Genomic DNA, 144,179 nt, shown 5'->3' with positions numbered 1-144,179 from the left:
ACAACAACTATATTCTATGACCCTGAAATTCCATCCCTCATTTCTCCTAAAGAAAGCTTTGCATTTGGGCATAAGAAGACACATTTGAGAATGTTTCTAACATCCCTGTTTGTAATAGCAAACGTTGGAAGGAACCCAAATATCCATCAATAGACAAATAGATAGCCCTGGCCTGTGTGGCTCAGTTGGCTGGGTATCATCCAGTGCACTGAAAGACGGCCAGTTTGATTCCCCGCCAGGGCACATGCTTGGGTTGCGGGCTCGATCGCTGGTAGGGACTCTGCAGGAAGCAGCTAATCGATGTTTTGCTCTCACATTGATGTTTCTCTTTCTTTCCTTCTCCCTTCCTCTTTTAAAAAAAATCAGTAAAATATAGACAAAATAGATCTATGAGTTGTAATATAGTCATGTAACACCATAAAGCATTAACAAGTGATTATAGCTACATGCATGAAAAAAAGTCATTCTGATTCCATTTATATAAATGTTATGATGCTCAAAGTCTGAATATCGTTATTGGAAGGGCGCCAAGGAGGACTTCCAGAGTGCTAACAATACTGTGTGTCTTGATCTAGGGCTGTGTTCACTCGGAGAAAATTCATCAAGCTAAAATAAACACATATGATAAATGCACTTTTGGGTATGTACAATGTAATTGATTGACAAACCGGTTTTAAAATCAAGTCATAAAAGAGTATGTATGAAGTACAATTTCGTTTATATTAAAAAAGCATGCAAAACTCAGTAGTGTATTGTGGAGGGATACAAGCATGTGTGGTAAAACCAAAAAGAAGCAAGGGACTGGTGGAGACTCGGTTCAGGAAGTTGGGTTCTTCTGAGAAAGGCAAAGATGAGATTGGAAAGTGGGGGCTCCTGGGGAATTGTGTGACAGTCCAGCTCTTAAGCCAGGTGGTAGATTCACAGAGATCTTAATAGTCTGTATGTCCTTCACATGTTAGATATATGATTTTAATATTTAACAGAAACAAATTTAAAAATTTTAAAGAATGCTCACTGACACCCCCCCCCCCCAAAACCTACACAGTAAAAAAAATCCACATATAACTTGATTCCCCACAAACTTAATTACAGTCATCCCTCCCTCACTGAAATCTTGAAACATGAATAGAAGCCCCCCAAAGCACAGGCCATTTACATCGTAAACAGTATTTGGTATAGCAAATATAGGATTAAAAAAAAAATTTTTTTTAAGCTCTCTGGGTCCATTTTCTTCTTTACTTGACCCAGCTACTTTCTGAGATTATTCTGGCAGGAAAGGTGTTTTAGTGTTCAAGATCTTCAGCTGCACCCACACGCACATCTCTGTCAACGTTCCACAGCTGTTTATTAGGGCAAGACCCTGAGAGGGCAGGAACGGGGGACTCTGGCTGAGGGACACCTGACTGTTTTCCACACCCTGAACCCTCTGAGCCTCTGGGACTGCCTTGACTCTACACCTTTCCTCATCCCACCAAGACCATTATCCAGTCCTTTATGGATGTGTTTATGTGGCCGACACAGTGAACTGACAAACCCTTCAGACAGGAGGCTGCTCGCCCATAAACAGTCACCAAAGGACTACGAATGTTTCCCCAGGGTCACGCTATCCTCCTCCACACTCACTCACCATCTTCTGTTCAGGTTTCTACCCACAGCTCATTCTCAGCTCTTCCCTAAGCCTCTCAAGTCTTTATGTCCAACCAACTGGTTCTAAAGCTCAGAACATCAGCCAAGGCCCTGGAGAGAGTCTGCTCAGGGAGGTCTCCGTGGCTGGCAGGCCCTGCAGTGACCCTCTACACCAGTGGTTCTCAACCTTCCTAATGCCGCGACCCTTTAATACGGTTCCTCATGTTGCGGTGACCCCCAACCATAAAATTATTTTCGTGGCTACTTCATAACTGTAATCTTGCTACTGTTATGAATCGTAATGTAAATATCTTGTGTTTTCCGATGGTCTTAGGTGACCCTGCTGCTGTAGAGCCTAATTCTATCGGAAAACACAGATATTTACATTACGATTCATAACAGTAGCAAAATTACAGTTATGAAGTAGCCACGAAAATAATTTTATGGTTGGGGGTCACCGCAACATGAGGAACCGTATTAAAGGGTCACGGCATTAGGAAGGTTGAGAACCACTGCTCTACACCCTTGCCTAACTGCATCTTAAAACACAACTCCCTATATCCACTATGGGGTCCCAGAAAAGGCAGAGACCTGGGGTTGGGAACACGAGGAAGTGAGGAAGGCTGAGGGTAGAGAAAGGGCACGTGCTAGATGCCCAATCCCGGTAGCTGCTTGCTTTATTCTTTGTAATAAATTATTCTTCCTCTTGCATGTCCAAGTTCTTCCAGTCCTGGCTATACTCTGCTATTCATGTCTCAGGTCAAACTGGGCAACAGGGTCCTTTTTAAAATTTAGGATGTCTGATTCTATATGTAGAAATTTCAGCTCTTGGACAGAGTCCCAACAGAGGCCTGGTTCACCATCCCCAGCCTCTGCCTATAATGATGGGCATGGTATATGGCCCCAGGGCCCCAGCTGAGGGAAGAGTCACACAAAGTCAGAGGGGTTGGATGGAGGTAAACAAGGGTCAGCTTCCCAAATTAGGGATAACTGCTAAACTTGCTTCCAGGCCCGACATACCACATTTTTTTTTTTTTTTTACCTTTCTCTGTTTATTTCATTGACCCAGATAGACTAGCTAGAACCTAGAGGTCAGCTGACTCAACCAAGGCCACACACACACTGAGCAATGACTGGAATTAATAGCTCTGGCTTTTGATCCACTATCACAGAGCTGGAAGAGACCTTGAGCCCATCCCAGTGGAAATTTCAAACCCACGAATACAGCGTTCAATGGGCCAACAGCATAGCATATATGTTCATTTTTAAAATGTTCCTTGTTAATTTCCAACTGAAATCATTTTTAGTTGTTAATTTATTTTTAAAAATATTTACCTGGCATCTACTGTAGGCAACACTGCAGGCCCATTAAGTTCTTTATGAGGACATTTATTTTTTTAATCTAATGACATTTCCTATTTGGAAATCAGGAGTGGGAAGCTCTGGGCAGGACATCCCAGCATTCACCAGTCTGTGTTAAACCTCCAGGCTGTCTGCCAGACATAGTCATGTGATTGGAATGAGTAGGAAATAGTGTGCAAGTGAATCAGGCAGAGGTCAGAGAGAAGAACAGCAGGAGACAGGACAGTCAATAGCACAATGGTAAGGTGAGTAGGAATAGGATCATTCTTCCCGTGAACACATGGAGCAGATATGAAAAGATGAAGGGGATGTAATGACCAGAGAGGAGGAGATATCTAGATCGAGGAGGACTGGGTGTGGGCATGAAGCACAGAAAGGAAGCAGGAAGCTTCTTTGTCAGGGTCCACCCAATAGCACTTGTATTAGTAAGAGTTCCAGAGTGTGGAAGCATACTACTGTGAGTGTTATGGAAGAAGGAATTGATTGTAAGAATTAGACCTTACACAATCGTGGGAGGCGCAGGAGGAGTATAGATCTGAGCATCCGAGAGGAGGAGCTGAGGGATCACAGAAGAGTCCCTAACCAACCCTGGTGCAGGTGCACGAAGGGGAGCTTGCAGAAAGCAAGGCAGCTCTGGCTTACATGGCATCTTTGAAGGATGCTGAGTCTGTAGCAAAGTGTCTGATGGTGGGCCTGGAGTCCCTCTTGGTTAAAAGGGCCAACAGTATGCGCAGGGAAGAGTGAGAACACACAGGAGCCTGCCTGCCTACATCTTTGTGTGTCCCCCCACCAGCTCCACCAGCAGTGGCCTTCAGAGCATGATGGCAGCCACTTCATTGCTGCCTCCCCCATCTCATGCAACTTCAGTTTTGGCCAACGCTAACCAAAGTCATACGGGGAAGGCAGTGCTGGGAAATATAGTCACCAAGGCGACCATCGAACAATCCAACACTCTGATCAAGGAAAGATGGGAAGACACTCAGTTCTTACACACACAGAGCCTCACATTTTTTTTAAATACATTTTATTGATTTTTTTACAGAGAGGAAGGGAGAGGGATAGAGAGTTAGAAACATTGATGAGAGAGAAACATCAATCAGCTGCCTCCTACACACCCCCTACTGGGGATGTGCCCACAACCAAGGTACATGCCCTTGACCGGAATCAAACCCAGGACCCTTCAGTCCGCAGGCCAATGCTGTATCCACTGAGCCAAACCAGTTAGGGCGAGCCTCACATTTTTGAAGTTTCAAAAACATATATGGGCCGAAACCGGTTTGGCTCAGTGGATAGAGCATAGGCCTGCGGACTGAAGGGTCCCAGGTTCGATTCCGGGCAAGGGCATGTACCTTGGTTGCGGGCACATCCCCAGTGGGAGGTGTGCAGGAGGCAGCTGATCGATGTTTCTCTCTCATCGATGTTTCTAGCTCTCTGTCTCTCTCCCTTCCTCTCTGTAAAATATCAATAAAATATATTTAAAAAAATACATATATGGGAGAGAGGAAAGCTTGTTAAGAGTGTTTCTGTTCATCAAGACCCTGGGTTGAAAGTGACAGAAATCCTAAAACAAACTGGCTGATGTAAAAAAGAAAAAGAAAAAAAAAAAGGCTTTTGAGAAAAATCTTAGGGTAGCCCAAGGAATCAAAAGAATAGCTGCCGGATAAGGCCAGGACAGTCCTTTGGAACGCGACACCATCAAACACACTCTTTCCATGTTGCCTTCTCTGCCTCTCATAGCCTCGTCTCAATGGTGGCCTCACCCTCCCAGGCTGCTCATGTGGCAGCTCCCTGTCACAGTTCTATAGCAACTTCACCAGAAAGGATAGTTTCCCCACCAGCTTTATTTAGAAAAAATCCTTGATTTCTTCTTTCTTTTCTTTTTTTTTTTATGAATCCCCAGACCAATTGCTATGCTAGGTGAGTTGGCTGTTATGGTTAAACCAGGGTCACATGTCCACCCCTGTGGCCCCAGAGGTATAAGGCCAGGGTAAGGAGCGCAGAACCATATGGAGAAAGGAAGAAAGGAGCAGTTCCTCCAAGGAAGGAAATTCTGTCCCCCAAAGAGGGGAAAGAGGTGCTGGGCCAGTGGTCGGCAAACCGCGGCTCGCGAGCCACATGCGGCTCTTTGGCCCCTTGAGTGTGGCTCTTCCACAAAATACCATGGCCCGGGCGAGTCTATTTTGAAGAAGTGGCATTAGAAGAAGTTTAAGTTTAAAAAATTTGGCTCTCAAAAGAAATTTCAATCGTTGTACTGTTGATATCTGGCTCTGTTGACTAATGAGTTTGCCGACCACTGTGCTGGGCAGACACAAGTAGCAGCTGTCTTACCTTGGTGTCTCAGGGTCTGAATGGAATATTCTTCAAATCCACTCTTCTCCTTCTTACGCATTTTCTTTAATGATATGGCCACTACAGCAAGTTTCAGATCACACTTAATTGATATTCCAAAGAGAACCGTTACATGGAAAAAAATACCATGTAAAAGGTGATCTGGTAATAAGCATCTCAGAGACACAGAGAGAGTGAGCAACTTGCTTAAGGCCACTCAATTATTTAAAAACAGAGGGCTAGAACTCTAACAGAATATCCCAGGGACTATATGGACAGTCTGGTTTATAGATGACCCTGTGGAGATTTGGGTTTGGGCTCTGAATCTATGTTCCAGGGCTTTATCAGCTTATTTTCCTGGACCTGTTTTTCTAAGGCCAGAGTGATGACTCAGAAGCCAAAGATTAACAGACATTACTTGGAATCTGACTTCAGCATGTAGGGAGGTGGAGATGATTCATGGGGTGTGTGTGTGTGTGTGTGTGTGTGTGTGTGTGTGTGTGTGTGTTTGTGCCGTGAGGTAAAAGAAATGTCACTGAAGTATTACAGATCTTTTCCAGGGGAAGGAAAGGGGCCTGAGATTAGGAGTTTGTGTGCTCTGAAAAAGCTAGGCGATTTCATTGCTCTTTACGTTTGACCCTTGGTTATCCACTCTAAACAGAGTTTAAAATGTGCACAGACTCTAAGGCTTCTTTTTCATTAACAGTGTAATGTATTTCTCCTCTCTTGTCTCATCAGTGGTTTTCACTGTGCATCAGGATCGCCTGTGGCGCTTTTAAAAAATTCCCAGACACCAGGTCCCACCCCCAAGCCTTCCTTCTCCCCTACACCTTATCTCCCCCAACCCCAATTTCAAGCTCCATGAACTATTTCAGTGCACCGGCAAGATGGAAAATAACTCCTCAGTCTGCCCAATGCTCTCCATTGTTCAGAGAGATTTTGCGTGCTCTAGCTTGCCTGATCCCCCCACAACTGTGGGAGGAAGGCCACTTGGAAGTGGTAAAACTGTGTGGACTGGAACCTGGTTCTTTGTTCCTGATCCATCAAAAAGGGAACCTAAGGCTTGCTTGGTCTTGCCCACTGTGGAGGAGTGGCAAGTAAAAGAGGCCTGACTAATAAGAATAGGTCATGGATCAAAGCAATACTCTCAGGTAGTACCCAGAAATGAGCACCTGCCATAGGCAGAACTCTTCCTAAAATGTACCATCCATGTACTCGGTCTTTGCCTGATGAAGGTGCCCACTTTTCCTGCCTTGGCAAACACTGCTGTGTGACCTTTGAAACACTGCTTGGCCTCATTGTTTTTTGGTTTGTCCTCTGTATCATGAGAAAGGTGGGCTTGGGTTCCATTTATTTTTTATCTTTAAATATTTTTTAAATTAATTTTTTTAGAGAGAGAGGAAGGGAGAGGGATAGAGAGATAGAGACGTTGATCAGAGGCCTCCTGCACGCCTCTTACTGGGGACTGAGCTTGCAACATGGGCATGTGCCCTGATGGGGAATTAAACCAGGGACCTGTTGGTTCATGGGTCGATGCTCAGCCACTGAGCTACACCAGGTGGGGTCCTTTTATTCTAATCCCAGATCAAGCATGTCAAACTCGTGGCCCACGGGCCGCATGCGGCCCACAACGAATATTTTTGCGGCCCAGCCAATATAATGGTATGTAACAATTGTTTTAATAAACATTTTGTAACTTAATTTTTACAGTATCGTGTTATACATAATTATTAATAACAAACTACAACGTTCGCTAATGACTGATTACTATAATTGTGTTGCATTCATTTCCCTTATGGGCCTTATGCACAGGCACACCATTTCTCTCCACTAATACTAGCAGTGAATATTTCAGCAGCCAATTGCCACGTCCTTAGTCTTGGACTGACTTGTTTGGTGTGTGCAACAGGAAATATTTCACTTTCGGAGAACAAGAAAAATAGGTTTATTTTCATTACGCTTATTAATTGGTGTAGTTATTCAGTGTCTGGTAAGTTAATGTTCAAGAAAAAATATTAATTTTTATGAAAATGTTCTATTATTTTATGTTAACGATTACTCATTTATTTCAACCCTTAGTATTCAGCATTGTTCTATCGAAATAAACCTACATTTCTATGACAGTCAAAGATTTTTTTTTTTTTGTGGCCCACATAAACTTAAACCTTGTTTATTTGGCCCTGTGTTAGCCTTTGAGTTTGACATGCTTGTGCTAGATTGTTGTGTGTTTCAATGAAGAGCCCTTGGCCATGATGTGATTGCAAAAGAGCTGAAAAAAGCGTTCTGTTTTCTCAATGTTTGTTGTTACCTTGTTCTTGTCCATTGGACAAAGCCTTTTCTGTTGTAATCTGTTATCAGAAAAAGCTTAAAATGTGATGATTCTTGGAAAAGTGCATTATGATTCAGACTCATTCAAGTAAGAATGAAAGTGATTGGCAGGAAGGGATGGGGAAGTGTGCAGAACAGAAAGCAGAGCGATCATGCAGAAGAGTGCCTGCAGGGGCTGGGGTTGATGAAAGAAAGGGGTGGCAGCAGCAAATGTGGTTGATTTATTCCGGTTTCGCCTGAGGTGGATAGGTCCTAGACAGATTATTGGATGAAAATTTGCACTCTGATCCCTTATTTCTGCCCTAGCCCTTCTGGAAGGCCTTATGATCCTTTCCTCCACATTTTTCACTACCCTGAGCCAAGTAACCATGAAATAGACACTAGAGTCCTGAGTGAATGAGACATTTATGTTGGTCCTTGCCGAGCCTGGCTACAAGAGCTGGAAGGAGGAGCCCAGAAGTGAATACAAAGAGAGACACAAACCCGTAAGAATAGTGTCAGGAAGGTTAAAGCTCCTACAAAGAGGGGCCTTTCCAACTATGACAAGGGCAATAAGAAGGCTCATTGGGTTACGTTCAGAGCAAGAAGATGGTTTAGTCCCACAGCCTCATCACAGTCTTAACAAATGATAAAGTGACAGAGGAGACATTCAGCTCCCAAGTGCTTGCTCTCTTTTCACAATTGAAGACATGGGCAAGTCTCTGAATCTCCAGGCTAAGCTCAAGGCCTGGCATGTAATTTGTTCAGAGAATGAAGAATGGATGGGAGGCGCATGAGGAGAATGTTTTTCAAGCTGTACAGAGAGCCCAGGATGGTTGAAAAGGTCCTAAAAAGAGAGTCTGTGCTATGGATTCAATTCATATCAGGAGCAAAAGGTAATAATTATAATCAGTTTGTTAGAAAAGAGACTGAGATGGAAATTGTGTGCAGGAAGTTTCCTGAGCAGTGCCCTTGGGATCTATACCTGTGGTCCAGTGAAGGGAGTAGAAGTGGGCAGAGGGATTCATTGAATTGTGATGCAGGTGCAATAGAGGTCTCAGGTCAATCCCATAGGATGGTTCTTCAGAGTTGGCTCACCTTAAGGCTAGAGGGCTGGGTCTTCATACTTCATCAACCAGTCACTGAGTTCTATCGCTGGTAGGGAGAGGCGGCCAATCAATGATTCTTTCTCATCATTGATGTTTCTATCTCTCTCCCTTCTTCTCTGAAAGCAATAAAAATATTAAAGAAAAAAAAAAAGAGAAGAGACTTAGAGAGGACATGATAGAGTGAACCGACCCTTACTCCATGTGTGAGGAAAGCTGACATGGGGAAGAGGCATTAGTTCTGGTCCTTCAGAATTAGGAGCATTTAATGGAAATGACACAGAAGCAGATTTGCGATTCTTTTTTATTTTTTTAATATATTTTTATTGATTTTGGAGAGGAAGGTAGAGGGAGAGAGAGATAGATACATCAATGATGAGAGAGAATCATTGGTTGGCTGCCTCCTGCACACCTCCAACTGGGGACCGAGCCCACAACTTGGGCATGTGCCCCGACCAGGAATTGAACTGTGACCTCCTGGTTCATAGGTCAGTGCTCAACCACTGAGCCACGTTGGCCTGGCCAGATTTATGATTCTTCATACAAAGAAGAATTCCCTAAACTGTAAAAGAAAAAAGCTGGAGTGAGCTTCCTAGGAAGACAGCAAGTTTCCTATTCAAGTGGAACTAGATGCCCATGTCTCAGGACAGAAATCCAGACCCGGGGGTGGGGAGTGGGGGTGGGGAGAGGGGGGAGGTGACTGATCTAGACGTCCTACCTGGATCCTTCCAAACCTCAGGGTGTATGACTATAGGCTGATGTTAGAGTGGAAATAAAACACACGGTCATTTATTTAGGAAGTTTAAACCTTATCATGTTTAAAGGCAGTAGCCCGAAATAAATGAGTTCTTGAGATTCCTTTTATGAGTCTATAAAAGGACATTGCCCTTGCTGTGGAAACATGATGAGTCAACAAATATTATCACGTGAACACTAGATAGATGGCAGTGTCCTGGATATTAAGATGCGGTCTTTCAGCCCACAGGTTTAAAGTTTAATAAAGAAGAAAGACGAATAATCACTGTGTAAACTTAACACTCCTAATATAGTCATGATAGATGAGTACCTGGGGGTGGCAAAGGCCCAAAGAGTAAATGATTGATTTGTAATAGCGAAGAAAGCCTGGGGGCATATGGAGTGGGAGCTTTAAGCTGTAATTAAGAGACGAGAGGTGAGAGGGAGAGGGGCTGAAGAGAAGGAAGAGAAAGAACCCTCGCCCCACATCTTTTTTTTTTTTAAATATATTTTATTGATATTTTACAGAGAGGAAGGGAGAGGGATAGAGAGCCAGAAACATCGATGAGAGAGAAACATCGATCAGCTGCCTCTTGCACACCTCCCACTGGGGATGTGCCCGCAACCAAGGTACATGCCCTTGACCGGAATCGAACCCGGGACCCTTCAGTCCGCAGGCCGACACTCTAGCCACTGAGCCAAACCGGTTTCGGCGCCCCACATCTTTATGTTGGAGGGAAGAAGGCTGCAGGCCAGTCTTCTGGATTGGGCTTTCTTAAAAATAGGTCGTATTTTATCTTTATTGAATAATATAATGAGTATAATCACTTCTATTTTCTAAGGACCTACTCTTTACCCAAATCTTTTCAATAAATGGGTAAAGCAATGACTATTGTCTTCAGGGATCAGGGATCAGAGATGTGAAGAACTATGGTTGACCACCTTTGGGATGCTTACCTGATTCACAAGAACTGTAGTAACTGCCCCTGGTCCACCCTACTCTCCTGTCCTCTGCTGATTCAGAACCTCCCCAGGCATCTGGAACTGTGTCCAAAGAGAGATGGGCTGGGAGCTCTAAGATGGAAACAAGGACCCCATGGGAAGCCACATGCTGCTAGGCTGAGACAGGGAGGGACGGGGAGACAGAGAAACAGAGAAAGCAGGTAGAGATAAGCAGAGACTTGGGGAACTTCCAGGTGGTTCCTGGTAAGTAGCCACCTACTTCCCTGGACTCTGGTCCTTCTTGGAACCTGGATGCCTTCTTGCCCTCCGGTCAAGAGCCAGCCCTATATCTTTATGTTAAATGGACCCTTTTCACTTATGTTAGCTTACGTGTCTATTACTTGCAACCTAGGTTCCACTCAGGTTTGTCTACCTCCAGAGTCCGTTCATGGGACCTCCTGGCTCCTTTCTGTCTGCTCCAGAGTGGCAAGTTAGGTTAACATTTCCTAAAAGAAGGGTTGGTGGGACCCTTGATCTTTGCTTCATCAGGGTGGTTCCTGTGCTGATTGGACGTCACCAGTCTGATAACTAGCTGCCCGGATGGGGAACCACAGGTCAGTGGTTCCCATAATCACATTCTCCCTAGAATGTACACCTTTCCTATAAAGGTGCTGCTTCCCAGGTTTTAAAAGCATGCCACAGAAGCAGTTGCTTTAGAGCTTGGGTTTCTAAGATTATACAGCCCCTCAGACGCTATGCTTGCTCTTTACACACTGCTGCTCCCTTGCTCATCCAAGCTGTCACCCTTGCCCTTCTTGAAAACCTCCTCTGGCCTCTCTGCCCACTCATTCTCACCTGGTTGGAATCTCCCTGAACCTTGTACTAATGTCCACAACAGCTCTGATGACATATTGGTGCTTTCATTTACCCAGCTGCCTGCCTCCCACTTCTAACTGTAATGGCAGCAGTTGTGTCCTACTTGTTTTTGGGTCTCTCGTCCCTTTCACAGTGGATGGCACATAGTTCTAGTGAGTGAATGAGTGAACGATAATTAAACAAACTAATTTCTTTCCCGGATTCATTTCGTTCACTGTCTCTTCACTCTGACAGACTATGCTATGTTTTACTTCATTAATAATGTTTCTTTTATGATGATTTTCTCTTCTCTGTTTCCTTTGTCTGCCTGAAGAACTGTAAAACAAAGCCCTTCCTCCTGCTAACCTTCTCACACCTGGCACAAGTCTTTACAAACAATATATGTCAGTGTGTGTGTGTGTGTGTGTGTGTGTGTGTTGTTTTACAGAGCTCAAAAATCATAATTCTATGCTTGTTCTTTCACAGGGAATTTCTCAGATGGCAATTTCTTTACTGTCTTGTCCTTTTTTCTCCTCTCCATGTGGCTGGCCATCTCTTGACAGTGGGCATAGAGCAACATAGGACTTTAGATTCAACATGAGTGGCCTTTGGCTTAGGCAACCCAGACAGGAATTTACTCAAACATCCAAAAATAGAGGCATCTGTTTAATTGATCTGATTGAACTTGGGAAAATCTGTCACCGCACATGCCTGAACAGAACAAACAAGAACCTGAGTGGCTACTGGGAGATTACCACTGTCCCTGCCAGTCAGGTGACAGAAGCACAGGGAGCAATGGGTGAATTCCCAGCCTCACCCCCACCCCCACCTGACCATGCACATCTTACCTTTGCCCCCAGCTGCTGCTGTTCTTACAGGCTGTTTCCTTTCCACTACCGGGCAGGGCTGGTGGCTCAACAGGATGGAATTGGACTAGACCAGTGGTCGGCAAACTCATTAGTCAACAGAGCTAAATATCAACAGTTCAACGATTGAAATTTCTTTTGAGAGCCAAATTTTTAAAACTTAAACTTCTTCTAATGCCACTTCTTCAAAATAGACTCACCCAGGCCGTGTTATTTTGTGGAAGAGCCACACTCAAGGGGCCAAAGAGCTGCATGTGGCTCGCGAGCTGCAGTTTGCCGACCACGGGACCAGACAGTCAATGAGGCTAGAGAGGAGAGGCCTTGATGAGCAGAGTGGCTCTCTGGGTGTTAAACTGGCCATCACTGCCTCATGGTGTTCAGGTTACCATTCCCCACTGGGCCACCTGGGATGCCACCTCGGGGCTGTTCTTTGAGTCTGGTCTCTCTGGGCAGCAACAGCTCCCTCTGCTCTCCTGGATCACATCACTTTCTTTTAGGTGAGCCAGGACAGCCCCAGAGAGGAGTAAATATGTTGAAAATGAGGCAAACTGATACTTAAGTGCCAACTTTATGCCAGGAACTATGCTAGATCTCCCCTCCCTTCTTTCCTTCCTTCCTTCCTTCCTTCCTTCCTTCCTTCCTTCCTTCCTTCCTTTTTTCTTATTTTCAATGAAAGAGCATATCTATGAAATTTTAGATATCTTAAATTAGAGCCCTGTATGGTTAATTTCCTTTTACTAGGTATAGCTCGTTAGAAATTGTTTAAAATCTCAATGCCCCGCTGTCTCAGCAAGATGCTGATGAAATTGCTTGGCTTTTTTTTTTTTTTTTTTTTTTTTTTACATATAATATACATGAGAAGAGGACTTGCTCTTGTATTTCTGGTCTCATATGGAGCTCTGACTTTCATGGCCAATATCCAGAGTCTCATTCTGTTCTAAGAGCTGCAAAGCAACTCGAAGACTCCAGATTGAAAAAATTTGGAGTCCCTTTGTTGCGGCGAATGACCCAGGAGAACAGCAGCCAGCACCCAGAGGAATCAGGAAAGTAAACCGTTACTACACAGTGCTGCTAGTCCAGGGAACTCTGACCCAAAGCCTGAACTGCCAGTGTGGGGAGGTTTTGATATATATATATATATATATATATATATATATATATATATATATATATATATATCTTTTTGTGGTGGGCCCCTGGGGGTGGGCTTTGCAGCTCTGCCCAAGTCATTTAGAATGGGGAAGTAAGATTACTGTTTAACTCGATACTGAACTAGGCTATAAGCCCCCAAAGTTGCCCCCCTCCCTATTTTCCTTCTCACTATAATAACTCTAATTGTCCACCAAAATTTGTTCTCTCTTATATTCTCGTCATATCTCTAGCCTTCCTTGAAGTTAGATATGGTCAAGTGGCTAAATTTCCACCAAAGGAATATGAGCAGAAGAGCTACATGCCACTTCCAGCCCTACACCTTAAGACATGGGTGTGTCTCCTCCCTCTTGCAACCCAATGGGGCCCAGACAAGGCAATGACTTAACCTTGATGATGCAGACACCATTGAGGCCTCGGGGATAGAGGAGCAACAAGGTGGAAAAACTTGGATCCCTGAATGCTATGGAGGGGCAGAACCAGCCACTGCCTGGAACACTCAGCCTGGACTGTTATCTGAGAAAGAACTAAACTTGTCTTTAAGGTGAGATTATTGATGGGTCTTTTTGTTAGAGCAACTTACTAATAAAGGAAATGGTGCCAAAATTTGGTATTGCCTTTACAAACATCCAGAATATGTGCCCTTGGCTTAGTAACTGGAAGATAAGTAAGTTGGTATTGTTTACTGGAAAGCCAGTGTCTTTGTTATGTTGAGGAAAAAACATTTGATGAGATTGTCATCTACCATGATTTGAAGGAGTGACTTACTTGCTCAAATGGTCCCTAACTCTAGATGAAGGACTTGTATAAAACCACATTGTTAGTGTCTACTAGCTTCTTCCTGCTTTTTAGCAAGTCATGACAACAGAATGCAGGCAAGAACTGGTCAGATTGCAGAGCACGCCTGGAAATTTGGATTTTTACAGAGAGTTAGAAAAATCAATTGCTTCTTTATCCCAAAGGAAAAAAACAACAACTATAGTTACTTAAAGCGTTTTTCAAAGTCCCATGAAAATGAAGCCAAACTAAAAGCCAGGCCTGGGGCTAAGATGTGCCTCGGGGTGTAAGGATTGCCTTTGAAACCTATTGTTTCAGATGGACTCAGGATAGCCACCACGAAAAGGAGAGAGAGCGAATCACTGGTTGATCGAGGAAGCAAAGACATAAAGCAGCTTTGGGAACTATTTTCAGAAAAGAACTTTAGAAGTGGTGATTGGCTTATGGAACTGACTGACATTTTCTCAGTTTATGAGACAATTACATTGTCAAAAAAATGATAAGCCTGGTTTAAAAAAAAAAAAAAAAGGATCTAAGACATAAGGCAATGCTTAGACACCAACATCTACACCAGCAAGAAGCCAGCTATGAAATTTGCACAGCTCTAAAGAGAGCTTAAACTTCAAATGTGTGAGAGAGGGAAATAGATGAAGGAGAACCTTTCAGAAGGTAAAGCCGTTAGCCATGAAGGTACATGGACATACCTCTTCCACACTCTTTCCTTCCTGCCAACTTGGATTAATCATGTTGTTGCATGTAGCCATAGGTCGTTCACTTTCATTATCCAAGAGTATCCCAATGTAAAAAGAATATACCAAAAGTATGTAGCCATTCTATCATCTACAGTCATTTAGGCTGTTTCTGTCTTTTTGATGTTATGTTATAAACATTCTTTCACGTATTTGTTGGTGCCCATGTGGACAGATTTCTCTGAGGTGCAACTGGTGGGCCATAAGGTATTCAATAATGCCAAACTCAAAATAATGTTATCAATTATACTCCCTCCTGTAATGTATTTCTGTTCCCTTTGTTTTATTATTATTATTATTATTATTATTATTATTATTATTATTGATTTATTACGGTGACATTGGTTCACAACACCATACAGGTTTCAAATGTACAACTCAACAAAACATCATCTGCACACTGCATCATGTGCCTACCACCCCAAGCAAAGTCTCTTTCCATCTCCGTTCTCCCTTCCCCCCCTTTCCCACCTCCACCTACCCCGTCCCCTGGCTATCAGCACACTGTTGTCTATGTCCATATATGTTTTTGTTGTTTTACCCCTTCACCTTCTTTCATCTAGCCTCGCAAATCCCCTCCCCTCTGATGTATCTATGCTTCTGTTTCTATTTTTTTTCATTCGATTCCACATGTAAGTGAGATCATAATGGTATGTGTCTTTCTCTGACTGGCTTATTTCACTTAGCATAATAATCTCCAGGTCCATCCATGCTGTCACAAAAGGTAAGGTTTTTCTTCTTTTTTACAGCCTAGTAGTAGTCCATTGTGCATATGTACCAGAGGTGTTTTTTTTTCCGACTCATCTACTATAACCTTGTTTACATTACTTATTTTCAGATATTTTAATTTTGCCAATCTGGTAGATGTATAAATGGTGTCTTGTTGGGGTTTTAATTAATATTTCCCAATTATTAATGAGGCTGAATATCTTTTCATATGGTTCATTGGCCATTTGGATCTTCCCTTTTGTGCCTATTCAAAAGTTTTGGTAGAGCTAATATGTCTCCTTCATATTAATTTTTAGTAATTCTTTTATGTAACTATTAATAATTTACAGAATGTTGCAGATATTTTCTCCCACATTGTAGGCTTATCTTTTTCCTCTCTAATTGGTCTTTTGATGAATAAAAATACCAAATTTTAATGTTTAGCTTAATTTTTTAAATTCTTCAATCTGTAATCCTCCCTCTCTATAATTCACATTCAAAATCTCTGAGAGATGATCCAGTTAGTATGACCTTCACAATCAGTACCAACTCTGGCCTTATATGCTGTCCCTAAGATAGGTGAGTGCCATTTAAAACAAATGATGGAGACAAGAGGAAATTAGACAAAGAATAATATATTCATTCAAGTCAGGAAGTATTACTCACTGACAATAAGCTCTTAATAATCCATATCCAGAAATGAAGAAAATAAACAGAAAACTTCTTAGAATATTTATCATTCTATAGTATGGGACTTTGTACCTTAAGTACTTGGTGATTAAGTATTTAATAACAGTCACCCAAAATGTGTTTTGTAGACAGATTTTTATTGATTAGATTATGTGGATTCCAAAGTTATCACCAGGAAATGATAAGCTTAAACTTTATGCCTGGCTGACACGGCTCAGTGGTTGAGTGTCAACCTATGAACCAGAAGGTCAAGATTCAATTCCCCGTCAAAGCACATACTCGGGTTTCGGGCTCCATCCCCCGTGTGGGGCATGAAGGAGGCAGTTGATCAATGATTCTCACTCATCATTGATGTTTCTATCTTTCTCTCCCTCTCCCTTCCTCTCTGAAATCAATAAAAATATAAATTCATGAAAGTGTGTTGGAATGTTAAGTACAATTGCGATCCAAAATATAGCAGTCCAAAGTCTAGAAAAAGGAGAGTCTGTGAGTTCAGATTTGCCAGTGTTCTTGAGAAATTCTGAGACGGTAAGACTGGATGGACATGAATGTTCCTGTCAATTCAGGAAGCTCTGTTTCAGTTTTAGAAATTAATCTATTCCTCTTAGAAGCTCAAATGAGGAGGGATGCTGGTGGGGACTCATGAGGAGAAAATAGCTCCAGAGAGCCAGGAGGGAACCATCCTAGAATCACGGGCTCATTCAATCCAACATGCAGTCATTGAACGCCTGCCATGTGACTGATACCGTGGAGACAACGTTGAAGATGGAGTCCCTGTAACCAGTTAGGACTCTTCATGTTGCAAGTTACAGAGAACAAGGCTCCCATTTAATAAGCTATTTTTTTTGGCTCATGTCACTGGAAGTTCAGACAGCATATAGGGCAGGCTTCGGGGTTGGATTAATTCAGTGGTTCCTGGGTCATCTCTTCTGTGTACTGGCCTCATCTTTGGGTTATCTTCCCAGACTGTGGTCAGTGGCATTTATAGACACTGGGGTTTATAAAAGAGAGGAAAGCTTTTATGGAGGTTCACTTTGAAAGACAAAGACAATTCTTTCCCAGAAGCACCTAGCAAAGTTCACCTCGTTTTTCATTGGTCCACCTGGGTCACATGCTCCTTTCAAAACCAATCCCCATGTGGAAAGAAATGTCATGCATTGACTGTTCAGAAACCCAGGCCTAAGACAATTGCCTTGGCAAACACATGGGAATACCATTAGGCAATAAAAACCCACTTCTTTATCTAGGGGGTGGGGTCATCTCTCCCCAAAGCTAATAGGCCAGAGAGTAAGTACCTGAGTGAAAATTAGGGTGCTGTCAGGAAATGGCAGACAGTATGCTGTGCTGTCTTCTATTACAGCCTCAATCTGCAAGGAGCATATAGTTGAGGAGGGAAAACAGGGTTGACAATTTAGGAGAGAAAACAGAGATACAAGTGCTATGGGAGACTAGAGGCGGAGGCTGTTTATGGCACCTTCCTCTGGACATCATTCTGATTGTGATGTGATCTGGTTTTCGCGTAGTGAATTACGCACTGAAGAGTTAATAGCAGAGAAGACAAAAAGCGGGAGGGCGGGGGGAAGGAGGGGTGCCTGTCAGTCTGTTGGCACCTCTCTGAACCCTGCCACTAATTGTAATGGGAGTTACTGTGCCCCAGCTCATAATTTTTCAAGCACTAAGATAATAGGCCTTATTAACGGCTTCTCATTGCTTGCTTCTTTTCTACTACAGCTTTCTTATTTCACTGTGAACCTCCCTTCTGTTCCAGACCAAGAGCATATTTTCTCCCCTGCTCCTGGAGGGAGTCAAACAGGAAGGGGTCCTTTCAGCCCCCTTTGCCTGCAGTTCCCAGAGAAGTCTCAGAAGTGACTTTGGATGTGGCTACGACAAGGATATTTAAGGAAGGAGGTGGGAGGCACCAAAAACAGAGGGACTGGGAGCTGCCAAAAGAAAGAAACAAGTGCTCAGTTTAATATCTGTTCTGGTACCAGCCACTGTCACCTTACCTATGGCATCTCATCGATTAGAGTGGACAGTTACTATTTTGTCTTCTCAAGTTCAGCTCTCCCCCACCCCGCATTTTTATTTTTTGTAACAGCATTTACAAATACCCACTTCTCACCTCTCCCTACTCTACCAGAAGATTGAGGTGGGACTGTCAATCACAAAACCCTTCTCCCCTCCCAAGGGTGAGCATGCAACCCAGATATGACCCATCAGAGACTTCCTTGGGCTTGTATATACTGACACGGAAAAAGAGAGGTCCTCTTTCCCTCTGGATTACTAAGCAGAAATGAAATAAAACTATTTACAACCATTGCCACCACATCTATGGAGGAAGCTCATTTAGAATAGGAGAAAATGAGAGTAATCACAGAAAGAAGCAGAATTGATTGTGTGTGTGTAGTGAGAGAGAAATTGAGATACATCTCTCTGTATCTCTATCTATCTATGTACCTATGTATCTACCTACCTACCAACCTTTCCATCCATCCCTCCATGAGAGGAAGACAGAAGGAGAAAGAGATCTGAAACTATTTTAGTCATAATGTAAACAAATAATACTTCTGTACACCCATCTTTTTCAATCCCTTTTTTTTTTTTTTTTTTTTTTTTTGGTGTAAGCTTGAGATCTGTTTTCAATACTTAGAACAAAGAGAGTTCTAATAGACTCCTTTCGTTGTCATATCAATCTTATGAAGTAGTCAGGGCTCAGAGAATTAACTTGTCCAGAAGTCATTTATTTAGTCAATCATTGCTGAACCAAGCAAGGTTCACTCCAGGTCTCTCTGATCCCCCAGCTCTGCTGCTGGCACTCTGTCAAGTTGCCTGCCTCCCAACAGTGGGCAAAACCTGGTCCTGCCTCCAAGAAACAAAGTCTGCGAGGAAATGAGACCTGTATAAACCGCTATAAAGCAAGACAGAACACAATACTATAACAGAGAAGCAAGTAAAATTCAGAGGGATGCACAGAGGAGGGATTTGAGACTACAATTGTGCCTCAAGTCAGACCCATCTTTGGGGGATTCCTGTATAGTACTTGGATACCCAAGGAAACCCCAAAGTGACCAGTCTCCCAAAGTTTGGGCTTTCCTGGGCACTGACTAAACCAGAACTGCTGGTTTACTGATGTGCACACCAGCAGTTCTCACAACCCTGAACAGAAACTGATTGCCAGGAGCTGTGGCCACTATTTGCAGAGCTTGGCATTGTTTGTGATAGCACTCATATTTACAGTTGCCTTGAAACCTTTGCTCCGCAGAGCCCCTCCCCACTCCCAGTCCTGATCACTGCTCGGCCTGATCCTTCCACTCCATTCCTTCCTGCTACAATCACAGTGAGCTTGCAGCTGAGTGGGGGTTGGAAAAAGGTAAGTGTGGATAATTATTTTCTAGGCATCTACCAAGGGAAATGACTTTGCACATGCCATTTACAAGCTATTTGCAAATTTGGCAGTACATTCAATGGTTTATTCAGCCGTCGTTTTCAACCTCTTCTTTTTCTTACTTGAGCCCCTTGTAAGCCAAGCAGAAGAGCCCACGGCCCATCAACGCCATCCTTTCTCCTGAGCCAATGGAAAAAGAACGCCGGGGTACTCTTAAGGGCCATTGTAAAGTATATTTTGGAGCATTAAGTGTACATGTGCTTTAGCAATTAGGGCATAAATGTTTCATATCCAAATTGCACTGCATAACTGTCTTTAGGTACAATTACTGAAAAATTCAAGGCCAAAAAATACAGTCACTTTAAGGTTAATCAAACAAATCACAACTCATTTGTTAATGATGAAAATAAGTTAACAGTAAATTATAATTAAAAACAAGCAGTTGAAAACCTTGACCCACATATGGCCACACTGATGGTAGACTAATGAGTGTTTTAGTCCAGAGAATGTCAATGTGTGGGCAAGGCTCCATCAGAACTTTCCCTGGAAGCTGGACTTCTTGGGGTGGAATATTAAACTAAAACTCGGTAGCTCACTGATTTTGGTTTATGAATTCCAAATTAGATTAACCTTTTTAAAAATACATAAAATTTGAAAAAGGTTAATCTAATTTAAGCGACTATTTGGGGTTATTCAGTGGTGACTGATCCTGGGATCAAAGGTTAATCTCCCTCCCTTTAAAAATATATATATAATTTTTAAAATGAAGAGAGAGATAGAAACATGAATGATGAGAATCATTGATTGGCTGCCTTCTACATGCCCACACTAGGGATCAAGCCCACAACCTGGACATACCTGACCAGGAATCAAAACATGACCTCCTGGTTCATATGTCAACGCTCAACCACTGAGCCACACCGACCAGGCAGATTAACCTTTAATAATTCACTTAGCAAGCTATTAGTAAGTTTTAGATGTACATAAACGTGGAAATGTATGGAGTTGTAAATAATTTGTCCCAAGAGACTGGAGGGAAGACTTGCTTTATTGGGTCAGTTTGAGACCTGTCAGGTGAGCCTTGGGTAGCTTTTGAGAATAAGCTACCCAAGGTGTAAGCTTGAGTTCGGTTCTCAAGCTATGGTGGGAAGGCTTTGGAACACAGCTGCATTGTTATCTGCAGGGGTCTTAGACCAAGGCAGGAGTGACAGATGAGAGCTGAGAGCCAGGGACACTTGTTCCAACTCTCTTGCTTTCTATCATGAGAGTTTGCCTGGACCTCAGGAGAAAGTGCAGCATTCCAACGGGGCACTCCCAGCTAGGTTAGCATGGAGGTCAGTGTGACTGGGACATTTTTCACACTCCCTAATTTAGAAAAGCAACCCCCTCAACGCAATGACAATGGATGCTGCTGACTCACAGAAGAATTATGAAACTTTATTTGTAGCTAGAAAACCCAGCAGTACCAGTTTCCAAAAGGTACAAGGCCTTCTACCTTTGGAAACAACACTTTACAATTGTGTAACACTTTTAACCTTTCAAAACACATTTGCATATGTTACGTGTATCTAGCCAGAAGGTGTAATTGCTGAGGTGACCAGAGGTAGTTTGCATTTCTCTGACCCCTTTTTTTTTCTCTTATTTCCTCAGTACTCTCCTTCCCTCTCCTTGGGTTCACATCCCTCCTAATTTATCCTTTCTCTCTTGTGCTTTCTATTCACTTTCTCAGTTATTGCTTTAATAGTTGGCCCAGGCCTTGATTATTCTTAAAATGAAACCACAGGACTATTTGGGGTTACTCAGAGGTGACTGATCCTGGGATCAAAGTCTAATTCAATCTAGATCTTCTGGGTTCTTTGGTATTTATTTTAATTTTTTATTTTAAAATATATTTTTATTGCTTTCAGAGAGGAAGGAAGAGGGAGAGAGAGGTAAAAATAGCAATGATGCTCTGGCTGGTTTGGCTCAGTGGATGAAGCGTTGGCCTGCGGACTGAGGGGTCCCAGGTTCGATTCCGGTCAAGGGCATGTACCTTGGATGCAGGCACATCCCTAGTGGGGGGGTGCAGGAGGCAGTTGATCAATGTTTCTCTCTCATCAATGTTTCTGACTCTCTATCCCTCTCCCTTCCTGTCTGTAAAAATCAATGAAATATATATATTTTTAAAAATAGCAATGATGACAGAGAATCATTGATTGGCTGCCTCCTGCATGCCCCAGGTATGTGCCCTGATCGACAATAAAATTGTGACTTCCAGGTCCATCGGTTGACACCCAATCACTGAGATACCATGGCTGGGCCTGGGTTATTTAAAAAACACACCAAGATTTGACTTTTCAGTGAGTCAGGCCTTCATGTAAAGCTCGTTCATTGCTGGATACATTATCCTAGGTAGGTTGGGTTTATTGATGAGGAAAATAAGACATTGGCGCGCGGGGGGTGGGGGGCAGGGGGGTGCTAGCAGCGTTCATTCCTGGATATATTATCCTAGGTAGATTCCTGGATACATTATCCTAGGTAGGTTGGGTTTATGAACTATGAGTGTTTCTAGCCCCACAGAGTCAGCCAGCACCAGCTACACATGTGTTTTGGTTATGCAACCTAAAATTCAGTGACTCGGGGAGTGTTATGGGTTGAACTGTGGCCCCCCACCTCCCCACCTGGCCCAGATCATAAGTGGAAGTCCTAACCCCCAGCACCTCAGAATGTGGCCTTATTTGGAGGTAGGGGCTTTAAAGAGGTAGTCAAGTTAAAATGAGGTCGTTAAGATGGGCCCTAATCCATATGACTGGTGTCATAAGAAGGGGAAATTTGGACACAGAGACAGACAAGTAGAGCAAAGACACTGGGTGGAGATGGCCACCTACAAGCGGAAGGAGGGAGGTTTGAAACAGACGCTTCCCTCACTGCCCTCAGGAGGAGTCAACCAACCCTCCGACAGCTTGATCCGGGCCTTCCAGCTTCCAGAACTAGGAGACAATACAATTCTTTTCTTTAAACCGCTAAGTAAGTGGTCTTTTTACTAGCAAACTAATAAATACAGAGAGCAAAGAGCCCAGGAGACTAATTTTTCCTACCTTCTCACGGGATAGTTTTAGGAATTAAATGAACTGATAGATGTAAAGCACTTTGCTAACAGTTAAAGCTACAGCGAAGATTGGTATTAATATTGTAGCAGTTCCTGGCTACCATATTTAAAAGGACTGTACTCTAAAAGCCACCCCCTCCCATACAGGCACATTGAATCACTTTCCTTGATTTGTTTTTCCCTACATAGCACTTACCACCTTCTAACACACTATACGTTTTACTTACTTATTTTGCTTATTGTCCGCTTCTTCCCACTGGAAGTAAAACTTCATGAGGGGGAACTTGGTTTTTTGTTCACTGCTGTCTCCCTAGCACCCAGAACTTTGCCTGGCACCTCACAAGTCCTCGATACACTTGTTGGATGAATCATAAATGCATATTTGTATCCTCTCATCTTCATCCGGCTATTGCCTACTAATCCTTCAAGACCCAACAAGCATCTGTCTCCCTCACTGTGGGTCCTCCAAGATGTTTGTGTCCTGTATCCCAAGGAGGTGGCTCTGAGCCTCATCCTTGGTGGGCACTCGGTTCTTGATTGCTGAGTGAGCCAGTAACTGGGGAGCAAGGGAAGGCTCAGGGAGAAGGTGGATCAGAAGTGGCTCACTAAAATAAGAGTGCTAGTGAGTCTGTGAAGAAAAGGAAACCCTTGTGCACTGTCGGTGGGAATGTAAACTGGTACAAACACTATGGAAACGGTATGGCAGTTCTTGAAAAAAATTGAAAATAGAACTATCTGGTCCAGCAATCTCACTTCTGGGTATATACCTGGAAAAGATGAAGTCACTATCTCAAAGAGATATCTGCATCACCATGTTTATTGCAGCATTATAATCACATTAGCCAAGATATGGAAACAACCTACGTGCCCCTCTAGGGATGAATGGATAAAAAGATGTGGTGTACATATACAATGAAGTATTATTCAGCCATTACAGAGAGGGAAATCCTCCCATTTGTGATATCCTGGATGAAACTTGTGAGCATTATGCTAAGTGAAATAAGTCCGAAAGAGAAAAGCAAATGATATATGTTCTCACTTATATGTGCAATCTAAAGAAGCCAAACTCATAGAAACAGAGAGTAAAATGGTAATTGCCAGGGCCTGGGTTGGGGAGGTGTGGGAAACAAGATGCTTCTTGTTTGCCAAGGATACAAACTTCCAGTTATGGGAAGAGTAAGTCTGGGAGTCTAATAGCATGGTGACTGTAGTTAATAACACTGTACTATGCAGCTGGAAGTTGCTAACAGTAACTTCTTCACTGTTACTTAAGACAAGTAAAACTTAAGTGTTCTTACCACAACAGTAACAAAATGATAATTATGTGAGGTGGTGGTGTGTTAACTAATCTTACTGAGGTAATAGTTTCACAATATTTACTGTATCAAATCATCACATTGTATACCTTATTTCTAGAATGTTACATGTCAATTACATCTCCATAAAGCTGGGAAAATAGTAAAATTTGGAAGAAAAAAAAGAAGTGGCTCACTAGGGGTCACTGACCCTGTAGCCTAGGCTATGTCCATGAACAGTCAACAAAACAGTATTGAGACTCAAAAGGAAGGCCATCCTCACATGCTGTTTTGGGGGTCCCATAGGAAAGAAGTGGACAGTGAGACAAACCATGAGGGCCTCATGGATTTGAAATAAAGGAAATAAAACTAAAAATCAACAAATCAGAACAGATGTATTCAAAGTGATTTTAAAAAAAAAAAAAAAAAAATGAAAGGCTCCTGGATATGCAAAACAGAAGTCTCACCCTAATTCACATATTAACATAATTAAATACAGAATGAGTCACCCTGGGGCTGGGTAAGGAGTGGGGGTTGTCAACCTAGAAATTTCAGTTAGAAAAGAGAGAACTGAGGGGCCTTTGTCAGCTGAGCCCGGCTGAGATGAAGATATCTGACGTTCCTAGGAGGTTTTTGATGGGCAATAAATGCCAGAGGTGGAGGCAGGGCCCACTTGGGAATGGGAGAGCCCTGTGTGACCAGGAAGTAGTGCCAAGGTGTAGCTCAAACATAATAGAGTGATTTAGGATAAGAATTCTCTGCCCCGGAAAGCATGGTGTTGCTGTTAGCATTTAAAGAGAAAAAGTGCAATAAAGAAAATCTATAAAGGGCATTGTTCTCCAAGTGAAGAATTAAGGATCTCAGGCTGATGCTTCTCATCTGCAAAGAATGAGGAAAGGCATCGGCTTGCCAGACTAACCCCCTTTGGGCTTTTACTTTCCCAGGGAGCAATAGTCATCCTTTGTTAATGTTCATGCATTCATTCACACATTTTTGAACCAGACCCTGTGCTATATCCTGAGGATACAAAAATAAATATTAGTCCAAAGAAGAACTTTAACCTCCTGGATCTGTGTACAGGCATACCTCATTTTATTGTGCTGTGCTTTATTGCACTTTGCAGATATTGCCTTTTTTTTTTTCTTTTTCTTTCTTTCTTTTTTTTTTTTTTTTTTACAAATTGAAGGTAAGAGCCTCCACTCCACCAGCAAAAAGATTATGACATGCCAAAGGCTCAGATTATAGTTAGCATTTTTAGCAGTAAAGTCTTTTTTAATTAAGGTATGTACTTTTTTTTTTTAGACATGATACTATTGCATACTTGATAGACTGCAATATAGGGTAAATATAACTTTTACATCTACTGGAAAACCAAAAAAATTCATGTGACTCACTTTATTGTGGTGATCTGGAACCAAATCCAAAATATCCCCGAGGTATGCCTGCAATCTATAATCCAGTTCAAACAAGTGGACTCTGGCTTCTTCCGGGGTTAGGAAGAGCGTGATGATGGGATCAGGAGGCTAATGAAGCAGAGCAGAAAGCCATTGGGGGAGTAAATGCCAGTCCACCTGGGGACCTGGGACCAAACCTTGCAGCCTCTTGCGGGGAACGTTTACTGGAAATCACTTAGCCAAAATTACCATTGAGCTAAACGAGGGAAGATTTTAGTTACGCAGATCTTTCTAGAATGCGCGCAGTCATTGGCATGAGTCACTGACTCGTCTTCAGCAGGGAACATTTTACCAGGTGCCTGAGACAAAACAGATGTATAGGATGCCCTCTGGACTCCCGTGATACCTCCTCACCTGAAGCAGAAAGATTAAAGTGATCAAAGTGTACTTCCTGTTTTAAAAATAAACATTCTCCAGGTCTTGAAAAACGAATTTCCCCAGGAAACACTTTACATAAGTAATTCCCTACACTGTGTATTTTGTATTCTCTGTAAATATTTTGCATATTAGAGACAAGAAGATATTCAGTGTTTACTCTGGAGGTGAAGGAAAAAGGAGAATAGATAGTTAGTCTTTGTCCAAGTCATCGTCTGTTTCCCAGCCATCAGAAATCTGTGAAGGTTTTCCTCTGTTCAGCACTGCGCTGAGTATGAGGGGAGTGAAGCAGGACAAAAGGGGTAAGTAGATACAACGAATGTGACAGCTAATCCTCAATAAGCTTCCAGTCTCATGCAGGTGTCGTAGGTCAGGTTCCCAGGGTCTGAGGTAGAGATATGGGAGCAAGCAGTTTATTGGGGAGTGTCCTCAAGAGCATCTGTATGGGACTGAGAAAACCAGGGCTGGGCAGAGGTGGGAGTTGAACTGTAATGCAGTAAAAGACTCAGCCAAGGTCCACAGCGAGCTCTGAGGCTGAGATGACCCTTCAGAGGTGTCCCCAACTGAGGCAAGGAAGATGTGCCATTGTATAAGCTATTGAATGTCACTGGATGCAGGCGTCCCCACTAGGAGGAAAAGGAAACTTGAACGAAAACAGCCACTTGCTGTGGAGGGAAATTCATGGGAGGGACTCAGCTATGAGCTTTCAGCAGGCAACTTACCCAAAAGTCGGGGGAATTTGTGCCTTGTCCCCGTAGGTGTGATTGGCACACCACCGCCTCCACTACAAGGGAGTACAACACGACAATACGAATCGTGATATGACATCATGGTGCCATAACAAAGGTGCAGATGTAGCCGAAGGAGCATTCAGAAGGTGGAGGGATCACATCTGCTAGGGAAAAAGGAAAACTTCCTGGGTGTGTGTAACCCTCCAACCCCTGCCCCAGGAGAAGAGCTAAAGTGATAAAATCACACACTCCCAGCTGATGGGAAGGAAAATGGGGCAGTGAGAGGATATATGTTCACTGATTGCCCTGGCTTTCCTGACTGAGCAATCCCTGTTTGGTCCTGGAACAAACCCACCCAAGGTGACCCCAAAATTCTGAGTCTAGATGGCACTTTGCTAAGAGAGTGCTTCTCATTCTCAAAATTTTTTGTTCCTAATATATATATATATATATATATATATATATATATATATATATATATATATATATATTTGTTCCCATCAAGCCCAGTTGTTCACCGTTTTTGAAGTGTGGGTGTCAGGGTGTCAGGACTGGTGAACCTGGAGCCACCTTTCTGGGATCAGAGGGGATGAGAAAGTGATGCTCCACCCTCTGGCAAGGCCAAGGGTACTAGCGTTTGCATCAGTTTTGCGATTTATCTTTCTGTTTGAGATGCCTCCAGGGTTTTCCATGGATTTACCCCCCAAATAGTAACATGTCCCTTTTCCCATTTTACAATTCTGTTCAGTCACTCCCCTTGAAATTCTCCATCTTCAGGCAAGGCAAAAAGCTGCTGTTCAGAAACTGAAAAGTGGTTTCCCTCCCAGTGCTTTGCATAAATTTGTATACTCCAACACAATTAAACAAATAAAGCAAAGCACGTTAGCCCTAATGCAGATAGGGCCTCGCTTTCCTGCCTGTGAAAATACAGAGATTGGTCTTACTCCATGATCTTCATTTGCTATGCCCTTCTATGCCAAGAGCCACTCAAGTATACTGACCTCACACAGCTGGTTGAGACCCATTGGGAGGTATAATAGTTATCTATTGTTGCTTAACAAATTACCACAACATGTAATGACTTAAAACAATGAACATGTATTATCTCCGGTGGGTTTGTTTGTTTTTTGTTTTGTGTTTTTTTTTTTGTCAGGAATTCTAGAGCAGCTGGTGCTGCTCAGAGTCCCTCATAAGATTGTGATTAGGGTAGGCTGCAGTCATTTTAAGGCTTCACTGGGGTTGGGAGATCCATTTCTAACATAGCTCAACTCACAGTCTCAGTTCCAGGCCTCCCAGACCTCTCATGACCTGGTACCTCGCTTCCCCAGAGAAGTGGATCCAAGAGAGAGTGACCAAGATGGGAGCCACAATGTCTTTAGTGACTCAGTCTGGGAAGTGACACACAATTACCTCTGCCATATTCTGTCCCTGAGAAGCAGTCTCTAAGTCCAGCCCAGAACCAAGGGGAGGAGACCCGAGCTCCCTTCACCACGGAGGCCAAAGAGTTAGTGGACATAATTCAAAACCACTTCAGAAGAGAGTGTTACACTGAGCGTCAGAGTGAGCCCTGAACAAAACTGTGCATTGGAGTCTCACTTTGTTGCAAGTGTCACCCCCAGTGCCCTCACACCCGCACGCCCATCGCCACTTCTTCGGCTCAGCATCTCAGAGTGTGTTCTCACCTCTCCTTATCACTCTATCCCAGCCCATTATTTGATCCTTCCCTACGGATATCTGCGCCCTTAAGGACATGGTCAGATAAGTTAATGTACTTACCCACTCCTGGCTAATGCTGGCATTTCATTATTGGAAACTACCTCTGTGGTGAAAGCAAAAGCTATCCTCTTGGAGAGAGTATGCATTTAGAGGGCAGTTCCCTGGAGGACACTGTGGGGTGACTGCCCTGAGTACTCACAAACATGGGGTGTCCTAGGGAGCTTGCATGCAGCAAAGGATCAAGAATAATGTCCAGCCGGCCGGCGTGGCTCAGTGGTTGAGCGTCGACCTACGAACCAGGAGGTCCCGGTTAGATTCCCGGTCAGGGCCCATGCCCGGGTTGCGGGCTCAATCCCCAGTGTGGGGCGTGCAGGAGGCAGCCAATCCATGATTCTCTCTCATCATTGATGTTTCTCTCTCTCTCTCTCTCCCTCTCCCTTCCTCTTTCTCTAAAACCAATAAAAAAAATGTATTTTTTTAAAAAAGAATAATGTCCAACATGCTACACACCCCCAAGCCTCCTCGGTCGCCTTCTGCCTCTGAGGTCGGATAAGCTTCAGGCCTGGTGATGGCTCCCTTCAGGGAGGTCCTTCCTATCAGCTTCTGCTTCTGGTCCTGCACTGGGACTCCAAGCCCTAGAGAGATGCTTCAGGTACTTACTGAACCAGCAGTTCTGCTGCCTGAGCCTCCCCTCCCCCCACCCTGCCCCCTCTCCCATGTTTCATCTACTGGTGTCACGCCTTATTGCAGTTTTGTTTTCTGCGGTTTCGGTAACCCACGGTCAACCATCATCCAAAAGTGTGAACTGGAAAATTCCAGAAATAAACAATTCATAGGTTTTAAAGTGTGCGCCGTTCTGAGTAGTGTGATGAAATCCCGTGCCATCCTGCTCTGTCCCTCCCGTGATGTGAATCATCCCTTTGTCTAGCAGCTCCACATTGATGTGCCACACCCCTATTAGTCACTTAGTAGCTATCAGATTGACATATCACAGTGCTTGTGTTCAAGGAACCCATATTTTACTTAATAATGCCTCATTTATATAACTTTTATTACAGTATATTACTATAATTGTTCTACTTTATTATTAGTTACTGTTGTTAACCTCTTATGGTGCCCAATTTATAAATTAATCTTTCTCATAGGTAGATATGTATAGGAAAAAACTAGTATAGAGTTTAGTACTAACCTTTGGGGGTCTTAGAACAATGACTGTATAAAGTTGAACCATCTCCCATCCTAGCGTGGACAGCAGACACAAGCCAGTTTCTCAGAGTCCTTCTGGATTGGGCCTCCAGGGCCACTGATAATAACTGTAATAACTGTGCTCTCTGGGGTCAACCAGCCAGGCCTGGATCCAGCAGGGACACAGGGAACTGGACCTATAGCTGCTCAGTAGCTCTCAGACTTGCCTTCATTGGTTGGTTCCAATCACCAGATGATGGAATAAGCTCTGCTGGTGTCTAAAGAGGGAACAGAGCCCACCTAACATCCAAACTGAGTGCTCGGGGCTAGATCTCCTCTTCCATTTCTTGCTTCGTCTCCTCTCCCTTACCATGGTCAGGTTCAGGCCCTAGTGACTTCTAACCAGACACCTGCAAGGGCCTCCCTGCTGTCCTCCTGGCTCTGCTTGGTGCACACAAACTACACAGTGCTTCTGGCTTGCTCATTGGCTATGCCCCTCAACAACTTTCAGTGAATTCATCTCCCAAGTGAAGGGTGCATTCTACTCCTTGGTTTCCAGCCACATTCCCCACCACTTGACTTCCTATGTGACTTCCTACGTGTGGCTATTCAGCCAAATTAAACTCTGGGTTGTTTCCCAAACCTGCTCTGACCTTTTCCCACCTCCACTTACGTTGTTCTCTCAACTGTAATGTCTTCCTTTCTCACCTTACTTCCATTTCTTTCTCCTTCAAATTTGTTCTCATGTTCACATCAAGCCATGTCCCTCATGAACATATAAAAACAATTCTGACCAAAATTTCAGCAAACCAAATCTAACACTATGTCAAAGGATAATACAACATGACTAAACAGGGTTTATCCCAGGAATGGAAGCTTGGTTTACTCGTAGCATTCCAAAACCAACCCGGGTAATTCTTTGTATTCACTTTCTATTGTTGTGTAAAAAATGATCACAAACTTAGCAGTTCAAAACAACGCAATTTTATTATCTCACAGTTTCTGTAAATCAGAAGTCCAGGTATGGCCAACTGGGTTCTCTGCTCAGGGTCTCACCAGGCTGAAACCAAGGAGTTGGCCATGGTTGTGGTTCTCATGTACTAGTAGGGCTTGAAGTTCTCTTCCGAGCTAGCAATAGCCCTTTACTGCGCCTCTTTCTGTGGCCTAGTTCACTGTAGAAATACTCATGTCTTTGTCTCATTCCCACTACATTCCCTGCCCCAAAGGCAGAAACTGGCCTCTTCATCTAGGTTTTGTGAATTTGTAACAAGAAGTGCAAATGTACTGCTACTTTCTGGAGCATTTTGTAGCAGTGAATAAAGAGTCATTTCAGGTTTTATATTTTTCCCATTTTGCCACAGAACTTGTTTACATTCCACTCATTTGGCAGTACTTTCCCCCAGTCTGGTTAGTCAGCATTTTTGACAGCTGCTTGGCATGGCTTTCAATCTCCCCTGGCTGGTGTGACTCAATGGCTGGGTGTTGTCCCATGCACTGAAGGATTGCAGGTTCAATTCTCGGTCAGGGCACATGCCCAGGTTGCAGGCTCAATCCCCAGTGGGGGACCTGCAGGAGGCAGCCCATAGATTTTCTCTCTCACATCGATGTTTCTTCTCTCCCTTCCTCTATCCTTCAAAATAAATTTTTAAAAAATGGCAGCCATCTGTCACACAGCCCATTCTCTGGAGATGGTGGTGATAGCAATAGTTACTATTACTTAGTTACAGTCAAATGGGCCAAAGCACTTTTATTTTAGAACTCATAACCAAACGTGGGCCCACCATTTCTGGATAAAACTTTCATTTTAAGAAATTACATCTAAGAAATTGAACCAGACATAGAGATATCTGAGAAACTGGAACAAATACCCATACCCCAAACTAGGGGGCTCTTCTTGGGTACACAGTTCAAGATGGTTCTATACTTCTCCCACATCTCAGCTGTACCTACTTGGAGTCCTTTTCTCACTTCCATTTCCATGTGATGGGAGCAGACAGAGTATTGTGACTATGGGAACCACCAAGGACTTTGCCTCCCTTCTTCCATAGAGATCTTTAGCTGGATGAAATAAGCCAGTCAGGGAGGTTCAGGTGTGCAATACTAGTTAACAGCTCAGGCTTTGGAGCCCAGCTGTCTAGGGTTGAATCCCAGGATATGTTTCTTAATATTTTGTACCTCAGTTTCCTCATCTGGAAAATGGGAACAATTAGAGTACTTATCTCATAAGCTTATTCCAAAGACTAAATGAGCGAATTCATTTAGAACAGAGACTGGCACACAGTAAACATTCAGTCACAAAAGTTAGCTGCTGTTATCTTTAGAACTGTTATTCTCAACCCTATGTGTGTATTCAAATTAATTGGGAAGATTTTGAAAAATGCTGATGCTTGTGAGTTCCCATCCTAGATCAGGATTTCTCATCTGTGACACTATTGATGTTTTTGACATAATTTTTTGTTGTTGAAGGTTGTTCTATGCATTGTAAGATATTTAGCAGCACCCCTGGCCTTTATCCATTAGATGCCAATAACATATCTCTTTCTCCACGCTCAGTTATAACCAAAGTTGTTTCCAGACATTGCTAAATATCCAGTAGGGGCAGAAATTGACCTCAGCTGAGATATACCAGTATATCAACATATGTGTAACTCCATCTATAGAAAAAAAATCCGCATTGTTAACTGGTACACCTGGTACTGCCCCAGATCAGTGAAATAATAGTTTCTGAAGTTGGGGCTTTGGGCATGGGTCTCCCCTGGGGCAGATCCAGGTTTTGTGGGGCATGAAGCTTATAAAATGTGGGGGTCTTTCTTTTAGAAAAGTAGTACATATTACAAAATTTGTTATGAAGTGAATGTTCCTTTAGAATGAGTAAAGAAAAATAACAAAGTATTGGTGACTTGGAGATTCATATTCCTTTCTTTTGAGATCACTATAGACAATTTCCCCAGCAAAACTTCTTTTTGATAACAGCCTAGCTTTCTCTTTCCACCTATAAGACCCTACACCTCCCAGCGTTCACAGGGGCCTTGAGCAAGCTTTCTGAGCAATCTACCTCTGTGCTGTTTGTTGCTGCAGCACAGTGCTTTGGATGAAGGCCCAGCTGGGCAGAGCAGGCATAAAGCCCACAAGGCTTAGTTCCGTTAATCAAGATTTCGGAAAACTTGGCAGGTGGGATGCAGATAGGGAGCACAGCAAGAGGAAATGGAAATTGTAGTCCAAACCTAAAGTCTGGAGAACCATGATTCTGATCATGACATAACTAGTTCAAACAGTGGTGCTGAGCTTTGGTTTTCAGCCTCAGCACTGAGATCCTGGGCAGGCTAACTGATCAAAATTCGGGACTAGGGGGGAGAGGGGAAGGGGCCAGGCAGAGGAGAGGTGTGCTTCACAGGTCAATACAATTACCCTCCATGAATTCCTCAGGAATACTGACCCCCAGGTCTGAGCAGAAACCAGGCAATGGGCAGGTCACATGGGCACACAGCAGCCATACCTAGGGAGCCAGACTCCAGGTCTTAGACAGTAAACTTACTTCTCAGTCCCATTAGATGAGGTTGTAAGGAGAGACAGCCTGTAAATACTGAACTCCGCTTACAGACTGAATATTTGTGTCCTTCTCAAATTCATATGTTGAAATCCTAGCCTCCAGTGTAATGGTATTAGGAGGTAGGACCTTTGGGAAGTGATTAGGTTATGAGTGGAGTCCTCATGACTGGTCTTAGTGCCTTTATGAAAGAGACCCCATAGAGCTCCCTTGCCCCTTCTATCACATGAGGACACAATCAAGATGGCAGTCTATGAAGCAGGCAGTGGGCTCTCACCAGACACTGAATCTGCCAGCAACTTGATCTTGGATTTCCCAGCCGCCAGAACTATGAGAAATAAATTTCTGCTGTTTATAAGCGACCTAGTCCAGTGGTCGGCAAACTGTGACTCGCGAGCCACATGCGGCTCTTTGGCCCCTTGACTGTGGCTCTTCCACAAAATACCACGGCCTGGGCGAGTCTATTTTGAAGAAGTGGAGTTAGAAGAAGTTTAAGTTTAAAAAATTTGGCTCTCCAAAGAAATTTCAATCGTTGTACTGTTGATATTTGGCTCTGTTGACTAAGGAGTTTGCCGACCAGTGACCTAGTCTATACTATCTGTTGTAACAGCCCGAATAAACGAAGACAAAATTCCTGCCTCCATTTGGACGGGCTCCAGAACTGGATGTGAGGGAGAGCAGCTAGGACTGGATATAGGCAGAAGCTGTGAACCCACCTGGGATGCACTGAAGCAGGAAATGAGGTCAGGACTGACAGGGTAAAAGCTACTAAACAGCTCTCTTGATTCTGGGTATGGAAAATGGGCTAGGTGGACTTTACAGCTCTTTATGACATCATCAAGGTTGCCTATGGAAGCATCATGGAACCAGCTAAGATAAGATGATGAACTCAGGGGTTTTCCAGACCCCTGAATTCAAAAGGATTGAACCTTGAAGTCACCTCTGCAATTTGGGTTGGCTGTGTAGTCAATTTATCAGAGCTGGGGATGAGGACTACTTGACTATGAACTGTGCTCCTAAAGGTTAGTTGGATATGCCAAGGATCACATAGACCATTTCCATGAATTGACACCTTTAGCACACTTAATAGAGAGTGTCTGTATGTTCAATATTATTACTGCTGTCATTTCAGTAACCAAGATTGCTGGCAAGTACTATGCCTTTAAGAGGCAGTGAAAAAGAACAGATTCCTTTTCATTCAGAATTGCCCCAGTGTAGAGTTTGGGTGAGGTTTTTGGGGACATTGATTACAGCATGTGTGATGGCATGAGGGATAAGGTGGAAGAGGGGTTTTTCAGTCTGACTCCCTGGTAACTGTGGTCCTCTCCTTATCCTACCTGTGTTCCAGTTACCCATGAGTATGGCTGTGTGTGCTCTAATCTTTGTATTATAAACCATCAGGGAACAGGCAATCTGTGTTTAAGTGATACTCTAGTCAAACTAATTGTCCTAATGAACCAAGGGAATCTCCATTCTGGCTCCAAGTATTCTTCGAACCATAGGTGTGTGAATCATTCAACTAACCTAGGAAACTAACTAGAACCAGTCATTTCATCCTTCTATTGGGACACAAGTCCATCTTCCTCTCCCTTTCCTTGCCTAGTCAGTAGTAATCCTGCAAATGGAAAATAAAGTAGTCCAAAGGAGGCAATGGTAAGAGGAAAAGCAACAAGTTTGGATAATTTTGAAATTAGAACTTCAAACAATCTCTTGAGCAATGAGCACAAGTTGCTTAATATTAGAAGGATGTCTCTCCTCCCCACCCCCCTCGAAATAACCAAAGTCTTTCATGCCATATTCCATAATTCTAGGAACTCATATTTTCTAAAGGAAATTGCTGTCTTATTCTTCTGGGTTTTTAGGTTTGTTATTTGCAAAGAACAATGTTCAGGTCTTTTTCTTAGAATTACATTAACTCTTTTTATGCTTTACCTTTTAACCTCTCTAATTCATGTTAGAGGCCTGAGATTTCACCACCCCCCCCCGCCCCCCCCACACACAAGCCGCCACATCCATAGCACACTAAAAGGAAGTTTACAAAGGAGTTAGAGCATCAGCTGTGTCTCTGAGAATATATTTTTAGTTGCTATTTTCCCAACTGTGTTGGGATCTGATTCCAAGTTTGTCAGAGTCAGGCCTGTCTGGCTTCAACATCAATACTCTATTCACTCTCCCCCGCTGTCCATTCTCCCAGGAGGAGGAGGAGGGAGAGAGGAAAGGGGGGCAGGAGAGGGATGGGGAGGAGAAGCAATAAAGATGCTAAAGGTGGTTTGCTTTTGAGGAAATTCAATATCAGCTTTTTATACTTTTGAATGTAACTCTCCATCAAGATATTGTTAATAATTAATAAGGTAATAGCCTATAAATATCTGTAATAGCTACTTCACAGGACTATTGTAAGGCTACTATTAATATTTAATAAGGTAATGTTACCTTATTAATACCTAAGTATTATTTAAATCTACCTCACAGGATTGTAGTGAGAAATACAGATAAGTATATAAAGTGCCTAGCACATCAATGGTAGTTATTAACTAGTAAATCTTACTGATCCTATGAATTTGGTAAAAACACATTCTCTAACTCTAGAGTCAGACAGACCTGAATTTGTATGACTTTCAACAAGTTATTTAAAGTCACAAAGCCTCAGTTTCCTCATTTATAAATGGGAGAAAATAGCTCCTAAGTCATAGAATTGTTGTGAAGATTAAATATGCGAATGCTATGATACTTAACATTATGCTTGTCTTGTAAAAAATGCTGAATGAACTTGGTTATTATATTAATGTTATTATGAGGGCCTTATTCTGTTTTTGTTTAGTCTGTCCTCGATGCCATCATATATACCATTTCCTTGTTAAAGACTCCACATGCCTTTCCCCCCACCCCTCCTTTTTTGGAATATCTATGCTTTTAAAATTCTTAAATCAACTAGAAAAGATTCCATTGGATTTCCTTTTTTCTAATCCTCGTTGAGTCTACTTTGATTACCTTTTTTCCTTAAATTTTCTGGGTCCTTTCTTTTTGCCATTATTATTTTAATTTAGAGCACTCACGGTGCACAATCCATTATTCAAACCTAGCACATCTTGTAATTTGGAAACACTTTTTGTTCAGTAACAGTCACCAGGCCCAGATGAGTTCAGTGGGGAATCTTACCAAACATTTAAATAAGAGATTATACCATACCCGTCTGGCTCAGTGAATAGAGCGTTGCCCTGCAGAACAAAGGGTTCCTAGGTTCAACCCCAATCAATAGAATGTACCTCAGTTGCAGGCTCCTCCCCGCCTGGGCCCTGGTGGGGGCTCATGCAGGAGGCAACCAATCCATGTGTTTCTCTCACATTGATGTTTCTCTCTGTCTTTCTCTCTCTCTTCCACTCTCCCTAAAAATCAATGGAAAAATATCCTTGGGTGAGGATTAACAACAACAACAAAAAAAGAAAAAAATTATACCAATTCAACTGGAACTGTCATTCATTGCTGGTGAGAATGTAAAATGAATGGTACAGCCACTTTAGAAGACAGTTTGGCAGTTTCTTAAAAAACAAAACACACTCTTACCATACAATTAAGCAATCATGCTCCTTGGCATTTATTCAGAGGAGCTGGGAACTTATTTCTACATCAAATGCTACACACAGATGTTTATAGCAACTTTATTCAGAATTACCAAAACTTGGAAGTAACGAAGATGTCCCTTAGTAGGCGAATCAATAAACTGTTGTACATCCTGACAATGGAATATATTCAGCACTAAAATTAAGCCATGAAAAGACATGGAGAGAACTTAAATGCAATTACTAAGTGAAAGCAGCCAATCTGAAAAGGCTACATACGATATGATTCCAACTGTGTTACATTCTGGAAAAGGCAGAACTACAGAAACAGTAAAAAGATCAGTGGTTGCCAGAGTTGGAAGAGGGAGGAATAAATAAGCAGAGGACAAAGGATTTTTAAGGCAATGAAACTATTCTGTATAAAGCTACAATGGTGGATTTTCAACGTTTTCTTTATACATTTGTCAAAACCCATAGAATGCACACCACCAAGCATGAACCCCAATGTAAACTATGAACATTGGGGGCTAATGATGTGTCAATTAGATTCATCGATTATAACAAATGTACCACTGATTCAGGATGTTGCTAGTGTGGGAGGCTGTGCATGTGTGAGGGGAAGGGTAGTAGAGGAACTTTCTGTACTTTTGCTCTGTTTTGGTGTGAACTTAAGCCTGCTCTGAAAAATAAAGTTTGTTAAATAAATACACAGAACATTAGTCTTTAATACCTTCCACTTGACATTTGTCTCTTTTTCCTAATACATAGGTATTGTTGAAATAAATAATGTCTAATTTTGCGACCTGTTTTGAGATCTTAAGATTTAATACAAAGGGTCTTCCTAACACCAAATGCCAGCTCCAGGCAACATTTTAAAAAAATATATTTTTATTGCTTTCAGAGAGGATGGAAGAGGAAGAGAAAGATAGAAACATCAATGATGAGAATCATTGATTGGCTGCCTCCTGCACGCCCCCTGCTGGGGATTTCGCCTGTAACCTGGGCATGTGCCCTTGACCAGAATCGAACCCTGGACCCGTCAGTCCATAGGTTGATGCTCTATTCACTGAGCCAAACAGGCTAGGGCAACTCTGGGCAACCTTTATCCTCTTTGGCTTTTGTGGCTTTATTTATAATGTACATCTCAAAGCTAAAGGCATTTCCCAATCAATCCTAGCTTTCCTAAGAATCCATTATAAGCCTAAATATTTTTCATTACAAGAATACATAATAAATAAACTGTGGAAATGTATATCACTTGGTATATTTATACTAAGTGGTCCTTAAAATAAATGTATTAGAAATGTATTTTACACAGTGTGCATTAGATAGAGTTTGTTAGAAATGCTAGATCTTGAAAACATGCTCAGTACTAGTACCAGGTTGCACATTATTACTTATAGCATACTATTTTTACATTTATTTGTCTTTATTTATATTGTTAATGACATTATTTCAGGAAAGTATAAAAACACAGTAATAGTAAACAATCGAAAAGGAAGAAGGAGGGTGGGTGGGATGGGGGAGAGAACACAGGGACTTCAACTTTATTTTCAAAGTTTTCAAAAGAACTTCTTGTGAAACTTCTGGTTTTCTCCTGAAGGGCCCTACAGGGTAAAGTTTTCTGGCCATTTTGTATTGCTTTTATTTGTTCCTATGTTTCACTTTCAGTTTTGAGAGGCATACCTATTTCAGCATTCTGAAATTTGTCAACTTTTTTTGTCACTCTATCTTTACCATTACAGTTTTACAGGCGGTATCCAAAAAGAGTCTATATAGAGGTAATTTGCCCTAGGATTAAATCCCAGTGCTATCATTTGTTAGTAGTTTGGTGTCAAGTTAAGTTATTTAATTCTATTTCTTTGTCTGTAAAATGGTGGTAACAAAAATATTCCTCTCTGGGTGTTATGACGTACTGTCTGTAATAGTGGCTGACACTAATAGTTGCTGGTACACAGTAAATGCTAGCTTCTTTAAGACTCAAATCCTATTCTTTCTTAGTCTTAGAACTATTTGTAGTTTGAATGAATAAATGAATGAATGCCAGGAGATTTATATAGCCAACAATGAAGTAGCTATACTGAGATAGCAGGCTAGAAATTTTATATAGAAATATTAAGTCATAAGGTAAAGCACCAGGTAACAGTTCATGAATAAGTGTGTTTTAGAGGTAAAGGAAGAGTAAGTGAGTACTTTATTTATTTTAAGTGAGTATTTTAAAGCATACCATTGAAAAGGAAGCTGATATACCATGGTAAAATGTGTGATGCAAGAAATTAATTAAGTTATTTCTACTAGCCTTAAGCTACCATCAAGAGCATGGATGGGTCTAGTTATGTCATATGATATATCACATAGATTACCTGTATTAACAACAAAATAAAAGTCATGATCCAGAGTTACTAAGAATGAAATGGAGGGTAGGGTGGAAAAATTTTAAAGTTAAACATGAAAGTGTGTTGTGGTTTTGAATGCAATAGCAGCTGTGATTAACATGTGATCTTCTAGACAATAGACAGGTAAGCCCCTTAACAAACCAGCATTCAGAAAATTCAGAATAGTAGAAGTCTTGTTTCCTTTTTTGACCTCTTGAGGTTCTGAGACACTCTTGGGAGAGAAAGTGCCTGTTCAAATATTTTTCAAAGTAGCCAAGTATTTCTCAAAGTGTGGTCTAGCGCACCCATAAGAAGTAAAATGGAAAGCATATGTCTCCAGAGGGAATATTCTGAAAAGGACACATCGATTATGTAGGATTTGAACCAAAATGCACAACCCAAATCTAATCACTAGAAAACATTCACTAAACTGACAATAAGGGATATTCTATAAAATAATGGATTTGTGTTCTTTAAAAAAATGACATTTTAAACAGCTCTCTGGGAGATTCTGATATACATTAAAGCCTGAAATTAAAAAGAACCCGAGATGATTCTTAGGATTAGGCATGTCTAAGAAACATTGAGGGTGGTTTCCTCCTGCGGGGTGAAACCCTCCGCAGAGAACTCAACTCCAGTGTCTTTTCTCCGGGCCTCTGAAGTTCAGAAAACATGTCTTGAAGATAGGACTCCAGGACCACCGTATTTTCCCAGAAGGTCGCTGTACCAAGTTGAATATGCTATGGAGGCAATTGCACATGCAGGCGCCTGTTTGGGAATTTTAGCAAATGATGGTGTTTTGCTTGCAGCAGAGCGACGTTAATATCCACAAGCTTCTTGATGAAGTCTCTCCCCGCGCCACGCCGAGAAATTTTATAAACTCAATGAGGACATGGCTTGCAGTGTGGCAAGCATAGCTTCTGATGCTAACGTTCTGACTAATGAACTGAGGCTCGTTGCTCAAAGGAATGTATTGCAGTATCAGGAGCCAGTGCCTTGTGGGCGGTTGGTTACAGCACTGTGTGATAAACAAGCTTATACAAGGTTTGGAGGAAAACATCCCTTTGGTGTTTCACTGCTGTACATTGGCTGGGATAAGCGTCATGGCTTTCAGCTCTATCAAAGCGACCCTAGCAGGAATTACGGGGGATGGAAAGCCACGTGCATTGGAAATAATAGCATCGCAGCTGTGTCAATGTTTAAACAAGACTACAAAGAAGGAGAAATGACTCTGAAGTCAGTGCTTGCTTCAGCTATCAAAGTCCTCAATAAGCCCTAACCGGTTGGCGCAGTGGATAGAGCATCGGCCTGCGGACTGAAAGGTCCCAGGTTTGATTCCAGTCAAGGGCATGTACCTTGGTTGCGGGCATATCCCCAGTGGGGGTGCCGGAGGCAGCTGATCGATGTTTCTCTCTCATCGATGTTTCTTTTTTTTTTAATTTTTTTAAAAAAATATATTTCTTTATTGATTTCAGAGAGGAAGGTAGAGGGATAGAGAGATAGAAACATCAATGATGAGAGAGAATCATTGATCAGCTGCCTCCTGCACGCCCCCTATTGGGGATCGAGCCCACAACCCGGGCATGTGCCCTTGGCCGGAATCGAACCTGGGACTCTTCAGTCTGCAGGCTGATACTCTATCCACCGAGCCAAACCGGTAGGGCTCTCATTGATGTTTCTAACTCTCTCTCCCTCTCCCTTCCTCTCTGTAAAAAAATCAATAAAATATATATTTAAAAAATAAATAAATAAAAGAACCTAACTACAATAAAAGGTTTTTTTTAAAGTCCTCAATAAGACCATGGATGTTACCAAACCCTCTGCCGGAAAAGTGGAAATTGGCCCACTAACAAGAGAGAATGGAAAGACATTCATCAGAGTTCTCAAACAGAAGGAAGTGGAACTGTTGGTCAAAAAACATGAGGAAGAAGAAGCTAAGGCCGAGCGTTAGAAGAAAGAAAAAGAACAAAGAGAAAAGGATAAAATAGAAGACAAAATTGGGGATTTTAGAAGTCTTTTTGGGCACCATTTCCGTGTGAAAGCTGTCCTCTTCCACACTGAGAAAGCACTGGCTTTTTTAAAAACTTGGATGGTGGGAAAGTAAGATGGCACCATCTGATCAGGCTCTCGATATTTCTGTCCAGTTGAATGATGATTGCTCTTCATGGACCTTTTCATTCTCCCTCCCCTCCCCCCCCTTTTTTGCGGGGGAATAAAACTAGGAAAGAATGGAAATGGTGAAGGAAAAAAAGAAACAGAAACAGAAACATTGAAATAGAGAAACCGTGAAATTTTTGGCAGAATGTCATTCAATTCAGCGTAACAGTTATGTAACTTTATCAAACTTTCATATAAGAACTTAAACTATATAATCAGTATAACTTGAATGGCTCTAGACTTTAAAAATCCCATACTCTAAGAGGCAGTATTTTAGCATCACTCTTTTGCCCATAGCTTTGTTTGATGCATAGTACTTAAAGCAGGAGTTTGTGTCCAGAAGACTATACAATAGGAAACCAAGGGATGAGGTGTTTTTAATGACAGTTCCCAATGTACAATCAGGTTATATTTTAAGAGAATGTTTGGAAGTTTGCATTTCCTTATAGAAATAATGTTCTGGGTGAGAAGGAGTAGAGAGGAAGCCTTGCCAGCCTTTGGAATGACAAAGGATGGGGCACTCACTCCAGGGCCTGCCTGTGGCTGTGCTGGGAAGGAGGAGCTGGTCCAGGACACCCGCCCCCCTTCCCCCCCAGCCCTACTCTGGGTTTTTCAAGATTGTGTGGTTGCCAGCAGCTGATTCCAAATAATTTAGACCTCCACTGCAGTTTATGCTTTGAAGCCAAAGTTTAAGAGAAACAAAGAATTTGAAAGCATATTTTATTAAATGTTTCTTGAAGATGTTTCAAGAGAAAACCACTTGTAAAGAAATTCTTTCTTTACTCCTCATACTTCTTTCAACTAATAGGTGCCTGTCTACCTCACGGGGTTACTGTAAGCATGCAGCATCCAATAATGTGTGTGTGTATGTGTGTGTGTGTGTGTGTGTGTGTGTGTGTGTGTGTGTGAGAGAGAGAGAGAGAGAGAGAGAGAGAGAGAGAGAGAGAGAGAGAGAGGAGATTTGTTGACTGCAAGGTGCAGAGGAAATGCAAGGTGGCATGATTTTCATTGCAACCGAGTCAGTCAGTCCCCAATATGACAGATTAACCTTAAAGACACAGTTGGAATAGGAGCAGAGTGAAAATTTTCTGCTCAAACCTCATATGATTTAAGCTGATGAGAGCCATGGAAAGAGCCAAGCTGCTTCGAGAAGGCTTGGATAAGAGGGAGAAATTTAACCCGGGTAAGCACAAGTAATATGCTGTGGAGGAAACAGTAAACACACTATCAGCCCTGAATGGCTTGTTAACTCTGGTGTATCAGGTGACCAGGAAGCAGGTGTAGCACAGGAAAGGTGTGGTGGGTAGAGAGGCTGGACCACTGTAAGCTGGCTAAGGGACTGCTTGGGGACCACATAGGGCCACTGACCATTGACAGGACTGAGGAGTTTCCTGGGATGTGGAACTTTGAATGCTAAAATGATAAAAGTCTTGGGCAGACCAGGAGGAGTTGTTCACACTGTAAGACCACAACGGCTCTATTTCTGACACAATCTGTGATGAACAAGCCACATAACTTCTCCACACCTATTTCCATTGTTCAGGTGTGCCTTTCCTAAGGGGGGATTCTTCTCCCTCATCAAACATCACTAAATTCCATACCTCAACACCAGAGCAAAGATATATTTTTATTGATTTTAGAGAAGAAGGGAGAGAGATATAGAAACCTCAATGATGAGAAAGAACCACCCTGGGATTCAGCGCACAACCTGGGCATGTTCCCTGACTGGGAATAAAACTGTGTTCTCCTGGTTCATAGGTCGACACTCAACCACTGAGCCATGCCAACTGGGCATCCAGTGTTGTGTGTGTGTGTGTTTTTTTTTTAATTTGAGGGAAAACCCAGAAATATAGGACACTTATGAGCTATAAGGTTCCATAATAAGTTAGGAGCTTGTTGTCAGTCAATGGCAGGACTTGGAGGTGTGAAAGAAAGCTGAAGTCATGAGATTCAGTGGGGTCTCCTGTGGGTGGAGGTGAGGGCAGAGGAAAGGGAGAAGAAGCTAGTTCAAAGCAGCTCATCTGGATACTATTTCCAGAAAGAAGTCCATGCTGGGAAAATCTGTGGACAGAATCCAAGAAAATTGCCAAGTTGGAATTCAAGTAACTGTGAGGAGAGCAGTTTCGTCCAGAAACTAAGGGAAACGCAGGACCTTAAAAAGACCTAGCTTTTCCAAGGGGCTAGAGAGGCTGAAGAAGGTGGAGCTGACTTTGAACTGGAGGCTGAGTTCGGAAGAACAGAGAAATGGAGAGGATGAAGCTACGGAAGGACCAGCAGGTAAAGAGGTGAGATGTAGGAGATGGAACTTGTTTGCATTCTGGGTGGAGTGCCATGAAACTGTGCCTCTGGAACTTCTCAAATCTGTTCAGTTTGTATGCTGAGATCTCCTTGAAGTGCAGCTTCCTAATTGGGCAATTAATTATGGCTAACCACTGCAACAAGCATGCAGAAGGAATCTGTGAAAGAGAAGAATGAAGTCTCATCTTAATTTGAGGCAGTATGGTGCTCTCTATAAATGCGGTCATTACTCAGAGAAGGGACTCAGAGTCTCGGATAAGCACACAGGCTTCCCCTGGCTGTTGAAAGACGGTCCAAAAGAAGGAAGGATGGCATGCCAGGTAAGGGAGACAGCCAAAACGAAGCTATGGGATATGCTTATTTAAAAAAAGTAGAGGAGGCTGGTTGAGAAGTCAATGAGAATTGAAGTAGAATTTGACAATGTTTCCCAGACTTTAACTTCATGGAACTTATTGAAAATGGTAATTATAGTGTGGGGTGAATGGAGGCAACCTAAAAGCATCAGGCTCTGCCACGTGAACTTAATTGAGACACGTCAGTGTACATGGCCCATTGGTTGATAAGCTCTAGAATAACAAGTGAGGAATCCAGTATTGAAGGCCCTGATTGAAGTAAATCAAATAGAGACATTCAGACTTGATTTGTTAGGACACGGAAAACCAATGTCAAAACTTGAACAGAAAAAACTCAAAATGTTCAAAATGGTACTTTAAGGAAAATACTATAACCACATCATCTGGGATGGATTAAAAAGTTAGGTGATAGCTTGAGAATGGAGGAAGGAAAATATTTTAATATTAAAAAGTGGAATAGTATTTTGTGCAATTAGTGATTCCGTTGAGGTACTTCTGATCACCGAATACTACTGAAACAATCATTTTTAAAAGATTGAAATACATTTTAAGATTTTAAAAAATGTATTTTTATTGAGTTCAGAGAAGAAGGGAGAGGGAGAGAGATAGAAACATCAATGATGAGAGAGAATCATTGATTGGCTGTCTCCTGCACACCCAGATAGAGCCCACAACCTGGGCATGTGCCCTGACTGGGAATTGAAATAGAATCCTGGTCAATGTTCAACCACTGAGCCACACTGGCCAGGCTGAAATACATTTAAAATAAAAAGTATAAGCAACATTTTCTTCTGGTTATAGTTTGGATGATGATGATTATGATGATAATGATGTCACCATTCAAAGTATTCTATTATCAACTGAAAAAAAAAGAAGAAATCATTTAGTCTGAGTAAGTGAAACATTGAATTTAAAACTGTTACCTACCACATAGAAGGCACTAAGCTAGACACTAGGAAAACAATAATGAAAAAGATAGGTGATGTGGGACCCCTAATCTTAGCAGACAACCTGAACTATAAAACATCCAGGCTTGTTCCAAAGTAGTAAGCAAGCACTGTGACAGAAGCATACATATGGAGGAAGACACAAAGAATTCTAAAGTGGGGTTAGGAGTGGGGGTGTGGATTTTTTTATCTCTTCCCTGGATGAGGGATGAATATGATCAAATAGACAGAGAAGGGAAAAGCATGGACAAATAAAGCGTGAGCTTATAGGTGTGAAGTTGCAGCACTGCATCCTTTCAAGAAGTGAGTACATTAGTGTGACTAGTGGAATAGCTGAGCAGGGAGGTGCATGGGGCGAGGGGCCAGGGGGAGTGATAGGAGATGAGAATGGAAAAGAGTAGCATCCTATCTCTCTGAGTGGAGCATAGCTTTTTTTTAAAATTTTATTTTATTGTTTAAAGTATTACAAATAGTAGTACATATAGGAGCATAGCTTTTCAACAGTCTCTCCTAGACAGGCAGTGTGTGTGGTCAGCATGGGCTCTGGAGCCTCAGAACTGGGAACCAAGTCCCCACCCTGCCACTTGCTAGCTGTGTAACCTAAGGCAGATTGTTTAATCTCTCCATCTGTAAACTATGGGTAACAATATGGTCCCTGTACGGTCTTTGTGATGACTGAATGAGTTGATGCATGTAAAGCACTGGGAAGAGGGCCTAGAAGTTGAAAGTCAGCTATTCTTATTAACATAATCAGGAATAACGTGATTATTTTAGTTATGTTAGGAAAATGCAGTTTTAAATGTGAATTTTTCTTATCCATAGGTGTATGTACTACATGACTTCACAGGGTCTGTGCGTGGAGAAACTGGCAGAGTTTAGAGATAGCCTTCTCTAAAATATCTTACAAGAATACTCATCCACTAGAGTACCTGCGAATCTACCACTAGCAGGTTCTTGATAAAATGTTCATATTCTAGGAAGAGGGAACATGGTTTTTTAGCTATGAGCATCTCAGCATGAATTAATTTACCACAGTAGGCAGGAAGGACAGGGCTGCGCCAAGGAATTGCAATGTTGGACACGGGAGAGAGAAGGTTCTAGCTTAGAATGTTGTCTGTTGGGAGAGTGGAGTCTTCGCTTTGGGAACTAGGGATCATTTTGGTATTAAGAAGGGGGGAGGGGAAATGAGGTGAAGAGGAGAGAGCAGCCCAGAGGAGAAGAGAGAGTTGTTTATTTAATACTGCTTAGGGCCAACCGTGTTAATGAAAAGTCGCTGAAATGGTTTAAATAAACCTGCAGTCTGCTCTGGCCATTGCGGCTCGGTGGTAGAGCGTCGGACCGTGCACCCAGAGTCTAGGGTTCGATCCAGTCAAGGGCACGTGCCTGGGTTGTGGGTTCAATCTCAGGGCATGTGTCGGAGACAACCAATCGATGTGTCTCTCTCTCATCGGTATTTATCTCTCTCTCTCCCCCTCCCTCCCTTCCACTCTCTCTAAAAATCAATGGGAAAAATACCCCCCCGTGAGGGTTAACAACAACAACAACAAATTAAATAAAACTGCAGTCAAGCCATAATTGTTTGACCCAATTTGTCTAAAAAATATTAAGGTTATAAGCCCTAATACATTTTATATAAAATGTTTACTGATACTAACATACAAGAAAAAACATTTCGATATATATAATGTTTATGTATATATTTCCCTTTTTGTTTGAAGTTAAAGCTGACAATGGAATTCATGACTTTCTTGGGGTGCTAATTTCTTTTTAAAATATATTTTATTGATTTTTTACAGAGAGAAAGGGAGAGGGATAGAGAGTTAGAAACATCGATGAGAGAGAAACATCAATAGCTGCCTCCTGCACACCCCCTGCTGGGGATGTGCCTGCAACCAAGGTATCCAACCTGGGACCCTTCAGTCCGCAGGCGGACGTTCTATCCACTGAGCCAAACCATTAGTGCTTGGGGTGCGAATTTCTAGGCGGCAACTGTTTATAAGATGTGGGGTGCCTGTGCCAAATCATTGCACATTTACAACCCTGCTGATGGGGTTTCCCCCTAGAGAGGACATAGTTCATTGGAGCTTTAGTGCAGACACCAGCACAGGCAGGTAAATGTTTTTATAATTGCCACTAGGAGGAAGAGAGGGCCCAGGGGTTCTTTTTCTGCCCAAGAGAGCTCCTCCCTTGTTACAATTTAATTTGTTGTGTGTATGTGGACCATATGGTTAGAATTAAACCTTCTAAGGTGTTGTGGTTAGATTGTTTTAAAATGTCTGGAGACTCCAGGAAATGTGAGAAGTCACATTTTTTTTTTTACAAAGGACCATCCTTTTGTGGTTCAGATGTGGGCTTTTGAAACTGAAACTATAACGCCTGTGGCTATAGGGTGGGGGTCTGTTTTCCTTTTCCTCCTATTGGGGTGTTGTATGAATTTCTTGACTTAATTAATGTTGGTGTTTTGGTAAATATGGCTCTAAGGTAGCAAGATAGGGGACTAAAAGCTACTTAGTCATTGAGGGGAAGTCCTTGCTTTCTACATATTGTGTACCCTGAAGAACTGGCCTCCCCAATCTTCCTGCTACAGTCCTTCAGAGCATTCATATATCTGCCTGCCTGAAGTGTTGTAGAAAAAAATCTCAGGAGGTGGCTTACGTGGGGCGAGGGCAAAAAAATATAAACTGAAGAAATGTAAGTTGTGTGTGATACTGTTTCCTGAAGAAGTTAACCCAAATGCAGTTTCTTTTCCATTGTAGGTACTGAATTATCTTGAAACTGAATGTGCCCCAGTGGTAAAGGAAGTTAAAAAGATAAGCCCCCTCATTCTCCCTGGGGAAAGAAAAAACATATCTACATTTGGAACACAATGTATTGCTCTTTTTTGCTTAGCTTTAAGAAAAGTCTAATGAGGTTGGAGCCAGTCAAGAAAATAGCTGAAATAATCAAAATTAGGGCTTCTATGTCCCTTCCATCAGGACCTACTTAAATGGCAAGTTCTGCAGCCTAAACAGTAGGATTATGTTATAGGTGAATTGTGTCCCCCTAAAATTTACATATTGAAGCCCTGACCCTCAGTAGCTCAGAATGTGACTACATTTGGAAATAGGGCCTTGACAAAGGCACGTAATTAAGTACTATGGGGTCATTAGAGTGGGCCCTTATCCAATGTGACTGGTGTTCTTATAAAAAGAGATTAGAACACAAAGAGAGAGACAGACACCAGGCACATGCACACACAGAGATGATCATGTGAATGACACAGGGAGAAGATGATCACCTACAAGCCAACGAGAGAGGCCTCAGAAGAAACCACCCTGCCAATACCTTGATCTCAGACTTCCAGCCTTCAGAACTGTGAGAAAACAAATTTCTGTTGTTGAAGTCACCCAGCCCATGCTATTTTATTATGGTAGCCCTAGAAAACTAAGATATGGACAGATGAGAACAGATATGGACAAATGATAAAGAATTATGAAGGGTCTAGAAAAGGATGTGATTATCTAAAGATACCCTCAGGTCAGGGTTTCTTAAAGCAGTGTCTGTATACTACCTGTATAAGAAACACCTACAATGCTTTTTAAAAGGCAGGTCCCCAGGCACCTCTGGACCTAGAGTTTTAAAATGAGGCCCAAGAATCTGTCTTTTCCATAAGACACCCCAAGTGATTTTTTTTTTTCACACTAAAGTGTGAGTGATACCCACTGTGTAAGGTCCTGCCCAACCTCAGGCTCTTCCCTGGGCCTACCTGGCCGGTACTAATTCCATCTCATCACGTGCTGGTGTATCTGGCACGCTGGCAGATGCTCTGTGCTCCAGGAACCAGGTGTATATTCCATTGTAGATTATATCTCTCCAGGTGTCAGCCAGTGTTTATCAGCCTGTGGAGAATGCTGGATAAGATGGACCAAATGAAATCTTTAGGAGAGTCTACTCTTGGTTCTTAGAAGAAATATGTGCCTCACCTATCTTTTTAAATAATAATCTACAGTACATATAATACTTCTATCATGAACTTTATTTAAAGATGATATTACCTCGGCACCTAAATTCTCAGAGGGAATACAGGCAATAGAAACAGCATATCTAACTTTTGCTACCCATCAGTAGAACTTACATGGAAATTTCTCTGACTAGGGCCTGGTGACTTTTTAAGCCCTGTATAGTAAATATAATATTAGTGAAATAGAGCGATAACATATACAAATAAATAATAATAAATGGAAAGGCATCTAGTAAATTACTGCAGCCAGGCTCTGTGCTTTCACGTATTTCTTCATTTCCAAAGGGAATGGGAATGGAAAGTATTTTTTCAGATAGCATAAGGTGAATTTTCTTTCCCTCATCTGTGAATCAAAGAGAACTGAAGCTACAGAAAGAGAGAAATAGTTGAGAATCCAAAGCAAACACAGTGACAAACGTTTTCAAAGTAGGCAGGATAGGTGACATTTTGATTTAAATATGACAGTTCCCTAGGAAATTGTAAAATCTGCCCCCTTCCTCCTTTACAAATGTGATTGCAGGCTACAACAAGCTTTTATAAGTTTGTTTGTTTGTTTATTTATTTATTTATTTATTTATTTATTTATAAAAATATTTTTTAATTGATTTCAGAGAGGAAGAGAGAGGGAGAGATAAACATCAATGATAAGAATCATTGATTGCTGCCTCTTGCACGCCCCCTGTTGGGGATGAGCCCCCAACTTGGGCAGGTGCCCTGAGCGGAAATTGAACCATGACTTCCTGGTTCATAGGTCAACGCTCAAGCACTGAGACACACTAGTCAGGGCCACAAGTTTATTTTTTTAAACTGGAATGTAGACAGGCCATTGGAGAATGTTCAGGCGGGCAGGTCTTTGGGCTAGTTCTCTGTGTTCCTTCTGGCGGGCCAGCCTGGAAATAGAAGGCGGCTGGTGCCCACCTGTCCAGGGGTACCTGTGGCCCACATTGTTTGATCGCTTAATGGCAGGCGCTGCCCGAGTGCTTTTCCCTCCCTGGCTAACTGCATGGTAGTGTCTCTGTGTAGCCTACTCATTCCCACTGGGCTTCTTTTTCTGAGCGGGTGGGGATGGGAGGATGAATGGCAAATTGCAGTTGTGTTTCGGGTGCTTTCCAGAAACAAGAATTCTGGCACTGGAAATACATTGATTTTAAACTCTAGACCTTAATAGTCCGGAGAGGTTCAGAAGAAAAGCCCTGAGAGCCACTGGGGCTTCCCTAGGCTAGAGGAGAGGACGCGTCCACTCTTCAAGGAGACAGCCTCCGGTTTGGCCGCAACTGCTGTCAGAGGAGCCCTAACAATGAGAGGCGGCGGTCTGGGCTGAAAGGGGCTCTCGACTTGGACCCACGCGCCCCTCGTGTGGCGTAAGGATGGGGCTCACCCCTAGCCTTTCCCGAGCGGCCCTTCTCCTCCGTCCCGGCCTCGGCAAGGTCTCGGCCTGAGGCCAGGCAGCCCCACGGGCCTTGACCCTGGGACCAGCGGGCTCGGGGGCGCGGCGGCGGCGGCGGGCCAAGCGGACCGGTGGCGGCGGCGCCTTCATTAGAGGGCGCTCTGGGGGCGGCGGCGCCGCAGTCCGGCTCCCGCCGCTTCCTCCCGCCTCCCTTCCCCACCAGCCGGCGAACGCGATCGGGCCGTGGGGATCGAGTCTCCGCGCCGCCAGGGACGGGCGCGGGCCGCGCCGCAGCCGGAGCGGGGCCGGGTCGCGCCGCCTCCTCCTTCCGCCGGCCGCGCCGCCGGCCATGCATTCTTCCGGCTCCTCCGGCTCCCGCAGCCCGGGTCGGGGCTCGGCCAGCCCGAGGTAACCCGGCTCGGCGGGTGCAGGCCCGGGGCTGCGGCGGCGCCGGGCCCGGGGAGGCGCTGGGGGGTGGAGAAGGGGTGTCGTGCGGCTGGGAGGCGGCGGCGGCGGCAGCACGAGGGACTTAGGGCGCGGTAGGCCCCGAGGAGGAGGCGGGAGCGCGGGGCGTCCGCACCGCCTCCCCGGGACCCGCCCCGGTGACAGGTCCGGCCTCTGAGTCCCCGCCGTCCCTCTGTCCGCAGGCAGCCGCGAGGGCACTAGGGCGCCCGCTCGCGCCGCGCCTGGGCCGCCGCCGTGTCCATGACCGCGACCCCTCGTCCGGGGACACACGCCGCCGCCGCCGCCGCGCACTCGCGCGCCCAGGGCCGCCGGTCCCCGGCCCCGCTCGCCCCCGCGCTCCAGCGCCCGCCGGCCGCGCACGCCGAGGTGAGCCGGGCGCGCGGGCCGAGACCGCCGCCCCGACCCCGTCCCCACCCGCGGAAACCGCTGCGAGCTCCACCCGCCAGCCGGGCGCAGTCGCCCCTGCCTCCCCGCTTCTTTCATCCTCCCCGGCTCCCGGCCCTCTCTGCTCGGAGGCTTCGTCCCCTTCATCCCTTTACCCTCGCCTTTGCCTCCTTCTGGCTTTTGCTCCCCTTCCCCTCCTCCTGTCCTTCCTCCCTTTCGCTTTATTAGCCCCCACTTTCTTTCTCTCACCTTTCTGCCCCTTTTCTAGGTCCCCCTCCTTTCTTAAAAAGGAAAACAAAAGCCCCCTTTGCGCAAATGAGCATTTTTAGCGGAACTCTTTTTGCTAACGTGAGAGACCTTTGGCAGGACTGAATCTGCATGAATGGTGTTGGAGAGGGTACCAGGTTCCCGGAATCTGGGAAATCTGATCGAGAGGTGTCAGCCTTCTCGCCACTCGTGTCCTCAGTTCGGAGATACTGAGGGTGTCTGAAGCAAGTGGGTCTGTTCGTCTTCATGTCTAACAGAACGCTGCAGTGAGGCGCGGTGCGGGGACGGCCCCTAGTTAGTGGGCATGGCATTCTCCTTTGCTAAATATATTATGACATACCCAGTGCCTCTGTGAACAGCTCCCTTGACCTTGTGCGGCTCCTCCTCCCTCGCTCTCTGTCCCCCTCTGGAATTTCCCGGGAGAGATCACCGAGGTACTTAGATTCCCTGATTTTCTTTTTATTTTTGGGCTGGAGACGATTTCTATGTTGGTTGACTATTTAGATGTGTTTAACCCATGTGCCTTTTAAAAATGCATTTTCCTTTCACCTCAGAAAGACAGGACGGACTCCAATGTGAGAATGGCTGTGACTTTGGAACAAGCTCCGTGGCTGGGCTGGATCTTGGTGAAAGCCCTGATGAGGTTTGCCTTCATGGTTGCCAACAACCTGGTTGCAATTTCATCCTACGTCTTCTATGTGATTGTACTTCAGCCCCTTCGCATGCTGGACAGTAAGAGCTTCTGGTATATTGAAGGAATGATGTACAAATGGCTTCTAGGCATGGTGGCTTCTTGGGGATGGTATGCTGGATATACAGGTAAGGGGGAGAGCACTTTTCTTTTACGTATGTCGTGTTTTGCTTAGTTCAGGAGCCATGATTAAATATATGTTATACTTCGGTTTGACGATGTTTTTGTGTTTTGACTATTGAAAAATAAATCGAAAACAATTATGAGTTTTTTCTTTAGAATCCCAATTAATAAGGATATTTTTAGAAGTATTTCATAACTATATGTTGATAAATTCCTTCAATAACATGTTATTTATGTGATTGACATTTAGTAAAACCGGTCCGCAAAAGCTCTCTTAGAGAAATAGGAGTGGGTTATATAGCATTTGAAGGCTTATAAAATGAAGAGGTAAGATATTTAGCTCATAAACAGTGGGCATTTAGAAAAAGGACTGAGCTATATTTGTGTTAAGATAGTTTAATATGTTTTTTTTCATTTAATGTAATATTGTACTGTTAATATTTTAAGCCAAACAAAAAATGACTCATTTCTGATATGTATGTTTCTTTTGCTTACTAGAATCTCTGTTTTATCTCATAAATCTGTATTAGAATAGTAAATGTAAAGGTGAAGTTTAACATATGTTAAGCTAATTTATCTTCTGAATGTCTTTAAGCACATTTTAATTTCTGCCTTTACCTTGCATTTTGGGAAGCAGGACCAGTGCTGTTCTGAAGTGGACTTTTAGAGAACTAGATGAGAAGTAGGCTTTGTTTTCTGTTTTGAGGCCTTATGTGCTTTGAGAACTTGTGCCTCACTGATGAAAATTCTGGATTGTGTAGTATGCTGATTGGACTTTTTCCCCCCTAAGAACTGGGATGATGAAAAAAAGCACTGAGGTTTCTTAGCACTTGTCTCAGACTATTGAGGCTTTTAGATTTTTATAACTGATGGGCTCCTGTAGATGGTGTGGGTCAGTGGAATCTGGAGCTTAGAAGAGTGAGGAAGGTACTCTCAGGCTACAACAGCACAGCAGTTCCCCATTTTAAATTCTGTCTCCCTCTTCCCTGCCCAGGCTGCACCTGCAGATTTTGTCCAGACACGTGAGAAAAGGACTGACAGCACCCAGCTTTTATGGAGTCTGACAGACTCCTGCTAGGTCAGAGTGCTCTCAGTTGCCCCAGATGAGGCCTTTTCTCCGCCTGGCAATGCCATTTATGATACTGGAAAGCCCAAAGTCCCTGGGTATTGTATGCATTGCTTCTTTGTCATGTGTTCTGTCGAGATCCTAATGCTTTTTGGATATAGCAGGTGAGCTTCTAGTCCTTTTATAGGACCTCGTGGTAGCAGTGGGGGGGGCCGACAAAAAATGAAGTTCTGCCGAAACCGGTTTGGCTCAGTGGCTAGAGCGTCGGCCTGCGGACTCAAGGGTCCCAGGTTCGATTCCGGTCAAGGGCATGTACCGTAGTTGCGGGCACATCCCCAGTGGGAGGTGTGCAGGAGGCAGCTGATCGATGTTTCTCTCTCATCAATGTTTCTAGCTCTCTATCCCTCTCCCTTCCTCTCTGTAAAATATCAATAAAATATATTAAAAAAAATTTAAAAAAAAATGAAGTTCTCATCTGTAGTGCTGAATATTTACCTGAACTGCACTGCTGTTTTAGAATTGCTTTGCTGTATAGAGTTTGTGCTTCCCCAGATATCCTATACGATACTAGTGGCTTTGTTCTTTGTATGGTATACGTAAGTTGCTTTTTTAAAATGAGTCGATTGTGTTTTTAGCTGTAAATTCTGGAAGTTCATTCTCCTTAAACACGATGAAATTACTGAAATGCTTGTGCTGTGTGTGCGGTATATTTGTGTGTAAGTGTTAGCATGATGAGAAACTGGAAAACATTACTTTGGCATTGACCTTGAGATTGTAAGGAGTGCAATTGTAATGCTGCTCGAAGTTTAAGTCAGTTATCCTGTGGCCACAGCAGAGCTGCAGTGTATTTTTAAGCATATTTTCTTGGGGTGTCTCTTCCTTGCTGTCTATGGAACTGCACAGTTTCTTTGGCCACCTGCTTGGTCTTGACATGATCTGCATATTTTAGTCTCTCTGAAGCATTTGCTCTCTTCAGGCTACTGCATTTTGATCATTTGGTCAGTTTGTCTCATTTAAGAGTAGAATATTTTCGTGTGCTTATTTTAAATGGTTTTTCTATAGGTAGAATACTTTTAGAGGGTCTGGTCATGGTTTGATCATAACAGAGCACAGTTCAGAGGTCAAACAAATGTAGGAATGACATTCGTTGAAAGCTGCAACTGGGTCTAAAGCAAACATAAGCAGGGATTGATGGGCAGATGTACCCATAAAAGCATCTAGGACAGCAGTTTTCAACCTTTGTCATCTCATGGCACACATAAACTAACTACTAAAATTCTGCAGCACACCAAAAAATGTTACTTTTTTTGCCAATCTGATAAAGAAAAGACATAATTTTGACTTATTCACATTGGACAGCTATTGTTGTCATTTTTTAAATTTGACAATATAAGGGAAAAGAAGTCAGTGTCCCTGACTAAATAGTCAGCTATTGCATGTTGTAAAAATTCTTGTGGCATACCAGTGAGCCTGCCCTCGCTCGCACACTGGTTGAAAATCACCAGTCTCGGAGGTCATAATAACCTTTGTATGAATTTATGTTTCATTTCTTCCTTTTGTATCAAGAGGAGGATGTTTTTGTTTTTTCCCTGCTTTCTGAAACTGCTGAGATTTCACAGATGGAAAATTGAACCCTGTTAAAGGAATTCTTCTCAGCAGGTCTAGTCTGTTCATGTTGTAGAATAAAAATTGCCAAACTTTGTTGAAAAACCACTTCCGAGGAAACCTTAAATATGAATTAATTAAATATTAATTAGGAAGCTGAAAAGTGAATATTGGTTTAGTGTATCATTTTTTTCAAAGTGTGGTATTCTGTCTAAGACAAGTCGATTACACGGCTAATGTTGCTTATCAACCCTACACTGCCCTGTATGGTAGCTTCAAGCCTCTGGCTACTTAAATTCAATTAATTAATAAAATTTAAAATTTAGTTTCTCAGTCACACCAACCACATTTCAAGTGCTCTGTACTAGGTGTCTAGTGGCTACTGTATTGGACGGTGCAGATGTATAACATTTGCATCATCACAGAAAGTTTTATTGGACAGAGCTAATGTATAGTCAGCATGGCTTTCTCCTTTTTCTTAGGAAAAAGGCATTTTATCTTTATAAAGAATACTTTTCTAAACATAGTTCTAAATAGGTTTCTTTTAGGCAAGGCCCGAAGATTTATTCAAGTTTTATAAAATTATCTTTTAATTTGAGGCAAATGTCACTAAACCATGTCCTTTAAACTCAGACATGCTTCCTGGATGGGGAATGAAGTTGAATGAACATTTTTGTATTTCATTTGAGTTCTCAGAGCTGGAGAAGACAAAGAAGACGGAAAGGGGTTTTCTGGCCTTTCTGCTGGTTTCTGACTTTATGTCTTGTTAGGGGAACACAGTTCTTTTTATTTACTTATTTACATTTATTTTTTATATGTTTTATTAAATTTTTAGAGGGAGAAGAAGAGAGAGAGAGAGAGAAACACCAGGGATGAGAGAGAATCAGGGATCGGCCACCCCCACCAGGGATGTAGCCTGCAACCCAGGCATGTGCCTCTACCAAGTGGGTATCACTCTAATCACCTGTGCTTTCAGGCCAGGGCATGAGGGGAACACCGTTCTTAAAAGATCTCTGAAGACATTGGGGTTTGTTTTGTTCATATCTAGCTTGAGACTAAGTGGTGATGCTTGTTGGTACTGCATTTCCTTTAGTGGGAAGGGCTGTAGAAATACCTCACGTTGAGGAAAACGTGTATACTGCTTTTGCTCTAATACTTCAAGGGCACACCAAAAGAGGTATTAGCTTAATGAATGATCCACTTCTTCATGCTTTATTCAGATCTGTGATAAATTAGTACACTTCTCTCCCCTCAACTTAAGTGAACATGGGCAAATTTCAGAGAGAATTTTAAAAAATAAAGTGTGTGTATTTAAAATAGTTTATTTTGCTTCTCATTCACTTATTTTAATAAATTCATTGTTCCCCATCCAAACACATTTAATTAAAGTCTCTTACACAAAATTGTTTAAAAAATATTCATTGTAACTGGACGCACCAGAATTTCTATATAGGATGAGTCTTTGGGGCCATAGTCTAGCTGAAAGGGGTTGGGGTTGTCAGGGCACTTGCCACCAAACTATTTTTGCTTAGCAAATGCTGTTTCTCTTAGAGTGGGTATTTACTTGGATGGTTTTAGGGAAAGCTGATGGAGATTAGGTTTAGCTTCCTCCTACTCCCCAAGTGACAGCTGTCATGGCTCTATGTTAGTCTTTGTGGGTTGATTATTTGATAGTGTTTTTTACTGGGATACAGATCCACCCTGTGAGAAAAAAAATATTTGGAATTATATCTGACCTTGAAATTCTAGAGAAATGTAAAAAAAATATATCTTCTAGAGCAGTATTTTTCCACTTTGATTGAGTCATCAACCAATTTAGTGTGTCAAGATGAACATTTTTAAAAAGTAAAATACGATGGAGTTAAATAGAAAAGATCAGAAATGTGTGTATCTGTACCAGGTAGTGCTACTGAATGTATTGTTTTTCTGTGAGCCCTGTCAGCATTTGAAAGGCATTGTTCAAGGGGAAAGAACACTGCAATTTTCACCTCTGGGAGTCAGATGTCTTGATCTGGCTTTGACTCACTGGTGGGGGTGAGACCCTTACCTGCTCTGTGCACACTGGAGACGTGGTCTTCTTTATAACCCTGGAGCCCAGTTTGGTGCCTGATGCTCACTGCGTGCTCCGTAGTGTCTACATATTTGTTGAACGATCCCTTCTTTCTTTCTTGGCCCCAGCTGAGGAGCTCTAGCTGCTTACCTTCCTGAAAGGTCTGATATCCAGGTATTGCAATCCTCAAATATAAATCCAAAACTGGGTCATGTTTTTCACACACATACATATAAATACATATCCTATAATAACACATTTGCTAACTTAACACACCTTCATTGAGCTTCTATTATGTCTGGGTTTCTGGAAGAAGTTAACATGTTGCTTCAACGGAAGTGTTTTTAGTGTACTGTAAGTGATAAAAATCCTACTTAAGTCTCTACTCTTACAGAGAACAACAGTCCAACTGGAATTTTAATTTTTGAGTGCTTGATGATAGACTCATTAGAGGGAGGAGTTATTGTATGATGTTAGGTTGGAAACTGATCTTGACATCAATTCAGCTGAGGAGTTTTCAGTACAGTGTTTTGATTTTTATATAGAAAATACACCATTAAAGGTAAATATTACTAAACTAGAGGCCCGGTGCATGAATTCGTGCATGGGTGGGGTCCCTCGGCCTGGCCGGCAATCGAGGCCTGTCTGGGGGCCAGCCGGCGGCGGTGGGGGGGGACAGCGGGAGGTTGGCCGGCCAGCCCCCCCCATCAGAGCCCATCAGGGGGGCCGGTCGGGCGTGGAGGTTGGCTGGCGGGGGGGAGGGGCCGCGTGGGAGGTTGGCCAGCCAGCCGGGGGAGGGGCCACAGCAGGTTGGCTGTGGGAGTGCACTGACCACCAGGGGGCAGCTCCTGCATTGAGCATCTGCCCCCTGGTGGTCAGTGCGCGTTATAGTGGCTGGTCAACCGGTTCTGGTCATTCCAGTTGTTCAGTCATAACGGTCGCTTAGGCTTTTATATATATAGATGCTTTAAACTCAGCAGCCTGGTGGTACTTCAAATTTGGTAAGTGGCTTTATTTCAAAGATGAAATGTAATTGAGTCATTTATTTTAGATAGCTTTTCTTTTGGAAATAAATATTCATTCATGCACACATACCTATGTGCAGTATTACAGAAGCTTATGAAGCAGTATTTGTAGTACGTAAGACTTCGGATTCTGGATTCAGATAAAGAGCTGGTGAAACAATTCCTCCTTTTTGTTTACATTTGCTTGGTATATCTTTGCCCATCCTTCGTTTTTGAACTTTTTAAATGACTGATTTAGATATGTCTCTAATAATCAGTATGGAATTAGGTTTTGTGTTATGAATCAATTTGAAAATCTCTTTTAATGAGTTGAATCCATTTACATTTATTGATATGTCAGATATGTTTTATCAGTGCTCTGTCATTGTATTTTATTTTATTTTCTGTTTTTATATATATAAATTTTAAGTCTTTCACTGTATAGTCTGTTTTTCTTTGCTTTTTTATTCTGATATTTAGTAAAGCTTGTATATTTGTCTTCTTAGTTACTTTATATGATAGTAACTCACGCTCTCCCTTCTTAGTTACTTTATATGATAGTAACTCACTCTCTCCCTTCTTCCAGTTTTTGTTACTTGCATTTATATTTTGTTATGGCCTATAATATTTATGTTTTATTTTATTACCCTTATCTCCTTCTGGTCTAGTCTTAATTATTCAGTTAAATATATATAGTGCTCACCCAAGCACTTTTGATGAAGATTCTCCCACTTGGCTAAAGTTCATCCTCTAGTAGTTTCTCAATAAGGAATCATGGGAACAACATAGGAATATTATTTTTACAACATTTTCAGAACTTGTTTTAATTGCTTTATACTCAAATGACATCTCAACAGACAATAAAATCCTTGGCTTACTTTTTCTTTCTTACAGGTATTGTAAAAATGTCTCTTGGCATTAAATGTTGTCATGGAGATGTGTGAAGCCAGCTTGAATTTTTCCTTATGATTTGATGTTTTTTGCCTATCTCCCCAAAGGAGATATAATTCACACACCTTAGAATTCACCATATTAAAATGTACAATTAAGTGGTCTTTATTATAATCGCAAGATTATACAACCATCCTCCCCACTCACTAATTCCAGAACATTTAATCACCCCCCCCCAAAAAAAAACCCAAACCCCTTACCCATTAGCAGTGACTCCCCATTTCTTCCTCTCTTTAACCCCTGGCAACCACTAATCTATGCTCTGTCTCTATGGATTTGCCTATTCTGGACATTTCATATAAATGGAATCGTACAATATATGGTCTTTTGAGTCTAGCTTCTTTCACTTAGCATAATGTTCTCAAGGTGTGTCTATATTGTAACATGTCAGTCTTTCATTCCTTTGTATGGCTGAATAATATTTCATTGTATGGATAGACCACACTTAGTTTATATATTCATCAATTGATGAAAATTTGGTTTGTTTCCACATTTTGGCTATTGTAAATAATGCTGTGAATATTAATGTATAAGTCTCTGTGTAAACATACGTTTTTCCTAGGTATCTTAGTTTTGTTGTTGCAATGGTAAATGGGATTGTTTTTTTAGATTCTCTTTCTGTGAGTTAATTATTGGTGTATAAAAAAAGCGATAGATTTCTGGGTGTTAATTTTGTATATGCTACATTGCCGAATTCATTTATTAAGTCTAGTAGTTTTTTGATGGAGTCTTTGGGGTTTTCTGTGTACAATATCATGTCACTGTGAATAATGACAGTTTTACTTCTTCTTTTCCATTTGGATGCCTTTTATTTCTTTTTGTCTGATCGCTATGGCTAGCACTTCCAGAACTATGTCGAACAGGAGTGGTGAGCGTGGGCATCACTGTCTTGTTCCTGTTCTTAGGGGAAATGGTTTTAGTTTTTGCCCATTGGCTGTAGGTTTGTCATATATGGCCTTTATCATGTTGAGATATGCTCCCTCTTTTCCCACTGTGCTGAGAGCTTTTATAAAAAATGGGTGTTGGATTTTGTTAGAATGCGTTTTCTGTGTCTATCGATATGATCATGTGATTTTTGTCTTTCAACTTGTTTATGTGATGTGTCACGTTTATTGATTTGCGAATATTGTACCACCCTTGCATCCCTGGAATAAATCCCACTTGATCATGTGTATAGTCTTTTTAATATATTATTGGGTGCGATTTACTAATATTTTGCTGAGGATTTTGGCATCTATGTTCATCAGGGATATTGGCCTGTAATTCTCTTTCTTTGTAGTGTCTTTATTTGGTTTAGGAATTAGGATAATGCTGGCCTCATAAAAAGAGTTTGGAAGTGTTCCTTTCTCTTGGGTGTTCTGAAAGAGTTTGAGGAGTATAGGTGTTAGTTCTTCTTTGAATGTTTGGTAAAACTCCCCTGTTTAGCCACCCGGGCCTGGGCTTTTGTTTGGTGGGAGTTTTTTGATTACTGCTTCTATTTCATCAATTGTTATTGGCCTATTCAGGTTTTTTTATTCTTCCTGATTTCGTTTTGGGAGTTTGTATTTTTCTAGGAATTTGTCTATTTCATTCATATTGTCCAGCTTGTTGGCATATAGTTGTTTGAGCATATGTTTTTAATTCTCTTGGACCTAGGAGTCAAATTGCTGGGTCATATGATAATTCTATGTTTAACTTTTTGAGGACTTGCCAAACTGTTTTCCATAGCAGCTGTCCCATTATACATTCCCAATTTAGAAGAGTTCCAATTTCTCTACATCCTCACTAATACTTATTTTCTGGGTTTTTGTAGTTTCAATTTGGCCATCCTATGGAAGTGAAGTGGTAGCTCATTGTGGTTTAGATTTGCATTTCCCTAATGACTAATGATGTTGAGCATCTTTTCATGTGCTTATTAGCCATTTGTACCTCTGGAGAAATGTCTATTAAATTGCGGACGGATCACGAGAATTCTCATGTTTTCATATTACAGTGTTTTACAAAGTATCATATTTTTAAAAGATAATAGCTTGTAAGAACATGTAATAACTTCAAAATGCAATGGGTATTTAATTTTAAGGAGTGCCTTTAACATTTATGTAAAACATTTTTTGTACTCGTTCAATAGAAACTTATCTGGCCACTGGGTAAAGCTAGCAATAAAACTACTGGTCTGCAATGTGTTAAAACCCTTTGCCCATTTTTAAATGAGGTTGCTTGTCTTTTTTAAAAATGTGATTTGAGAGAGAGAGAGAAAAAGGGAGAGAGAGAGAGAAACATCCATGAAAGAGAAACATCTATGGGTTGCCTCCCACACACCCCCTACTGGGGATTGAGCCTGCAAGCTGGGCATGTGCCCTGACCAGGAATCGAACTGGCGACCCCTAGGTGCATGGGACAATGTTCAACCAACTGAGCACACCAGCCAGGGTTGGTTGGTTGTCTTTTTATGCCGAACAACTGGAACGACTGGTCGCTATGACGCATACTGACCACCAGGGGGCAGATGCTCATTGCAGGAGCTGCCCCCTGGTGGTCAGTGTGCTCCTCCCACAGCGGGAGTGCCACTCAGCTGACAGACCCGTCCTGGCGGCCCACCAACCCAGGTGGCAGCCACTCACTCACTCGGTAGTCCTGCAGGTCCAATCTCCGGAGAATGGGCCAGGTACCGATGGATCAGCACTGGGCATGATCCTGACAGTGCTGCTGGCCTCCTGGAAGTTGGCCTCGGGCACCGTGGCTGCTTCCCCTCTCTAGACGCTCAGCAAGGAAGAAACAATATTAAAGCGGACGCCAGGTGTCTCCCGACAACCAGAATGAATGTCAGCAGGTTGGATCCAGATCCCGGGCCAGCAAGGGCACCCCACCGCCCACCTGGAGGGCCAATTGCATCCTCAGGACCCCACCTGTGCACGAATTGGTGCACTGGGCCTCTAGTTGAATTATAAGATTCTTTCTATCTTCAGTATCTATTTTTCCGTATCTATACCATATCTATTTTTCCTTGGGTTACTTGTGCTTTTGATGTCATATCTAGGAAACCGTTGCCTAATCCAACCAAGGTCATGAAGGTTTACACTTACGTTTTCTTTGAAGAGTTTAGCTTTTATATTTAAGTCTCTGATCCATTTTGAGTTAATTTTTCTCTCTGGCATATGGTAGAGGTCCAAACTCCCTTCTTTTACATGAGAATATCCAGTTGTCCTAGCATAGTTTGTTGAAAAAATGATTCTTTCCACATTGAGTGATCTTGGTACTCTTGTTAAAAATCAGTTGGCCGTATGGGTTTATTTCTGGACTCTCAATTCTATTTCTTTGATTGTATATTTCTCTCCTTTATGCCAGCAGCACACTATTTTTATTACTATAGTGTTGTAATAAGTTTTGAGTGTTAAGTATACTTTGTTGTATTTTAATTCTTTAAAAAGTCATGATCCTTTTTGTTATATATTATGACTTCAATAATAATTAGGTCATGAATCAGAAATCCTAATTTAACTTTATTTTGGATTTAAAAATGTTCACTGACAATAGTTTTTTTTAAACAATATTTATAATGGGTTAAATGACCCCTTCCTACTTCTATGTTGAAGAAATCTTACTAGTTATGTGTTTCACTAGGAGTTATTGTTAATAACACTATTTGCTTTCTCAAGAAAATAGAATATTAGTTGTAGGAGTATCTTGTGTGATTAATCAACCAAATGTTTATTGACTACCTACTGCCAGTTAGCGAAGTTATTAATTTGTAAAATACTGTGCTAGAGAATGTGATTTAGACTAATTTCTACCAAAAGGATTTTTGGCATAGATTTTATTTTGATGGATGGCTTGGGGAATAGTTAAGTTTACTATGAAATATGTTTCCAAAAGAGACCTGCAAAAAGTTTTCTAGAAAATGGAAAATCAATATGCACATTTTCCCCTAATGTGATGGTTCCATTTTTTAAAGTTAATTGAGGTCCTTCCAGAGATGAAAATTAACTGAAAGCTACATTTATTTTGTTGAATAAAGTATATATTACATGGATAAGGAACAAGGGTCATTTTTAATGAGTGGCAGGCTGTTTTTTGTGGGTGGGATAGAATTGCTTTTTGTACATGAGAGACTGAATTGGGCATTTATTTTAAAACTGAAATAATCATTTAAAACCATTTTAAGCCTGAAATACTTATATAAAGATGTTGTATTTTTAATGAAGAATAGATACTGCTCAATTAAATGTGATATTAGAGATAATATGATATATTTTTAAAAACTGACTATTGAGTTAATATGAGTTTGGGTCCTGCCACCACCACTTACTAGTTGTATAACTTTGAGCTAGTTAAGTAACTTCTCTGAGCCTCAGTTTCATCATGATGAAATACTTCAGAGCAATTTATGTTTAACTGTCTTCTAATTGATTCAGTCACCTATTCTAATAATATTTGAGTGCCTTCTCTGTCAAGCCCTGTGCTGGTGGTGGGAGAACAGTGACAAAACAGCACAGCTCCTGTGTTTCTGTAGTTGCCTGTTTTGTGTGGGAGACAACAGGAGTCACATGATAACCATGTAATCACAACTGTGAGAAGGGCTACAAAGAACAAGTATAGGGGCTATGCAATTAAGTAACAGAGGGCTTAATCTGGAAATGAGTGGTGTCAGGGAGGAATGCCTCCTTGAGAAAGTGGTATTGAGATAGAACTAAGGAATAAGTAGGAGTTGACCAGGTGATGCTGGGTAAGGGGCAGAGTATACAGAGGATGAAAGAGATTTGTCATGTTTGAGGAACAAAGGGAAGGCTAGATTGACTGCAGTATGGAGTGAATGAGGAGAGGAGTAGGGTGGTTGTGATGGGGAGTTGATAAGGCCAAATCCAGTGAGGCTTTTAAAGTGCATATTAAGGATTTTGAAATTTATACTAAGAGGAAACCATTCAATGATTTTAAGTAAGGGGATCGTGAGATCAAATTCATATTTGTAATTCTATACTCTGCGGACTTCGTGGAAATGGATCAGAGAGAATTGAGAGTGTGCAAGGGATACCCTCTGGAAAATGGTCACCTTAGACAGGTGAGGTGATAGTTGCTTGGTCTAGGTGATGGCAGTGGAGATGGAAATAAGTGAACTAATTGAAGAGTTTTGTAGGAGGAAAATTGTAGGAACTAGCTGAGGGACTGGACATAGAGCATGCAGTAGAAGTCTTACCAGACCCAAGTCAGTGTACCTGACACTTCGAAAGACCAAAACTCAAAATGTCAGAGTTTGGCATATGGAAAAGTTTATTGACCAAGAAGGCACCAACTGAGAAGATTGGAGACTTAGTGGTGCTTCAAATTCATCTTAAGAAAGTACAGTGTTTAGGCTTCTTTTATGTCAAGGAAAGGGTAAAGGGGAGGGGCAAGAGGTGCTTGCCATCTGCGAACAGTTGGGCGTCAGCAGGGGTCTGAGGAAGATTGTGAACCTTCTTTGTTCTTAGTCTGTTGACTCAAGTTGATGTGAGTCTGTTCATGAGTTTCCTGCAAGTCTTTGATACATAATCATTATTTTTGTGCATACTCCCTACATCTCCTCGGGAGAGGCACCTTGTGGTAAGGGGCTATTATTGTAAAACTCAAGCTGCAAGCAGAATTGCTCTAATGATTAGCATGTCTATATGCAAGAAGCTATTATCCTGAAGGCCATAGGAATAAATTAGGCTTGCATAAATGGAAACAGAGGCCCAGCATTTCATTCTGTTACAGAAGGGTAGGTGACAAGGATGACCATGAAGTTTCTGGTGTGAGCTGCTGGGTGGTTACGGAAGCCCAGAGGGGTGACATGGAGAGGAAAGATACAAATTTAGCATAGGATAGCTGAGAAGCATCTAAGTGGAGCTCTGAAGTAAACATATGGGTATGAAGTCTGGAACTCAGAAGAGTAACCTGAGTCAGAAAAGTAGACTGGGAAATTACCAATAGTATTTAAAGCCATGGAGATGGATGAGATCACCTAGGGAGATTGTAAGTGCTGAGTGATTAGAGGCCCAGGATCAAACTCAGAGGATTCCGACATTTGGAGGATGGGGGAGTCTAAGAAGGAACAGTGGAGAAGTAGAAGGAATGCCTGCCCGAGGAAGGTGATGTCAGAAGTCAGTTGTGTGTCAGGCCGTCTGATGAATGCTGCTGAGAGTTTGTTTTGTAGGATGAGAGCCGACTTACCCTTTGTTGCTTTTGGCAAGAGCAGCTTCATTGAGGTGGTAGAAGTGGAACTTAGATTGGAGTGGGTTGGAGATAAATGATGAATGGGAGAAGATAAAATGCAGACATGAACGTACGACTTTCCAGAAGTTTGGCTCTGAAGAAATAGAGGGTGATAGTTGCAGGAGAGAAATTAAGTCAAGAGATAGCTTTTTACATTTTTTTATTTTTAAGATGGAAAAGTCGAGATGTCGAACTACTTGGAGTTGTACCTGATGAAACTGGGGACACTTACATGACTAAAGTATTTAGGGAACTATTCTTAGTGATGATTTAATGAGATAACACTTATCAGGGCAAGAGTGCACTTACGTGTTGGCCCTGGTGGCGGAGGCAGGCAGCACCTGCATAATTTGCTCCTATTCTGAACTCTTACTTAGTAAGGCTGCTCCCCCTCAGCCCCTCTGCATTTTTTCTCTGATATTCTTCCTCTCCCTAAGATCTTTTCTTCAGTTTCTCTGAAAATTTCTGCCTACTTATCTAACCCTTTGATATCACTCTCCACTCCTTCAGTTTCTTCTCTTCCCTTCTTTCTGAACCTCTTTGGCATCTACTCTATAATTGTGGTTCCTAACCTTTGGGCTGTGATTTCTTTTTTTCTTTTCTTTTTTAAAATATATTTTTATTGATTTCAGAGAGGAAGGGAGAGAGAGAGAGAGCTAGAAACATCAATGATGAGAGGGAATCATTAATCGGCTGCCTTCTGCACGCCCCCTACTGGGGATTGAACCTGCAACCCAGCATGTGCCCTTGGCTAGAATCGAACCTGGGACCCTTCAGTCTGTAGGCCGACACTCTATCCACTGAGCCAAACCGGCTAGGGCTGGGCTGTGATTTCCTGTAGTGCTTCATAGTTCTCTCAGAGGGTCAGGAATCTATGTACATATGAAATGTCATCTGTGGATGAATAAATTATGTGTTGTAAATACATGTTAATATTTTTCAAATATAAGTAACTGCTTGTTTGATTAATAAGAAATCTCTTAAAAGCATTATAGACTTTATAGTTGCTTTTAGTTGTAGATATTTTCACTCAATGCTAAAAGAACTGCTATTATAGATGTCTGATACAGATTTGGACATTAAAAAGACTGTTCATAATTGAAATGATTAAGACTCATTGCTTTATGACATAAAACATTCATAAAAAAATTGCTTCCTGTTTTTCACTCTTTGTTTTACCTTTGCTGTTCCTGTCTCTTTAACTTGTCAATCACTTAAGGGCAGGAGTTGTTGTTCTTCCTTTTTTTTTTAAATACCTTTCTGCAGTAGTTGATAAGTTGTGGCCCTTGGGCCAAATCCCGCCCACTGCCTATTTGTTTTGTAAATCCTCTCTAGTTCTGGAGGTTTTTACAGATCACCATTTTTGAACCATTTGATGATAGGAAACACTAACTTTGAACCCCAGTTAACTGAAATGTTATCCCTCCCCAAAAGAATTCCATCTTCTCTATAGACCTGTACTGTAGAAAGCTGTGCGTACGTAGTCCACCCTTCTCCATGGTTTTGCTTTCACGGTTTCACTCTGCGGTTTCAATTACCCGCTGTCAACCACAGTCTAAAAATATTAAATGGAAGTTCCAGAAATAAACAATAAGTTTTAAATTGCACAATATTCTGAGTAGCATGATGGAATCTTGCATCTTCCCGATATAAATCATCTCTGTCCAGCGTATCCATGCTGTGTGTAACCCACTGCCAGTTAGTCACTTAGCAGCCGTCTCAGTTATCAGATTGACGGTTGTCCTATCACAGTGCTAATTTTCACGTCCCCCTTGTTTTACTTAATAATGGCTGCAAAGACATTCACATAACTTTTGTTGTGGTTGTTGTTAATCCTCACTAGAGGATTTTTTTCCCTTTGATTTTTTAGAGAGAGTGGAAGGGAGGGAAGAGGGAGAGAGAAACATGGATGTGAGAGAGATACATTGATTGGTTGCCTTCTGCACACACCCTGAGTGAGGCCAGGGATTGAACCTGCAACCCAGGTATGTGCTCTTGACCGGGAATTGAACCTGAGACCCTTTGGTGCACGGACCGATGCTCTACTCTAACCCACACCAGCCAGGGCTCACATAACTTTTATAACAGTAAGTTGTTACAGTTGTTCTATTTTATTATTAGTTATTGTTGTTAATCTCTCACTGTGCTTAATTTCTAAATCAAGCTTTATCATAACTATGTATGTATAGTAACAACAGTACATATAGGGTTTGGTACTATCCATGGTTTCAGGCATTCACCGTGGGTCTTGGAATGTATCCTCCATGGATTAGGGGGAGACTACTATATTCAATTATTTTTATATTTTGAATTTGGTCAATATGATTTTTGGAAATTTGTTGGAAAACAAATTTGTTATGTAAATACCTATCTAATATCCTCCATCTTGCCTCTTAACCTGCATGGCCTAAAATGTTTACAGTCTGACCCTTTATAGAAAAAGTTTACTGACCTCTGCTTTATAGTCATAGTGTCCACTTTGTCTGCACATCTGAATTACCAGAGAATCTTCAAGTCCTCTGCCCTAGAGATTCCGAATCAGTCCATCTGGATGGAATCTGGGAGCCTATATTTTAAACAAGCTTTTTAGATGTTTGGGAATCATTGCTTTTTAGTGCACTCATAGAGTTGAACTCCAGGAGGTAATGCAGTGAATTTTGGATTAGATGTCAAAGGATAGCTTATTAGTTTTTTATTTCAACATTTATGAACTATGGGATCTTATCTAAGTAACAACTTGTTCTGCAGGTTTTGAAAAAGTTTGCTAGTTCCTTTGTTGATAGACAGTTTTTCTTTATCCTTTACAATGGTAGTTTTACCTTTTGGGATTCATAAGAATCTCTTTAGAATCAGATGAAAGTTATGCCGCCTCCCCCCCCCCCCCCCCCGAAAAGTGCACCTGTATTGATTTCCTATGACTTCCATTAACACATTACTACAGAAGTGATTAAAACAACAGAAATTTATTCTCTCATATTTCTGGAGACCCAAAATTCACGTCAAGGTGTCAGCAATCCTGCCAGAGGCTCTCGGGGGAGATTCCTTGCCTCTTCCAGCTTCTCGTAGCTACAGCTTTCCTGGGCTTGTGGCTGCATCACTCCAGTCTATCTCTGGAGTCACATTACCCCTCCTCTATTTGTTGTGCCTCTTATAAGGACACTTGTCATTGATTTTGGACCCATCCACATAATCCATAATAAGCTCCTCCTCTCTAGATCCTTAACTTAATCACCTAATATATAAAGTAACATTCACAAGTTCCGGGGATTTGACATGGACATCTTGTGGGTAGAGGTGCCATATAGTTTTTGGTTTACCACAGCACCTTTGCACATGCTGACAACTTTACAATTTCAAGGGGCTTATAACTCTCTGAAGTTCATATATGGACCTCATGGACTCTGGGTTTGAACTCCATGCTCAGTGAGAACCTTACACCTATAGTATATTCTAAGTATCTGGTCTTTCTATTCCCTCCCCTGTGTCATGTTCTTACATTCATCATCCTATTAATACCAATCTTGAAATGATGTTTCTTGTTGTGACCTTAGATACCTCAGTTTATAGTTTGCTTTCTGAGTTAGTTTTTCTGATTCCTTTAGGAACTATTTATCTTCTGATAAAACTGTTAAAAGAAAAAAAAAAAAGCCTTTCCCACACCTTTCTACTTCATTCTGTAGCAAGGAGACTAAGTTCTGTGCAAACCATAGATAACTGATAATACCTCCAGTGAGAAGAGTACCTTAACTTACTTTGATCGAGTACGTGATGCACCAGGCCTTTTAGCAAGTGCTTTCACGTGGTTTCTTATTAAATACTGAAAACAGCCCTCAGAGGAAGGGACTATCCACCCCATTATTATATATAATGAAGACTGGTGGAAGTTAAATAATTTGGGTGATAGAGCTTTGGTGGGGGATAAAGCTAGTGAGAGACAGAGCTACCTTTGAACGAAGGTCTACGCTAAAGCCCGTGCTGTTTTCATCATGCCATGAAAACTTAGCACACTTCCCTTTTAGTTGAATGGTTGGTATTCTCCTTAGACAGGAGCTATCCAGGGGTCCTCAAACTTTTTAAACGGGGCCAGTTCACTGTCCCTCAGACCGTTGGAGGGCCGGACTATAGTTTAAAAAAACAACAACTATGAACAAATTCCTATGCGCACTGTGGGCCCAGGACGAGTTGGCTGCTAAGCAGGACAGGCAGCGGCACCCGGCGGGCCGGATAAATGTCCTCAGCGGGCCGCATGTGGCCCGCGGGCCGTAGTTTGAGGACCCCTGCTATGCTTTGGTTTCAGGGGTCAACAGACCAGGATTTCAATCAGATTTATAGTGCTTACTTACAGTATTACCTTGTACAATATTGTTTCTATCCTCAGCTCTAAGTAAGACTGATAGCTGGCATGCTATAGCAATTGAGAGAATATGAATGAAAGCTCTTCAAAATAGGAAAATGTACTGCTGTGTAATACAGTTAATTAGTTTCTCATTTGATTGTATTCTTAGTACTTTCTTCCTTTACTAGCCTAGATTTCAAAGTTTGGGAATATGGTCAAGCCTCAAAGCAGAGGCTATATTAGCTCCAACTATGAATTTATTTGCTTAAGACCTCTTGGGCATTTGGTTGGTGTGAATGCTTATGTCTGCTTTCTGCTCTTTCATTTTAAGGGACACCCCCAACTTTGTCTAGCTTAGTTCCACTTAGTATATATATGTTCATGATCATTTTCTGAACTCTTCTCTTTCCTAGGTCAGTTTTTAACTCCTTTCATTGCCCACTTTGCCTTGGATTTGGTTGGTGGCCTGGGACTGTGATCTGGAGACCCGCCCCCTTTTTTCTATTCCTTCCCCCAGTTTCTGTACCCTCATCCATCTATAGTTATCCAAAGCTAAGATCCCATCTCTCTTGCTTCACTTCACTAATTACTATCTCCTTTTATCTTTGCTCTTGACTTCCAGGGTATAAAGTTACTAAAGACATTCTTATCTTTTACAAAATACCCTCCTTTAATAAAAAACAACTCTCCCTCATCCCCACAGCCCAGCCCAACCCTCCATACCACATAATGTCAGTTCCTTCACCTGCTGGCTTTCTGTGGTTTATAAGATAACTAGAGTCTTGGTGCACGAATTTGTGCACGGGTGGGGCCCGGCCAGCCCGCCCCGATGCGGGGAGGGGCCGCAGGCAGTTGGCTGGCTAGCCCTGCCCACAATCGGGGTGTTGGGGGCCGATCAGGGGCTGGGCTGGCAGGGGATGGAGGGCCAATCAGGGCCCAGATCAGGCTGGTTGGCTGCCGCAGTGCGTGCCATAGCCACTGGTCATTACAGTTGTTATGGTTGTTCTGCCATTCCGGTTGCTGGGCTTTTATATATATAGATATGCAGAAATCTGGTGCCTAGTTGTAGGGTAATCTGATTGGAATATTTCGTATTTCACTGGAGAGCCCTAGATGTCAGTATTTTTAGATCTTTTCTCTAGAGTTGGTCAGATTTTCTAGAGAAGACTCTTCCAAACTCCTGGCTGCCATATCCTGGGGCTGAGTGGGTGAGGGGTGGGCATTTAGAGGGAAGGATCTGTTTCCAATAAGCACGTTTTTGCTTAGGCCTCATGTTGTCTGTACTATTCTCATTTGTTATTTAACTTCACTCTGATTTTACCACAGGCCTATATTGACTTAACTCATCTTGAACTCTCAAACTTAGTGGTTCTTAAATGGGATGGAGATGGGGGTGGGATGTTTGGAAATGTGTAGGGTTTTGGGTATTGTAACAGAAACTGTTGGCTGGGTGCTAAAAATTTTGTAGTTCTAATGATTGCAGGAGCAATTGCTTTTCTCAAAATATCAATAGCTCCCCTTTTGAAAACAGTGGAAGTTTATTTTATTTATTTACTTGTTTGTTTATTATATAAGATATTCAGGTCACAACATTATAATTCAATATCTGTATACACTACAAACTGATCACCCCCAAAAGTCTAGTTATTATCTATCAGCATATAATTTAATTGACCCCCTTTATCCTTTTTGTCCAGTACCCACCCACTTCCCCTCTGGTAACCACCAATCTGATCTCTGAGTTTGTTTTAATATGTTGGTTCTTTTTAAAAAACAAAACAGTTAGTTACTTACTAATTAGTACCTTTGACTTTGCTGCTCTTCTTTAATTCATGCATACCAGTGATGATTTTGATTTTATTAGTATTTTGAATTGGAAACTCTTTTCTGAAGCTTTCTTTTAAGCAGGTGGCTAGAGTGGAAGCAAGAAGACTAGTTAGGAGGTCACTGCAGAAGCACAACGAAGAGTTAGTGGTTGGTTGAGAGTACAAAAGGATAGAGGATGCAGGAGGTGTTTTGGAGGTAGAGACCACATGATTTAAAGATGGATCAAGTGCTCGCTTCGGCAGCACATATACTAAAATTGGAACGATACAGAGAAGATTAGCATGGCCCCTGCGCAAGGATGACACACAAATTTGTGAAGCGTTCCATATTTAAAAAATAAATAAATAAAGATGGATCGAGTGTGGAGAACTAAGGAAAAGGAGGAATCAAAGGTGGTCTTAGGTTTTGTCTTCAGTTGACTGGTGAATGATGGTGCCCTTTGTTGAGATGGAGAAGGCTAGGGTAAGGAGCTGATTCTGTATTGAGCATGTTAAATTCAAGATACCTGCATCCTGCGCCCAAAGAAAATGTTGATTTTTTTTTTCCCTTAGATACCCATTGCCTCTTTAGACCTGGTTATTATTCAACTGTTGTGCAAGAAACATTTAATTATTGGGCAGTATGCTTCAGTATCCCTCTTTATTGCTGCTGTCCACCGACCTTATTTGTTGAGGATTTTGGGACTTGGCTTGTCTATCTCACTTCCTGGCATAATCAAGGGCAGCTGCAGGGGCTCTGTGAGCAACTTATCCAAGTTACTGTCTTTATGGTTCTCTGACCTGTAGCAGGCCAGCAGTGACAGCACGATACAGTGGTTTTGAATCTTAGTTCCCCTACTTCCTATCTGCATCATTGAAAACACTGCTTACTCTTTTGTGTCTCATTTTCTTCGATTGTAAACTGGGTATAATGGTATCTGTACACTTGGAATTTTGTGAAGACTAAATAAGAAAATAATGTAAATTATTTTCTGTTAGTAATTATAAATGTCTGGCACGTAGTAAACATTGTATAAATGTTCTCTATTAAGATTATTAGTATTTAATTATAAATCTATGTAATAGTATGTGCTACTGTTATTCTTTTAGTTAAGCAACCCTTTCCAAAGCTACACCTTGAACCTTGTCTCCTCAAGTTAAACCTCTTAAATTTTAAGTGCCAAAAAAGAGGCACTGATCTTGATTTCCTAGTATGTTTCGTATACTTGCTTAAAAAAAAAAAAATAAAGCAAAGCTCATCCAATTCCAGTGGTTTTTATTTACAAGTACACATCACATTCACCCAGGGGGCTTTTTCAAAATGTCTGGGCCTTACTTCTGGGAGTTTGAATAGGATGGGTAAGGGTGGAAATAGGGGATAGCATCAAATACCTCTATTACAATAGTCCTCCCTTCGTTTTCTTTTAGTTAATAACCCCCTTGCTTGGCTCCTTTCCTCACCAGTCCCCCTTCATTAATTAGTATCTTAAGCTACTTTCTCATGGCCACCCTTAATTACGTTCTCATTCTCTTTTTATCTTGCCCCATTTGCTCTACTAACCTCCAACTTTGGATGAATCCAGTCCAATCTGCCTCCATGTAGGCTGCTGAAAGCCACAGTTTTTAAGCTATGTGAGATTCTTTCATGTGCTATTTTGTTCTTTAATCTTTACTATTCATATTAGAATACCTTACGGTATGTGACACAGTAGGCATATGATTCTTTTAATTAATAGTCATTTCAAAAGTGACTTCAACTCTCATGTAATCCAATTACCCAGGATCTCTCTCTTTTTTTTAATCTTTATTGTTCAGATTATTATAGTTGTTCCTCTTTTTTTCCCCCCCATAGCTCCCCTCCACCGGTTCCCACCCCACCCCACTCCATGCCCTTACCCCCTCCACTGTCCTCATCCATAGGTGTATGATTTTTGTCCAGTCTCTTCCTGTACCCCCACACCCCTTTTTCCCTGAGAATTGTCAGTCCACTCCCTTTCTATGCCCCTGATTCTATTATATTCACCAGATTATTCTGTTCATCAGATTTTTTATTCACTTCATTTTTAGATTCACTTGTTGATAGATAAGTATTTGTTGTTCATAATTTTTATCTTTACCTTTTTTTTTCTTCTTCCTCTTTTTAAAGAACACCTTTCAGCATTTCATATAATACTGGTTTGGCGGTGATGAACTCCTTTAGCTTTTTCTTATCTGTGAAGCTCTTTATCTGCCCTTCAATTCTGAATGATAGCTTTGCTGGGTAGAGTAATCTTGGTTGTAGGTTCTTGCAATTCATCACTTTGAATATTTATTGCCACTCCCGTCTGGCCTGCATAGTTTCTGTTGAGAAATCAGCTGACAGTCGTATGGGTGCTCCCTTGTAGGTAACTAACTGTTTTTCTCTTGCTGCTTTTAATATTCTCTCTTTGTCTTTTGCTCTTGGCATTTTAATTATGATGTGTCTTCATGTGGTCCTCCTTGGATTCCTTTTGTTTGGGGTTCTGTGCACTTCCTGGACTTGTAAGTCTATTTCTTTCACCAGGTGGGGGAAGTTTTCGGTCATTATTTCTTCAAATAGGTTTTCAGTATCTTGCTCTCTCTCTTCTTCTGGCACCCCAATAATTCTGATGTTGGTACGCTTGAAGTTGTCCCAGAGGCTCCTTAAACTATCTTCATATTTTTGGATTCTTTTTTCTTTTTGCTTTTCCAGTTGGGTGTTTTTTGCTTCTTTGTATTTCAAATCTTTGACTTGATTCTTGCGATCCTCTAGTCTGCTGTTGGATCTCTGTATATTATTTTTTATTTCAGTCAGTGTATGCTTAATTTCTAGTTGGTCCTTTTTCATATCCTCGAGGATCTCGCTAAATTTATTGGCCTTTTCTAGAAAATTCTTGAAAAACCTTATAACCGTGGTTTTCAACTCTGTATTCAGTCATTTGCTTTCCTCCACTTCTTTCATTTGTGACCTGTTTCTTTGTCTCCACATTTTGGCTGTTTCCCTGAGTTGAGAGAGTGGCTTTGTGTGCTAGGTGTCCTCTAGGGCACAGTGGCTCAGCCTCCCCAGTTACCTGAGGTGGCCACTCTTGGTGCATCCCTTTGTGGGCTGTGTGCACAGTCTTGCTGTAGTTAAGCCTTGGTTGTTGTTGGTATCACTGGGAGGAATTGACCTCCAGGCCAATTGGCTGTGAGGATCAGCTGTGTCTACAATGAGAGAACTTCTGTGCTGGAGACACCCTTATGAGGCAAGACTTGCTTCAGTGGGGCTTTGGTGCTCACTGAGTCTGCCCTCTGAGTGTGTCTCTTATGGATCTGAGGAGTTGTAATCTGGATGGTCCCACTCTGACCACTGGGTACACTGGCTCTTGCATCTCCAAGAAGGTGCTAATTTAGCCTCTGCCAGAGGCCACCTGGCAGAAGCTATGGAGAGATCTGCAGATTCCTCTTCTTTGTTTGGGTTTTGGAGGTGTGCAGATGAGGCCCCACTGTGAATCAGTGCAAACTGCTGTGGGGTCTTGGGTCTTCTTTTGGATGTTCTGGGTCTCTCTGACTCAGCTGCAGTTTGATAGGTAAGTTTAGATTTCAAAGGACCAGGCCATTCATATGCAAAAGCCTATGCGCACTGCTGGGGTGGGGCGGAGTTTCAGGGCAGAGCAAACAGCAATGGCTTCCCATCAGCGCTGCCCTAAGAGGCCCCTGGGTCTCAGTATCCTGTGGTAATTGCTGCAAGCACCTCTGAGAGAAAGCCGCCCTCGAGTTCCGCCCGCTGCTAGACAGTCCAGTTTCTTCCCGTATGAGTCTGGGTACCCAGAGTCTCGCCCGGAACTGGAGTTCAGAGCAGTTGGGAGCTTGTGTCTCCCTCCCGCTTGAAAAAGCCAGCCGCATACTCAGTTGCCAGCCCTCTCCGCGCGCCTCCATACCTCTGCCTTCTGCACCTCCTCTGAGTCTCAGTGTGCTTTCTCTTTCCTTCTAGTTGTAGAATTTCCACTCAGCCAGTCTTCCTGTGGTTATGGATGACGTCCCTTTTGTCTTTTAGTTGTAGTTTTGAAGTTGTTGTGCGAGGCGGCAAGTTCAGGTGTTTACCTATGCCGCCATCTTGGTTTCTCCTACTCAGGATCTCTTGATTCTATCAATTATGTCTGATTTATTTTCACAATGTTTTGAGTAGCATTAATGATTTTATTAATGTTTCATAAATGAGAAAACCGAGGTACAGGGTGGGAAAATAATTTGTGGCATCAACTTGCGGGCATATTTTTTTTTTTTAACTTTGAAAGATAAGTTATAATGGTCATGTATTAAGAAACCTTTCTTCTCCACATTAATTCTGTCTTGTGGGTCAGTATAATGGCTTTAGCCTCACTGTTTTTAAGGAATTTGTGATGAATTATTATTATTATTATTATTATTATTATTTTTTTTTTTTTTTTTTTGAGATGTAAAATGTCTTGATCAATTCTAGTTTATAAATTTGGGGAAGATTTAGTGTGTGTGTGTGTGTGTGTGTGTGTGTGTGTGTGTGTGTAGTAGTAGTAGTAGTAGTAGTAGTAGAGGTAGTAGGTGATCATCTTTGGCCTTGGTTTTTAACAAGAATTTTGAAAGTTCTGTTACAACCAGCAAACTTCTCTTCCAGTTTTTATTCAGTTTTCCTTTATTCCCTTTGGAACTAGTGGACATGACCCAATTATTTTTTGAGAATTCATTTCACAGAACAGTGTGTTAAAATATTTTTATTCTTCTAATCAAGTTCAATGTAAGAACTGGCAGGCATCCATAGCTTCAATTCTTTAACATGCAAATAATTCTATTCCTTGGTTAAGATATTGGCTCCATTATTATACTTAGTGGTTCTGGGATAGCAGGATATGCTTTGAGGAACATAGCTGCTTTATACATAAAATAAATGTTTTTTCTCTTTAAGCATTTTATCTTGATCTTGTTAGTCATATAACTCTCTAACAGTCATCTTTGAAGTATATAATAGTATGGTAAAAGTATAGTAGAAGAAGAATACCATATATATTGGATAGTAAGTTTATTGTTGAATATTATTTAAATTTTTACAAAATTAAACATGACTTTTTGCTACATCAGAATTTCTTAATAAAAAGTTGATCCAGTACCTTCACTTGTTTGATTTAGTATGCCATGTGAGTCTTAGTAAATTGACATTTATTTTGAACATACATTATGGCTAAGTTATGGCTGAGAGATAAAATATGTGTAGTGGATTAACTCGATGATTTTTACTTTGAAAGTATAGAGATGAACACTGAGAACCATTTATAATACATAATGTTAGATGTTTGTTAAAATGTTCTAGATCAGTGGTTCTCAACCTTTCTAATGCCACGACCCTTTAATACAGTTCCTCATAATGTAAATATCTGTGTTTACAGGCTCTACAGCAGCGGTTCTCACCCTGTGGGTCACAACCCACAGGGTGAGAACCACTAGCAGGGTCGCCTAAGACCATCAGAAAACACAGATATTTACATTACGATTCATAACAGTAGCAAAATTACAGTTATGAAGTAGCAACGAAAATAACTTTATCGTTGGGGGTCACCACAACATGAGGAACTGTATTAAAGGGTCGTGGCATTAGAAAGGTTGAGAACCACTGTTCTAGATGTTTAAAGTATAATACAGTTGTTCTTTTCCTATATTTGATTAAAAAAAAAACAACCCGGTAATTTGTGGGGGAATCGAATGGAAAGAAAAAGCATGAGTGGGGTTGAGATGGGTGGGGCATATTAGGTTCAGAGACCTGCCATAGCAGGGCACCACAGACTGAGTGGCTTAAAACCACAGAAATTTATTCTCTCATAGTTCTGGAGATTAGAAGTCTGAAATGAAGGTTTTGGTAGAGCCATGCTCTCTTTGAAGGCTCTCGAGGAAGATCCTTCCTTGCCTCTTGCTTCCTTCTGGTGGTTATCCGCAATCCTTGGCTTGTAGACACATTACTCTAATTTCTGCCTCCGTTGTTACATGTTATTCTTCTTCTGTATCTCTGTGTCTGAATTTCCCTCTTCTTTTAAGGACAACAGTCATATTGGACTTAGGGTTAGTAGGGCCCACCCTAATCCAGTAGGACCTCATCTTAACTTGATTACATCTGCAAAGATCCTGTTCTTAAATAAGGCCAGATTCTCAGATTTAAGACAGATGTAAATTATGGGGAGACACTATTCAACCCAGTACAGAGGGTTCTCAATTTAATTTATATTTTGAGATTTAAACCAACATACTTTATATAAAAGCAAACAGGTAAGATACAGTTTATGTAAAAAGCATTTTCATTTGCAGTTATATTTACATACACGATCCCCTAGGTAACTAGTATTTTCTTTCTTTTTTTTTTTAAAGCATTTTTTAATTTGATTTTAGAGAGAGAGGAAAGGGGAGAGAGAAAGAGAGAGAGAGAAACATCCATGGGAGAGACAAGCATCAACTGATTGCCTCCTGCATGCATCCTGATCAGAGACCGAACCCGCAACCGGGGTAAGTGCCCTGACGGAGCGGAACCTGAGACCTTTCAGTGCACGAGACAACGCTCCAACCAACCAAGCCACACTGGCCAGGGCTCTCGTGTTTCCCATTTATGTAGCAGAGACTGCATTAGAGAAATATTTGGTTATGAAATATCTATTTATATAGATGTGGGACCAGGAGACTTTCCACACAGCTCAGTATTTATAGAACCAGCTGGACTTTTCTTGAGCTCCTCTTGAAGTGAGTGGCAGTGAAGAGTGACTGAGGAGGGAGGGAGGCTGGAGGAGGTGAAGCAGGTGGGCTCCAGGTTTCCTCATCCCTATTGTACCCAGACTTTTCCTGAGCGTTGTAACTGCTATTAGAGTAATACTTTTGTTCTTATTTATTTTAAACCCATGACACTTAACATTGCCTGATGCTGATTTACTGAATGAAGAATGAATTAACAAAAGAATGGTGTGTGTACGTGTGTGTGTGTGTGTGTGTGTGGTGTGTGTGTGTGTTTCCATTGAGGGGTTGTCAATAGAGGCAGGATGTGGTGAGTTTTCATTTAGTAAATGAATTCTCCTCAGTCCTTTTTAAAAACTCAATTGATGGCATTCTTCACACACTATTCTATACTTTGCTTTTATTATAGTATGCTATTCTATATCAGTATACAAATGCTATAATTGCATAATATTCCATTGCACAGATATACTATAATTTACTTAACTAGTCTTCCTTTTTTATTTTTAATTGTGATAAATCCATATAACATAAAACGTACCATCTTAACCATTTTTAGGTGTATGGTTCAGTATTGTTAAATATATTCACATTATTATATAACCAAACTCCAGAAATTTTTAATATTGCAAAATCAAAATTCTATACTCATTAAACAACAACTTCCCATTTCTCCCTCCTGGAAACCACCATTCTTTCAATTTCCATACATTTTAGTTAGTCTTCCTTCCTAGTTGTTTTTATCTTTGCTCTTAAAAACAATGCTGCTATAGCCTTAGGTATGTGTCATTTTGCATGAGTAAGTATCTCTGTAAGATGAATCCCTAGAATGAAGTTGCTGGGTAAAAAAGATTTTCACATTTTTTAGTTTTGATATATTGCCAAAATTATTGCACCAATTTATATTCCCCCAGCAATGTGTGATGCAGTAGCTGTTTAAATATGTTTCAGTAAAGTTAGCATGTCAGCCAAACTGAATAGGGAACTTGGGAAAGGATGGGCACTGTGGGGGGAAGTTAGTGCTGCTGCGTTGTGCAGGAGCCTGGGCTCTCCCACTGTTCCACCTCTACTCTACCTCGTTCCTTGCGGATTACTGGACATCCCGTGATGCAGTGTCCATACCGCATTCATTTTAAAAATTGCCTAGCCAGTGAGCTAAGTGGTTAGAGCATCAGCCTGAGGACCAAAGGGTTGAGGATTCAATTCCCATTGCAGGTTCCCTAGACCCAGTAAGGGCTCCTGAGAGAGGCAACCAATCAATGTGTCTCTCTCACATTGATATTTCTCTCTCTCTCTTCCCACCCTTCTCCTCTTCCTCCTCCTCCTCCTCCTCCTCCCTCCCTTCCACTCTCTCTAGAAATCAATGACAAAAATATCCTCAAGTGAGGATTATAAATAAATAAATAATAAAAAGAAAAAATTTTCCCACACAGTGTAAGCTATTTGAGTATTAGTAATATATCTGATAGAGTGATTGGAATACCTCACTTTGCAAGTGGGAATCACAACTTAATATACGTGGTAGGGGCAAGAGTAGGTTTACAGATGTGGACATGTAAAACAAAGAGTTTATTCTTGTATTGTTATTTATTAATTATTGTATTATTTTCTTTACAAACAACTGTACACCTACTTTTCCCCACCCTGTCTGTTCAACCCAGCCGAAAATTTCCTTAATTAAAAATTTTAAGAGATCTGAAATGAATGGATGCCTTGCTTAAATAAAATATTTTTAGTAGAAAGAAAAAATTAGTAGAACCCCTTTCTAATGAGCTCTTCTGAAGGGCTCCACTCTATTATGAGGAGCTTAGCTGTATTGGAGGGACAGTGAAGCGTGAGTGGGGAGGGCGGGGGGCTGGAGGAGGTGCAGCAGCTGGGCTCCCGGTTTCCTCGTCCCTGTTTTATCCAGAACGATGACCTGCAGGTGGCTCGACTTCTTTCCTTACAGCAGTGAGTGAGATGAGCGAATACTAATGTATAATCAGCCTCTGGTAATCCATGTCACAAGTTTCTTTGTAGGATACTAATGTTTGAAACTGGTGTTCAATTTTATTTTCTTCTGTGAAGTAAATTTACTATAAAATGAGGTGTAACCTCATGGAGATACCACTGTTTTTCCTTAGAGTGTACACATAGGTTTTGGCTCAATGACTTTTTATCTGGAGATTTTTAATAAATGTAACATCTTTATTTTCTTATTTTAAAATGAAAATACTTAACATGTTTTTGTAATATTTGCATATATTATTCTAAAGCACAATTTGAAGGGCTCTGGGACTCACTTTCTAATAATGATCAGTATTAATAGTTTGGGATTCATTCCCTTAGGCTTTTTTCAATGTATTTATAACATATAAATGTTATTTCTTATTTAAAAATATGTAATCATACTATATACACTGTTTTATGATTTTTCTCTGTTTACTTGATAACAAGTCCTTATTGGGTTAGGGTATAGAAATACCCTCCATTCTTTTAATGGATTTATACTCTTCCATTATATCATAATTTTCCTAGTCATTCTTCTATTAGTGAACATATAAGTTGCCATAAACATCCTTTATGCATATCTCTTTGCCTATGTGGACAAATGTTTCTGTAGGATAAATTTTGAGAAGTAGAACTTCTAGGTCAAAGACTCTGACCATTTTATGTTTTAATGGATGTTTGGGGGCTCTGCAAAATGTTATATAAATATCCTGATTTTTATAGGAAATAAAGTTCTGAAGTTGCAGAAGTTTTAGCTAAGTGTTGTATCATTATTAATATATACCAGTTTTTCTAATATAAGGTTTCTAGTAATGTAAAAATCTTTAAAATGACAGCTTGTTTATTCTTACAGTGATGGAATGGGGGGACGATATTAAAGCAGTTATGGAAGATGAAGCAGTAATGCTGGTGAATCATCAGGCAACAGGAGATGTGTGTACTCTGATGATGTGCCTCCAGGACAAAGGGCTGGTAAGCCATCCTGATGGCAGAAGTAGACAGCAGAAAGGGGAGGTTAACAGAACCAATTCAAGTACCTTATGGTTTGGAACATAGACTTTAATATGTATATTTTTCCTGAAAATTTAGAAAAACTTAAAAGAAAAAATATGTAATTCTGAGTTACTCCAGAAGAGGAATTTAGAGACTTAAAATAACGGGGATAATGTGAATTATATCTCCATAAAGCTGTTTTGTTAACAAAGTTAGTATGGTTAAAATTGGGGCTGTCTGGAGGTGAAGTGGTAAATTGCCAGTTTGAGAAATACACACACAAAAAGCAGTATTGCTTAAGATAGAAGAATAAAGTTGGTTAGTGAATTTGGGGATCTGTAGCCAAAGGAAAATAAGGCAAATACTATTTTGGATTTCATTTGTAAAGCATATTGAAAGGAAAATATCAGACTCATTTTATTTAATGTTGCTAAGGCTCTGTGTGAACTATTGATTTACATTGCTTCTATTGATAACTAAAATAGATCTGTATACTGGATGGGTTTAAAATAAATTGTCTTTAGCATGAAAGGAATTACCACCTTAGGCGAAGTTAACGAGGTTCTATTCATAGAAAACGAAATAAATAGAAAGTATATAAAGTTAATAGAGCCAATATTTGGCCTAATAGTAAATAAACAAATTAGTAGGAAGTTATTGAGTATTTCATATTCATGGTCAGCGACTATAAATATAGAATACCATCCTATGAGACACTCTTCTACTCTTAAAGGAGCTAACAGGCCAGTGGTAGGTGGAGGGAGGGTATAGCAAGCAATACATAACCGCACAGTGAGAAATATTCAGTGGCAGGTGAGCTTACAATGTACTGGATGGATATAGAAAACTCTGTGGAGGGAAGAGGACATAAACTTGACCTTGAAGGAGAATTTAATAAGGCAAAGTAATGAAACAAGGGCCTTGTTCTTTAGGCAAAGTCTTGGCCAAATACCAAGGCATGAATAAGACTAAGGTGCTTAGATCCTAGAGATTTTGATTCAGTAGGTCAGGGGTCAAAAAATGAGGTGAGAGTCAAGGAAAATATGTTTGATTATTGCGGGGTCTGTTTTTCTTGTTTATCTGAAAAGCAGAGGTATTATCTTGCTGGAATATAGAATAAATTCAGTCCTTTCTTCATTTCAGAATCTTGAATTGTTAAAAAAATATCACTGTATAGGTATGTTTGTACTTCTAGTAATATTTATGGCCTGTCTCCTAAATTCATAATGTTAAAATTTTATAAAAATTAGTTTATTTGGCTTTGTATCAAAAAAATCCCTAATTACTATTTTTATTCTTACTGATATGATAATTACACTTATAGTGATTATTCAGTGTCCTTAATTAGTTTTGAATCTCAAAGAATGATTCAAATGGTCCGTATAAATATGCCTAACCTTATTACTCTAACTCCAGTTTGACATAGATGATAACTGTATTAACCAGACATAGTTAATCTGAAATTCACCAATAATGTGGACAACAAAAAGTTTTCTTTGTAAAAAGATTTCATTTAGTTTGTCTTTGGTTCCTTTTTCTGTTCAGAGTAATTTTGTTTTTGTTTTCTGATTAGTTATACTAAACATTTTTTACGATCTGATATTATTGAACAATTTGAAATCTTAAGCATTTTAAAATCTTCTTTCATAAAGGAGTATTTGAGAAATACAGAGCAGAAAGTATTATAATCTTTACTTATTGCCTAATAAGTTAGGGCAGTATTAATTTATATTTACAAGTAGGATTGTTTACTGGATTTATTTCATACTCCATGGTACATTCAAAAGAAAGTACTCTCAACACTTAGAGAGTTGTCTAGTCTATAGACAACATTTAATTATTTCTTGTTTTTAAATATTTTAGGTTGTTGCTCAAATGATGTGGTTGATGGATCATATTTTTAAGTACACAAACTTTGGAATTGTTTCTCTAATTCATGGAGACTTCTTTATAAGACAGGTAAGTGATGAGCTTTCCCCCCCACCCCAACAGTGATAGCCTGATCAAACTGATTCTTTATTATATAGAAAGGCATAACAAAACCAATTACAGCAGGTAAAGTCAGGGAGCGTTCCTCTGACCCTTTATTCCCTAAATTGTTTATTTCAATCTGAGCTTGAGTACGCATAAGCATTAAAGTGCTGATTCTGTAAATATTCTAATCTCTACCCTCCTTCTCCCATCTAAACAGTACAATGTTCAATAAATACCTATCAAGCACCTGCCATAGTCTCAGCTCCTCTACTTTGTAGTTATGTGAATTGGGCAAGTTATTTAAACTCTCAAAGTTTCCTCATTTTTCAAATGAGAGTAACAGGTACTCCGCTCATAGGGTTGTTGTGGGGATTAAACGAAGTACTACCTGTGAGGCACTCAGCACAGTGCCTGCTACCTTTGTCATCATATTTGTCATGATCACCACTATCATCATCTATGTTATCACTGTTATTTTTATTTACAGGTCACTGTTATATGATGTATGTAAATTAGCAGTAGAGAAATTATTAAATAAATAAGAGGAAATATTTTGAGAAAAGTGAGTACATCAAATTTCTGTGAATCCAGAAAAACTTTAGAGGAAAAGATATTTGGTATACATATCGAGAATGAGTATGGGTTTGATAAAAGAAGGTGGATTGGGATTGAGTCTCAAGCATTAGGAATAATTTAGTGTGTAGGAAAAAGTATCACAGACTCTTATCAAGTCAGCACTACATTATAGTATTTCCCTGCTATATGCTACTAGTTTCACACACTTTATTTTCTCAGAAATGGGCAACTGAAATATGCAAGCATTTTTATGTATGGTAATGCCACACTTAGCTGGTGTTTATATATTTGGCAAATTAAACCAGGATTGTGCAGTACCTTACACATAATAAGTACTTAATGAATAACTAGTGAATCTAATTAAACCTTTTCCAAGAACCACAAATTGAGAAATAAGCTAGAAGTATGTAAGAAAATTCTAAGCTCTGTGAAAATAGGTGTCATAAAATACATATTCTTTATTTCCGATAGTTTTATGTACAGAACACATTTTTGTTTTTCAAATGCTATGCAACTATCTAGTTTCTTCTGGAAACACCCTTGGTTCTTCTGAGCAGAGATGAACAGATTATGCTCTGGAACCTCAGGGAGAATTGGAAGTGGTGATTGGCCACAGGTTGAGACAAAATAAATAGTGACCAGAACAACAAAGAAACTAGCCTAATATTTCAGAGTATCTCAACGATTGAAGCATAGCAGTTTAGGGGAATCCAGAGAAAAAACTAGCTGAGCCCTTTGCATCATGGGAGTCTAAGGAAATTATTGAATTTATAGTGTAGTATGGTATAATAAGTGATCCTAATATGATTCTCAGTTATCAAAAAGAGGCTAAGTTATACTAAGTTATTGGTGTACTTTGAGAGGATAAAAGTAGAAAATAATGCACTCTAAAGCATTTTTTATTACAATATAAAGTCTTCCATACTTAAAGACTATTTCAAATATCAGAGAGATTTGCAAATTCTTTTCTAGATAGTAACAAAATCTATAATATGGAAGGAGGGGAGAGGAAAAGATATTAATGGTAAAGAAAATCTCTTGGGACTTTGCTACTAGATGATTTTGACAAGTTATTTCCAAGAATATTAAAAATATTTTACAAGTAGACTTGGGAACTTACATACATGAAACTTAATCATAATTCAATTCAGTAAATTAGCTAAGAAAATGTCTTACTTGTTTTGCATTTGGAATAATTTCAAGACTGAAAGCTTGCAGATTATTTTAGGGAGCTTCTGTAATTGCGTTGGCTGGAATATTATTAGTGAATTGATCATACTGGAAGGAAGAACCTTTGTAATATTTAGTTGTAGGTTTTGGGACTTTCTAAATTTTTCTCTGGATTCCTCTTTTCATTCTCTAAGTCATCCTCTTTCTTTCCCTAAAATCCAGTGCATCAGAGTGTCCTGTTAGCTTGACTTTCAGTTTTTTTTTTTCTGAATGTATCCACCTCTCATCAATGTACCATGGTCAAATGTCATCCAACTCCTTTGTCTGGACAACTGCAAAAGTCTTCTAATTTATCTCCTTAATCTTTTTGTCACTGGAGCCAGTAGATTATATATATATATTTTTAATTTATCTTTATGGCCCTACCTGTTTAGGCTCAGTGGATAGAGCATCGGCCTGTGGACTGAAGGGTTCCAGGTTCGATTCCAGTCAAGGGCACAGGCCCAGGTTGTGGGCTCAATCCACAGTAGGGGGCGTGCAGGAGGCAGCTAATCAATGATTCTCTCTCATCATTGATGTTTCTCTCTCTCCCTCTCCCTTCCTCTCTGAAATAAATAAAAATTTAAAAAAATTAAAAAATTTATCTTTATGTTGAAAGTATTACAGATGTCCCCTTTGTTTGTTTGCTTTTTCCCACTGACCTTTGGTGCATTGGACGACACTCAACAACTGCGCCATACTGGCCAGGGCTCTCTGAACATCTTGACCCTCTCTGTGCTCTTATTCTTTCTTCCTAACACTTATCACCAGTTGAATTTTCACTCATTTACTATCTTCCCCACTTGAGTAACCTCCATGAGGGTCACTTACTTCTCTATCTCGGGTGTGTAGTGTTTCTGGGAAACCCCCAGGTGGGCTCGGGCTTCCTGTTGCAATGTCCAATAACGCAGGCAGGGTTGAATCATATCAGGTGTTTATTGAGAAGGCCAGCCAACCAAGAAGACAGGGAGCTTGTCTTGCAGCAAGGTGCAGGGGACAGGATTATAAAGGGGAATGGCTAGGGTGAGGCCGAAATGTAGCTACATGGAGTCCCAGAGGTCTGCAGAGTTCAGCTATTGTTCTTGGTCATCAGGTGATAAGATGATGTCTTGACTCTTTATGGGGTTGGCCTGACCGTGCTTAATGGTCTGCTTGCTTGCTGGGTACATTGTCCATTGTCCACAGTTGAGTCACCTCCTCAGTCACTTTGTTCATGATCAAAGGAGGTAAGCAGGTGCACCAGCCTAAGAAGTGAAACTTAACCCTCTGTTCCCATATAAGAAATTTAACCCTTTGTTCACATAAGTATATGTATTCTAGGATTTAAAAGTAATATGATTATTTTTCAGATTAATTCAGGTGCTCTATCTATCAGATTATAAGTCCCCCCGCCCTGTCAGAAGGACATTGCCTGGCAAGGTGGAGGCACTCAGTAAACAGTCCACGGAATTGATGAATGAATGAACTTTCAGGGGCAATTAGAGCTTTTTTTTTTTCTTTAGAAAGAAGGGTTTATTTATATAATATTAATAACTTCTTTTTACCACTATGGTCAAGATGGGCAGTAAGTTGAGGGAAATCACCATTCTAGTCTATGATTGGATTTTACTTTAGAAGTTGTTACTACTATTTAATTTTATAGCAGTTTAATGTCAAATGTACCTATACTTATTATGTGTGTCTACCTTCTAGGGAAAATCTCATCGTGACCAACAGCTTCTTCTTCTCAGGAAGCATCTAGAAAATAATTATAGGAGCAGAGATCGAAAATGGATTGTTTTATTTCCAGAAGGGGGCTTCCTCAGGAAGAGGCGGGAAACAAGTCAGGCATTTGCCAAGAAAAAAAACTTGCCATTTCTTACACATGTCACTCTGCCAAGGATTGGAGCAACACAAATTATTTTGAATGTTCTTGTGGCACGACAGCAAAATGGAAGTCCAGCAGGAGGAGATGTTAAAGAATTAGGTATGATAGTTGTTAGCATTTTTTGCCTTTTTTGGAATTAAGGATTTTCTGGAGTTCCAGATAACGTTGTTCTTTTCTATATTTATAATTTTTGTCAAATAGAAATGATACTCAGAAGATGAAATACAGTTTAAAGGTTGTTTCTGTTTACAAAGGTAGTTCATGCTTACAATAATTCATTCAAATAGTACAGAAATGCATAAAGTCAAAGTTGTCTTTCCCTTACCTTACCTATTCTTACTCCCTGTGGTTCTCACTGCTACAGTAAAAGCTCCTGTAAATGTATTTACATTTTTGTGCAAGTATTTCTGTGGTGTAGATTCCTAGAAGTGGGATAGCTAGAGTAAAAGACATTGGGAGAGAGAAGTGACTAATTTGTGAAACTAAAAATAGATATGCAAATAAAAGTAGTAATGAAATGAAATTTTTTTCACTTATAAAATTTAGAAAGCTTTTTTGTTTGTCTTTAAGACAGAGAATGAATTTAATACAGTTTGGCATTATTTAAGAACCTTAAAATGATGATAAATGACTCAGTTACCCCACTGCAAAAAATTCTTATTAAAAGGAAATAATCTTTACTTTCAACAATAAAGATAAGTTAAAAGAAAAAAAAATAGTCTGAAATACTGGCAAAGTTTATCACAGCATTATTTATAAACAGCAAAAAAGTTGGAAATAGCCAAAAGGGAGACGGGATAGGTAATTATAAAGAATCCATACAGCAGAATACAACACAGCCTTTACAAATGATGTTTGTGTTTTTTTGGCTTGGAAAGATACTTATACACTCTAATGTTAATGAAGTGGGAGGAACATACAACTCTGGTGCAGACAATCTGAGCCCAAAGACAGAAACAATAAGGCAGTAGAAATGAGTGAAAGATATCAAAATGTTAACTGTGAATTGTAACATTATGATTTTTTTCTCATTTCTTATTTTTTTCTATATTTTTTAAAATAATGAGTATACCAGTATATTACTTGTATGGCCAGGAAAGAGTAATTCACACTCAAAGATGCAACTGCAAAATCTTGGAGATAGCCTGGTGAATTGTGAAGATTTGCAGACAGTTTGTGCCAACAACATGAAGACTGTAATGAGCAAGTTTAAGACGCTGTGACAGTTCGGTGATAGAAGCTGAAAGAAACTCAGTAGGCCTATTTCCTTAGTAGCATTTTGCTATTTTTAAAAAATATTCTTTAGAAAAAGTAAAAATAGAAATGATAGGCCCTCAGAAATATGTATTTTTAAATGACAATAAGGACCAGACATAGAAATAATGCCTGTGAGATTACACTGAGTCTTCCTTTTATTATTATTTTTTTTCTAAGCAAATGCTAGGCAGACAGCTCTCTCAATCTCTCATCATCTATTAAAAAGACAAATTGGAAAGTCTTTTAATAGAAAAGGGAAGTTCAGAATAGCTTTGCTGCTAGAGAGACACTGTGGCAATGTCAGCCAAGCCAAAAGTTGAAGGCAAAGGACTTCCAAATAGGATTTGTTGCACTCCCTAGGACTGCTGTTTTTAAATGCGTTTTACCCAGTCAGACTCCTGTGATGTTGTAGATCTCAAATGTAGGGACAATTTTCATACAGATGACCAATGATGAAGAAAAATGTTTTTTTTTTCCTTGGGAACGACACAACTTCTGCTTATAACCAAAGCAAAGTAGTTTATTACTTATCTTACCTTAATTAAAATTTTTATTCTGTTTAGGAAAAATAATAAGATTCTAGAAAATTGTGTACTCAAAATCTAGTTTACTTGTATTTTACAATTTTTTTCTCTGTGTTTTGGTATTATGTATTTTATTTTGTTGACTGTTCATATTAATTATTTAGTGGTTTATTCTATACAAACACACATGTCTTTGTGTCTGTTTTAATATGTAATCCATACACATTTCAAAGTTAAGTTGTGTCTGATTAACTTTAAATGATTAGGTTTTCTTTGTTTATTGTATCATTTAATAGATATTAAAAAACAACTCTTGTGATTCCCCCCCCCATGGTTTTATTATAAAATTTTTCAAACATATGTAAAAGTTAAAACATTTTATAGTTAATATCTATGAGCTGACCAACTAGATTCTGTAATTAACATCTACCTAATAAAAGAGTAACATGCTAATTGACCATACCTCTGCGATGCCCACCAGCCAGTCAGGAGTGAGTATGCAAATTAACACAACAAAGATGGTGGGTAAATTTGCATGTGCAGGTGCTGAGTGGCCGGGGGTGGGGCAGGATGCTTGCGTCATTGCCATGGTGACGACGCAGGTGTTCCGCACCACCCCAGGCCCTCAGGGCCTCTGGGCAGTGGGGGAAGGCGGAAAGGCGGCTCCAGCCAGAGTGAAGGCGGTGCCAGCAGCCAGGGAAAGGAAGGCCCATTCTGGCACAAATCTTCGTGCGTCGGGCTTCTAGTTTTACTGTAATTTGCTTTATCATCTCTCTGTCCATCCTTGTATCTATCCATTAGTCTATCTTATTTGTTTGTTTTTTAATGCATCTCAAAATAAGTTGCAGACATTAGTAAACCCCTCAACATTTCATCATGCATGTCATGGGTAGCTTGTCAAAATGTATTTTGTTACATAAACTCTGTTCCTTTAGCACTATGTTATTAAAAACATTTTTTACTTATTTTTTTATAAGCATTCCTCCCCTCCCTCCCCCCATTTCAGGATGTTGCCTAAAAAATTTTAAGCATTTAAGGCCAGTTTATAATTATTTGACATACAAAAGTAAAATATCATTTATTCCTAATGTACATTTGAACTTATGTTTGAAAATAAGTTTTCTTTTTTAGGGATCTCAAATACCTCAGATAAAAGATAGACAATAAAACGTTGGCATCTGGCTATCAGTATTCTCTGTGAAGATTCTTGCTAATTCTTGCTCACATTGTATTCCATGCTGGCAATAAAAACAGCACTTCCATTCCCTCTCACAACAGTAATTACCTGTTATACCTACCAAGGGCAAACATGCTTTATTGCTTTAGTTGTATGTAACTCTTGCTACAGTGGAAGGAGTTTTTCGGTTTTGTTTCAAACCTGACCAGCAACTGGCGATCATGTGTGTCAATGAAATGTTTACTTATATTGCCTTATTCCAATATTTATTAATGTCTCCCAGGTGTCACAAACCTTGGTGTTCATACTATATTGTGTTATATTTAGTGAATGTTTTTGAGGCCATTTTTGTGATGTGATACTTTAGCTTCCGACCTTTTCATAGGCCAGTTTTTTATGAGTGATAAAATATAAAAAACTAGACCTTGGTAGTGCATAATAGTATTGAATACTTGAATGATACATGTCCAATACATAATAGTGTTGTGATTTGTTCATTTGTTTGAAATCCATCTGTTTTATAATATAATAGGAAATACTTCATTCTAAGTGCATCATATAGAACAGTAATACCAAAATTCATCCTGTTTTCTTAAAGCAAAAGGTATATCAATATGCTTTATACTCCTCAAGTAACCTGTACTGTTGTTTGTTGTAAATAATATAAAAATTGATCCAATTTTAAGTTGCCTTTTCTTTGTTCTCAGACAGCAAATCAAAAGGTCTCCAGTGGATAATAGATACAACTATAGCTTATCCCAAAGCTGAACCCATAGATATTCAAACCTGGATCCTTGGATACAGGAAACCGACAGTCACACATGTACATTACAGGTAAGGATTCTATATTAGTACTGAACATATATCCAACATAAAGCATGATCTCAGAACAGTGCGGATGTTTCAATATTAAATTTTTAATCGATTTTTTTTTTTCTGTTCTCAGAAAGATTGGCTTTTTGTTCAGTTTCTAGTTGTTTGGTTATATTTTTTAAAATTTTAAACAAGGATGAGATGTTTTCAATTACAATAAGATTTTAAAATGCAACATTAGAAATCATATATACACAAATGTGAATAATATAAATAACTGGGGTTAGATCTCTTTCTCTTTAAATCTGGGGAGGTTGATAGGAAAAACAAAACAGCATTGATTGCCTAAAGTGGGAAATGGGTGCCCAGAGAGATAGAAAAAGGTGATCTGGAAACTATAAATTTCTCTGAAAAATAGTAGTTTTTCTTAATGTGGGCTACCTAATCTTCACCTATAGGCAGATTTTAAAAACTATTCATAAGTGTATTTTTTTTCTGTAGTTAAGCATAATTTATCTTGAATATTACTATTAAGCCATATGGTGCAAAAGCCAATTTTGTTTCACATGATGTAGAACAAGTATTTGTTTTCTTCTTAAACCCAGCTGACTTTTTAAAAATATATATATTTTATTGATTTTAGAGGGAAGAAGGGAGGATAGAGAGAAACATCGATTGGCTGTCTGCCGCAACCCCCTCTTCCCACCCCCCACACTGGGTATTGAGCCTGCAACCCTGGCACATGCCCCAACCAGGAATCGAACCATGACCTCTTGGTTCATGGGTAGACACTCAACCACTAAGCCACAGCAGCCAGACTTTTTTTTTTTAATTATTAAATAAAGCAGGCAGCCCATCCTAGGACCTTGATGGCTAGAGATTGCCTGAGTTTCAGTGAGTGCATTGTTTGAGCACCAAATGATATACTGATTTAAAAAGTATTATAGAACTACAAAGCACCTTACAAATATAATGTACTATTATTAAGATATATAAAATTACATATATGGATTATTGCTAAATCCACTATTAGTAAATGAACCTTCTCCATAGATTGGATGTAAGCCACTTAGTACTTCAAGAGGAAAAAAATGTCTTTTCTTATTCCTGACTTTTTTTTTTTACTTCCCAATATTATGTATTATTTAACTAGGGAAATATTTGTGATTAGTTTGCTTACAACTGCATTATTGATCTTTTTCAAGAGTAAAGCTTGTTTTAAAAGAAGAGGAACTAAAGGTTTAACTCTGGGGAACATTTGAAGGGAACAACTTTTCCTCCCCCTCTTCCTTTGTATTCCTGTCACACTGGAAAGCAGCTTCTCCCTATTAAAGAAGTAATGGGTGCGGTGTGCTGCTGTTAAGGAGTTAGTAGGAAAATTAAACATGATTAGATTTTAATCACAGGGACACGGTGTTTATAGGGATAAAAGCAAAAGTAAACCCTGTCCTTCAAATAAATGTCTGCTTCACTCCAAATCAGGATAGTGAGTTAGATAAGCTGATTGCCTTGTGCAGAACGAGCTTATAATTTCATTGTCAAAATCTTGAAAAAAGATGTAACCGTGAGTGTAATGGCATAGCAAGATTACCAGAAGCAGACATGTGGCTTTCATGTCTAATTTGATTGGGACTTTGGTTACTTTGGAGAAGGCATTCAATTAGAGACTTTGGGCAATAATTTATTTTCAGTTTTGAGGGGACATTAATTCAGAAAAGGAAGATTTAATGTTTTTTAAGAAACTATGCTCACTAGCAAGATGGGCAAATGTTAACATTTTGATATATTTGCCTCAGGACTTTTTTTTTTATTAATAAAAGAAATAAAGCATTTCTAGTAAAGTTCCCATTGTTTCCCTTCCCAGTTCCATACCCCTTCCCTCCTACCCTTGAAGCCACTACCATCATAAATTTGGTGGGTATTCTTTCTCTTCTTATACTTTTATTATACAGATATGTTTATAATGTATAATATTGTTTTGTATGTTTTTAAAAATGTATATAACCATACATGGGTATGTCATCTTACAATATGTATTTTTCCACTCTATTGTTTACTATGTCTTTTTATTTTTACGTTTATGGCTCCCTTTCATTCATTTGAACTATAAACACTGTTTAACTATTCTATTCCCATTATATGATTGTCAAACCTTACCTATTCATTCTGTTATTGTTGGATACATATTTTCTCAGTCTTTTTGCTATTATAATAGGTAATATTGCAATGAACATTCTTATGGCTGGTGTGGTTCAGTGGTTGAGCGTTGACCCATGTACCAAGAGGTCACCAGTTCAATTCCCTGTCAGGCTACATGCCTAGGTTGCAGGCTCAATCCCCAGTAGGGGGTGTGCAGGAGGCAGCTGATCAGTATTTATCTGACATCAGTGTTCTATCTCTCTATCCCTCTCCCTTCCTATTTCTCTTTAAAAAAAAATGTACTGCTATGAAATAAAAGATTAGGGTTAAGGTTCCGTCTTCTTTGAAAAGTTCAGTTAATCACTATTGGGAATCTAAATGGTTTACCCTGTCTTCCCTGTTTAGAATGTAACCTCCATGAGAGCAGATACTTTGCCTGTCTTGCTAACAATTATATATTAGACTAATGCTGGGATATAATACAAGCACAGCACTTACTGAATATATGAATGCTGAAGTTCATGCTGTGCAGACGTGCACTGTGCAGTGGCAACAGCCACTAGCCACATGTGACTATTGAGTACTTAAAATGTGCCTAGTCTGACATGATGTCCTGTAAGTATAAAATACACATTGGATTTCAGAAACTAGTAAGAAATAGGAATGCAAAATATTTCATTAATAATTTTTGTTGATGACATGTTGAAATGATATTTTAGATTTGGGAAGGTGATTGAAGGATTAAATTTTTAAAATGTTACTAGAGAAATAACAGGAGGCTGAGAAATCCCATGATCTGCTGCCTGCAAGCTGGACAACCAGGAGAGCCAGTGGTATAATTTAGTCTGAGTTCCAAGGTCTGAGAAGGGGTGTGGGGAGAAGAGGTGATGGTGTAAGTCTGTCTGAGTCTAAAAGCCCAAGAACCAGGAACACCAATGTCCGTGGGGCATAAGGTGGATGTTGTAGCTTAAACAGAGAGAGTGGGCTCACCCTTCTTCCACCTTTTTGTTCTATTCGGGCCCTCAATAGATGGGATGATGAGGGCAATCAATTTTACTCAGTTTAGTAGTTCAAATGCTTATCTTCCAGATACACCCTCACAGACACACCCAGAAATAATGTTTTACCAGCTATTTGGGCATCCCTTAGCCTAGTCAAGTTGACACATAAAGTTAACTACCACAGTAATCTACATAAAAACCGCAAGAAACTGAGTTCAACATCCATTTATCAAGTTCAGCAATCTTGACATAAAACCATTACAGAACAATCAATGGTATCCCTTTGTCCTGACAATAAATAGAAAATATAAAGACTATAAAGTACCTACCAATAAAATGTAACAAGAAAGACTTTTGTGAACAAAAATAAAAAAATTTATTGAAGAATATAAAAGGCCTTGAATATAAGTGGGAAGAGATACTGCGTTTGTTCATAGAGAGGAAGACTCAAAATTAAAAAGATGTCAATTATCCAAAATTAATCTATAAATTTAACATAATTCCAATTACATTATGTCCAAGAGGATGTAGAATCAGAGTCCAGGAGGATTTTTCTGGAAACTTGACAAAATGGTTTTAAAATTTATTTGAGGGAGTAATGATAAGTGAATAGCTAAAATAGTTTTGAAGATGAATGAAACAGAGGCATTCTTCCTACCAGATATCAAGACTTAATGTAATTAGAACAGTGTAGTATGAGGGCAGGACCAGATCAATAGAAAGATTAGAAAATCAACATTTATTTGGGAACTTGTGTATAATTGAGTAGGCATCACATATCAGTGGAGAAAGAATGAAGTACTCAATAAATGAAATGGTTGGGACAATTGATTCTACATATGAGGGAGCATAAAATTGAAGTTTCACCCTTTACTATATCCCAAGGTAATTCCAGATAGATTTTTACCTCAACATCAATGATGAGACTTTAAAGTATTGAAAGAAAATATAGGAAGCTCTTAGTGTTCTCACAGTAGGGTATACCTTCTTTATAAGACACAAAAGACCTAATAAATCATGAAGGAAAAATACAAATTTGACTGAATCAGAATTAAAATTAAATACCAATTTGACTGCATCAAAATCAAAAGATAGCACAAACAAATTTAAGGTGTTTGAAATGCACACAGCAGGGATTCACACTGAGTATACATGTAAAGAGTATAGATCAATAATTATTTATATTAAGTTTTGGTGCAGTAGAGACAATTTGGTGCAGCCAATTTGAAGAACAATTTGGCAGTATTATAAGTTCTAACTATATGACATAACAGTTCTACTTGGGACTATATACACATTCTAGAAAAAGACAAGGATATTAGAACATCGTTTTTCGTAAGAGTAAAAAAATGGAAACAACTTGAATATCCACCAATAGAGGAATGGCTAAATAAAATGTACATTCTTCAAAGGAATATACTAAAAAGAATTTTATATCTGTTTGCTAGACATCTTTAATGGGGTGTCTATACTCATCTCTCAAGTGAAACTATCCTAAAAATATATACTCCACATAGCTTTCCCAGTCTAATTATTGATAGCAACTTCCATCCTTCCAGTTACTCAGGTAAAAAACCTTGGCGTTATACTTGGCTCCTCTCTTTCTCTTATATCTCACTCAGTCGGGAAGTCTTTTTGGTTCTATATGCAAATATGTATCCTGGATCTGACACTTTGTTTACACCTTGGTCCTGGTCACCATCCCAGCTCCTAGATCACTATATAACTTCCTAATTGGTCACCCTGATTTACCCTGGACCCTCTTAGTGTCTGTTTCCAGAGTGGTCTTTTGAAAAACCTAAGATCATGTCAGCCTCAGGTTTAGAATTCCATATGTCTTTACCCATCTAAAAAGCCAGGAGCCTTAAAATGGTGTCTAAGGCCCTGCTTAACCTGCTTCTTCCTCCTGATCACATCTCTGACTACTTCTTACTCACTCCCCTTTGGCTATACTGGCCTCCTTGCCCTCCTTGAACATGCAATTATGTTCTTGCCTCAGGGTCTTGTGCGAGCTTTTCCTCCTCCTCAGAGATTCTTCTCTTGGAAAACTGCAATGCATGACAGTGAATTCAGGATGATTTCCTAATTATATTTCTTACTAGAGGCCCAGTGAATGAATTCGTGCATGGGTGGGGTCCCTCGGCCTGGCCAGCCATTGAAGCCTATTTGGGGGGCCGGCCGGCCAGCCGGGGGGAGGGAGGCCACAGGAGGTTGGCTGTGGAAGCGCACTGACCACCAGGGGGCAGCTCCTGTATTGAGTGTCTGCCCCTGGTGGTCAGTGTGTGTCATAGTGACTGGTCAACCAGTTGTTCAGGTTGTTCAGTCTTAACAGTTGCTTAGGCTTTTATATATATAGATATATATAGATAGTTGGTAGTTATAATGGTGATATTCAAAGTATATCCCATAGAGGTAGTGTCATTTCTTAGATACCAGAATTAAGTTCTGAAAAACAGAGTAAATGAGAGATCGTATTAAGATACATATTTTTTACATATGAACACCTTTGAAATAAGGAGGGATCTTAAAATCAGTATAATACAACATTAGTTATCATTTAATTGGATATTTGGCATGTAGCACTCCAAACAAACAAGTCTAAAAAGTAATTGCTCCTTCTCTCCTGCCCTCTTCCAAAAGGCCAAACAGTGACTGCCATATAGTTGGTATTCAGTTGTTGACTGTGAATGCCTCTGGGGAAGGGATCTTATTTTTCATTTTATTATTTAGATTTTTAATGATATAAATGTCTTCTTCAGTTTTAAAAATTAACTGAAAAAAGAAATTGCCCACAGGATTTAGAATTTTGCTTGAATAATCATTTGAATCATTACAACAAAAGCATTTTCATCAGATATTTGTAAGAATTTAATAGGTTCACATTTAAAATACATATCCCTTAATAGACACTAAATAGACCTTACCCCTTTAAATCAAGGATATTGAAATACTCAAATGATATAGTCTAAAAGATGTTCATATGCTAGTGTTTTATCCATAATTTATTTTTATTAAAGTATACATACAATATTACATTAGTTTCAGGTATACAACATAGTGATTTGACATTTATATACCTTACAATGTGATCACCACAATAAGTCTTAGTAACCCCCTATCACCATACAAAGTTATAATATTATTGACTATTTTTCCTATGCTGCACTTATATCCCCTTGACTTATTTATTTTGTAACTGGAAGTTATACCTCTTATTCCCCTTTATCTCTTTCATTCATCCCCCGACCCTCTTCCTCTCTGGGAAAGATAATTTTGTTCTCTATATCAATGAGTCTGTTTCTGTTTTGTTTTATTTGTATCTCTAGTTTTCTTTATGCTGGGGCTTTTTCTGTCAGTGCTTATAATTATTGCTCATTTCACCTCTACTCCTGCTGTTTAAATTTGCTTTTTCCTGTCTGCTTTTCTTTTTTTTTAATGTTTTTATTGATTTTGTAGAGAAAGGGAGAGGGAAAGAAACACCGATGTGAGAGAGAAACATCTATCGGCTGCCTCCTGTATGCCCCCTGCTGGGGATTGAGCCTGCAACCAGGTCATATGCCCTGACTGGTAGTGATGGAACTGGTGAACTTTCAGTTCATGGGGCAACCCTCAACAAACTGAACCACTCCGGTTGGACCTGTCCACTTTTCTTAACATCCTTGGTTTTCTATTTCTTTGCCTCTGTGTTCTAGTGTGTGTGTGTGTGTGTGTGTGTGTGTGTGTGTGTGTGTGTGTGTTTTCTGGAAAAGGCTGGACACTTTAGTCATTTGTCACTGTTTAGACCTTCCATTTGGAAAATGCAGTTACACATTAAATGTAATCATCAAATTTTTAGTTCTGCTTGGCTGTTTTTAATGTTCAGCACCCACAAGTTCTTTTTGCTTTTCCGCACCAGCAGGTTTTTTTTTCCACTTTCCTTTAAGAAAATAAAACTTTTTTTATATGCTTTATTTATTTATTTTTCTTGTTGACACTATTACAGATGTCCCCATTTTTTCTTCTTTGCCTCCTCCACACAGCCCCACTCCCCCTTCCCTCTGGCTATCACCACACTGTAGACTGCATCCAGGGTTATGCAGATATGTTCTTTTGCTAATCTGTTCACAATCTTTCATCAGTGGTAGCCATTCTGGCAGGTATGAGGCAGTATCTCATTGTGGCTTTAATTTGCATCATTTGATGATTAGTGACATTGAACATTTTTTCATATGTCTATTGGCCATCTGTATGTCCTCTTTGGAGACTTGTCTATTCAGGTTCTTTGCCCATTTTTTAACTGGATTGTTTGTCTTCCTGGTGTTGAGTTGTGTAAATTCTTTATTTATTTTGGAGATTAACCTCTTACCAAACGTATCATTGGCGAGAATATGTTCTCTCATACAGTGGGTTCCCTTTTCAATTTGTTGATGGTTTCATTTGCTGTGCAGAAGCTTTTTAGTTTGATGTAGTCCATTTGTTTATTTTTCCCTTTGTTTCCCTTTCCCTGGGAGACATACTGGCAGAAATACTGCTCCGAAAGATGTCCGAGATTTTACTGCCTATATTTCCTTCTAGGATTTTTGTGGGTGTTTTTTTTCGACTTACATTTAAATCTTTTATCCATTTTGAGTTTATTCTTATATATGGTGTATGTTGGTGGTCTAGTCCAGTTTTTCCATGTGCATGGTCTATCCTAGAAAATGTTCCAGTTTTGTGTCCTACCATGTGGTCTGTCTGCAGGCTGATGCTCTATCCACTGAGCCAAACTGGCTGGGTTGAGTGGAGATTTAAAAAACCTTTCTAGTGAATTCAGGGTTTAGCTATAAATATTATATGTTAGTATGTTGAGAAAGAGACCCGAACAGATTATTTCAGGACAATGGCTCAAAGCAAAATTTCTGGGATTTGAATGCTGGGAGAAATTCTCACGTGTTAAATTGGACAGTATCTGTTCTTGAAATGTATTTGGTGACAAATAGTTTCTGCGTTTCTGAGTTATTCTTGTCACACTAACCCTGGTGGTGTCAGTTAACAATGCCCATGGTTTTGATGCCTGTCTACAGATGGTACCTCATAAAGGTTTACGCTGGCAGATTACTTCCAATTCAATTCGGTTCATCAAACTCGAGTTCCCACGAAGGAACAGACACTGATTTACACATTGGGTATGCAAAGATGAGTATAGCAGGGCCCGATAGAAGACACATAAGAAAAGAAATAGAACACACATGAGTAAGCATAATTGAAAAGGACAGAGTGGCACTGAGAAGAAATTATTAACTGTGTACGAAGGAAGAGGAGGAGGGGGGCCGAGGAGAAGAGGACAAAGGAGTGAAACAGCCTCTTCTCTGTCTTCCTAAGGAAGAAGTCAACGAGTACATTTTAAGTGGGATGATCCAGAATAGTGGAATTAGCATGTTTATGTATAAGCAATATGGAGGTGATAGCAAAAAAAAAAAAAAAGTTTTCTGGGAAACAGGTATCTGAGGAGGGAAAACATAGGGCTACTATTTTTCATTATGAACCTTGTGGTACTATGACTTTTGAAAACTATATTCATATTGTTACCGGGTTAAAAAAAATTTTTTTAGTGTTAAATTCTATTGACTCTTAGGCCATTTCAAATGAATTGTATTTCACGTGTCCCGATTACACATCAGGTATGCAAAGATGAGTACAGCCCGGCCTGATAGAAGAAACAGACACACACACACCTTCATTTGAACTTACACAGAAATCCTGCCAACTTCTTATACTACACTTACCATATTCCAGTTGTATATTATTTGTTTACTTTTCATATCCGGCTGCTACATTATTATGTTTTTGAAAGTAGGAACACTTTACCTTAAAACCTTCAGTGCTTTTTAGCTCCTTACATGCAGTTGGTAGAATTGAATTGAGGGGTTTAAGCCATGTTGTTTGTTAACTCACATTTTGGAGCCTTGTGGCATGAAATATTCTTACTCAAATTTATAGAGGTGCCAGCTGCTAAGCATTATTTCCTATCTTTTTGTGAAAGTGTAATTTACCCAATGTTCTGAAATCTGATTCAATGGATATTGGTAGAATACTATGTATTTAAGAGTTCATTCTGGATTACAGATAATGAGAATTTTTATTTCTTGAAATTTAGGAGCTAGTTTCTCATTTGGATAGCTATTGTAAAGATTTATTTCTGTTTTTACTTATTTGTTTGTTTATATCCCCGAAGAACTCCTTTTATTTAATTCTAAGAGGACTGGTATTCAGTGCATTTGATACTTTGTCATATTAGGGGATGATTAATGGTTTTAATATTTTAACCCCATGGTGCCCAAACAATCAGTAGATTGCTTTGGAGGGAGCATTTGGTCTGCCCTCCTGGCTATTTCCTAAGGTAAGAGAATGTCCAAGCTATTCTAGGCAGATGGTAGGGTAGGATTTCTTTTAAAACATAACCCTACTCCCACACTCTCTCCCATTTAAAGCGATAGATACTTCACCAACCTCCCCGTGTTCTTTTCAGAGAGTTCACTTGGCAAACCCAGACTTCCTCTGTTTAATTCAGCCTTACTTTTCATGTCATTTTTCTACTTATAAAGATGTTTTAAATACTGTTTCAAGATATTCTTTAGCCCTGTGGCTCTTTGTAAATTATCCTTAGGTTGATAAGGCCTGATTTTATATTTACAGAAATAGAATATATTTTATAGGTCAAAAAATTAATGCAAATAATTCCCCAAATGCTGGTACTCAGTGTGGTAGAGGTGAATAGTTTTAAAAATGCTACTTATATTGCAAAACTTAAAAGTAAAAAGTAATTTGTAATTCCATTTACTTAAAAAATAAGTCTGATTTTTTAATTTTAAAACATTTCTCAGATTTTTCTAAAAATCTAAATATTTAAGGACATTTAGTCTGGAGAAAATAAAACAAAACAAATGACTAAATTTCCTCTGAGTAGTTAAATTTTTTGTGTAGCTCTGGGCACCTCCCCTGTGTTGGAACTAAAGTTTGTGATATTTTATTTTGCTTGGACTTTACCTCACATGTACATATTTCAGGGGTCATCCAGAGATTTGGGTGGGGTTTAGACTCAGGGAAAGAGCAGCTTCCAAAAATCCTAATATTACACGGGAGTTCATTAACCTTTTTCTCTACTTTTGTGCATGTTATACCATAGTACAAGTTACCATAGTAATTCTCATAGAGTTAAGATTCTCATAAAGATATGATATTGCAACAATAAAACAATAATAGTATACTATAAAGAGGAACACTCAGAGAACTCTTAGAAATTAAAAATATGATAAAATGAGTAAAAACTCAATAAAAAGTTTAGACATTAAATAAGAAATCTCCCAAGAGGACAAAAGACAGAGAAGGAAGAAAATGAATTCCAACCCTGAATCCTATATCTAGTTCAATTATCAACAAGGTGTGTGGGCAGAAAGAAGACATTGGCAGAAATGCAAGGTTTTAAGAACCCTTTGTCAAGAAACTGCTGGAGAATGTGCTCCCTGAAAATGTGAAGGAAATACGGAGAGAGGAAGACATCGTTGTCAGAAACGTTAACTCCATTTTGGGAGTGCAGAGGACCACCACATCCACCAGAACGATAGTGAAGGGCCTCCGCAACAAGAAAACTGCGGGCAGCCAGTCCAGAACCTGGGTAAATCCTCAGGGAGGTGGAGGTGAAAGGATGTCTGATGCACGTGTATGCCTTGGGAGAACCTCTAGACCGCAGGCCAATCTGGCTCTGCCTCTTTTTTAAATAAAATTTTATTTGAACACAACTGCATCCTTTTATTTACACATTGTCTAAGGCTGCTTTCGCACTGCAAGCAGAATTGAATTGTTGGGACAGAGACCACATGGTCTGCAAAGTGTAAATATAGGGTGTCCCCCCCAAAATGTATGCACATACTTTGAATAATTATAAAGGCTGTATATATTAAAATACATTTCATTTTCAAAATTGAGCTATCAGCTGTTAAAGTGTGAGTACATTTTTTTGGGACACCCTGTGTTTTTTATCTGACCCTTTAAGAAAAAGTTTGCAGCCGAAACCAGTTTGGCTCGGTGGATAGAGCGTCGGCTTGCGGACTGAAGGTCCCAGGTTCAATTCCGGTCAAGGGCATGTACCTTGGTTGCGGGCACATCCCCAGTGGGGGGTGTGCAGGAGGCAGCTGATAGATGTTTCTCTCTCATCGATGTTTCTAACTCTCTATCCTTCTCCCTTCCTCTCTGTAAAAAAAAAAAAAAGGATTCCTTTAAAAAAAAAAAAAAGAAAAAAGAAAAGTTGCAGACTTGATCTAGAGAATTGATTCTAGACAGTTGGCCAAGAGCTTGTGGCTGAATCAGTTAGGTGTACATACAAAACTGGAACTGCTCAATTCAGGGAGAACAAAAATTGATCAGGAAAGAAAAAATAGCCATGATTTACTACATGGCTTAACTTTGTATATATTTACATGATGATAAAAATGCCAATGTCTAATATTGTGCTAATTAAAATTACCATACTAACTGCATTAGGAAGATGAGAAGGATGTGCATGTGTAATGGGAGTAGGAAGAAGAAGGAGCTTAATCCTCACTTTCCAGGGTGAGTCAGTAGAAAAGCCTCAAAACTGAAGAACTGTGGTGATACATATTAAGATAATTGACTACTAGTAAAAGAAGTAAAATTTGATTCTTCTCGGAAGGGAGAAACAAAGGGCAGAGGGACAAGGTCTACTGTTTTTGTATACAAACACTCATTTTGTAGACTTTTTAACTGTGTATCTTAATAGCTTTGATAAAGGAAAAAAATTAAAACCTCCCCTCTCCCCAGATTTGGAAAACAAAGAAGAAAAGAAACTCTTTCCAAGGTCAGCAGATACATAGCACTTCCTCATGCTTGGCTCTCTGTCCTCACCTCCAGGGGCCATTTATCAGAAATCATCCCAGTCTACTGGCTGTTGAGTCAGGACGGCGGCAGCATCTCCAGAATCGTGCTCTAGCCAAGAGTGGGCTTTGCTCATGAAACCACCATCTCTGATCTAATTAGCAAAAGGGCACCAATTTAGGGGTATTCTGTCTAGTTCAGACATTCCCAGTAAAAGAACGTGGCAAAGCTGCATTATTTGGCCTAGCATTCGACTACTCTAGTGTCCGAAAGGAGTTGCCTTTTAAAATTTCATCTTTTCGCCGAAACCGGTTTGGCTCAGTGGATAGAGCGTCGGCCTGCGGACTGAAAGGTCCCGGGTTCGATTCCGGTCAAGGGCATGTACCTTGGTTGCGGGCACATCCCCAGTGGGAGGTGTGCAGGAGGCAGCTGATCGATGTTTCTCTCTCATCGATGTTTCTAGCTCTCTATCCCTCTCCCTTCCTCTCTGTGAAATATCAATAAAATATATTTAAAAAATTTTTTTCATCTTTTCTAAACATCATTCCCACTTAACACACAAGCATGGGAGGATAGTTATTTCTCAGTAATTATTTGTAGATACAGGATAATCTAATAATATGTTTCTACCATCGAGCACTAGGCCTAACATATAATAGGCTAGTGAATGTTTGAGTGAATGAATAAATGAACTCGGTTATATAACCAACATTTTTTAAAAAAATCAAGATAACTTGAGAAGCTGAAGAAACCGACCCTTGCAAAAGAGGATTCCATACCTTTCTTCAGCTTTTCAATCACCAAAGCTAAATTGCAGTTCTGAATGATTTTGACTTCTGAATTAAAGTAGTTTTTGCTCTTTTTTTTCTTAACTAGGATCTTTCCAATTAAGGATGTACCCCTGGAGACGGATGAACTTTCTGATTGGCTCTATCAGCGTTTTATTGAAAAAGAGGACCTCTTAACGCATTTTTATGAAACAGGTACACAGTATCCTATTACATACTTTCCTGAAGTTACTGGTAGTTCAAGATAAGCATTTTTTTTTAATTCTTCAGATACCCTAAAGCAGTGGTCGGCAAACTCATTAGTCAACAGAGCGGCAAACCACGGCTCGCGAGCCCCATGGTTTGCCGACCACTGCCCTAAAGGAATCAGAGTATTCTATACTTAAGAATTTCATCTTAGAATTTTCATAAAGACAAACTTACATTAAATGTATTCAGGCACTTGTTCATTAACCATGTACAAATGGGTCTAATTCAAGAGAGTACACAGTCTGTAGAAGACTTGTGATCATACATATGCAATTACCTGGACTGTTTTATAAAATAGCAAATGACCTTCATTTTTGGCATTGTAATTTGTTTAAATAATACCATCATTTGTAAACATTTTTTAATATGCTTTATTTTTTTTAACAAATAAAGTTCACTAGTTAGTTTTCATGGATACAACCTTATACTTTTCTCCTTGGGAGAAAAAAGTCTATTTCCCCTAAGTCTCTTTTCTATATTTAGTATTTTTTATGTTCTATGAAAACTACAGTGCAGTGAAAAAGACCTAACAGGGGAGGAGGAGAGAGGAAGGAAGAAAGGAAGTTTTGAAAGGAGGAAATTGATGTTGCTAGAACTCCAGGCACTACGGAAGTGCTTTCATAAATAGCTATTTGTAGGCCTATTTTCTAAAGCGGTGTAGGGAACTTTTTTTCTGCCAAGGGCCATTTGGATATTTATAACATCATTCGGAGGCCATACAAAATTATCAACTTAAAAAAATTAGCCTGCTGTATTTGGTCAAACATTTAATTAACTCACCCCGAAAGCCTTGGCAGGGCCAGGCGAAATGATTTCCCGAGCCCCTATATGGTAGCCTCTAGAACAGGCCGGATGTTCCCCACCTCTGCTCTAGAGGCTACCTAGGGGGAGAAAGGTGAAGTGAAAGTTGTTCCAGGTTTGAGGATGGCCATGGGATTTTCGATGAACAGAAGGCATTATTTTCTCCCCACTTAGACATTTTTTGGTACAGAATTAAAGTTCATGCTGAACCAGACTGTCAAGGCCTGATGTTGAGCAAAGGCTGATACAGTGATTATCTTTAGTACTTTTGATTTGTGGTTTAGGACTGTTTCGCTTTGCCCTCCAGAGGATTCCTTCCTGATCTTAACTTACTGATTCTGGGGCGGTGGAGTAGTGCCTATTAATGTGACAGGCGTTGGGCACTGTGTATGTCTTTAGAATTCCTAAGAAGATGCCCCTCTCCATGTGTGCAATCCTGGGTCTCACTCTCAAGCTTTCCTTAAAGATAGGACAGGATGGATGTATAAGAAGGCATGAGGCAATTAAGAGGCTAATAAGCTCTCTCTTTTTTTCAATCTGTCTCTTGCTTTATGATATTTGCCCTAAATTGTACAACAATAATGGAAGCCTCTTTTGAATAAAGCTATTTGCATAATAGACCTTAAAACTTGAAAGTGTTCTCTGTTTATTGCTTGTGAGAAGCAAATCCCCTCATGAATCAGCTTAGCTGGGGGATTATCCACAAGGACAAAGACTGTTTGAAATGCTGAAGAGTGTTAGCAAGATGACCTTAGACCAGCCATGGGCAAACTATGGCCCGGGGGCCGGATCCGGCCCGTTCGGCTGTTCTATCCGGCCCACGGAGCTGAAAGAGCGGAGGGTTCTCTTGCTCTCCCCTCCGCTCCTTTACTTTGAATTTATATTAGTTCACACAAACACTCCATCCATGCTTTTGTTCCGGCCCTCCGGTCCAGTTTAAGAACCCATTGTGGCCCTCGAGTCAAAAAGTTTGCCCTGCCTTAGACAATATTGCCCTGAAATGGTCTAGCTTTCCTTCCCAGAAATCTGTTTACTTTGTGTATTAATTATATAATAATTAATAATTGAATTAATTAATGCAAAACACTTAAATGATCCTTTTTATTATTAAGATATATTTCATAAACCATATTGCCTTTTGAAAATAACAGTGATTTACAACCACTTTTTTGTGGCAGAGACATTTAACTTGTAAATAGAAGAATGAATGAAGGTTCATGCTGTTTCGGAAAGTATTCTATATCGACTTCACACACCTTGTGTCCTGGCCACTGTGGCGATCTCTAGGGACACAGTGGGAAACAAGGCCGCAGAGTGCTACTCTCTTGCAGCTGATACTCCCCCAGGAGACAGTCTGTAGGAAAAAGAAGATATAGGTGGGGACATTACAGATTGTGGAAAGTGCCAAGAAGGAAATAAACATGGTGGTGACAATGACTGAGGGGAGGGGGGATGGGCGCGGTGGACAGGGAGAGGCGGTATTTTTTTCTGATACTGGAAGAACGCAGATGCCCCAGCCATTCACTGAGATGGAGGAGGAGCACCCCAGGCAGAGAGAATAGAGGCAGAGGCTCAGGCAGGTTGAAAATTATATTTCAAATGAGATCTCTCTTCAAGGGCAATGGGAAGTCACAGAAGATGCGTTAAAAAAATTCTAGTTAAAACAGTATCAGCTTTTACTCCAGGAGACCTACCGCTGCAGTAAAACCAAGTAATGTTTCCATCTTGTTTTCCAGGGGCCTTTCCACCTTCCCAAGGCCACAGGGAAGCTGTTTCCAGAGAGATGACCCTCAGCAACATGTGGATCTTCCTCATCCAGTCTTTTGCATTTTTGTCAGGCTACATGTGGTACAACATCTTTCAGTATTTTTACCATTGCCTGTTTTAGGAACTGACTTGGACTTGTCAAGGTCACCATAGGAATTCCAACTTTCATGAGTGCATTATTTCACATGTGCAAATCAGAATATAAAACAAGCAAAGGAAATTCCATGGATGGATTAATATTTATCCCCTTTGGGATATTTTAAAACTCTGCTAAAATGAGGATCAGTAATCTAATGACCTGCTAATATGTTTTAAGGACTTTTCATGTTTTAAAAAGATACACTCTACCACACATTTAAACGAACATCACATTTGGAGAAGAGGAAATCATAAAATCATCCTAGAAGACCGAGAAATTCTGTTGCCAGCAGATACTTGATCACCTAGTTCAAGCTCAGAGAGCTGAGCTCGTCCTCCTAGCTAGTAGTCCCCCTTAGGGCAGTGCTGTGAGCGCCCGCACTGCCCACTCCTGCTGTGTCACTAGGAACCTCCAGGGGGGCTGGTTGGCACCTTCTGAAGAACTGTCGCCCTGTCCTTTGCAGTGACGCTCCAGTCCTCACCAGCTTAGTGAGGTCCGGAGTCAGGCATGCTGTGGCGGGGAGCAGTGTCCACGGGACACGTCCAGTCCTGGAATGGGCTCTTTCAAAAGGCAGGCTCGGCCCGACACCGTGTTTACATGCGCTAGTGCTTTCCGTGTGTGTGTGTGTGTGTGTGTGTGTGTGTGTGTGTGTGTGTGTGTGGCGGGGAGGGCACTTGGTTTCTCCTTTTATATAGAAGGCATATCGTAGATTGACCATTTTCTTTTACAAAATGCACTTTCATCAGCTGCATCTGTAGCAGAGGATTAGTCGTATAGCCTGGAAACCAGTCTACACATAATCAGTGAGTGGGACTCGAGCGGCTGTCTTGTCTGCGTGTTTTAACCTGCGCTCTTGCCCTCCAGCGCCTCCCTGAGCTGGGCACCAACCACACCTGGGGGCGGGGGGAGGGGGGGCTTCAGCTGTTTTCTTGTCTGTTTGTTTTCATTTTGGTATATTGGCACCAACTGCATTTGGGGATGGTTGAAACAAATTAATGCAAAACACTTAAATGATCAATATACGGCGAAATAGGCTAATTTATTAGAAAAATAAAAGCTAGAGCCAGACACTGGCTTAAAATGGTGACAGGCTGGCACATGGCACCCAGCACCTGTCTCATCAGGGAGCTGCCCGTGTCAGGGTGGTGTGACCACGAGAGAGACCAGCACCCGCGGCTTCCCAGGCTCTTCCCGTTGCTTTTGAAGCGGATAAAGTCATGTCTGTTTCTAGAAGACTTTTTTTTCCTTTCGTCACTATGTTCATGCAGTTTACCTCACAGTAAAACCAAACTTCTCACAAAGTGCTGGCCCTGCATCGGTCACCGTGGTCACCGCCTGCACCCCAGCATCGAGGCGGCAACGCCCTCTGGCCTGGGGTTGTGAGACTGAGATTCTGGTGAGTCAGCAGTGGTTTTCTGTGACATGACATCGTAGATTCCCCTGTTGTCGCTAATCATGCAATTTGACAGTTCTGAGAAAGAGGCCGGAAGGTAAAGTAAAGGCTGATGGTTTTTGTTTTTAAATAAACCAAAAAAAAAAAAGACACCCAAAAAACCAAAACACTGAGAAGATAAGAATTTTCTCCCAGTTGTGTGGAAAAGGTAAAGCAACACCAAATACAAGCCCACAGCGGCTTCATCTTTAGGTTAATGCGTGCATGTGTGAAGGAATGGTGCCCGAGCTGAAATACCTCATTGACTATACTACTGCTGGTGAGACGCAGAAGGCGGTGTTCCCGCGTGCAGTTTGGAAATGGTTGTCATACGGTGCCACTTCTTCAAAATGTCAGCATTTCATTACGTGCTGTACAGTGACAGTGAGTAGGTGAAACCAATCTCAATTTAGAGGTACAGATACAGATAGGAAGCCAAATGGAAGCTTAGGGACACTTCTGTGTGAGGCCCAGCAAATGCTATCAGATTACAAGGTGAATTGGAATTATTCATTCGAGAGGTTGGTCAGCCATCTGGGGACAAGTTGTTCATTGTCAAGGATGGCAGACAGTCCTAGCTATTAGACCTTTTCGTCGTTGCTAAAGCAAGCCACAGGCAGGGTGGCCAGTCTCCCATCAGGGAAGGAGAGAAATGCATGCGTGCACACACACATGTGGTTTCTTTTGCCATCACTGAGCTCCAAAGGAGGAGGATATTGTTTAATATACTGTACACATTAAACAGACTGTTCTCTAAGATGCTTTACTTTCCAAGCACAGTCATTTCAACAGCCTCTAGATGTGTGGGTTAACTTTGAACATAGATCTGTGAGTTGTAAATAGATGTGTGTTTGATCTGCCCCATCCCCCCTTGTTTCTTTCTCAACACGTGCCCTCTCTTCTGTTAGCAAACATGCTGTTTGACAGCATTGCTAGTGCTTTCCTTATCAGTAACTGGGGTTCTCTTGTTTGCACAGGGGAATGTAAAGAGCGAATCGGTGTTCTTCTATGGCAATCAGGGAAGCAGCAATATGCCACTGTACAGAACTGAGTAAAAATCCCTAATCTGTACTTCCTTTGTAAAGCGAGTGAAAGGAGGTTTAGCGAATATCCACTTTGTCCAGGGAAAAGAAGTAACACTGTGCCAGTTTTATGCCCGGAGCTTACAGAATCTCAGCACTGCTTGGCCTCAGCTGATCTGCCTGGATTCCCACAGCAGACAGGGTTGCAAACGCCCTGCTGGATCCCAGAGGCATGGTGATGGAGCACCTGCTTGGCCTCAGGGAGGTGCAGCGACCACAGAAGTGACCACCCGAGAAGTTCACACTTAACTTCATAAACCATTGTTGTTTTCTGTTGGTGTTTAAATATGCAGTTATTGTAGAGAAGCCTGTAGGCCAGTGGAAGGTAAGGAAAAATTACAGAATGGAAATGTTGTCTTGGGTAGTTACACAAGTTAATTGAGAATCTAAATAGTAGATTTAAAAAAAAATAGCTGTGAGTGTTATCCATCATATTTTAATATTACACACAGTCCTTAATTTTCCATAGTGAAGGAACTGGAGATTATGCATAATTATTCCAGTAATAAGTCACGGTAAGCCAAAAATCTGATTGCATTTAGGAGTTTGAATTTTCATTCTCATAAAACTTTTTTTCCCCTTCCTGGATGCTCACTAATTTTAAGAAATTAGGTGAGTTGTTTATTAGCTCCCCTTGCCTATGTATTTGGCTGTGTTGGTGAGTAGTGGAAAGATTTGGAAAGACAGCCTCAGGAAGAGGAAACAGAAGCCTGAATAACCCAGGGTCTAGAAAAGGAATTCCTAATAACCAAGAGTTGGCGGTATTGCCATTGTTCTCACGCGTTTTTTATGAGAATGAAATATTAAATCGCCAAATGTAAACCTCAGAACATCATTCTAGTGTTCATATCGTTTGGATCAATGTTAAGAATGCCTCTTCAGTCTTTGCTCATGTTACTTCGTGTGGATTTGTCTTAGTAACATTTTTGACAATCACTTCCCTGAAGACTCTTCTGACCTAGTGGGACTTGGTTATAATCATAGGATGTAGTCTTTAATCATGGATAGTCCAATTGGATTCTTTTTGTATTTAAGGAAATTGTGTTTACACTGCTGCATAGGAAGAGTTAGTTATTTTCTTCACTACACAGAACTTCACTCCAGCGTTACCATGACGAGCGTGCCAGCGCTGGTCCACAGAGGATGGATACAAATGGTTGGTCTTATTTTTTGCCAGGTAGTGTTGTGAACCTTGCTTCTGGTAACAGGAAAGGCAAAGTCAAAAGCCGCCCTGGGTAGCAGGTGTACTGGTTCATTGTCTGAAGGGGTAGAGACTAATCTATTGGGACCAAAACCACCTACATTGGACATTTCTAGATCACGAGGGGGCTGGTTGTTCTCTGGTTGGTGCTTTATTGCAACCATTTTGCATTGATCCCCAACAAGGAGGAGCTGGACCTGGGAATGAGCTGAGAGTGCTGAGCTGTTGGGGGAGGGTGACTGTGGCCATATGGAAGATAAAATACATGTTTTTCTGCAAAATTTCCATTTGAGGGTTTTTACATTTAATATTTTTTTAAAACAGTTTAAAGAGAAAAAAATAGTGTATTCTAGTTGCAAAATATGCACACATGTTTTGAATGGCTTTATTTTGTGTAAAACTGTTGAACACATGGCTGTGGTGCACAAATTCTTTACAGTAAGGAGTCTAGATGCATTTTACAGTAACTTATGATTGGTAATGAAACAGACATCGAACTGCCATTGTTGTGTTAAGTGCTTTCATTTTCTTTCAGTTATCACAAAGTTGTATTTATTTTATACAGATGGATTTTCGTTTTCTTGATGCCATAATGTTTACTTCAGCTTGGTGACCTGTCTCTCTTTGTGTATCTGCATGTTGTAATGTATGATAAGAATGAATGTAAAGGCTGTGGCAACTGTCATTTTTGTAAAGGGCTGGTCACACGTGGATCTGGTTTATGAATGCATTGGGATTTCTTTAGTAACCAGATTACCTTTCAGAAATTGAGATGTGAACACCAAAAGAAGCATTTTCTCAACAAAAATTAATAGCTGGTTCTATTTTTTTTAACCTAGAAAAAATAAAGTTGATTTTTTTTTTCAAGTGAAGTGCTTTTAATTCTTAGTAGGGGCATGGGGTGTTTGTGTTTTCCTGGAGCTATTTTGGCATTAACATCTTCAGTTGTATACTCAGAACACACCACGGCAGTTGGATGCTGAGGGCCAACTGAAAAAACTGTTCTCCTCTCGTTTAAACTAGGTCCCTCTCCCCTTCCCGATTCTCCCCATCAGTGGTTAGCAGTCACTCTCCTGGAAAAAAAAATGTATACAAGTTTACGTAAGTTATAAATTTTGCTGATAGCAAGGATTTTATAACATGATTAACAGATAATAATAAAATATACTTTACTGTAAATTCCATATAGCCAATTGATTCTCCCAGGACTCTCTAATTGATTTTTCCTGAACTCTTTGGCCAACCTATGACTGTGATCCAACCATGATTTGAAAAATGGAATTACATCCTAATCCATTTAATTCTCAAATTTGTCATTCAATCTGATATGTGATCTGTGCTATTTCTTAGCCTTGTACAAGCTATACTCATTAAAGTGAGCCACTTTTCACTTCAGCACCAATGGGAAGCTTATATAATTTTATTTTAATAGCAGTCATTTGACAACTACTGGCAAAATTCTAAAACAGTTGGCTCTCTTGAGCAAGTGGGAGGTGTCTCCAGCACACCACTGCCCAAAAAAACATTCTGGTTTATGTGTTTTTGTTCAAAAAACTGTTAGTGTTGAATGAAGGTCTCACAGTTAATCTACTTACTGCTCTCAGGAAATGCCTCTCTCTGACCCTGGCAGGGGCTTTAAGTGTAGGAAAGCATTAACATCAGTCCTACAGAGCGGGCTTTGGATGTGTGAAGAATTTGCCGAAAGCCAACTTTTCCTGAAGTGCATGGAAAGCTTGCCTATTTCTAAAGTTGCTTTTATTTCTCAAAGTAAACGGTGATAACAGACATCTCTAAGATTTTGCTTTAAGCATTTAAAACATTTTTTTGGTTCAATATTTGTAGAATATGTTTGAGCCCACTGAAAATTTTAAGTGTATTAAAATATCTTACGTAATCTGTAAAATAGGTTAAATAGTTACAGTTCAGTCTACCTCTTCTGTTTCCTGTCTGGGTTTAGGCTGCTGATTTGGTGAGGCTGTAATTCCCTCCCTCCCCCTCCCCCCGCCCCCCAAATGTGGGTTCTGTGGAAGAGGAAGAATAAATGGGGCAGAGGCCTGAAAACCAGTTTGAAGCACTCGGAGATCTATTGCTGACCAGCCCTATTCCTCATGAGTTGGGGAAAAACAAAACAAAAAGCCATTGTTTTTAATTTCCACTTAATATGAAAACGTTTGTTTTAAAAATGTTTCTTCCTGCTGGGAAAAAAAAATGTATTTTTAAAAGGAAAAAAATTCCTCTTTTGGCTATAAGAAAACGTCAGCTGTATGAGCAGGTGTGACCATATCATAACATGCTGATATGATATACATCAATAAATTTTTACCTCTCAGGACTTGGACAACCTTGTTCTTAACTCTTAGAGGCTTGAGAAACATAAGTATCCATAATCCGGATAACAAGTTGAACATGGGAGGAGGGTTGGCTAACCACTGGCAATGAGACAGGCTTCTTTCATAATCAGAAAACACTCTGAAAGAGTTAGGGTTAAACCCATTTTGCAAAGGAAGAAATTGGAATGGTGTTCCTTGTTTTCTGGAGGAAATTGGAATGATGTTTTTTGCTAGAGAGCATGAGCATATCACAGCCCATTCCTGAGTCTTCCCCTGGAGAGTTTCTGTGGCCTCTTCTTGGAACACTGTCTGCCTTTAGGTGGGTGACGCTAGAGATGGTGATTGAGTTCTCGTGACTTGCCTCAGGCAAGAGAGAGCATGGCCATCCTTGTGATCACAGCAGCTGTCTTGGCGTTGCTGAGAAGTGGCCAGGCTGGGATACTTCCCCTCAAAGATTAATTGCTGCATCTTCATTCCTTTGTTTCATTTTTGATGCAAAAACTCCCTGAAAAGGGTCTTGTCTTTAGTTTTTTACCAGTCAACTAACACTGTATCAGGATCCGCTGATGGACAGTTGAGGGGAAAGAAGAAGTACCTAGAAGTGGAGAAACCAGGGGAGCTTGGCGTACGAGGAGGAGGAACCCAGGAGCGTTGGAAGGCCAAGGGAATGCCGATGGCTGCTGTCTACAGACAGGCACACACACCCTGACCAGGAGGACGGACCCGGGAAGTGTTCAGACATGGAAGTCTTAAGGAAACCACCTTCCATGGGAACTGTCCTTAGACTGCCATCCCTGAGGGCTCACCTGTAGAGGCTTCCACCTGCCCTTTCTGGTACCCTACCCTCTTGGCCGAAGAAGAGCATGTCTCTCAGCCATTAGGCATCTCCAGGATACCAAACAAAGGAACAATTCAAAATATTGGTGATAAGGAGCCTCTTAAGGCATCTAGAGCCCACCATAGGGCTTTTTTGTTGTTAATCCTCACCCAAAGATAGTTTTCCCATCGATTTTTAGAGAGAGGAAGGGAGTGAAGAGGGAGAGGGAAACATTGATGTGATAGAGACACATCAATTGGTTGCCTCCTGAACATGCCCCAACGGGGATTGGGCCTGCAATCCAGCTACTAGTATGTGCCTTGCACAGGGAATCAAACCCACAACTCTGGTGCCTGGGCCGGTGCTCTAACCACTGAGAACACTGGCCAGGGCCACAATAGGGCTTTTTATCTTTCTCTGATATGCCCACATTTCAGTAAGGACAAAGGATGGCATTGGAAACCAGGCATCTGGGCCTACATTGGATTGGACGCTGGTATATTCAGTGTGGTACATGGAGACCAATGGCAGCCCAAAGCTCCCCAAACGCACAAAAATAGAAGTGTTTCCGAAAATGCACTATCGGCTGCCTTGCACATCGAAAGCCAAACTCATCAGACAGGTGCTGGTGCAAAAGGGGTGGCCAGCCAGCCAGTCCCGTGCTCAGACTGAGGGCCGCTAACGGTAACAGAAGCAACCAAGACTTCTTTTGGCTTACACCCAGGACTGCCAGTGTCGCTGGTTAAAGTGAGTGACAGGGCCAGTCCAGGTTCAATGTGGGATGGTCTCTGAAAGGGTGTGAATACTGGCGGGGGGGGTGGGGGGGGTGGGGGGGTGGGGGTGGGCAGGGCTCATTGAGAGCCAGCCGTCTGTGAAGACCAGCTATTACCGTAAAAAAAATTCCTCAGCTGTAAAAGAGCACTAAAGCGGTCTAAAGGGGTTCTTGCATTTGACAGGTTTGCCCATAATTTCAGTTGGAAATTTTTTGAGCTTTCTAATACTATTTTTTTTTCCCATCACCATTTATCCTCCCAGTATCCTCTTCCACCACCCCCCTCCAATCACCGCATTGTTGTCCAAATACCTGTAAGAGGATTAGATATGTAGATCCATCAATCATTCATATAAATCCCATTAACCAAAGGAACACCTATCTGAAAGAACAGAGGTTTTGTTTGGGTGTAATCTTTATGTTATTTTTGTCACTAATTGATGCCTAGGCCCTTAGAATTTTAGAGTCAGTAGGAACTTTAGAAATCACCTTGTTTTGAGATGGTGGATTTAATTCTGGTGCAATTTTGGCCCATGGCTGGTCGTATGAAATGGCTACTTAATAGAAGGGCGGAGACTAGAACGGAGGCTCTTGATTTCCACTCAGATGTTTTCCCCAAAAGAGCAGATTGCTTCTGTCTGGGTTTCTGTTTTTAGTGAAGAAGAATTAAAGCTAGAGGGTTAAATGCACTTATTAAAGGGGTAATGAATCCAAGAGCTTCTGTCACTTCCTTTTTCTTGATTTTAAAGTAAACATAATAGTTCCCAAATGGGTTCCCCTCAGCTGTTTCAGAGATACAATTAGCTACTAAAATGGTCTGAAATCCATGTTTTTATCTTTTTGGACATGAAAGTGAAATGTATTTTGTTTTTATTGTTGCCCTGTAGAGAAGAGAAAGAGTATGCCTTCGTTTCAGACCAAAAGGGGTAGTTCAATCCCAGATTAGTTCCTTTCATTTTTGAATTCCAGATGGAAACTGGCAGCTGGTAATAAATTCAGGGCCGAAACTGCATCTAATTCCCAGCGCCCCTCTGTCATGGTGGCCACTGCGACAGGGCTTCTCCAAGCAGGAGCCAGCGGAAGGGGAGCAGAACCCACAACTCAGCCCGTGAGCTTGAATTCCAACCCCTTTGATGAGTTTCTGATCCTCTCAACCTCACTCTGATCATGTGTTAAATGGGTAATTTTCTTTCTCTTTAAAAACTTTTTTTCCCTTTTTATTGAATTTATTGGGGTGACACTGCTTAACAAAAGTATACAGGTTTCAGGTGCACAATTCTACAACACATACCTGTACACTATACTGTGTTTACCTCCCCAAGTCAAGTTTCTGTCCATCACCATGTATCCCCCCTATTCCCTCTTCCACCTTTCCCCACTCCCTCCCCCGCAAAATCACCATACTGTTGTCCCTGTCCATGAGTTTCTCTCTTTTTTTCTTTTTTGCTCAATCCCTCCACCCCCCCATTCAGCCCTCCCACACACCTACACACAGCTGTCAGCCTGCTCTCTATGAGTCTGTCTCCATTTTGCTGGTTGGCTCATTTTGTTCATTAGATTCCACATAGGAGTGAAATCATGTGATACTTGTCTTTCTCTGACTGGTTTATTTCACTTAACCCAGTGGTCGGCAAACTCATTAGTCAGCAGAGCCAATTATCAACAGTACAACGATTGAAATTTCTTTTGAGAGCTGAAAACCGACTTCTGCGCATGGGCCACGAAGTTTCAATCGCACTGTACGTGCGCGCCCGCACGTGGTATTTTGTGGAAGAGCCACACTCAAGGGGCCAAAGAGCCGCATGTGGCTCGCGAGCCGCGGTTTGCCGACCACTGACTTAACCCAATGCCTTCCAGGTCCACCCATGCTGTCACAAAGGGTAAGATTTTCTTTTTTTTAAATGGCCGAGTAGTATTCCACTGTGTAAATGTACCACAGCTTTTTCAAAGAGTTCTTTTCAGTACTAAATGGAATCACACATGTGAAGCACATCGTACTGACTGCTCAGTGCGGGAGGCAGGTTTACCCCACCCAACTAGGTTTCACAGAGGATGTACGTTATTCCCACACCTAGTTGTGCCTAAGGTCCAAATGACCCTTTTGGTTCGTGACAATTGTCTACAATGCCCACCATCTCCTTCTCCAGAGCCCTGGGTCCTTTGGGCGTCTAAGGTAAACTGAAAAGCAATCAGCATAGCCAAGCCCAACCTCACCTAGTCAGACTACACCTAATTATCTGAGGCTCCAGACAGCAGCAAGAAAAAGCTCTGAGGTCAGAGAGCCAATTAGGAAGGTGAGGAGACAAGGCCATGACGAGGAAACAGGGTCTACTAGAGTCTAGTAACTAGACAGAAGACATTACATAGCCTGAAGAGGGACCTATTTTTGCTTCTGAGACATGATGTCACTTGTGGCAAAGACCTTGAACTAATTATCAAAAGGGAGGGAAATATAATTTCTAGCGCTTGGAAGCTATCCACCAGCCCATAGTTCTCTATGTATAATTCATATGAACCTAAATATAAAAGCCTTGATGACATTGGAGGCCTCCTAAAGATTCAGAAAGCCACAGTCATTTTTAAAACCTTTTCCTTTCTAGTTGCCGAAGACTCTGAGGTCTATATATATGGAGAATCGACATTTCATCTTTCAGATGTAAGTGCAGCGTACTCAGTTCTTAGAAATTCGGGTACCAGAGAGAAATGGGCAGATGAGAATCAAATATTGCTTATGGTTATGGAGGTGACATGGTAGAGTACAGAAGAACTTTAGGTGGAGCTGGGACAGCGGGCATGGACCAGAGGCTTGGCTCTGCTAGGGGTGGGAGTGGGGAGGTGATAAGAGGGAGATACTCACCCTGGCCGGTGCGGCTCCATTGGTTGAGTGTCATCCCATGCACCAAGGTGTCACTGGTTCAATTCCCGGTCAGGGCACATGCCTGGGTGGTGGGCTTGACCCCCACTGGGGGACATGCAGGGGGCAGCTGATCAATGTTTCTCTCTCTCATCGATGTTTCTCTCCCTCTCCCTTTCTCTCTCTCTAAACTCAATAAAAAATATGTTTTTTTAAAAAAGAAGAAGGAGATGCTTCAAAGTCTGATTTGGCGCTAGGGGCCTTTGATTCTCCAGCCTGACACCCAACAGGCTGCGCAGCCTATCTAGCATTCATGGAACTTGTTCAGAGTGTAGACACCAGAAGGTGGCAATTCCACCAGAGAAGATGAAGGGCAGAGAGAGAGCATGGAACAGGTCTCCTGCAGGAGATTTGGCAGTACTTAGTCAGAAGCCATCACCTGGTGGAAAGCTTGGCAGAACAACGACTCGTGGAGCTGCACCTGTGCCTGGCCAGGCACAACAGTATTCAGAGCAGTCCTGGGCCGGCTCATAGTGAAGGGCACTGGGCTTTGTTTTCCTAAAGGATGACTAAACCAGGGAAGGGCTGAACGAATGAATAAATATGGAATTTATAAAGCCGTTTCTCCTTGGAGACAGAGAAATGGGATCGTTGACTACTCAGTCTTCAGAATCGGTTTCCTTTAAGATCAGGAATAGGAATAAACCGGAGTTATGTCTGAGTGATGTGGAGACCCAGTGTGCCAGACTCAGACTACTTCCAGGAAAGGAGTGACAGCAGGGCTACTTCACCCTGGGAGAGGCCTGTCTAACCACAGCGGTAGATTCTGACACCAGAGACCAGCCCGGGGGAGAGTGTCCATGGGCTTCTCATCTGGAAGGTATTTATTGTTGGGGTTTGGGGTGGGGAGCAGTGGTGGTGGTGGGTGCAGAATATTGGTACAGAGACTATGCCAACTGTCACAGACAAGAAGGGAGTGAAAGTAAAGGCTGGTGCCACCGAGGGTTTGCTCTAAGCTGTGGAAGCAGGAGAGCATTAGGCCTAAGGAGCAGGGAGAAGCAACAAGCATGTCATTCAAGGAGCTCCCGCCACAGACATCTTGGTGGTGCAGGTGTGTGACGACCAGCACGTGCAGGAGATGAGCACCTGGCTGCTCCCCCTGTGGGTTCCAGCTCTTCCTGTCAACCCTGCACCCCACCATGAAGACAGCAAGCCAAGGACAGCCCTTTCTGCCCGCTCAGGTCCCAGGTCTCAGGGGCCTCCACTCAGTTCCTTGCCCTACCCATTCCCTCCGGAGGCTGCCCTCCGAATTGGAGAGCGCTGGTGAAGTGCTCAGGATTTTGTCAACGAACATATTTCCCTAACTTGGGGTAGGACAAAACCACATGGTTCTGGAAACCATTTCCTTTCTTGACTGGCACTTTTAAAAGTGCGTGTTCTATATGATCATGTCTGCAATGTCACCCAATGAATTTAATTTTTTTAAAAAGTGTGTGTTCTACCCTCTTTCCTTGTGTGATTGTCCCTCGGGCTGTGTGTAGCTGTTGTGTTTTTGTTGTTTTTACATTTCTGTGCCAGTGGGGAGGCAAGTTCTGTGACCCTGCTTTATTCATCTTTAACAGAAATCTAACACATTGAACAGAATCAGTTTGTTAAAGGGCAGCTTAGCTCATGCTGTTTTCATGACTGTTGTTATGTTACTACAGCCCACAGGGAAAGGGTTAGTACAAAGAATTCAGGAGGTATTTCTCCTCTCTTGATAGGCTGGGAGACTTCCCAGGTGAGGGGAGCTTTCCGTTGCTGAAAGAAGGGAGGGGAATGGGGAGCGGGGCAGGAAGGACAGCTAACCTGGGAGTTACAGGTCCCTCAATCTTTACTCTTCAGACCTTGCCTGCTACAGGGAAGGTGGTGAGAATCCAGTGAGATAGTACTTGTGAGAGGGTTTGGAGAACACTGCACAAGGGTGAGGGGCCTTACAATTAGAGTGACCAATGAAACAGGTCACTTCTTGCCCTGACTGTTTGGCTCAGTGGATAGAGCGTCAGCCTGCGGACTCAAGGGTCCCTGGTTCGATTCCCGTCAAGGGCATGTACCTTGGTTGTGGGCATATCCCCAGTAGGGGGCGTGCAGGAGGCAGCTGATTGATCTTTCTCGCTCATCGATGTTTCTAACTCTCCCTCTCCCTTCCTCTCTGTAAGAAAGAAAGAAAGAAAGAAAGAAAGAAAGAAAGAAAGAAAGGAAGGAAGGAAGGAAGGAAGGAAGGAAGGAAGGAAGGAAGGAAGGAAGGAAGGAAGGAAGGAAGAAAGAGGTCACTTCTTGTCATTAGAAGAATCCACAAAGCGGCCGGGCAAGCTGGACCAGCTGACCCCGGAGCCATTGCCAGTCCCTGGGGCTCTGGTAAAAGCTCCCGCTGTGCCTGTGTTGCTCAGAGTTGGGAAGAAATGATGAGCGCAGAGGACAGGGCTCGTTGGCTCTGGTCCCTTGACAGAGGCCTCTCTGGGAGCATCAAGCCACCAGCAGGACCAGCTAGTAGGTTGTGGGAAATAAAAACGCAAAGCTCCTGCCTGGTTAAAAAATTTTAAGAATTTCACGGTGGCAACAGCAGAGCATTAAAACAAGTGCGGGTGGCACGTTTATAAAGCCAGCCCTGCCACCAGGACCACCACGGAGGAAATGAGGATTGGGAAGGACCCAGGGGCTCCTCAGTGTCCCTGCGTGTCCCTCCTCCCCAGGCACTGCACTAGGAGCTCCTGTGGAGGAGGGGCTGGGAGAAGCCAACACCAAGCATGTCCCGTGCGCCAGGCAATGCTCTCGGCGCTCACGCACCAGCCCTATGAGGTAGGCACCATTAGTACCACTATTTTACAGATGTATGCAAGGGCACATGGAGTTTAAGAGACTTGCCCAAGATCACCCACCCAGCGGTGGCAGAGCCAGCGTTCAGATGCAGCCCGTCTGGCCTCAGAGTCTGGCCTCTTAGCCACTGTGATTTCCAGGGCGTTCTGTACCATCGCTTAGAGCGGGGGATAGTTTCAGGGGAACTGCTGCAGGGATGTAAATGGGTCACCAGGCTGCAGCCTCTTCTCCTTTACTGCCCTGAGTAAAACCACACCACACCCACCTGGGAGGTGGGCAAGGGGCCAGGAGCCACAGCTGTCCAGACAGGCAGAGAGGACCGTGTGCTCCTCCAGGAGGGGTGTCTGACCTGGGTTCCCTCTAAAGCGAAGCCTGAGGTAAGGCTTTGGGTGCAGGTAGTTTATTTGGGAGGTGGTCCCTAGAATGAGTCAGGGAGAAGAGAAAGCGTAGAAGAGGGAAGGGAAGGGATGGGAAGAAGAGGAGGGGAGCAGAAAACACTGGGCCCCCTGCTCCTCAATCCCCTCCTCCTGAACATGGGCTCTCTGAGGCTCCAGCTGGCGGCTGGCCTGAGGCTGGCCTGGGCTTAGCCGGGGCTCCTGGCTCAGCAGGCCTGCTCTGAGCCTCTCAGCCACGTCCTTCCCTCCCTGACGCCTCTTCCCTTGGCCTAATTCCCTTGAAACCACTTTCTAGGCCCTAATTGCCTCCCTTGTTGTTCTGAGAAACTGGTGGACGAGTGGACCAGCCCGGAACCCCTGCAAGCTCATGACTGTTAGGAATCCGTGAGGGGCAAGAATCCAGGCCTGGGCACTAGGAGTGTCTGGATGTGGTCCCAGCTCAGCTTCCTTCTAGCCAGCTAGGTCACACTTCCTCAGCTTCCACATCTGCGGGCAGTAATCAGCCCTGCCACGTCCAGCTCACAGAATTGGTGTGAGATCAAATGAAACAACCTCTGTGAGCAGAATTTTCAAACCAACGGAGGTTTATGCAAATGGAACCCAATAACCATTGTTTGCTGCCCTCGTGCCTGGCATCGCACTAGTTCCTACCCTGTCTTCCTGGCACACACAGTGGGCTTTGTTAGCTTAGCAGATTCCTGCTTGTCTGAAATCTAAACTGAACGCTCAAACAGGCCACTGAGTGAGTTGTCTCGGGTTGTGGTCCAATGGAAGGGGCACTCATTCTGGGGCCAGAGTCAAGAATCCTCCCTCCAGATCCAACTGCTAGGGGCTCCGTGGCCTTGGGCAAACTCCTTGATTTCCTAGAGCCTCTTGGGATTCAGCTGACAAAAGGGGTTAGCATGCTTGCCCCGGTCTGCTTCTTAGGTTCTCCTGAGGGTCAAGCTAGATTACATGGGTCTACGCAGGGTGAGTGAGGTGCTCAAGGGCTAAGCGAATGAAGGGATTATTACTGAAAAAGGCTTCTGACTTGATCCCGCAGCACGTATCCACCCATCAGGCCTGGCATGGATTTGGAGGCACAGACAAGACCCTGAAATGTTTTCTGCATCTTCTGAGAAAATTGGCGAATGAAGAGGAAGGCTCATTCTCTTACGAGCCAGGGGTACAGGGAGTCGTCATCCTTACGGTGGTGGTGGTGGTTGCCTGAAGGTGTTGTGTGTCAGAAAAAAAGAAATGAGAGGGAAAGGAGTGGCGTTTGAGTCCCAGAAAAGGAAGAAAACGATAAGATGTCCTGAAGGGGCAAGAAGCGAGGCAGGGCCTGTACAGAGCTTGGAATGAGGCCATGTGGCAGGTGATGTTGGCTCCCCCTGCCTTCTGTGCTGACAGAACCCCAATTTTTCTCATGTGTCTCTCCCTACCCAGGAACCCTGGATGAACCGTGATTGACTTAGCATCTCCTTCTATACCAGTGATCCGCTTATCAGTGTGAACCAGTCCTGGCCAATAGAATCTAAGGGGTAGTCTACTGGAGGCTTCTGGGAAAGATTTTTCTCCTCCTGGGTCTGAAAATGAGAGAGATGAGGGAACCTTGTCCCTCCTTCCCATCAACATTCCTCCAGCACCTTATCCCCTCCCACCGACATTAAGTAGCTGAGCTGGATAATTGCTGGTTCACGATTCTAACCCGCCACTGCCCACACCTTCCTGTTTTGACTGCCTGCAGGAGAGGCTGAGGCTTGGAGCAGCGAGGGCGGTCCAGGGAGAAGAAACCCAGGAGTGTTGTAGAGAAGTTAACTAAGAACCTGGACGTTGTGAAGTTGCTGAATCTTGCAATTCCCTCCAGGCTTCTTGATGTGTGAGAGAAGGAATGTTCTGGTTTAAGTCACTTTAACCCAGTATTCCATTGACAAGGGAACCAGGGATCAAGTAACACTGATATAGGTGCCTTTGCACAGCACTTTTATATGTACTTATTTTATTTGTCACCGGACAAGAGGATAAGTGATCTTATCTTCTTTTTTAAATAAACGAGGAACCCGAGGCCAGGGAGGGTAACTGACTCCCCAGGTCACACATTAATTGGTGGGAGGTCTAATATCAAAGTGAGGTTTTCTGACTCTTGGCCCAGCCCACTTCCTACCCTACCTGGGAGAGGCCAAAATTGAAGCTGAACAGGTGTTGCAAATGCCCCAAACAGCTCCCACCGCTCAGCTCCTAGAAGATTCTCAGGGAGAGAATCTGATCATCAACTGTTGGTCAGCCATTGTGTTGGGGACCTAGGAACCAGGCAGAGAGGGACCGGGGAGGAGGACAGATGAGGAAGATGGCATGTTCCTCCACCACTCCCAGGAAGCTCCTAGATGGAGGAGGAAGAAATGCGAAAGTATAAACAAGGACTGGCAGGCTTTGCAAAGCGAGAGGCCGGCTGACTTCCCGAATGGCAGGCACTGTGGATCCGGCAGTGGAGAGACAGGCCATGTGGGTGGGCTAGAGACACGAGTGTCAGGAGCAGGCTCTGTCTGGGAAGCTTTCCAGAAGGGTTTGTGGGTGTATAAATTACGGTGGGGCGGGGGAGGGTTTCTGTTTCAGTGGCCCTGGTGAAGGAGGAAGTGGGCAGTGGGAGGGTGGTGAGGAAGGGCATCATGCCTTGGTCTCTTTCCAGTGGCTTATTCAAGAGGGAAGGAGGGAAGTAGGGTGATGACTACAGGGGCAAAGATGGGGTTAAGGTCCCAAGACCCGAATATGTTTATATGTTGAGGGAATGGATAAGTGGAGAGCGACGGGTGAGAGTCAGGAGAACCAAGGCATGAGACAAAGGGAGGGGAGGGGCCTGGAGCACAGGTGGAAGGTCAAAGAACAAGGATGATCAACAGACACAGTTCCAGGGGTGGGCAAACTTTTTGACTTGAGGGCCACAATGGGTTCTTAAACTGGACCGGAGGGCCGGAACAAAAGCATGGATGGAGTGTTTGTGTGAACTAATATAAATTCAAAGTAAAGGAGCGGAGGGGAGAGCAAGAGAACCAGATAGAACAGCCGGATCCGGCCCGCGGGCCGTATTTTGCCCACGGCTGGTTTAGACAGTGATAGAGACGGGGCAGGGAATGGAGCATCCCAAGTTTCAGCTACCCACAGGCTAGTGAGGTTGGACCAAAAAGAACCTCCATCTTTTTCCTAAGTTAGATCCCAGAGCATTCCTTTTTCTCAATTATCCTTTCACTTCCTAGTGTGTGGAAGGCCATTGCTGAACTTCAGTGGCCCTATCAGGTCTCTGGCCTCCAGCTGGGTCCAGATCTCCTCAATGCTGGCCAGAGTTCAGGGTAATCCTCGAATTGTTCCCCGGGTTGTTACCTGACCTCGGAGATCGGGTTACCCCAGGATAGTGTTCACTACTTTGTCCTGGGCCATGTGATCCTGTCCAGGGAGGAGCACGGATGTAAATTATTAAGGAAACCTCAGGTTCTCAACAACTCCCTCGTGATTCAGAGATGCCAAGAAACCTGAGAGGAGGTGGCCCTTGGGGTACAGCAGCTGGGATTGAGCAGCTGATCACTTCCCAGGCCTCTGAGCCTGCCAGCAATTGAAACCTGAAGTCTGGGGCTCACTAGGGCCACATGTTAAAGGCCCTCTGCACCCAAAGATCTGTAGGGGAGAGGTTAGCCCCCTGACAGAAACCCAACTCAACCCGGCCAGAGTGGCTCAGTGGTTGAGCATTGACCTATGAACCAGGAGGTCACAGTTCAAACCTAGGTCAAGGCACATGCCCGAGTTGTGAGCTCAATCCCCAGTGTGGGGCATGCAGGAGGTAGCCGTTCAATGATTCTCTCTCATCATTTATGTTTCTATTTCTCCCTCTCCTTCCTCTCTGAAATCAATAAAAATATATCCAAAAAAGAAGGAAAGAAAGAAAGAAAGGAAGGAAGGAAGGAAGGAAGGAAAGAAGGAAGGAAGGAAGGAAGGAGGAAAGGAAGAAACTCAGAAGCTCCTTATTTGGGGGTCCCTAGCATGTGTGAAGATGACGAGGCAAAATCAATGCCTGTTCTCTCTGGAGGAGTTCAGGTGAGGCACAGTCTCCCCTAAAGAGAGGCTCAGCCTCATTATGGAGGCAATATCCTCGTCCTTGGGGAGCTCCTGGTCAGACAGAGGACACACACATAGCGGGTGACTGCAATTGACAGCAACTAGAACCAGACAGAGACAAGGTGTAAGCACTACGCAGACTAGCCAGCCCACTCTAAGGGCGATGCCCAGAGGATTAGCAGGAAGTCGCTCCCTTCCCGGAGGCTATGCCAAGAAGGGTCCAAGCTGGTTAGATGCTTGCTGGTTCCAGCTGCAGAGTGTCCAGACACTGGTTCCGTACGGGCATAATGCTGCGAGGATCGTACTTGCCTATTGCACTAAGTCCCAGCCTATGTTCTGGAAAAGAGGGAGGGAAGGCAGGGAGGAATTCAGTGTTCAGCCTCTCCAAGCTTCCTTTGGCTTTGGCTATCAAGCGGCAGGCCCTTGGTGATCTTTGTGTGGTAATTCCTGCATTGGCCTAAGTTGTCCCTGTGCACACGAGCATGTGTGTGCTGGGGGTCCTCTTCTGCAAACACACTGGGTGTTCACCCACCAAGTTTTAAATGTTCACCAACGTGATAACATCAACACAGCAGGCTGAACGTTGAACTGAGTCTCACTACTTCCCTGGCTTTGTCCAGAGCTGACATGTGTACCCTAATATCCCAAAATCCCCCTTTTCCTTCTCAGCCTGCCATGAGTCCCGGAAGAAGCCTTGTATTCTACACCCCGGACTTCCCAAGAAGGGCTGAGGATGTCTGTCTGATCTTTGGAGCTTCTACTGGATCTCATTGCATTTCTTCACTTACTCCTCAAACAATCACTGAGCTTCTGCCGGGCCAGGCCTAGTGTTAAGAGTCAGAGATGCAGAGATGAGTAAGACATCATCCCTGTCTTCTCCCAGTCAGGGAGAAAGACCTGGCAGAACTAACCATGTGCAAAGGCAGCTCTGATGGGAATATGGGCGTACAGAAAGAGATGCTAGTGCCCTGGGATGGTTTCATTAAGGTCACCTTTGGCTAGTACTTGGGTAGTTTTGACAAAAGAATGTGCAGAATAGCATTCCAAGCAGAGCAAAAGTGCAGCTGGAGATGTAGACATGAGAAAACCCACGGAGGGCCTACTTCAAACCCTTCCTGAGGGCTGGTGTGTTCCCCACTCCAGGCGAGTGTTGGTTACAGAGTACAACGTGTCCCCTGAAGTTGTGTGATGCTGTGGTCCTGCCCTTCTTCACCTATGTTCTTACCAGTCTGTGCCCCAGCCTTCCTCATGTCACATTAAACCCATTCCAAATAGGACCAAATGAACTGAAGTGCGGTTCAAAGAACGTGGAGCAGGAGGAGGCAACTGGACATGCGGTGATCGCAGACTCGGGCCTCCTGAGCTGTGAGAGGACGCATTTCTGCTGTTTTAAGCCACCAAGTTAAGTTGATGGTACTTGTTAGGCAGTCCTAGGAAACGAATCCAACGCATAACTGATTTTCTGCGAAGGTGCAAAGGCAATTCAGCAGAGTGAAAATAGTCTTTCCAACGAACGTGCTGGAATAATTGGGTATACGTATGCAAATAAGTAAACTTGGATTCCTACCTTTTAGCATATGTAAGAATTAACTGAAAATGGACCATAAATCTAAATGTAAAACCAAATCTATAAATTGTCTGGAAGCACTCAGAAGAGAAAACCTTTGTGACCTTCTGTTAAGCAAAGGTTTTTTTTTAGACAGGACGCCAAGGCATGCTCCATAAACTAAAAAGTGATAAATTAGACTTAAAATCAAAACCTGGTGCTTTTCATAAGACACTGTTAATAGAACGGGAAGACAAATCACAGACTGCAGTGCATATATCTAATAAAGGACTCATTTTAGATTTTATTTTTGAAACTCCCAATAATAGAGAAACAACCCAATTTTAAAAATAGGCAAAGATTCAAATAGACACTCCACCAAAGAAGACATACAGCTGGCAAATAAGTGCATGAAAAGATGCTTGAAATCATTTGTTAGGGAAATGCAAATCAAAACTACATGATACTACTACACACCTATTAGAACATCTAACATTAAAGACCTGCATAACGAATGATGGTAAGAATTCAGAACAACTGGAATTTTCATGCACTACTGGTGGGAACAAAAGATGGTACAACCACTTTGGAAGACAATGAAGTAGTTTCTTAAGCATGTACCCATGTCATGATCCAGCTATTCCGCTCCTAGATGTTTACCCAAAAGAAAGGAAAGCATATGTCTACACAAACACTTGGACACAAATGCCCATCAGCAGTTGAATGGATCAAACAAATTATGGTATTTATACAATAGATACTACTCAGCTACCAAAAGGAATAAGCTAGCGATATATGCAACAGTGGATGAAATCTCTAAATAATTATGCTGAATGAAACAATCTGGACCCCCCAAAAAAGGTACATAATATATGTTCCATTTATATAAAAGGTTATAAACGGAAATGAATATAGTGACGAAAAGCAGGTCAGTGGTTGCCTGGGGTGGGGTGGGGTGGGGTGGGCTATGAGGTGTAGAGGGGAGGGAGAAAACCTTGGGGGAGGATGGATATGTTCACTACCTCATGGTGAGAGTTTCATGGCTGTATACATGTCAAAGCTTATCAAGGTGCATATTTTAAATACGTGCAGCTCGTTATGTCAATTAAACCTCAGTAAAACTGTAAAACAAAAAAGGAGAAAAACTGATGTCCCAGCATTCTCAGTATTAGTGCGACAGCCAATGCCTAACGATGGAGGGTGGGGGGAGGGGGCGAGGCACAGGGGGTCCCATAGCCCTTACTCCCAGGCAGCCATCAAGCCCGCCCGCACCCACACGCACACCCTGGGGACTGGATGCAATGACAGCAGGCCCCCGCTCCTCAGCCCCTCCATCAGGAGACCGCCCCTGCTTGCCTGCCCACTAGCCGGAGGGAAGTTAGGTGGAAAACGAGGTCATGGTCGCCCTTGGAGCAAGATCCCAATAGAGTTAGTACACACGTCAGAAATCATTTGGTCCAGCAGATGCTGTGACCCGCTTGGAGAAATCACTCTCTTTGCTTCATTAGTCTTTGCTGCCTCTGCAGATGGCTCTCTCCACAGAACTGGGCCCAGTGGCCTTCCTGCAGTCATGGACGGCTTACTGGGAGGAGGGGAGAGCTCAGGGCCCGGCCTTCACTGTGGTAAGACCCCAAGAAACTGGGAATATACTTCCCAGATGGTCAAGGGTGTGATTTCCCCCCCCTTTTAAAACAATTGCTTATTAAATGTAATTACATCTTGAAGTTCCATAAGGCTTTTCTATGAAGACATTTTTCTTTAAAATTCCTCTGAGGGTTTCCTCGACTGGAAGATGAGAGGATTTAAACCACATTCCCGGAACCCCCTGCTGAAGGACTTGGAGGTAGCTAATTCTGTAAAGAAACTCAGAAGTGTCTCCCACACTCCACCTCTCTGGTTTGTGCTAAAACGGAGTTCAGTTCACCCTTTTGCTGGTGAAAGACCCAGAAATCCAGCCTCCTGTGTATAAAGGATCATAACTCCGGAATACTTAGAGTCTACGTAATTGGGAGGCGTTGGCAGTTCTGCTGGGACCCAGATGTTTAGGGCAAGAGCCTGAAGGAATCCTTCCATAGTGTGGGTTAGAGCCCCAAAGTCCCAAAAGAGATCCCCCCCCCCACCTCCACCATGTCATCCTGCATCCCAGTCCCCTCTCTCTGAAAAGTAGATCTACCAACCCACCTCCTTCCAGCCCTGCCCACCACGAAATGGTAATAATAGCCCACAGGAGGGCACTTGGGTGGCCAAGCACTGCTGTGAATATGTATGTATTATATTGTGCATATCACCCAGCAAATCCTTACAACAAGCATGCTGCGAGTTTGACATGCTTGCCTTCCAACAACCCTATGAGATGGGTAGTATGATTATTACTATTTTACAAATGAGGAATCTGAGGCAACAGAGATGAGGTGAGGGTTCAAAGTTTTTAGTTTTCAGGGGGGATTAGTTTTTAAATTTTTTAATTGTGGCAAATTACACATAACAAAAATGACCATGTTAGCCATTTTAAGTGTTCATTCAATAACGTTAAATACATTCACACTGTTGTGCATCCATTCTCCAAACCTCTTTTCATCTTACAAAACTGAAATTCTATACCCACGAAACAACTCTCCATTCCCCTTTCTGCCCAGCTCCTGGCCACCATTCCCCTTTCTGTTTCCCTGAATCTGACAACTCTAGCTACTTCATATGAGTGAAAACGTGTAATATATGCCCTTTGGTGACGGGCTTATTTCACCCAGCACAATGTCCCTCAAGACCCATCATGTTGTAACATGTGTCACCATTTTCTATAGTTTCAGCTTTGCAAAATGAAAAGAATTCTGGAGATGAGGGGTTATGATTTGCACGATGGTGGGAATGTACCTCATGCCACCGAACTGCACACTTAAAAATGGTTAAAATGGTAAGTTTCATGTTATATGTATCTTAACGCGATTAAAACAACAATAATGAGAACAGGTTAGATTTGCCCAAGGGTGCACAGCGAGTGGCAGATCCCAACCTGAGTGGGCGGGCTCCTGTGTCCAGGCTCCTCAGCACCCTGCTATACTGCCACTCAGAACAGAAGTCACACAGATAAAGCTCAGCAGCTGGATTACCTCCCAGGAATCACTGGAAGGAGCTGAGGAAAACCTCCTTTCTGCCTCTGTCCCCTTGCCTGGCCTGTGGGAAAGTCGGATGGCCTGGGCAGCCATGGGGGGCCCCCTCCTGGTCACCCAATGACAACTTCCTGGCAGAGGAGTGGGGTGGGGCAGGAAATGCACATCCTGGGAGTCAGCTCAGTGTGTGTGTAAGGCTGGCCCTGGCAGTGGAAGAGCTGGTTCAAGCATTGAGCCTTATTACAGCTTTCAGCAACTTCCTACTCCCCAGATGGACAAGTAGAGATGCTTAAAGGAACAACCTGATCAAGAAGTCAAGGAGTCATGAACACTATGACTGTACTTCCCTCTCCCTGGGACCTGGGGCCCTAAAGTGTCAGCTTCTCAGAAATCTATACAGCTTCTGGCTTCTTCCCTTCCATACACACCTATTTACCACCTCACCCCCGCCCCCTCTCCTCCCTCCAGTGCCACCACCTTGTTCAGATTCTGCAAGAAACACTGATCTTGCACTGCCTGGTGGTGCGATGACGTATGCATCTGCAGCCTTATCTTAGACCTTACTTCCTGGAGCGACTTGAGGCCCAGATTCCTGACAACTCCTGGCTATAAGCCCCTCAGGGCCTCAAGGCCATGAGCCAGGTGGCCTCACCAGTTATGTCTGGTAGCCTGTGTGTGTGTGTGTGTGTGTGTGTGTGTGAGAGAGAGAGAGAGAGAGAGAGAGAGAGAGGGCTCGGGTCACACTAAGGTTTGTTGACAACCTTCTAACGCTCCAGTGCTTAATAAAAGAATAACTAGCTAATGTTTATTGTACTTGTACTGGGCCCCAGGCATTTACATGCATTACTTAATATCTCTTCACAACTTTAGAAGTTGGAACTAGAAGTTAGGTGGTGTTTTAACCCTTACTGAGACAAGTAAATCTCAGTAAACAGAAAGCCAGTTCTCAAACTGTACTTTGTTTATCTCTAAAGCCATGCTTGTACCAAATACCAGTGTTTCTCAACTTCCAGGAGCATCAGCAACTCCTGGGGGCAACTCCTGAGGGGGCCTACCCCAAAGTTCCTGATTCAGTAGGTCTGGGGTAGAGCCTCAATTTGCATTTCTCAAATGCTCACAGGTGGCACTAGTGGTCCCAGGAATTTCCCCTTTAGTTGCACTGCACCTGTGGTCCCCAAACTCCTGCAGGGACCACCTAAATCTCTCATAACCCTCTGCTGTTGTCACCTCAAGGTCTTCCCTAACTTGGCAAAGGAAAAAGATACACAAGTCCAGGAAGCACAAAAAGTCCCAAACATGATGAATTCAAAGAGACCCACACCAAGACATATCATAATGAAAATGGCCAAGGTTAAAGACAAAGAGATAATCTTAAAAGCAGCAAGATAAAAGCAGTTTAGTTTTACCTACAAGGGAGCTCCCATAGATTGTCAGCTGATTTCTTAACAGAAATTGTACAGGCCAGAGCAAGAAATATTCAAAGTGATGAAAAGCAAGGACATACAAACAAGATTATTCTACCCAGCAAAGCTATCATATACAGTAGGATAAAGAGCTTTCCAGATAAGAAAGAAACTGAAGGAGTTCATCAACAATAAACAAGTATTGTAAGAAATGTTAAAGGGACTTATAGTAGGAAAAGAAGAAGAAGGAGAAGAAGAAGAAGAAGAAGAAGAAGAAGAAGAAGAAGAAGAAGAAGAAGAAGAAGAAGAAATAAAAATATGAATAATAAAATGGCAATAACTATATATCTATCAACAATTACTTTAAATGTAAATGGATTACATGATCCAATCAAAAGACATAGGGTAGCTGAATGGATAAGAATATAAGGCCCTTATATATGCTGTCTACAAGAAACTCAATTCAGATGGAAAGACATACACAGATTGAAAATGAAGGGATGAAAAAAGATATTTCATGCAAATGGAAACAAAAAAGAAAAAAAATCTGGGGTAGAAAGACTTATACCAGACAAAATAGACTTTAAAACAAAGGCTATCACAAGAGACCAAGAAGGACCCAGCAATTCCACTTCTGGGTATTTATCTGAAGAAACCCAAAACACTAATTCAAAAAGACATGAGCATCCCTATGTTCATTGCAGCATTATTTACAATAGCCAAGATATGGAAGCAACTTAAGTGCCCATCAATAGGTGAATGTATAAAGAAGAAGTGGTGCATATATAATGGAATATGACTCAGCTACTAAAAAAATGAAATCTTGCCATCCTCAGTCAGATAAAGACAAATGCCAGATGATTTCACTTATATGTGGAATATATAAAAAACAAAAAACAAAAAAAATAACCAAAAGAAGTGAACAAACAAAACAAACTCATAGATACAGAGAATATTTTGATGGTTGCCAGATGGGAGGGGGTTTAGGAAATAGGTGAAAAGGGGGAGGAATTAAGAAGTACAAAAAGTCATAATATAGTCATGGGGATGTAAAGTATAGTCAATAATTTGTAATAACTATGTATGTTGTCAGGTGGGTACTAGATTGATCAGGGTGGTCACCTGGTAAGTTATATAAATGTCTAATCACTATGTTGTACACTGGAAACTAATATAATATTGTATGTCAACTGTTACTGCGAAATGAAAAATTCTTAAAAAGAAAAGTCGCACATGTTTTCATCACTAGCAAAACACCACAGCACAACAAGTGTGTTCTGTTTGTCAAGGGGCTCACCTTGCCCTTTCTTAGAAGTAGGCAGGGGTCAGGGTCAGGGTTAACGGGGAGATTAAGATCCCCGGGTATTTGTTCTCGGACACCCTGTTTCTGTCATTTGCAGCACTTGCTACCATTGTAACTTACACTGATTTCTGTATTGTTTGGTTAATGTCCTGTCCTCCCGCTGTAACGATAGTGCCATCAGGACAGGCCTCTTGTCTGTCTCCTTCCCCACTGTTTGCCCAGCGTCTAGAACAGCAGCTGGCACACAGGATGTGGGCAAGGAAAGGGAGTTGAATGAACAAATAAACAAATGGACAGCGGACTAACAAAATAAATAGGTGAATAAACAAATGCAGAAACGGTCATAGAAACAGTCATGAGAAGCTGGAATAGTAACTTGGCTGGATAGAGAAACCAGACGGAAGACTCTGTTCTGGGACCCTTGGCGTCCCCTTCTCCTTTTTCAAAAGAGTGCACCTTTTCACAGGTGTGGCCTGGTGTGTCTCACCTGCACAGTAACCTGGACAGAGATGGATTAGTTTGCTAGTTTGTTACAAATGGCCACAATCTGGGTGCCTTAAACCATAGGAATAGACTGTCCCACATTTTGGAGGCCAGAATTCCGAGATCCGGGTGTCTGTCTGCCTTACTGCCTTCATCTTCCCAAGGCGTTCTCCCTGTGTGTATCTCTATGTCCAAATTTCCCCTTTTTATAAGGACATTGGATTAGGGCCCACCAATTTCATCTGCAATGATCCTATTTCCAAATAAGGTTGCACTCTGAAGTTCTGGGGGTTAGGACTCCAACATGTCTTTTCTGGAGGACACCATTCAAACCCATCCCAGACGTGTAGCTGGCGGGGGTGTTTCCAGGCACAGTTTCCAAAAATGGTCCTTTTCATTTGTTTCCAGAGGTAATCTGTTGACATGACTTTTAAATCTGCGAGGTAAACACGTTTGAAGTAGTGTGAAGGAAAGACCACGAGCAGACCTGCTGAGAAGGTGGTCAAAGGGATGTGTGCCCAGGTGATGGACTGAAGACCACACCCAGGGGTTCCTGTGCAGCTGGGAGATAAGAACGGGGGGTTAGGGCTGAGGGTGCTGGGTGCTGCGGGTCCCACATAGACCTCTCCTCTCCAGGAGGCTGCCTCAGTGAGCCTGCCTCAGGAAAGCGACCAGAGAAAAACATGGTTCAAGCTCACATTGCAAACTTCCCTTTCTGGTGCTTTCTGTTGTGGGTGCAAATTGCAACACTGCCACCTCTTTTGTGTGGCACAGTCCAGCCTCCCCACCCCGACCTCTTGCTTCACTTCCTTCCAGGGTTCATCACTGCACTGTGTGTGATGTTTCTACTGGGGGAAGAGGGTCACCTCTAACTCGATTCTATGCCCTAACTTTTTTTCCCCCATTCAATTGGGCTCAATAAACTCAGTTTTAACACTTTTATCAAGAGCCCCTCATGAAGGCAGCCGCCAATAATTACATAAAACAATGAATTTATTGGAGAGCTACTTTTGATCCCAGGCACTGTTGTTCCTAATTTAGTGAGCGTAGGCAGAATTTACCTAGTTTTGGATTCATCAGAGCAGGAGCTTGGCAAAGTCATGAAGACAGAGAGCCCTCTCCCCACACATCCTGTGTAGCTGGTGTCTGTCTCTGCTCACCTCACTATCCCCTGCAGGATCCCCTCACGCCACCTCTGGGCACCTCATCCACACCCACATCTGTGGCTTCCACTGCTATTTCCCTGCTGATGACCCCAAATCTTTCTGTATCTCCTTCTCAGATCATCTATTCAATGCATAGAGGAATCCAGGAGGAGGGCCCCAGGTACATCAAAGGCTCTGTGCCTGGAACAGACCTGACCCCCCCCCCCACCCCCACCAGACCTGTTCCTCCTTCCTTCTTATCTCTGTGGATGGCGCCATCATTCTCCAGATTGCATATCTGGAAACCTGGCTGTCTGCCTCAGCTCCTCCCTCCTGTGTATTGCCTAGTTCAGTCACCTCTTCCCAGCCAGTCTACCTTCTAGCATGACTAGAGGGTGCCCTCTCCCCTTTATGCCCATTAATGCCTCGGCTCAGGGATCTCACAGTAACCTCTTATCCGGATGCCCTGCCTCCAAGCATAACATCTATCTATCTCCCTGATTCAGATGTGGCCTTTGTAAATGTATGTCTGATATGCCGCTGCTGAGATCCTGTCGCTGTCAGGATGAAGCACAACCTCCTCAGTGAAGATTCAAGGACTTTTGAGGCCTGGTTCAACCCCTTGCTCTAGTAGCATCTTCACACACATCCCGGGCTGCTCCCCTGTTCTCTCTGCCTCTAACACTATCCCCCACCCAGCCCTGATCTCCCTGGCTAATTCCTCCTTGACCTTCAAAACCCAAATCAAAGATCACCTCCTGGGAGTCTTCCCTGATCCCCAAAGTGGGAGGTAGGTGATGCCCTTACATGCTCCCTGAGCACGTGTACTTAACTCTGTTAAAGTTCCTAACACACCATATGGCCATGATCGATTTTTTTCTTTTCTTATCCCAACCGGACTCTCAGTCTCTAGACTCTAGAGAGCAGGACTGTGTCTTGGGCATCATGGGATCCCCAGCACCTAGAACACAGTCTGGCATGTCATAAACAGGTGACTTTGGTTGGTCAATTAGTCAGACTCTATGGTGTGTCATAAACAGGTGTCATGGCTGAGTGAGGTGAGAAGAGGTTTTCACCTACTAATATCTGTAAGGTTTAATCAGAGATGTAAGATTTAATCTGACCGAAGCCAATAAGTTGACCAAGACAAGCAGGGTAAAAGCGAAAGATAGCGTTTATTGAAAGCTCTCGGGTGAGGTCCCCAGGTCCGAGAGCACAGGCCGGGGGAGTCACACCCTCCTGTGCCTGGCAGAGTTCCTTTATGCTGCTGTTGAACCAATCAGGTTTATTCGAGGTAGCTTCTCTGAGGTAGCTTGTGGTGGGTGATTTATGAGCGGGAAGCTGGTACAGCTACACTCTGACCATCCTTGAGAAGTCTTGGTGGTTATTTATTGTCCAGCAGGGCGCCAGCACGGCTGTGGCTTGTCCAACTCAGCGGGGGTGGATTGGGAAAGTTCCTGCTTTCCCAGCCCCAGACCTTACAATATCATCACTAAGATGACACCATGTGGTGGTACTAGGATGGGCTTTGAGATCAGCCAGACTTGGGTCCAAATATTGGCTTTACCACTCACCAGCTGTGTGACCCTGGGCACGAGTCTTAACTCCTCTGAGCTTTAGCTGCCTAATATATAAAATGAGACTAAGTAGGTAGGTGAGAAGGGTTGGGGTTTGGAATATAGGTTAATGGTATTCCAGCAGCCTTGGGTCCTCCCCACGTCTCCTCTTTCCTTGTCCATGCCCCCTCCCTGTGCTGTGAGGCCATCTCCTCAAGTGCAGCTTCCTCTGTCAGGATCTGGCTTAAACAGAGGAAGCGTATGGCTCATCGCCGGCCGGGAAGCTCACCTCCAAAGCCCCGAGGGTGCAGCAGGGAGGCCTCACAGCCATGGACTGGGTTCTTCTCAAAGTCAGGTCATGGTAGGTAGGCGGAAACTTGGAAGTGAAAAGAGTGAAGGCTCAGAGCAAACCACCCCCAGACTTGGGCAACCAGCCCCAGGGTACCTTCAGGCACGTGTCTGTCCCTGAAGAACAGCCGCTGGCTGTTACTGTTTCAGTAACAGGGTCAACATTTCTATAATCGGACCCTGTGCAATTTGTAAGCACCTCAAGAGTTCTGAGTTCTCTAGGGTGCTCTCTCTCACAATCCACTCACCCCAACCCCCAGGAAAAGATTGTGCTGGCCCAGGGGCAGGCTCTTCTAGTGGTTCTGCTTCCTGGGTGTCCCTCAGAACCATCTGGGGGACTTCCTGAATCACAGAAGCCTGGCCCCTCACTGCAGACCCTGATTCAGAAGGTCCAAGGTGTGGCCCTGGCATTTTGTTTTTTGAAAAACAAACCCCACAAGGCATCTGATGGCCACCCAAGTTGAGAGCTATAGGGTATTGAGATCAGATACCAGGTGTTACATATAACTTCCTGCTAATCATAGTTAAATTGCCAACATTTGTGACTCTTTCATCTTTTTAAACACATGTTAGCGTAGAGTTGAGGCAAGTCCTCTCTCTGTATTCTCAAAAGCAGGTGCAGTGACTCTGCCGGGAACCTTCCCTGAGGCTGTGCTGCTCACAGTTGGGATGGTTTCAAATTGGCCAAGTGCTTTGCTGGCCTCCTCAAACCTGCGGGCTCAGTTCCAATCTGGGACTTGCCTACAAGTGTGTCTCCAAAGCAACATCCACATTGTGTTCCTCGCCTTTCTCTGGTCACCCCCCAATCCAGCGCGGCTATTCCCGACTCACCTGCACGGAATCACATGGGGACTGTGTGCAAGAGCAGGTGCTGACTCAGCAGGTCAGGGTGCAGCCCGTGAATTTGCATTTGGAACTAGCTCCCAAGGGATGGCATTGCCACTGTCCAAGGACCACAGTCAAGAGTCTGCACCTCTTAGAAACAACACTGTTCTCGCTATGAACAGGATGGTGTGTGTGCAAAGAGGAGGCTCCGTAGGCAAGGTGACCAACCATCTGGTTCACCTGGTTTCCCAGGATGGGAAACGTTCCGTGCTCCCCCCTGGGGCAGTTCCAGATAAACTAGCATGCTTGGCTACCTTACCCACAGCCCATGTCCCAATACAATTAGTTTAGGGGAAGCCTTGAAATAGACATCTGGGAAAAGGATTGAGGATGCTTACAAAGCAACAAATAAGATGTTCTACGTTTATTTCAGTGAAGAAAAAGAACTTTTAAGTCACTGAGGGGCCCGGCTCATGTGGCTCAGTGGTTGAGCATCCACCTAGAAACCAGAAGATTGCTGGTCAGGGCACATTCCCACACAAGCCGGCTTGGGCTGGCACTGATTTCAGCTTGGTTGTCAGAAGCTACAAGACCATTAAAAGCATGTTCAAGGGTGAGCTGGTGTATTTGTATTAAATGTCTATATCCAATTCTTATCGACCACTTTCTTCCCTTCATGCCCGTGGCACTTGACCTGGCCCTGCACGTAAGTGACCGTGGCCTCCCGGCCCAGGTAGCTTTTAGACAATGTCATCCAGTGCAGTGGTCTAATGGCCTGGCCTTGGGGGCTGCAGCGGGCACGGGTCTGGATTTGGTCCTGTCTCGTCTCTGTCATGTGCCCTGTGACTTGGGTAGGACGGGGTCAGCACCTACCTGTCCGTGCTTTTCTTTTCCCCTCATGGGGCTGACTGAGGCAGGAGCGCCCTGAGAGCCCCCCTGGAGACCCAGGGCCTTGCCAATCTTTAACAGCCTGGGAAGGCCCGCGGCTGCCGCCGGAAGGCTCGTCCCTGCAGACTGTGTGCAGAACCGGTGGGAACGCAGCCATACTCTGCCCGTGGGTTTTGATTCCTAGAACTCCGAGTGTGTGGGATTGGAATGCAATAGCCTCTGGGCTGGAATACAGGGAGACTTCTTAATTACAAAACATATTAAAATAGCGCCGTTTTATTCCTTTAGCCGCGATGAGGATATGAACTTGGGAGTCAGTGGGCAAGGCACATTCCAGCGGTTTGACCTTGGCACATTGCTTTAACCTTTGAAGCCCTGGCTTCCTCATGTGTGAGGCAGATCTAATAATAGTTCCCGGTCTCCAGGGCTGCGGCGGCTCGGCTGGCACATGGCCAACGCCCACGCCCCAGAAGAGCAGCTACGGCTGGGTCCCTGTCACTGTCACAGTTTCACAGGCCGCAGGAGCAGGTGCCTGGCAGGACCCCTCCCTGCTGCGCCTCCTTTAAGGAAACTGCTCAGGAGCACAGCGCTAGCCATGGAAAGCGCCAAGATGCGGCCACACTGCTTGAAAAGGTGTGAGAAATCCACATTCGGTGGAGGGGGACGAAATCCTTGGTTCACAAAACTCAGAGAACAGGCTAGCTCTTTTTCAAAGCATAACTGTCTTCGTTTTTGAAGAGTTCTCAATGTAGAGAAAAGCTGTGAAGCTAACGCAAGAGTTCCCACATACCCCCCACCTGGTTTTCCCTAGTGTGAGCATCGTAGGGCAGTGTGGTACGTCAGTCACAACAGACAAAACAAAATTATTATTCGTCATGAACTAAAGTCTATATGGATTCCGATTTCCTTAATGTTTTACCCAATGTTGTTCCCCTTCTGTTCCAGAACGGGTTCGCAGGACGCTTAGCCGTCATTGCCACGGGCTCCTTAGGGTCCTCTGGACGGGCAGCTTCCTAGATGTACCTTGTTGTGGCTGCTGCCTGGGGGAGGGCAATGTGAAGGCGGCACCGTGATGGTGCACCAGCCAGGCACCAGCCCGAGGAGCTACATGTTTGAATGACACCGTGACCTCCTCAGAGTAGGTCTTCTCTCTGTTCACCACGAAATTGATCCAGAAAAAAAAAAATAGTACAAAGAATAGCTTTCCATTTGAACCACGTTTTCAGAGCACTCTGGAAGATTGGTATTTAAAATAACACTTTTATAAAATGATGACTGGTTTGTGTCAAACATACAGACAGCCCCAGCCCAAGCCAAGGTGGCTCAGTTGGCTGGAGTGTCATCCTGCACACAAAAGGGTTGCAGGTTTGATCCGTGATTGGGTATGAGAGGCAACCAATTGATGTTTCTCTCTCTCCCCCACCCCTCTCCTTCCTCTCTCTGTGAAGTCAATAAAAACATATCCTCAGGTGAGGGTTAAAAACACAAAGAAACCAAACAGTTACAGACTTATAAAGGTTCGACTTACGATTTTTCGACTTTATGAAGGTGTGAAAGCAATATGCATAGTCAATTACATGAGATTGTCAACATTTTATTATACAATTAGATAATTTTGCCCAACTCTAGGCTGACGTGAGTGTTCTGAGCACATTTACCGGTAAGGTTGGCTAGGCTAAGCCATGATGTTCGGTAGGCTGGGTGTATTAGTGCATTTTGAATTATGGTATTTTCAACTTACGATGGGTGTGTTGGGATGTTGCCCCATTGTAAGCTGAGGGGGATCTGTGATCCTCTTCCCCAAATGACTCTGCATGGTGAATTCTGGTTTCACGTGTTGGGTTCTCTAGAAGCAGGGATTTCACTAAAAACATTGTGCTTTGGATTCAAGTTATGTATTTGAGAGAAGACACGGATGTTATTTCTTCTAATGTGCAACAAGTGGAGAACGTTGGAAGAATAGGCAGGAGTCAGAAGTTAATTGAAGCCACATGGCAGATATCCCCAGGATATTTCCTGAAAAAGAAGAGAGGAAGAAGAGTGAGGTCTCTGCATTGAGTCTTGGGTCAGAGTGAGGCCGGTTCTGGAACTGAGGCCTGTGAGGATAGAATTAGGTCTGAAGGGCCCCAGACCAGGATCTGTCCTCTCCTCAGCTCCCCTCAGTCCCCTCAGGTGCTTATCTGAGAGAGAGAGAGAGAGAGAGAGAGAGAAGAGGCGGAGGTCAGAGCAACACAAGAAGGGAGGCAGGCACTAGGGAGTCGTTTGCACCTGCTCATCAGTGGGGAAGTGGATTTGAGAACAGCTTTGCCATGACCCGGCTCCCCTTGTCTTGAGAGCTATGCCCTTGAATGCAGGTTTGAGAACCTGCCGAGGACAGGATGCCACATGGGGCAGGCAAAGCAGAAGCCAGGCGAAGGAGCCAGCTAGCGGAGAAGTGTTTGCCCTCAGAAATGCTGGCCAGGGGGACCAGGCTGGAGGCTGTGTAGAGTGCCCCCAGGAGCCTCAGCAGTCAGCAGAGAGTTCAGCGTGTCCCTCCCGGGCTCGGCCAGTGAGAGAAGAATATTAAAAGCCACAACAATGATCATGTGTGGGCGTCTATGGCAGCTCAGACGCTACATCCATTTCATTCGCCCTCAGCGAAACCTGGTGAGGTGGGCATTGCCCCCTGACTCTGCAGGGCAGGTGCCTGGGGTTTGGGGGAACTGCTCGTGGTCTCACCCAGCTTGTATGTGCAGGGCGGGTGCCAGCCTCAGGTCCCTGTGATTCAGGAGCAGGGGCTCCGAGCCTCTCTGTCCCACACGGACTCGCCATGTCACACTGTTACAGTAGGCTGTACTGCACACACACTCACACACACACACACACACACACACACACACTCGGTCTACCCTCCCCCACCATCTGGTCCTGCTGCTACCTCTGTGTGCTGTCTTCTGCCCCACTTGGCTTAAAAATGCTGTTAGTCAGGTCACCTAGACTCTCCGAATGACCAGACCCAGTGTTCTCATTCCTGCCCTTACCTTACTGGCTCTGCCTGCTCCATCTGGCACTGTGGACCACTCCCAAGTGCTTAAACCCATCTCCTCTAGTGGATTCTGGGTCCACATGATCTCCACATGGCTCTCCATCTCACATTCCTTGGTCTTTGCTGGCTTTTCTTCCTCCTCCTGCCCAGTATAACCTCCGGGATCCCATCCCACCTCCCTTTTCACTCTGCCACTCTCTGGACATATTTATTCCCACACCTGGCTGCTCTGTTGAGACCTTGTTTCCAGCTGCTCATTGACTAGCTTGCCCATAGGCCCTTGGGCTCAACATGAGCTCAGTGCCCCCCCTCCCCCCCTCCTCCAGCATTTCCTCCCCACGCCCCCTGCTCACTGATGATCCCTGCTTCTCGTCCAATCAACCTCCCAAACAATCCTGGACTCCCTCCCTCTTCTCACTGCCACTGCCATCCCCTTAGTTCAGTAGGCCTCATTTCCCCCCTAGTTGCTACCATAACCTCCCACACCGTATTCCTGTCCCACAGTCATTCTCTACGCTGCTCCCAGGGAGATCTTTCCAGAGCCCAGTCTGGTAATGTCTGCTCAAAGTTCCCACTGGAACTCCAGCACCACCAGAAGATTGCCTCAGGTTGCCCTCAGGTTGTCCTGCCCACCTGTCTAGCCACCTGTTTCACAAGGTGAGATGCACCCTTTAGTCCACTAACCGGCAGACCCCCGAATGCCCCTGTCTCCCGCAATTCTCTTTTTTTAAAAAAAAATATATTTTATTGATTTTTTTACATAGAGGAAGGGAGAAGGATAGAGCGTTAGAAACATCAATGAGAGAGAAACGTTGATCAGCTGCCTCCTGCGCACCCCCCACCCACACACTGGGGATGTGCCTGCAACCAGGGTACATGCCCTTGACCAGAATAGAACCAGGGACCCTTTAGTCCGCAGGCCGAAGCTCTATCCACTAAGCCAAACCGGTTAGGGCTCGCCCACAGTTCTCTTGCTCTTAATTTCCAACTCAGCCTTTACATGTAGTTCAAGTGCCACCTCCCCGGGGCACATTTGCCCTGCCCTGCACTCCCTGCCGTCCTCATCAGAGCCTGCTTCCTCCCTCTGGCTCCCTGGACATGGAGGGAGAGCTCTTTCAGTGATGCCCACACTGCACAGGAAGAGCTGATTCCTACTCGTCTCACCTTTCCAGGGGACCCCTTTGAAGTCAAGGACTAAGCTTTCATCTTTCTGTCTCTAGCACCTGTCACTGTCTGTCACGCAATAAATGTTGCTGACACAAGTAAAGACAGAATAGAAGGGAGGCTGAGAAAGCTAATGAAGACATAACTACTTAACGAAAACTGTCACCTGGGGTCAAGGCCAAACAGAGCAATGCTCTGGCTTTGTCGGCAGTTCCTGTGAATTTTCAGGAAGAGGAGATATAGAATCCTAACATGTAAAGCTGGAAGGGTCCTTTAAGGTTATCTAATTTAACACTCCCATTTTATAGGGCCCAGAGAGATCGAGTGGATTCCTTAGGTCACACAGCTCATGAAAACAGGGCTAAATGAGCTCGGGTTCCTAGACATCACACCCACTATTCCTATGATTTTATTGTGCTAAAGGGAAAATTGGGACTATTCTCTAAAAGCTTCTATAGTCCCTTAGAAACATATTATGGACTCAGCATCCATGATTACTTTTAACATTCTTCTTAAGCAATTTATATTATCAATATTCTTAGAGACAACAAATATCCCGAATTTACAAATATAATGAAAAACCATATGAAATTTGTGAATGGCTCTCTTTGTCTGAAAGTTTATCCTTATTGTGAACAGAAGTCAGCCTTCCCCCTAACTTGTACCTTTGGGTGCAAGTTTGACACTATCCCTCTTTAAAATGTGGTGGAGCTCAGAATGAAACACTACTTGGTTTCACAGATAAATTTCTTCTCGTATATTATCCCATCAGCTGCCTGCCATTAAATCCAAAGCTGTCTCTTGGTTTACGTCTTGCCTTTCTGTTTATATCAATTGGTGTGTCCCTATTAGGGCCAGTCTCCACAGCCCCTCATTCTTTATTCTGGAATTTGGTTATGTATTGAGCACCTATAAGGTCATGCACCTTTCTTTAACAACATTTAGCATCTGATTTCTATAAACAAAGAATCTCTCCTTTTTCCTTTCCAGCAACCTTTTTAAGTACTTTAAAGGAATTTCACAATTCCTGATTTCAAATTAGTCCAAGATGCTCAAAATGTCTTATCTGCGATTCGAAATGCTTGATATGAAAATCTCGAAGTTTCCCATAAGGACAGGCCTCTGTGGGTGGACTGGTGTGGATGTACCGACTCCTCGTTTACTAAGAAGTTATTTGCAGCCCTCTAGTGGGTCTTTAATGTAACACAGAAAGGGAGGCTGAGGGCAATGAGCCATGACCTCGCTTGTTCATTCCTTCATTCATTTGTTCATCTATTCAGTGTACAAATGTTAATTGAGTGCCTACTATGTTCCAGGCATGTTTTAGATGCTGGAGATACTGCAGTGAACAAGACAAACAACCACAAAATCATATGCATTGGCTACTTAAGACAAAGAAGACGGTAGAACAAATTTTGAGCAGAGCCCAGGCGTTTGATTTTGGACATGCTGAGTTGGAGGTGCCCACTAGTCTTTCAGGTAGCTGCTTTTAAAAATGAGTTGGCATCTCTGGGGACACCTGTAGAGCACTTGTGAGCAGAAAGCACAGACATCGTGCAAATAACCTCTTTATTTGAGATTTCACCAGATTTAAATTAAAACTGACTACACGAGCACATTTAGCAAGACACGTGTGAAGACAGTGAATTGGGCCCTGGGTGTGGGAAGGTGGTGAGGGAGAAGTTCAAGCCTTGACCCTACCTTCATGGAGCTGGTCTTCCCTTAGTCCTGTTTAAATGTGAACTTCTCAGTTTCTGTCTCAGTTCTTTGGTTGTTTTCTTAACATTCGCCACAATTTGTAATGGTTGGATTTCTCTGTGACCTTGTGTACATCTACCTCCTCCACCCCCAGGACTGCACGTCAGTGTTATTCACTGGGCTATCTTCAGTGCCTGGCAGAACCTCAGTTTTTATTTGTTGAAGGATGAGTTTTCAAATGAACAGGTCAGATAACATAGACGTAAAGGAGAAGCTAGTATATAGACTAGTATATATAGACTAGTATATGGCACATTGTGAGTAAAGAACACAGTTAATTGCTCTCGTAGGAGACCACAGAGGGTTGAAGGCAGTCAGGGAAAATTTTAGGGAAGAAACTGGGGGTGAGCTGAGTCTTAAAGAATGGGCGGAATGTGAAGGAAGGAGTGTGTAAGTGGTGGGGAAGGGGCATTTCCTGTAAAAGCATTTCTGATTAACCCCTACGTGCTCCTCAGCCACCAATGTCTCTTTCTGCTCTGGTGTCTGGTCTCTGCTGGGCTGTCCTGCCCCTCAGCCCCACCAAATAAATGATATGGGCTAACCCAATGAGATGGCCGTCACTAGGGTTTGTCATGCCATCCCTATGCCACTCTTTTCTCTATCATTGTCATTGTGGCCCCACTGTCTCTTTTTTAATGAACACCTTGTGTATCAATGCCTATCCTAATACCTGGGTTATAGTAAGTGCTCAATAAATATCTGTTAAATGAACATGTGATCCTAGAAGCCACTCTCCATACTCCTGGGATGGCCCTTTCCCCAATATTTAGTCTTTATCATAGGACTTGGAGACCTTTAAAACATGAGTACTTGAGGATTTCCTTTTAAATCCATGTATGATTAATAAGCTTCTTTTTCATATTTTCATTTAACAAAGATTTATTGCATGTGTCCTTTATTATAGAACTGATGCTGGCTCTAAGAAGCTTAGAGTTGAGCTACTATGTAAAGAAATAGTGAAAAATAACAAGAGTTGAGTTATGTACACAACAGTCTGTGAACAATGTAGATGAAGTTACATGTTGTAATGTGCTAGCTAGAAGAGGCTTCCCAGAGTACAAGTTGGCACTGAATCTTTTTTTTTTTATTGATTTCATAGAGGAAGAGAGAGATGGAAACATCAATGATGAGAGAGAATCATTGATTGGCTGCCTCCTGCACGCCCCATGTTGGGGATCAAGCCCGCAACCTGGGCATGTGCCCTTGGCCGGAATCAAACCCGGGACCCTTCAGTCTGCAGGCCATCACTCTATCCACTGAAAAAAACCAGCTAGGGCTTGACACTGAATCTTGAAAGACAAGTTGTGTCCACTAGATAGACATGATAGTGGGTCGGGGAGTGGATAAGAGGGCTGGGTAGACAGTATTCCAGACAAATGGGATAACAGGAGCAAAGATGGTGGACGGAGTCTGCCAGGTTTGGGGAATTGGGGCAAAGCACAAGAGCTTATGACTAGCCAGAGAGAAAGTGTCGGACTGGATTTTGGGTAGGCAAGCCAAAGAGCTCTGTGGATGTCAATTTTTAAGAGGTACTAAAATAAAAAATATAATGCCAATTAATGCAGCTACTAGTAGCTCCTTACATAACTTTCAAAACCTACATGGTCCTTGAGGTAAGACAGTGCCTTTGAATGTGACTTCAAAAATTCTCCTGGCTGGCAATTCCAATTCAATTATGTTATATATTCAGTGCATGTAATAAATGTCTTATTTTTTTTAACATAAAGAGGTTTGTAATTCTTATTAATAGAAAATCAAGTTCCTTTCAATTCCACGTTGAAGAGCTATTTAAAGAAAATTGACCTATTTATGCATTGCCAAATTATTAGCGCAGGTTTCTCCATCCACATCTGAATGGAGGCCTCCAGGTCCCCTCTCCCAGGGAGAAGCGGGACTGTCTCATCTGGCTGGGTGAGCTGAAAATGTTGCTTTTTGTGTGTCCCCAGAAGAGGCTACATTCAATGAAGTA

At 42.1% G+C, this 144,179-nt stretch overlaps 2 protein-coding genes across 6 annotated transcripts; both read left to right on the top strand.

Annotated features, from left to right (window-relative positions):
* Positions 1-39,803: 39,803 nt before the first annotated feature.
* Positions 39,804-40,862, top strand: LOC308237445 (proteasome subunit alpha type-4-like; the record flags this gene model as incomplete). Its single annotated transcript, XM_080648127.1, has 2 exons — positions 39,804-40,172; positions 40,698-40,862. 2 exons carry the CDS (start codon positions 39,804-39,806, stop codon positions 40,860-40,862), a joined length of 534 nt encoding a protein of 177 aa, XP_080504253.1.
* A 9,025-nt stretch (positions 40,863-49,887) lies between these two features.
* On the top strand, positions 49,888-110,419 carry LPGAT1 (lysophosphatidylglycerol acyltransferase 1). 5 transcript variants are annotated; one of them, XM_080647655.1, is made up of 9 exons: positions 49,888-50,027; positions 50,701-50,884; positions 51,724-51,988; positions 80,567-80,685; positions 82,570-82,665; positions 86,158-86,431; positions 89,998-90,124; positions 102,970-103,076; positions 105,668-110,419. In XM_080647655.1, the coding sequence occupies exons 2-9, from the start codon at positions 50,759-50,761 to the stop codon at positions 105,817-105,819; spliced, it is 1,266 nt and encodes a 421-aa protein (XP_080503781.1). In that variant the 5' UTR covers positions 49,888-50,027; positions 50,701-50,758; the 3' UTR covers positions 105,820-110,419. The 5 variants fall into 5 exon arrangements, with proteins under 5 accessions (XP_080503781.1, XP_080503780.1, XP_080503782.1 ...); XM_080647654.1 differs by lacking the exon at positions 49,888-50,027 and adding an exon at positions 50,229-50,461; XM_080647656.1 differs by lacking the exons at positions 49,888-50,027; positions 50,701-50,884 and adding an exon at positions 50,274-50,461.
* The last annotated feature ends 33,760 nt before the right edge of the window (positions 110,420-144,179 follow it).

The sequence above is a fragment of the Plecotus auritus genome (assembly GCF_963455305.1).
Source record: "Plecotus auritus genome assembly, chromosome: 12".
In the NCBI taxonomy this organism is placed as follows: domain Eukaryota; kingdom Metazoa; phylum Chordata; class Mammalia; order Chiroptera; family Vespertilionidae; genus Plecotus; species Plecotus auritus.
This window is presented reverse-complemented; position numbering and strand designations above follow the sequence as displayed.

What these genes read in the sequence shown, in the direction of transcription:
- LPGAT1 (XM_080647655.1), top strand. Translation starts at nt 50,759, where the DNA reads ATGACCGCGACCCCTCGTCCGGGGACACACGCCGCCGCCGCCGCCGCG. An exon ending in GAGACTTCTTTATAAGACAG is followed by an intron (nt 82,666 to 86,157) that starts GTAAGTGATGAG and finishes TCTACCTTCTAG; the next exon opens with GGAAAATCTCATCGTGACCA. An exon ending in GTCACACATGTACATTACAG is followed by an intron (nt 90,125 to 102,969) that starts GTAAGGATTCTA and finishes TTTCTTAACTAG; the next exon opens with GATCTTTCCAATTAAGGATG.